This window comes from Myxocyprinus asiaticus, chromosome 33, assembly GCF_019703515.2.
Source record: "Myxocyprinus asiaticus isolate MX2 ecotype Aquarium Trade chromosome 33, UBuf_Myxa_2, whole genome shotgun sequence".
Lineage (NCBI taxonomy): Eukaryota > Metazoa > Chordata > Actinopteri > Cypriniformes > Catostomidae > Myxocyprinus > Myxocyprinus asiaticus.
In genome coordinates, this window is record NC_059376.1 from 29,064,602 (window position 1) to 29,208,780 (window position 144,179).

Consider the following 144,179-nt stretch of genomic DNA (forward strand, 5'->3'; position numbering starts at 1 on the left):
TTGTTGATAACTTCTTCTCCTTCATCTTTCAGCTGCTCCCGTTAGAGGTTGCCACAGTGGACAATCCGTGATCCGCATATTTGACTTGGCACAGGTTTTACGCTGGATGCCCTTCCTTACAGAATGGTTGTTGATATATACAGTATAAATGAGTATGACCAAAAAGGCAAGCGCTAACAATTAGCTGTGAAAAATGAACAAAACCTGTCATTCACTACAGAAACTGTACTCTCCTCTGCTATGTTGAAAGGTAAGGAATCCTCCCATCTCGGAAACTCAGGTATCAAAATTATCTCTGAGTATCTCTGAGTTACGACTTGAGGTGTCGTTCATGTGCAACATCCGAGTGGGAAAACTTATATTTACGATAATTCCGATAGCACATGAAGGCAGCATAGAGCAATATTCCCCACATTAAGCCACAGTGTAGAGTGTATATATATATATATATATATATATATATATATATATATATATATATATATATTTTTTTTTTTTTTTTTTTTTTTTTTTTTTTTTTGCGAGTGACAAATGAGAAGTGCTATTTTTGCAAACATGAATGGACAAAAATAGCTACATAATCCCATTGTCATAAGAAAAAAAATATTTTTTAAATAAAATAATGCTTAATACATGTAGCCAAGTTGAGAAATTCCATGTAATTTAACTCATCATAAATTGTACGTGGCCCCTTTAAGTTCTGTGACACCTGCTATCCAGCACTCCTTGTGTTGCACATATGCACTGGTTAGAAATGTGAGAACATGTATTGTGCAAGAGAGCTCCCAGTTTTGTTCATCGGTTGAGATTTCTTTGTGTAAATATACAATTTTGCACAAAATGCTTATAAATTGCATTAAATATGTGTTCAGAAGAGTCGTATGTTAAAACTGAGTGTTTGTTATGGATCATTTTTGAAGGATGCATATGGATTGCATATGTGGAGTTTGATCACGTTTTGGTGCACATGCAAGTACTGGGTATGTAAACTTAGAATTAATCATATCTTATTTAATTATTTATAGCCCAGAGTGTTTTCCAGTTTAGTGAATAAGTGTAATACGTGTTATATGTGAAAACGTGTAATGAGAATTGTATTGTTTTAAACTGTTATACATGTCCTTATTTTACTATTTTTATATATATATAAAACTGACACTAGCAGACAGGGTCCAAAATAAATTTTTTGACACACCCTGATGCCCTGCTAAAAGTGAGTGAAGTAAAAAAAAATTGTTTTATATGTATATACTTTAATTCACCAAAGTGGCATTTAACTGATCACAAAGTATAGTCAGGACATTACTGATGTAAAAACAGCACCATCACTATTTGAAAATGTCATTTTTTATTAAATCTAGACAGGCCCCATGTCCAGCAGCCATTTCTCCAACACCTTATCCTTGAGTAATCATACTAAATTGCTAATTTGGTACTAGAAAATCACTTGCCATTATATCAAACACTGCTGAAAGCTATTTGGTTCGTTAAATGAAGCTTAATGTTGTCTTTGTGGTTGTTTTTGAGTTGCCACAGTATATAATAGACTGGCATGTCTTAAGGTCAATATTAGGTCAAAAATGGCAAAAAAAAAACCAAAAAAAACAACAACAAAAAAAAAAACACTTCGTCTAGAAACTCGTCAGTCAATCATTGTTTTAAGGAATGAAGGCTATACAGTGCTTGAAACTGCCAAAAGAACTGAAGATTTCATACAAAGGTGTACACTGCTGTCTTCAAAGACAAAGGACAACTGGCTCTAACAATGACAGAAAGAGATGTGGAAGGCCAGATGTACAACTAAACAAGAGTTTGAGAAATAGATATCTCACATGTCCTCAGCTGACAGCTTCATTGAATTCTACCCGCTCAACACCAGTTTCATGTACAGCATTAAAGAGAAGACTCAGGGGTGCAGGCCTTATGGAAAAAACTGCAAAGAAAAAGACACTTTTGAAACAGAAAAAAAAAAAAAAAGAATGAAAGAAAAGGTTAGAGTGGGCAAAGAAACACAGACATTGGACAACAGATAATTGGAAAAGAGTGTTATGGATCTTAATCCCATTGAGATTTTGTGGGATCAGCTAGACTGTACGGTGCGTGAGAAGTGCCCGACAAGACAGCCATATCTATGGCAAGTGCTACAGAAAGCATGGGGTTAAATGTCACCCGAGTGTCTGGACAAACTGACAGCTGGAATGCCAAGGATCTGCAAAGCTGTCATTGCTGCACGTGGAGGATTCTTTGATGAGAAGTCTTTGAAGTAGTTTAAAAAGTTCTGAATGTTTTTTTTTTTTTTTTTTTTTAAAATTGTAATAGCCATTTTTCACGTTATTAATGTCCTGACTATACATTGTGATCAGCTGAATGCCAGCCACTTTGGTGAATAAAAGTACAAATTTCTTTCCATAAGAGCAAAATCTGTACATTATTCCAAAATTTTGGCTGCCAATATATATATATATATACATGAAAACAATTTTTCACTTCACTCACTTTTAGCAGGGCTACTGGGTGTGTCAAAAAATAGATTTTGGACCCTGCCTGCTAGTGTCAGTCTGGCTGTGCATGTCTGGCTTTAGGTTAATATCTTTGTGGGGCTGTGGGATTTGTCTCCTGTCGGAAGCTCCATGCAGAGATGTAAGCAGATATGACAGCAGGTATTCCTCTCCTGCACTCTCTTTTTCTCAGCACCCCAGAGAGGAAGTGACCTGTCATAAGAACCAATCACATTAAATCGTCCCAATCACATGGGGACATCAGATAAGAGAGCAGATTTTGCCTGACAAACATACATCAAACTGTTAGAGCTCTAATAACTCTAACTGTGACAGATGTAGAGAGAAATGTAGAATAGAATAGAATAGAATAGAATAGAATAGAATAGAATAGAACAGTCTTTTGCCATCTACAGTTGGCAAGATTCAAAATTGGTGTTTTGTGGCTTTTAGTCCATATCTATTAGCTTTGAAGCTATCTTTATGCTAATATACTCTTAAAATTTGACAAAATTAACTTTTAGCAAATATACACATTTAAAATGTACAGTTGTTCTCTTCTAGGAAAACAGAATAAAAATATTGATCTTGGACCATAACGATTTTTATCCAATCAAATGCTCTCTAGAATTATAATATTCTCCACTTAATACCACCTGCAACTGACTAGCAAGTAACAAATCATGATTAATGGCTGTGACATAATACTAAAGGCTATTGGCTATTAAAAAAAAAAAGAATTCCTTTTTCCATTGAAAATACATCAGCAATTGAAAGGAAACTGCACTCGTTCAGAAATGTTATGGGTTCTTTAAGGATAAATACAGTAAAGTGTGTGATGTTGCAAGATGTGAATGAAGGCCACAAGAATCTGAGCTACCTTGAATTTCCCATCTGGCACTTTTACCGAATACTTCAACGAACAACAAAAAGCATCTGCTTCTTGTGGTATCTATCAACATAGACAATATTTTGGCACTTTGTTGTGTTGATTTCATAGCACAGTCCTTTCCACAATCTCTCTCTCTCTCTCTCTCTCTCTCTCTCTCTCTCTCTCTCATTGTTTCTATCTCCAGCTGTTCCTCGGGGCATTATGGAGTGTTGTCATTTTCCAACTCTATCATCAAAGAAACTCTGCTCATTAGGCTTTGTTTAGCCTAGTATTTTGATAAATGACAAGAACATGTCACATTTATGGCAGACAGTTAAGACAAATCTTACAGCTGTCCATCTGTCAGCTCACCTGGCAAAACCAGTTTAAAGTTGTACTACTGGTGTAGGAGTCCTGGTTGTTTAGCTATCCACAAAAAAGCACTTACGCATTGACATCTTGAATATAAACACATCTAGCTCGATCAATATGAAAAAAAAAAAAAATGTTAAGGACTACCAGCAATCTTGCTCAATGCAATTTTCACAACTACAGATAGCACTGGATGCTTGGAACATAAAATATTTTTGAAAACAATCAACAGTAATATGCCAGTATACAGTCATTTTCCTTTTTTGAATGACTTTTATTTTCAATTTCATTTCCCCAGTCCAAATAACTCCTCATAATCATTTTACAAACATTTGATGGTGTTTATAGAAAGACAGACCATTTCGTTTTCACATCTTATTAATAGCAACTTGAGAGAGTACTAAATGTACAGATTCATTCTGATGATGATGCATTTACAGTGGCCAAAACACAGAGAGCATAAGAACAAGAATCAAAATCAATGTCACCTGGAAATATAACTTTACCAATACCTACAAAAAGAGAAAGAGACTCAAAGACACAAAATAAAAGTACACAGCACTATTTTGACACAGATACCGTTAGTTCACACAGTGTCCGTGTATGTTTTCATGTTTTTTTTTTTGTTTTTGTATATTGTGTTGTGTACTATTTTCATATATCTTATATAAAAGAAAAAAAGAGGAACTCATTGATATATTAGACACAAATATATAAAAAAAAGTTAAGGTACACAAAGTACAAAGTTTTTATTTCTATGGCAACAACAGGACAGGTGTCAGGTTTTGTATGGAATATGGAGCAATGTAATAAATTCTACCTGCAGCAAATCAAAAGCCAAAGACCATCTCAGATACTTCCTCACTAAGCCTTACTAAACACTTTCCAGTTTCTATAAACTGTTTTACAGATCTCTGTCACACAAGGAGGAATTTGGTGTTATCTTTCTTGACAGGCCTGGGATTTTGGGGGATAGTTTAGGAGTACGCTCTGCACCATATGAAACCTGTCATAGTGAAACATGACTCTGCAAATGTTTAATACATAATACAAATTAAACAAAGCTGAGGCAAACAAATATTTTTCTATATACTGTATATAAAATAACATGTTAATAGATAGATGATGCCTGAGTATTGTACCACATGAAAACACATGATAAAATAATACAACACATGACAACAAAATAAGCCTTTACAGTAAACAGTGTATAATTTACATGTCAAACAACAAGGAGGACTTGTATCAGGGAAAAAATATATATATATTAAACAAAAATTATAACAACATAGCCTGCTGAATCCAATGCAATAATAATAATAATAATAATAATAATAATAATTTTATATATATATATATATATACAGTACACACACACACTACCAGTCAAAAGTTTTGAAACACTTGACTGAAATGTTTCTCATGATCTTAAAAATCTTTTGATTTGAAGGCGTATGCTTAAATGTTTGAAATTAGATTTGTAGACAAAAATATAATTGTGCCACCATAATAATTTATTTCATTCTAAAACTAAAATTTTATAAAAAAAAAATAAAAAAAAATGTCTGGACCAAACAATAAAGAAAAGCAGCGATTAAGTGCCCAACATAGATAGGAACTCCTTCAATACTGTTTAAAAAGCATCCCAGGGTGATACCTCAAGAAGTTGTTTGAGAAAATGTCAAGAGTACATGTCAGCAAATTCTAGGCAAAGGGTGAGTACTTTGAAGATGCTAAAATATAACACAGTTTTGATTTATTTTGGATTTTTTTAGTCACAACATAATTCCCATAGTTCCATTTATGTTATTTCATAGTTTTGATGGCTTTACTATTATTCTAAAATTCTATATATATATATATGAGTAATTGTTTCAAAACTTTCAAAACTTTTGACCAGTAGTGTATATATATATGCTGGATTCAGCAGGCTTTTTTGTTTCCTTAAAAAAACAAAAAAAAAACAAAAAAAAAAAACAGTTAGACCCTAAATAAATTAAAAGCACATTCAGGTATAACGCAAAGATGAAAATGGTCAATTAACCTTTTATTCTGCTTTAGAATCAATGGATTCTGAGCTCTGTGTAAAGACTGAACAAGAAATCAACATTCCACACTCAATCAAAGCTCCAGACATGTTTATCAGACTCACAGCATGAAATCTTCCCATCATGTGCTGGCAGTCATAAGGGCCAGTTGTCTGTTTGTTTGTTTTTTGTTTTTTTTAAATTGATGTTTAGTTTATTGAGCTGTCGACTGAGATACTTTGGAGCCTTTTTTATTCTCTGATTGAAAGAGAATGATTGAACTTGAGCTGAATGAGCTGAACTTTTTTAATTTAACCCAAAAAAGAGTCCCATCTCAAACAATCCATTTCAGCACACACTTAGACTCATCTCCTGATGGAAGAGATGCCCATCTGTCACATTCTTTGGGATAAAAACCCTTCCATAACATACTAGATGATTATCTGAAATGCTGAAAAATACAGCTGTATTTTTTTCCATACTCAGCTACTCTAGAAACCCATGAAGCTTCCTTGTTTAATGTAGTGATCCCATGGTGTATTAGAATGCAATGCAATGGACCTGGGATTTCCTAATTAATATGAGAACAACAGCTACAGCTAAAACAATGGGTTTTGAGGCTTGGCATAAAGTAAGTGTATATTTCACTGTAAGTAACGTGTGCAGCGAGTTATGCAATGTAAACAAAAACTTTTTTAAATGTATCCACTGATTCTCTGAAAAATAGAGCTTAAAAATCACACAAGATAGAATAGAGGTAAACAAATAGAAAACACATTTACACATGTACATAATACAGAGCTTTAGAGATCCTTTAGTACATGGTTAATACATTTTTCTAAATGGCTAACATGATTGGCCAGCACAGTTCACATGATTCAGTAAATGAGTCAAAATTGTGGAGAAAACAAAAATGTACAGTTTATGGAGCAAACCTCCAAAATGTCAACAAAACTTATTTGTATGTATTGCTGTCTTCCAAGGATAAAAGTGGTTATAAACATTTTGAATCACATTTGACAACCTACATGTACAATCAAATTTACTCCAAAACATTAAACTTTTAGTGACAGACTATTGCAAACAACTAGTTTCCCTGTTCACAGTGTTTGCTTTTGTTTTGTACAGTATCTAAATGTAATCCATAAACATATAACATATTTTCTGTTTTCAATTTTTTTTGGACAATAAAATAACATTTCCTTCCTCTTATTTTACTTCCATTATCATTTATAGAGTATATGGCCAAGTCTGTTCACATACTGCTACTCACAACAAAGCTCTTTGGTCTTGCGATGCTAGAGGAGTGGTGCAATCTCAGACACACACACACACATACACACACAAATTCAAAGTGTCATTTATATTGAGTGGAGACTCACTTACAGTATCAATAGATTAAATTGATTGGCAAGTTTAGTGCTGTTTGTAAACCATAGCACTGCTGATTTCTATTAAATTGATTGGCATTCTGCTGATGGAAAATTTCTGATGGATTATTATTATTATAAGTCTTTCAGTCAGTTCTGCTTTAATGGACCAATCAATGAAAAACAGTAATTACTTATTAACTAGTAAACAACAATATACTAATAGCTTAAATAAGAAAAAATGTCACACAAAAGAACATTCTTGATTATTGTATGTAACATTTTTGTTTCAGATTAAGTTAATTTCCACTATGCAAATAAATATACATTAAGTAAACACAAATTAAATCAAGTTGGCACTGAAACATGTCTAGGCACTGATATAAAGTAAACATTTTGTACTGTATTTGAATCTGTGCACAAGACTGATAACTATTGTCTGGTCATTTATCAAAATAAGCTTGAAATGAAAGTTTAGAGGAGGTTTATTATTTTGTAATGTGGATAATGGATAATCAGTCATAATAGTATTATTTAAACATGACCCTTAAACCAGCTGTTGTCCAGAAATTGTCTGGTATCAAACACCTTTCCGAGAGTCTGTGAGTCCGTAAACATGATTGAACCATAACTGTAATTTCTCATTAATGATGTCTATTCAATTCTTAAAAAAATAAAATAAAAATGAAGAAGAAAAAAAAAAAAAGACAAAAACAAGGCTTTGGCAAATCATATAAGCTATGAATGAATACTGTATCTGAATTCTGTATGATAAAAAAAAAAAAAAAGTCTTCAACTCATCATGGAACCTCAGTTTACAGATTAACAGTCCCAAGAGTCCAGTTGAATTGGATTTCTCTGACTCATAAGTATCCTCGTTTATATAAAAATAGAGACTATTTCTTTAAAATGGGGCCTTTAAGAATGTAGTGAAATTAAGACCTGGGTATACTATTCCTCAATAGGTTAATTTTTTATCTAACTGAATTGTATTCCATATAAATATTTTTTGGATATTTGCAACACATTTCCTCAGCTATTTCAAAACATGTTCAAATACATATTCATACTTTTTTTTATATACAAAAACATATGACAGATTGATATTGGGAGACAGTCACTGAAATTACTTAAAGTTGTGTCAGCAATTTTCCACGAAACTGAACGCGTCCCATCTATATATGTAGTGGCACATAATGGCATTATTGGCACAAAGTTCAGAATAGTCTTTCCTCCACACAAGCAGACATATCCATAGAGAGCGTCTTCTCAAACTATCTGCAGCCGAATTCCACTCCAGCACACCCACATGTGCAATTATAAACGTATATAATATATCAGCTCTAGGTATATCATCTCTAAATGACCACATGTCTATGGAAAATAATTTGGGATTGGCATCCATAGCACTGCAATCAGTCTAGAAAAATAAACATCTTCATTACATTTCTGTTCGTCTCTGTTCCCATCTCTGTAATTGCTTGTTTGTTGTTGTTCTTGTGGTTGTGTTTAGCTTTATTGTGTTGTGGTCATGTTCTTATACTTGATTCACAGGTTTTCCAGTGGGATCCTGTAAACAGAGAAGATTGAATTTTACCTCAAATTTGAGAATGATCGAAACAAAACCACATTTTAAGGCAGAGGCTGTACACTAAGTGTAAAAGAAATAGTTACCAATGACAAAAATGTTCCACACAAAGGGAAATTGATTTCCTTAGATATATTAGCATTTTTATTTCAGATTTAGTTCATTTTCTTACCATTATAAAAAATACAAATATATAAAGTAAACAAAAAACAAAAATCTAATTATTTTTTTTAATCAATTAACATTAATTCATAGTGCAAATTACATTTGTCACAAGTTTGCAACTACTTCAATGATTATATTAGTATTCTCATTTATCACACTATATTTTTGCTGTTGGTATATTTCCTATTTCAACACAATTAACTCATTTCAAATAAACGGCTAGTGAGACCTCAGTGAAATATTCCTTTTGAAGCCTGAGGAACTGTGATTTTCTAGTAAACACAAAAACACTAGAGAACTGTGTCAGAATTACACCATGTGATCATCAGAGCCACCTGTAATATAATATTTACCAGGGCACAAATTGAAGACGTGGGCTCAACCCAAAGGTAGTAAAAGGGCCTCAACAGGAGATCTCAAACCATTTCTCAGACACAAAGGCCACAGGGATTAGCTGCCTTTCAGTGGGCGACGGTCTGAAATAGACAGACAGATCAGCTCTTCAATCTTGCAGATATAAGCACTTCTGTCCCACTCCCAGTTTGTTTTTATATGGCGGCTGTGTTATACCACAAACAAAAGCTGCCATAGTTGCATTTCCTGTCAACTCTCTCATCCAGGTTTTGTATTCAGAAGCGTAGAGCATTAAATGCAGCAGCACAAAAATTATTCATACATCTGAGTATGATAATGCTTATACTGAGTCGGACTTTTGTAAGGGTGGGGTCAACAGATGGGCAAATAACAGGACTACAAATCTTCACAAAATTTAGCCTTAAAAATACTTTAACAGTTCTTTGGGAGAGGAGATTGTAATGGTTCTTTTTAAAATGCACATTAAAGGAATTGTACACCCACAAATGAATATACTGTCAACATTTACTCATCCTTATGTTGTTCCAAACAGGGACTAAAAATGAAATGTTTTTAATTTCAGTTCATTCTGAGCAAAACATTTATTTTTCGTTCCGGTTCAGAAGTTCCGCAGCCTCCTTTCCAAAAGGTTATCGGATAGAACAAAATAAAATAACTGTTAATAACGTTCTTTTTAAAATAAAAGTACTCTGTGCTAATGGGTGGGTGAAATACCAATTGCAGTGTTGCCAGATCTCGCTAGAGAAACAAGAAACCTGGTCTGGAAATACAAGCCCAAAATAAGCCACTTGCCTCACCAAAACAGGTGAAAATTAGCAATAATTTTTTTTTCTTGTGTGGTGGATTTATCGGCATAGAAATCATAACAAGCAGTAAATTAACAAGTTAAGTATAACTTTAATTACAGATCTGCTTCTCAGTCAAAACCCGACAGCATCAAATCTGTATTAATGCATAATATCTAACAATACTTCAGTGAAGACTTGGAAACAACTGAGAAAAGTACTTTTTACCTCTAAAAATGTTTTCCTTGTATCTGGATTAACCATGCATGTACAGTATACTGTATGAAGTATTTATACATAGTTGTTAAAAAGGTCTTCATTCACAGAATGCAACATTCACAATGGGCAGTTAGGCAAAGAAATGTATGATGCAGCAGTTTCCTTCAGGATCAGAGCACGTTTCATTTTTTTTCAGGCAACATGAAGTGGTGTAGTTCCAAAATAATAACATTAATAAACCCTTTGGCCTTTGGTTTCATGAAAAAATTATTGGAACAAAATTAACCAGTAATAACCGGTTACCAGCATTTAAAAATAATGTTTTCACTCCGGAACAACTGAAAATCACTTTGTTCTGGTTTTCGGTTACGTTCTACCAAAAATTTCTTTTTCGAAAATTTCAGTTTTCATTCCTTGAATCGTTTTTAGTCCCTGGTTCCAAACCTGTATAACATTCTCTCTATCGTTGGATCACAAATGGTGAATTTTTGAAGAATGTCCTGGCACTATTCCATTTAATAAAATGTGAATGGGGGCTGGGTCTGTCAAATTCCAAAATAAGAGTACACTAAAATTTCTAAAGCCATATGATAGCTTTATGTGAAGGACAGTGACATAACTTTAGTCTGATTGTCACACAAAGGTATTGCATGGCTCAAGAAGACTTGATAACTCACATGGTACTTTTATGGTGCTTTTGTCATATTTGGAGCCTGATAAACCCAGTCCCCTTTCAATCCACCAGCAAAAATCCACCCACAGAAGAAAGAAAGTCATTAGGGTTAGGAAATTATGACATTCTTGTGTGACACATGTGCCATTAACATGTGAGTGAGAAACTGATTTATACATTTTTGCATATTTTTTCCTGTGCTCTGCTATGGACCTGAATTCCAACTTTACAAAATGAACACAAACAGTATATCCTACAGCTCTAAACCAACTGTAAGCTATGAAGAAACCAATCCCTATCAGAATATATAGATAGGCTGTCAATTCAGGCTATTCGCTGTCCAAAACACAGCAGCATCTAACAGAAACATCAAGAACCCAGGTGTTCTTGCTGAACAGGTAAACAGTGGGGCCCAAAAGTCTAAGACCACAAGTGAAAATGCTTCTGTTTTGCATTTTTCTTTTTAATACAAATGTATTACTAATTATTTGTGTCCTGCTCCATCACTTTGTCTCAGAAACACATTTTTAGTTTTATTCACTAAAGTAAAAAGGAAAACATTTAAATGATTATTTCAGCCAAAATTATTATATCTCTGCAACTGTTTGTTGTGTAAACAAAATAATTATTGTTAGAAAGCATTTTAGTGTATAAAATGTGTTTTTGTGTCAAAGTGACTCAAAGTAATTCAAAATGATGGAGCAGGTCACATATTATCTGCCTAACAAATTGAGAGAAAAGTTTAAATAAAAAATGTACATGAATTTCTATTTGGTGAGTCCCTCTTTTGCTTTAATGACAGCTGGCATGGACTCCACAAGTTTGTGTAAAGCCTTATAATCCATGCTATTCCTGCATGATTTGACAACGTTAAACAATATCTTGTGTGCTTTAATGGAAGCAAAGGTACCTATTGTACAGAGGAGTTAACATGGTCAATATCCCAAATTTGCTTATTTGAATAGTTATGTTTTAACATTTCTTTTTTTTTAAAGTTTAAAAATCCTAAAACTTTCTGCTAATTTGCAGGTAGACTGTGAATCCCAGATTTTCAATGTGGTCTCAGACATTTGGACCACACTGTATTATAAAACAGATATTTAAAAATAATACTATAAACTCCCAGATAAGAGCATGGATTAAGTTTTTCTCAACAAAAACAATTATTCCTTTAAGTTAATGTGAAGTCCACAGAAAAGTATATGTAAAATCTAAGGTTGGCTGAGCAGATCCAGATTTGAGGTCTGAAAATCTCAGATTTTCAATGTGGTCTCAGATTTTTGTACCTTATACTATCCTTTAAACATATACTTTAGTATAAGACTTTGACTCTTGCCTGTTTCCATTATAAGAGGTCTTGTAGATTGGCGTGTGCTGGATCATCTCATCTGTGTACACCGGTATGCCGGCCCGCACACACTCGTGCGAGCACTGTAAACTGTTGTTGTAGGCAGTAAAGATGTCCACCTTACTGGGCACGCGGGCAGGCGTGAAGTCGGTCAGGTTCTGACAGCTCTCCTCCTGCTGGTTGATCTTTCTCTGGTGGCTGCTGTGTCGGCCATTCCCGGACTGCGCACAACTACAAAAACACGCACCAAATTCACAAAGCCAACATAAAATCATACCTTGAACCGCTGTGTCTGTATTAACATTTAACATAAACTAGGGAGACAGACACAGACATGGTGTATACATGTGTCAGGATTTGATGGTGTGATAAAGTGTTGGGAAGATTGTACTCACTGATGAACAGACAGAATGATAGAGAAAGAGATTGAAAAGATGATAAGAGAGACAGAGGGAGAGGAATAGGGAGAGACAGACAGAAAGAGATAGACAAGGATAGAGACACTATGGTCGAATGTCTGTAGGCACCCAAAAATAACACCCATGTGTGCTTGTTGAACACATAGTTTTAAGAATTGTCTGTACTGGAATTAAAGGGCCATGACAAACCCATTAACTAGAAGGGCCAGTCCACATACTTTTGGCCATGTAGGGTAGACAGGAAGTTATTGACACATTGCTGAAAGAAAAGAATGTTTCCTACCAGTTTTTAAGGACTAGAGTAGTGATCAAGGCTGCGACGATCATGATGAGGGACACAGTGATGGTGATGATCTGGTGAACAGCCAGACCTAAGAGCAGAAACAGCAAAGAGAGCATGGTTATCAATGTCTCCATGAGAACTACTATGGCTTTGTTCACATTCCACTCAATTCTGTTTGTTTTCAAATCTGGTCTTCAGTACAGACTGTTGTTTTGCAAGTAATAAAACCAGGTCAATTTGTGCTGACAGTCAATATCTATATCGGTTGCCATAGTAATGACTTAAGCGTCAGCAGCACAATGCTGAACTCATGAGGCGCATCAGATAACATAAGTCTCAGAGACATCAGTGTATTTTCACAGTCATGCATATGCTGTTTCCGAAATCGCTCTCTCATTCATTCATTCACCATTGCATAGCGACTGACACATTTAAGTGTAAATGAGTAAATTTAAACAGCTGTAGAGACTGCAGTACATTGTGTATGATGTCACAGTCACGTTGAGTCCTGAATGACCAAACAAATACTTAAAATTCGATATAGCCATTCAGACTGAAGCGCATTTCAAAAAATTAGATTTTTTTATAGGATTTTAAAAACATATGGATGTAGTTTTGATCAGATTTTTTTTTTTTTATTTGTTTTATGGATTTTGCTGTTTAGACTGCAAACAACTGATTTGAGTTTGACATGTAAAAAAACAAAGCCAAGCTTTGAATGCCTTTTGTGAGGTTTTTGATTGCTATAACATTGACACACTATATCTTAATAGTAGCCATCAGTGCTCTATCTGTGTCCATGTGGCGTTTTGTAACCTCTGTCTGCCACCTCTACAGTATATCCATTACTGTAATTCAATTGTTCCATTTATTTGGCAATTTTTATGAAGTCTGGACCATGAAACAGTTTTGACTGAAAGCAACAGGACAGAGATGGCAACCATGCCAGCTGGCTAAAGGTCAATGGCCGACAATTAATTCAGAACAAGAACTCTCTGTTCTAGACAAAAGAGTATCACAAGAACTATGATCTATGCTGTCTTTCTCACCCTTGTACTCTCGACTGGACAAAAATGAGACCCTGTGGGAAACCACAGTTATCTATACTTTTAGATATAAAGAGTGCCACAATTCTGTTTCTTGGTGGAGCTGATAAGAGTGAAGGATGCAATTTTATGGATTTTTCCATCAATATTTAAGAAGTGTGTTTATCTTTGAGGAGCTGCAGCATTCATATTACAGATCTGGAATCCTGAGCGGAAGAAAGTATCTGAGACCACTGTAGGCAGGTTAGTGCATTTACTTAAGTGGAAAGTTTGCACTATCTAAGGCAGTTTCATAGTTTCAGCTTAATTTATTCTGGGCAACATTTCAGAGTAAGTCTCTAGTTAACCTTACCGCACCTGGCACAGAAGCTTCACATGGGTAGGGTGGCCAGACGTCCCGTTTTTCCCGGCACTTTTTCTAGTGTCCTGACATATTCTGAAAAAAATTGAGTTTTGTCCCGTATTTCCCCTCTCCTAAATTTTCTCTATCACCTATGCAGCTTTCTCAGTCACGTGAGTATTCTTATCAAAGGTAGACAAGGATACGGCTTGTAAAAAACAAATAAAATCACAATGTGTTATCTGAAGGACATGACTGGATTAAACTATCCAATCACAATCACTTATCAATGATGTCCAGTTAGTGAAATGATTGAAGAGTCTGTTTGAAAGAGCACACAGATGACATTGTGGCTGGAAAAATGTTAAGGAAGCGTGCATGTACATTTAATGAGGATCTTCAAAAAGAGTTTAAATTTCTAAAAAAGGAGTCACAGACAGAGCCTAGTAAAGTGAGGTGTGAGATTTGTGGAGCTCGCTTTTCCATCGCCCACGGAGGCTGCACCGACATCGCGCAGCATGTTCATACAAAAAAGCATGTGGATGCTGCTAAAAGTAAGTGTGCCACACCAAGTGTTAGCGATTTTTTTTTTTAAGCAAAGCTCTGAATCTGACATGGTGCATGCTAGTGAAGGACTTTTTGCTTATCATTCTGTTGTGCACGGCCATAGCTTTGCACATTCATAACCTGAGAAAAGGCTTGCAGGCCAGGCTGGAAGAATCATTCATACCCTCTGACATTAAAAAGCAGTTGGATGCCCTGGTTGAATCTGGTGACATGCGAACATATGATTTTTTTTTTTTTTGTGAAGTGAAGTGAAAAACTTTTATGCAGCATCGGTGGATTACCTCCAAAATTGGAGCTTCTCATTGGAGAACACAGAAAAACTTGAGTGGCCCTACTGAGAGACATCCCAGAGTCAAGTCAGGTGGGTTTTTTTGCCATTCCTCTATATAGCTAATATACACTGGAATGAAATTTCGTTACTCCAGGACCATGATGCAACACAGAACAGTACGCAAGACTACATAAAGTGCAATACACAACAGTGTGAGATGAGGACAATAATTTCACAGAACAGAACATGGGTGAGGCGAGGACTAACCACTGCCTCAATATTATGCTTTTGTCCCTGGAATATTACCGTGATGGTCACTATAGGATGATCATGAATATCCTTGTGCACACACCTCACCTTCACCAAATTATTTGCCTCCAATGCCACATTTTGATCCAAGCATCAATGAATGAATGTTTGATTACAACCTGAATCCACCAAGGTTTGGTATGTACCCCCTTAATACTCACAGGTATTTGGTACATCCCTGCCCGATCAGGGGCGGTCTGTGGAGTGTCGGGGATCTGGATCAAGGCCCCCACCTCCATTACCGGGCACTGTTCTCGAACATGACCCTGGTCCCCGCAACTCCAGCAGACTGGCCCAAACCTCCCGCCCACACTCGTGGCAGCGGACACCTTCACGTGGGACTAAGATTGGGGAGAGACAGGGTTTGTGGGAGCAGAGAACCCCTATGGGGAGCCGGTCTTGGGGGAATGTTCTCCCATGTTTTGGGGAAACGGAACAGGATGGAAGGAAGGAGGGGGGCGAGAGAACAGGGGAGGAGACACTAGTGGGAGAAAGGGCGTGGGGTGTGCCGGCCCACGGATATGCTGCCAGATGGTCTTCCGCCAGCTGGATCGCTTCGTCCAGTGATGCTGGTCGGTGGCACTGGACCCACTCGGCCGTCCCCTTCGGCAACCGGGAGACGAACTGCTCCAGCACCACCAGGTTGATGACATCCTCTGCATCACTGTCCTCCTTGGCCAGCATGCACCGCCATCAGGCGTCACAGAGCTGCTGGGCAAAGGCAAATGGGCGGCCGACCTCGCTTAGTGTCATGGAGCGGAAATGTTGGCAGTGTTCTTCTGGGCTGCGGCCAACCCATTGCAAGATGGACTTTTTCAGTACCGAGTAGTCCAGGAGGTTGGCGACCGGAATCTGTTGCGCCGCTATCTGGGCTTCCCCGGTCAGCAACGGCAAAAGGTGCACCACCCAATGATGTGGCGGCCACGTCAGAGCTTCTGTGGTGTGCTCGAAGAGCTCAAGGTATGCCTCCAGATCATTTTGAGGCCCCATCTTCATGAGCAACACATAAGGGATGCGTTGCTGCCGGGGACGCGGCGGCCACCCCCTCCTGGGGTACTAAGCTCCGCAGCACCCGCCAGTCCTCCTCCTGGGCCTGAAGGAACACCTTGAAATGCTGTTGTTGCTCTCTCCAAAGATCCAGGAGGGCCTGGTGTTGTCCCTGGTGGATGCTGGTGAGAAACCGGAAAACTTCCTCCAGCGGCGACGACAGCATATACTTCTTCCTCAAATCCTGGGTTTCGGAACCAGTGTAACAGGGTTTAAGGAATGAGGAAGTGGGAGACGGTGAATCCAACTCAAAGGTAAATATATTAATAATATAAAACACGTTTGCTTGATGGTGTAACGCTAAAGCTTCACAGATACACTCAAATGATCTGGGAGTGGCAGCGGCCAACACACACACGACTTGTCAGCTGGGCTCTCTCTCCCACTCTGAGGTCTGGCCCCTTTTTATTTCCCCCGTCTCTCACTGTGAACATAGAAACAGCAATTACCAGCAATTCATCTTAGGTGAAAACCCTTACTGATTCCTCTGTCCCCAGACGAACGCTCGACCACACCCTCGCCTCTACAGTTAATTTAATAGTTTTGTAAAGAAAGGGGGGTGACAGGATGGCGAAACTTTCAAGGGGGTGCATACCCCTCCAGTTTTGGGTAGTTGCACCCGTTTAAGATCATTAGAAACATTGAAGTCATGTGCAGTTAAACTTTTAATTTAGTATTTAATTTTAGTATTTTTTTAGTTAATGTGGAGCAGCACGCTCTATGTTGAACTCTATGTTTATGATATGATAAAAGCCACTGTCATGGATATTTGAAACTGAAACATATTTTACATTGACAGCTGTTGACTGTAACATTCTGCCTGAAATATCTGCTTTTATGAAGACATCTGTAGCAAAGATGCCGGGGCAGTTGTGTCAAGATCCATGTGCAATTTAATAAATGTATGAACAGTACAACAAAGTAGCAAATAAAAGGATAAACAACAAAACAAGCAAGGGTCCGGTACACAGGAGACAGTCCAAGAAATGCAAACCAAGTAAATCCGAGGGACAGAGGGGTAATCCAAAAAATAGGCAAAAGGTAAAAAAAAAAAACTCACAAGCAGGCAGGGAAATACAATAAACAGGCAGGAGTCAAAAACAAAGGAAGTACAGGAATGGTAATAACACTCAGAATTGCACACTAGGCAGAACAAAACTTCCCACTGAATGCAGGTAAACAGAGAACTTAAATAGTCTGGGATAATATGAAACAGGTGAGTGAGTAATCAGTCTGAGCAGGGGATTATGAGAAATGTAGTTTGTGAAGGGAAAGCTAGAATTCCAGAGATGGAGACCTCTAGCGGCGTTCTGGAGAGATAGCAGATGCTGCAGGTGTAACAACATCAGCTGCGTCATATCCAGGAATCTGTACAAAACATTCCTCCTTGATTTGATTTTAGGTTTATTTGGTGTGGACACAAGACTTGGCAGTAAAAATACACTAAAATACACCTTGCAGATAAGCAAGATAATCCATTCCACCACAGCCCAATACAGCATTACAGCAAATGTTGAACTGTTTGCATTATTCAAAATACAGTAATAAAAGCGATGTATCATCTCAGAAATAGCATCCCCAAACATCCTTTCTAAAGCATTCATTATTTTTATCTAACAGGGCAGCATAAATAAGTGATTGTTGTGATGTGTGTGTGCGGGTGTCAGTTTGCACATCATTTTTCTTTCTAGTGTAATAAAACTTTCATTATTTACTTGTCTTTATGTAGTTACAAACCCATATTGTTTTAATTTTTATTTTTTTTATTTTTTTCTGGGAACATAAAAGGGGATTTTTTAAAGAATCTTCAAGCAGCTCTTTTCTATACAATGACAGTGACCACAGTGTTCACAGTTTAAAAAAAATCACCATAAAAGTAGTCCATATGACATGAGCACTGTATTCCAAGTCATTTGAGGTTATTCGACAGATGTGTGATGAACAGACTGAAACTGAAGTCATAATGCACTGAAAATCTTCTCATCCGCTGTAGATTTCAAATAAAAAATGGCACAATACCACAGACTGGATGTCTATGGTGTTCAAACAGTGCCAAAGCTTAAGGTGCTTTTATGGTGTTTTTGTAAATGAAATTCAACAATTGTAATTGAATGGTCACTATGAACGTTTGTTGAATGGAAAATAACTGTGCGAAGGTGTTTGACGGTAGCATACAGGTCTGGAGCGACATGTGGGTGAGTAAAATAATGGAAGAATTTTTATTTTTGTGTAAACTATTCTTGTAATAGATCTCACTTTTGTGCATGTGTCTGCATGTGTGGGTGACGTCAAGCATCTGTGCCTGTTCTGACAGATTACATCAGCCTCCAGGGCTGCTGCTGTAATACTGCGGTGCTGAGCTCTGCTCTTAATGACACTCTGAGAATGTAAGTTTGTTCATTCCCAGCAAACCCCTCAGATTAACCAGGCTTACATCAGCAATCACTGAACAAACAGCATAAGTGCCTCTGTCCAGGAAAATGTGCACTAAATATACTGTAATATGACAGTAGACAACCAAGGTGCTCCAGCAATTATGTTTTGTAATCGGGTTAATGTCTTATTGCAAAGTTGAAACATTTTTTATGAACTAACACAAAATGGATTCACTAAGACTGAGAAAACTTTGAACAGCATTTATACTAGCTATGCTTCATTTTAATTTTAATACATAAGAAATTATCAGTACAACTACAAAATCATCAAAAAAGAGCAGTTACTAAGAATATAAGTCAAGTGTGATGGCTAGATGCAAAGACTGAAAGGGATAGTTCACCGAAAAAGGAAAATGTTGTCCTCATTTACTTGCAGTAATGTTCTTCCAAACCTGTATGATGTTTATTCATCCATGAAACACAAAAGGAAATGATAGACAGAATTACAGCCTCAGTCACCATTGACTTTCATTTCACTGACTGAGGCCAATATCTTGCCTTACATCTCTCTTTGTGTTTCATAGAGCAAGAAAAGTTATGAGGGTTTTGAACAACATGAGAGTGTGTAAATTATGTCAAAATGTTTATTTTGGGATGATCTATCCCTTTAAGGTCAGATGGGACACAATGACATCAAAGTATAACACATTTACCAAGGCACCAAAAATATTGACGGCAAGTCCAATGATGAATTTTCATAATTTGTAGGTTTTTTCAGTCTATATGTCACCGGTCCTACTCGACCCACCCCGAGCGGGATTTGAACAGGCGATCCCCACCATGGGAGTCAGACGTGCAAGCAAGAAGGCTATAAAAACTATGGCCTCTTGCCTTGGTCACTAGTGCCCCTAAACCTCACTCCAATCCAGGTCACGGCACCAGTGTCCTACGCGACCCACCCCGAGTGGGATTCGAACCGGCAATCCCCGGCATGGGAGTCGGACATGCTAGCAAGAAGGTTATAAAAGCCATAGCCTCTATCCTTGGTCGCTAGTGCGTCTCTTAAGGCTAGGAGAATGAGGTTTACACACTGCACAGCTATCACGTTCCAGCTGGCTACCATTGCATATACATGTGAACAAATAAACAAAATTAAAAATAATTTCAATACAAAATTTCAAACTTGGTGATCATTGTTTCCTTTTCATATATATATATATATATATATATTATATTTTTTTTTTTTTTTTTTAATGCCGAAAATAATTGCATTCAAAATAATGATTTCTAACACTGTGAAGAACTTTGGAAAGATCTGTTTATTCCTATGCAGTTTTGATTCACTTGGCAGTGTTACCGGTTGTTTGTTTGACCTAGAGAGGAATTAGGTTGAAGTTGTTTTCACACGGTGCAGTGCACCCTTAGTCTTAAGCAGTGCAGAGGAGTTCAGGCACTCGTTTACTTCATTTTGATGTTCTGACCCTTCCTGACTGCTTAGCTGGCACTATGACTGATGGAAGCATGCAGATGCATCTGGGAACAGCTTGCCTCACTTTCCCTCCCTGTGTCCTGCGTTTGGGTCAGAACTGGATTAATTTTATCCTTGTCCCGGGTTAAAACACGGCTTGGCATGGAGTCCCCCAGCTCAACCAACACATAAACATATCGGACAGCTATTTAAATTTTTCTCTCTCTCTCGCTTTCTGTACCTCTTTCTCTGAGATGGAAACTAGCAGATTGAATTGAGAGAGAGAAGGGCGATATATTCAGGCGTTTATGAATCTGAGAAATTTTATGAGACGAGCTCTCCGCCATCAACCTTGCTCAGAGTCTAAACTCTTGTTGGCTTCTTGCCCTGATGTTTTATGTATTGATTTCAGGTTGAAAGATTCATTTCCCCCATTCTATCAGACCTAACCCATCACATTTGTGTAATATAGAGCTTTATAATACCATAGTAGATGAATGTTAATGTATGCCCATTATTTTCTTATTACTGCAGCCCAGGCTGTGAGAACAGGGAGTGTATCACCTTGTCTCACCTAAATCTGGGATGAGAGAGATAGGCACACCAATTTCAATCAGGGAAGGTGTCACAAGTGGAAAACAGCCTGGCACTGTGGTACCAGACACCCTCCTTTCTAACTTTGTCAATGATGGTGTCACCTTGCTCTGTGTGCTCGGAGTGAGCCGTTTTTTCCCTGGGCGCCTTGCCAATAATCAGGACAAAAGAGCCCAACCCTCAGAGGACTGTAGCTCCAAAAATCCCCAAATCACACAGACATGCAGTCCCTGCTCTCGGAAAACATCTCTACCACAGCAAGTTGAATTTACATTGGGGGTCTTCTTATTGTTTAATGACTACAACTGCCAGTTTCAGCAACTTTGGTGGTGTCTTTTAAAAGACAACTTGAAATCAGTTGTGCGGAAATCAACATGTTTCATCAGTGCACGTTATTCAAAAGAAATTGAAGTTTATATCCTTTTATTAAAATGTAATAACTGTCTTCTTTCTGAAACATTTTAATGCTGAAATAACCAAGGTTGTGCAGGCAAGGAAAATAATATTAGACAATTATCATGGTCCACTTTCATGATCCAATAAAATCATGATGAATAAAAACAAATCTCTCCCACTGAATATTCTGTTCTTCTGAAATGCCACAACACCAAAGTTAAATGCATTGTGAATGCTGTTTCATGTTGTCTTTATACCTTTATAGAGAAGAACTAGAACTAGTGGCCATGACTAACTATTACATAAAATAGCATAGCAAAGAACCATTTTAAAGCTTAAGAGTTTAAGAGTTTTTGTGGCTTTTAGCAAATGTTATTTAGCTTTAAAGCCATCTACATGCTAGTGCACTCCTAAAAGTTGACTTAGCAGATCCACACATTTAAAATGTAGTCTTTTTCTTCCAGGAACTCGGACCAACATTTTTTATAAACAAACAAAAAAATCAGTCATTATTTACTCACCCCTGTGTTGTTGTTATAACCCGGTGTATGTGTGACAGACCTCTGCCTGAATAGAACGAGACCTCAGAGAAACAGTTGGTAGATGAAATATTCTCAGCAAAAAGTAATTTTTAACCGGTTAGTGAGATGCTGGCTTCAATACACTGTTATGAGAAAGATTTTGGATCTGGACAAGGAGACCAGAGGAGACACCGCAAATAGATACAACATGATCAACAAAATGTCCCTCTGCTCATTGCGGCTGGATAGGACAAAATCTCTGATTAACATAGAAAAGGTACCTTTTATTGTTTGCCATCTGGTAAGGACACTTTGTGGACTGTGACTGCCTTCAGCCTCTTCCATATCCCTCATTTTTATTTCCGAGTACTCTGGTTCAAACAAATAAGGCTGGGAATAGAAATGCATCTATTCGTCAACTTCAAACTCTTCAGACATTTTTTGAAAGTTCTGTTCTCTGATTTGTGTGTAGCTGTGTTGTGTTCTGTTGTTATTATCGCAGTGGCGACAGAAAAACAAAACAAGCTTTCGCTTGAACGAGGGCTGTGTATTCCATTACATTTTGATAAGCAACAGTTAGTAAGCATTTTCAAAAAAATAACACATTATATTTTCGTTTTTCACCAAACCTTATCATATGCCTTCATAACAAGGCATGAGTCGCATACAATAATTTATTAGACTTCTGAAGTATTGTGTCTTTTATGAAGCTTGAAGGGGCAGTCACAACTGCCATTGTATGACATCATGAGCACAATATTTTCAAAATTTTCTCCCTTTGTTTTAAGAAAAAGAAAGAAAGTCATATGGGCTTATAACAACATAGGGGTGAGTAAACAATGACTGAATTTTCATTTTTGGGTGAACTAAACCTTTAATAGCAAATCATGGTTTATGGCAGTGTCAAACTGAAGGCTATTTGCTCCGATATTTCCTGCCTATAGTACTTTATTTTTACACAGGAACGAAAACTGCTATTGTCAAGTGATTTTATGGGGTCTTAAAAATTAAACAGTGGCCAACAGTATGGAATAAACTGGTCTAGATAACAAATTAGGCCCAACAAAGTAAAATGTCAAGAGACTGCCATTAAAATAGGACAGTAGTGGAAAGAAAGGAGATTTAAAATAAATCTAGGACAAATATAGAACCCAGATAGCACAGTTTTAACACGACAGACCTTGAGAAACTAATGCAAAGGATATGCACTCAGGGGCCAGTATTTTAGCTGAAGGTTATGGCAATTTTCCACTGCACGTTATGGTTCGACTAGACTCAAATAGCCTTCAGCTCGCTTTACTTTTCTGAGCTTGCTTTTCCACTGCAGTTTAGTGCAGCCTCAACGTGGGTGGGATTATAGGCTGATTGTCATAGTTGCGCCGCCTCTTCACGTCGCCCCATCCAGCTCTCGTTGGATCCTCTCCTCGGCTACTAACGAGAGGAACTTCTGCACCTCGATTACTGACCACGGCATGGTTTTGCGCACAGCCATTTCTTTTTACAATTCGAAAGTCGCGTGAACAAATGATATTGCTATCACTGTTTTTAACTTTAAAACTAGCGGGTTGATTTCCCATGTCGCAAATCCAGTGTCGCTGGTAGTGACGATTCTCTCTGACCAATCAGTGATCTGCAGGGTTTTGATGTCACATTTAGTATCGGCTCGGCTCGCTTGGAACCTCGACCGAGGTGGTACTAAAAAAAGTACCAGGTACTATCCACAGTGGAAAACCCCCAAAAAGTGAGCAGAGTCGAGATGAGTCAAGTCGAGCCGTACCATGCAGTGGAAAAGCCCCATTATAGTCTGTGCTGGGAAGCGCTGCACTGCTGGTGCCCATTGAGCAGGAACCTCATAGACAGACACTCCTATCCATCTAAAGAACATTTAAGTTTGGAGTGGGACATCGGCTGGATCTGTCAGCTAAATGTTCTATTAGTGAAGTCCAGGCCTGGCATCTACAGCTACAGATGGCTGTAAAGGACTAGTGAGATGGAGTGAAAAGAAGATGCCTTCACTGAGTGCTTTCAATCATGCTGTGGTTTGACTGGAGGAATACTGCTGGAGGAGTATGGTAAGGCAACAGCTTTCATTGCACATTTAAAATTCCAGAACACTAAAAGAAAAGAAAAAAAAAATACTTCTGTCTAGGGGTGGGTGGTATGATGAAAACCTTATATCATGGTATGAATAATATTCCCTCACCTGTAAAAATGCAGAACAGTCCTGGTGACTAATAGCCATGTACTGTAAATATACTACTGCAGTAGTATCTGCTGCGATATAAATAGTATAGCAAAATCTCTGCCGATTGACACATTTTCACCATCGCACAGTGTTTCATCATACTCTTAGCCCTATTCTGTCCATCTAAAACAATGCAAAACATCTTCAGAATTTGTATGCAAGAGTATCACAGATCCATCATACTAGTAATAAACTACTGTGTGGCTGCCAAGTTTAAATTGACTTTACAGGAGCAGCACTCTCACCAAAAATTATACCTTGGAATTCGTTGTATCTTTGCTGCAAATCCCAGCACTAACACCCGATATTTTTCACAGTAATCTAAGTCAATTTAGTTTTTAATGGGAGTGATATAATTTTATTTTAAGTGAACTCTCAGAGAGACAGATAGACAGAATATGTCTTTTTCATTCTATGTTCAAAATAATTAGTCTGAGTTTATGCATATGTCGTCTGTGTATGCAGAATCTCTGGGGTTTAGGAATCTATTTTTTAAATAATTTTCCAAAAGCAAATATACATTTTCTGTAATATGGGGATTTGCCCTGGAAAGCCAACTTCAGAATCTAAGCCTCTTTTGCACCCATCTTTCTAATGAGAATATAGTCACCATTGTGGGCACCTTATCTGCCCCTTTGTCATATGACGATCAAGTTTTTTCAAAGTGACAGAATTCGTAATTGAAAAATGATGAGCAATGTCAAAGGATTGGATTTGTTCAAATGACCAAAGTTCAGCCAAGCTGATTCTTGGTTCTTTGGACTTGTTATCTGTTAGCCAATCAGCTTGCCCACATGAATGAATGTTACACTTATATTGCGCTTTTCTGACACTACACTCAAAGCACTTTACATGGTGAACATGGGACTCTCCTCAACCACCACCAGTGCGCAGCATCCACCTGGATGATGCAACGGCAGCCATAGTGCGCCAGAACGCTCACCATACACCAGCTTTTTGTGAAGAGGAGAGATTGGAGTGATAGAGCCAATTCATGTATGAGGATTATTAGGAGGCCATGATCAATAAGGGCTATGGAGGGAATTTGGCCAGGACACCAGGGTTACACCCCTACTCTTTACTAGAAGTGTCCTTAGATTTTTAATGACCACAGAGAGTCAGGACCTCGGTTTAACGTCTCATCCAAAAGATGTTGCCTTTTTACAGTATAGTGTCCTCGTCACTATACTGGGACGTTAGGACCCACACAGACCGCAGGGTGAGCACCCCAAGCTGGCCTCATTAACACCTTGTGGAGAGTGGGACGGGCCAAGTGACGATTGTGCGGAGCGAGGCTGGGATGGACACCTGAAGCGAATTATCCCACCCAGCTGTTGGTGATTGCAGTTTTGGCGGGCGGGGGATAAAGCCGCAACGAGAGCTGCAGTTGAGAGTCTTTGTCTAACATTTAAATTGAATAGTTTTGCAGATAAGCTGGTTTCACCCCAGTGCGCTGCTAGAGTTTTTCTCTGAAACCCACCTCCACCCCAGCTTCATTTGTCTAGGCCTGCTACATGGGGATCATTTGCATGTCTACATATTTGTCCAGGAGCATGTCCTACATGCTTGATGCAGCATGTCTTGTGTTTTGTGCAGCAAAAAACTCATTATGTCTGTGTATTTTCTAGCAGTAGCAAGTCTCAGTAGTTGGTATGCCAAGACCAATATCCTATCAATATGTCATACCCATATTAACATGCCAACTCTTTCCAAGAGTTGTCATGGCTGAACTTCAATGTCTAAAGAGAACTATAATGGAGTGTAACACACAAAAAAGACAATGTTAAAATGATGCTTTCAAATTCAGCGTAAGCACTGAATGTGTCATTTTACGCTTGGTCATTCAGTTTTATGGCTTTAAAAGTAGGGGTGTACACTGAAAAAATTTATTTTGGATGTAGTTGGATGTGAATGAGATGGTTTCACTTATGAATACAACCATTACTCATGCATGGGTGATAATTTGAATAGCAGCACGCACATATTTGCTCAGTACATTATTTAGAAAACTGTTTTTAGTTCTGCACCATTTGTCCTCTCACAGACCATTGAGAATGACTGAAAGTTTATTATTTCCATTCTGATTGAGAAGTGTAACTTGGCAATTTTATCCACGTTGGAATCTAGTCAAATTTATGTTGGATTCAGTTCCAAAGGTTACATTTGAACATTAGTGCTGGGAAAACTTCCACAATGCAGATATCCGAGTCATTCAGTAATTGATTTAACTTATTCTATTATTTTCAGAAACCTTAACTTGAAATCAACTTAAAATCAAAATGACCATATTTATTATCTTACTGCGTATTCCTATTCTCAGTTTGAACATTTCAGCAGTGCATCCTTATCATAATGTAATCTTTTGCTATTCCTCTGAAATTATGGCTGTTTGGTCTATTAGATAACATTAACCAACAGACAAATAGATATGTAGGCGTTGGTTTAGCAAACTCTCTTTCAATGACGGCCACTTTAATAATCGAATCAATTCCTTATTATGTCCCGCCATGCATTTTTTCTTGTTGAATATCCTTTTTCATTCAGAAATACGTCACATTATGGAAATAAAATGGGTTGCATTCGGAAACTAAAAATGACTTTAATGATTAACTCTTTAATTAGCTATTATCACAATTACCACTATTAACCCTTTGAGCAATCATTAAAAGTACAACATCACATTCATGACCCTTGAGTTGTTTAACAGGAACCCTGTCTACTGCTTAATTTACCAGCATCTCATACTAATTTGTGTTCAATGTTGATTTAAAAATGACAGGTCCCCCAACCATTCCCAATCTATGCCTTTCACTTGATTGCTGTGGTTTTCTGTTTATAGACATGTTGAAACCTTCTGAATCCCTCTCTCTCTTTCATTTATGAAAACAGGCCTGATGAAAATCTTTCCAACAAACTGACGCCTACAAGCTGCAAATACCCAGTAACCAGCTCTAATTTTTAATGCATTGGAGATGCAGGAGTGGAAGGGGTGAAGTCTATTCTCCTCTGAGTTTTAACCTCCTTACCTCTGCTCCCTTTTTTGTCTTTCCACATGCTCCACCTGGTCAAGAGAAAACTCTCATTGCGCCTGCTGAAGGTTCGCAATTTCCAATTAATGTTGATGTCAAGATGTCAGTCACACTTGACTTCCACTGAGCTACAGCAATCCAAAACACTTACTGCAAGAAGACTGAGAGAAATAGAGAGCAAAACAAGGAAGATCAAAGCTAATTATTCTGAATGCCTTTTTTCCCAGTGTTAAAGGCTTCCCTGCATAATTCAATCACTCTGTAGTGAGGGAGGGAAAGGTGGCCAATCTACTGACTAGACATTGTGATTGTGTTACTTAACATATAATGAAGTTGCACTGGATGGAACTACTTCACTGCTGTCTGTCAAAGCAGCCATGTGAGCTTATCAAGTGTATAAAGGTTTACCTCGGTAAAACTGAACAGTCCTATTGAACGAACAGTTTTGGGAAGGACAGTCCTTCTTACAAAATCCGACCAGATAAAGGCATCTTAGTAGACAGGATGTTGCGCAAACATTGGATTCGGACATGCCTTGTGGCCTTCCTCCATATAATGGCTGCAAGAGCAGCATTTTTCAGCTTTCGGATACAGCCTATATACAGTATTTCATACTACAATGTGGATAAGACACATCCCTAAGGGCTTGTAAGTGAATTTAGCACACCTTTGGCAGGGAAAATATCAGCCTTTTAAATTAAACTGGAACACATACAATGCTACCTGAAAGCATTAACTATTTAACAGCATCTTAGAATTTGTTGCATCTCAAAAATCTCAAAATATAGTTTTAGAAAATATTGCTACCCGGGGAGTGGACTGTGGTTCCGAACCCGAGACTACGAGGTGGTCTGAGCTCGGTTGCAATGAAACTGTGGCATGATTCACATGAGTGAGAAAGCAACCTCATGTGAAAGCACACACGTGCACCATGAATGACAGGGGAACATTGTGGGACACAGAAGAAGTGAGGTGCCTTCTATATAACTGCGTGAGTGAGCGTGCAACCAGCTGTGTCCACAAAAAAGATCATTTGTGATCATCCGATATAGTTGCCTTCTCCTGGACATGTATATATATATAATATATATATATATATATATATATATATATATATATATATATATATATATATATATACAGACATATATTATAAAAAACTATAATTCACATAATTAAAATGCATTACATTATTTTGGCAGATGATGAGTAAAGCGTTGATAAGACAATACAAAAATTTTCTTAGTATTCCAATTTGTTGTTTATTCCCATATTATTGAACCAATCACTGGCCTACAGTTCACAGCAATCCATTTTGCAATTGAATTCATCAATCAGTATGAGATTTATAATAAAGGCTTGTCTAAGGATGCGTCAATGTACGCCTGCATCAGATTTGGTTGCGTCACGTCATAAACATGGTTTTTAGATCACTGTGTCGAGTTTAACGTAGTTTGAAACTTTGAAAAACACGTGTGCTGACGCGAGTTGATGACGGAAAAGCACCAGGGTTTGACAGAATCATATGTGATTCTGAAACCAGACCAACACTGCAGGGGGTACCGGGAACAATCGCGCTCGGACTCAGACCGCAGCAAACACGCCCAGTGTGAAAAGCACCATAATGTCTTCTAGTACACTCTTTGGGCACCTGAAATTATGTATTTTTTTCAGTGGCCTGAAAACCAATGTCAATTTATAGGGTGGATTGCCAGTAATGAAAGATCATTACATCTTAAACAGCTGTGGTTTATCGGTATGAATCTCAACACGTGTGGGAGACCTTGGTTGTATATTCCTCTTGGGGATCAATTAAATAGATCTGACTGTATTTTTGCAGCAAGAAAAAGGATTAGTGAATTAGATGAGAACTTGCATTTGAGTGGAATGTGTGAATGAAATTCCCTGCTTTACTGTAATTATTATAATTATCATATTACCATTGAACACCCTTCATTGAACAGAGTGTCTCACTAGAGTTATTAGGATGTCACAACATAATTTCACTATATTAACTAAAAATTTGCTTTTCCAACCATTAACCATGTAAGGCATTTTAAACAACTTACGCATGTCGTTAGCCTGATGGCTCCATCAGTGATCTTCATGGTAATGCTAGTCTCTTAAATAGAGACAAAGAACACACAAACACTTACAAACATGATCCAAACTAAACATTAGCCAAGCGCCATGTACGAGTTAAAATTGGCTTCAGCAAGTAAGCCAATAAGAGTTATTTGCCAGTTGTTTTGTAACTTTATTAGGAGCTCCAACATTATACATGGTTCAAGTTAAAAAGTAATAATGATATTCTGTTCATCGCTGATGTAAGTGACGTTCAATGGTGAGTGCAGTTCGGAGGTTGCCTTTTCACTCTAACATAAATTTTTACTCCACTGACAGTTAAGTTTAGGGTTGGGGCTCAGATTAGGGGGTAAAGTTAATAACATGCATTTCTGTTCACAGTATAACATTATTTACAACTAAAAATACAACTAATTTTTGGCACCACTCTGTGAACATTTCACCAGGAAACTGTATCTCAAATGTCAACATCACATCATTCATGGGTCTGTTCTAAAACTTAGTGAGTTGCCTCGCTGTCTATTTCCTACATAGGCAGCTGTCTCCTATGGCAGCATCCTACCTGAAATTATACCTCATAAGAGAGCAATTTGTAACACTCTACATAGGCGGGAGCTCCGCGCATCATTTAAATAGCGCTCCTCACACGCAGCGCACAAGACTCGACTCACAACTAATTTTAATGCAGGTGATGGCAGGTTAATATTCTCAGGTTTGGCAAAAGCTATTTTTGGACCCTGTTTATGAGCAATCAAATAGGTTTAAACACTCTTCTGCACATACACACACATTGACTAGTAAACAGCTGAATCACTGTAGTCTATAGCGATAAAATCTTCATTGTGCTATAAGAACAGACTCCCAAAGTACAAGCTGTCACCAGCAGGAACAATATGTGACTCTACAATGTAGTTTAGCCAGCACTCAGCTGATGGAGAGAAGCTGCTATGTGATACATTGCACAAAGTAGCGATGCAATGGTCCTTGGGGGAAGGCCAGATATAGTTCATCATTAAACTGAGTGAGCAGTTGCTAAGCTGTCTCAGATGCCCATGATTAAAAGTAAATTAGGGTAACTCATCAGAATGTTTGGGTTAAATGACGAATCGATCTGTCTTCTTTGTGTTTGAATTGCTTGAAATACATTAAATAAACAAGAACATCAACTTTCTATTTAGAAGTAGAAAAAAAATGGGTAACTCATCAGAATATATGGGTTAAATAACGATTCAATCAGTCTTCATCTTTTGATTATTTGCAACACAGTTAATAAACAAGGACATCAACATTCTGTTTAGAAGTAAAAATACATTTCCAAAAACATAATATAATAACAAATATAATTACAAAAATATATTATATTTTATTGTCATGTTACATGGTAAAGAGTTATTTAAGCTTTCTTAAATAACAAAAGATTTGCAAGCTCCATTGCATTTACTGTGTTCTATGCATCTGCCCTCAACCACAGAGATAAGTGAGGTATTTATTTATTTGTACAAGGTTAACAAAAGCTAAACTTCTCATCAGATATTACTTATAGGTCCTGCAAGTTTGACAAAAAGATTTATGTCCATTAGCAACATGTTCTGTTGATGGATATCTCCATTAGGAAAAAAACAAATGCTGCTTCTGTTTAATGCTGCTGGTGTTCTTAACTTAAAAGAGACTTGTGAACAAACAGTAACACAAATCCCCTTGCACTTCACATGTTCTGATATGAACAGAGCCGGACACTTGCTCGTGTGCATGCCTAATGCTCCAGTTTTGTATTCATGGCCCATGGCTTTTTTCCCCATTACTCTACATGTCAGAAGCAGTTTAGTGCTAGTGCAGGTGTTTGCAAGAGGCTAAATTTACCCGAGATGCTAACTGAATGGGGAAGCGGAGGCACATCACCTTGATAGGGATTTTGTTTCATCGGACCAATTCAGTTCTACCTCTGCAGATATGAATAATTATGGCATGCCTTGAACCAAGGCAGCACTACATTATACATCGAGATCTAGGGCAAATCTAAAGCTTTGCATGCATCAGTTGATTTCCTTAACCACCTTCCATATTTATAGTACAGAACAGAGTAAATGTAAGCCATCTGGTTAACATTTCCTAATCATTATCAAGGAATTTCCTTATCAGCTATATATTTTTCCATCTGCAGGGCACGATTGACTGTCATTCAAATATTTTACTGCTCAGATTTTAATATTCTGATGTTGCTTGTTATTTGTTGGAGTCAATGACGAGTGACTTTCCAACATTTTGTTTTTTCCTTTATGGCAAAATACCACTTAGAAGAGAGCTATGGACTGTGCAGCAAACAAATTATTCAATTTTCATGCCTCAGTTGTATTAAAACTACAATTAACACTGGTATTTCTCCTATTCACCAGATCATTAAACTATGCAAAAACATCACAGCATTGTCAAGATTAACCAATTACACTTCCACACAGGAGCAAAAAAAAAAAAACAGTCAAATTAATTTAGTGGCAAATATTAGATTAAACTGCTTACTGCACATGAATAATATAACAGTGCTCTAAGAATGTGAGACACTACCTCGATTGTGAGTGGTCAGTTTACTGCCTTTGCTATCTTGCATTCACTGAGCTCTTATAAAGATCAGATGAAATGAAGAGGAAATGAGGAGGGGGTAATTGGAACAGCACTTTAGAGATTAAGGGAAGCCTTGCATTGGCCTTTAGATGTAATGACACCGTTGTCGTCACTCCAGATAGACTTAATTTAGCTAATAATTTCTGTTTAATGAGGCTGCGACATTTGATTGGAAGACATTTGATTCCTGCAGTCATCAGTAGCCTAGTTTCCATCCACTTTTCACACTATTTTGTTAGACAAAGTGAAAATGCATAAAACAAATTTTGCGAAATTTGCTGTCTTCTGCCCGTTTCCATTCAAATGGCCTTGGTGTGTGTGATGACGTCATGCCTAAAACAAACACTTTGTCGAATAAGTTGTCAAGCTGGCAACCTGGAAACCTGCACCAAGTAGTGGGGGGAAACTTTCAGTCTTAGTATAAGGCCCATCCATCGATGTATATATGCTGTGTGCACAGCTATTAATAAAAAAAAAAAAAAAAAAAAAAAAGTGTAATATCAGGATTTACATATAATACATTCCTGATATTCAATAGGTTATTTTGAACAATCATCTAAAGCATTGCCATCACAACTGCATTATGTCCTGCATATTTGTCCAGAAACTCTTAATGACCAACTGAACTTGATTGTCATCTAAAATACATTTTAATGTCATAATGCAATTTACATTTTCTGAAGAAGCTCAGCAAATGCAATCCGAGGTAAAGAGGTTTAAAAGATTTAAAGTTTCAAAAGCTCGTTTTCTGAAAGTGAACTCAGCATTGGACAAATAGTTCTGATAGTTTACAGTCTTGAAAAGTGTAGAACATTCTGAGAGTCATTCAGCTGACTTTTTTTGTCTACAGAACAGGGTAAGGCTAATTTAAGTTTGTGTAAAGAAAAGGCATATATGTGTGAGGGACTCGACATGGAGGTGAAGGTAGAATCCAAATGCAGGAAGTTTATTTACAATCAGCATACAAATCCAAAACACAAGGCAGAGATGTAATCGTTGAAGCAGGCAAAGTAGTTATTAACAGGTAATCAGTCCAACCAGGCAAACAGAGCAACAGAAATCCAAAATCGGTAATCTAGTAAAGCAGGCACAATGTTCATAACAAGAATGCAATGAAACAGGCAATGAGAATAATGCTTGGTAAGGCAGTGAAACTGGCAATACTTCAGTCACACTGGAAAAGCATGGCTATTTATATGGTTCAAACAGGAAGAAAATGGTTCAGTGTCAGTATTCGGAAGAGGGCTCCCTCTGGCGGTTGGCTGAAGGGATACCAGCCTCATTCGTTACTGAACCCCCCATGAACATCTCCGGGTGTTCTTCTTGGTCGTTGTGCAGGACGATTCGGGTACGCTTGGAAGTAGGTCCTTCGTGGCTACCCATGATCTCTCTGGTCCATAACCTTCCAAGTCCACCAGGTACTGCATCTGGCCCCCTCGATGACGTGAGACTATGATCTCTCTGACCATGTAAGCAGGTGATCCATCGATCTCCAATGGAGGAGGCGGCTCAGGATCCGTGGTTCCGGGGCCAGATGTCGGGTGGACAGGTTTCAACAATGACACATGTAAAGGAAGGAGAGATGCAGTAGTTAGCAGGTAGCTCTGACAATTTTGAAATGGACCAACATACCTGGAATCCTGCAGGGTAGCCACAACCTGAGGTCCTGTGTTGATAGTCAGACTCTCTGGCCAGGTTGATAGTCAGGGTGGGGATGCCTCCAATCAGCTTGGATCTGTTGGGCCCGGATGGCCTGCTGCAATCTGACATGCGTACTGTCCCACACCTGCTCGCTCCAGCTGACCCAATCATCCACTGCTGGCACCGTAGTGGGTTCACCCAATTTATTATAATTAATTATTTATCACACATTATACGTTTGCACATATACAGTGAAATTCTTTTTTTCACATATCCCAGCTGCAAGCTCAGGGGTCAGAGTGCAGGGTCAGCCATGATACAGCACCCCTGGAGCAGTTAGGGTCAAGGGCCTTGCTCAAGGGCCCAACAGTGGCATTTTGGCGGTGCTGGGGCTTGAACCCCCGACTTTCTGATCAGTAACCCAGAGCCTTAACCACTGAGCTGCCACTTCCCCAACCAAGGGAACATAGGAGGTTGGTAGCCCAGCACACATTGGAAGGGGGTAAGTCCTGTAGATGAGGGCGTGAGGGAGTTCTGGGCATATAGAGCCCATGGGAGAATGCTCCACCTCTGTTGTTCTTGACTGCAGTAAGACCTGAGATATCTGCCAATTTCCTGGTTTAGCCTCTCCACCTGTCCGTTTGCCCGAGGATGATAACCAGATGTGAGGCTGACATTGATGTCTAGCTATTTACAGAATGCCTGCCAGACTCTGGAAGTGAACTGTGGTCCCCGGTCAGACACTATGTCTTCTGGCAGAACATAGATCCTGAAAACTTGGTCAAAAAGAACGTTAGCGGTTTCCATGGCAGTGGGTAGACCTTTCAAACGTTAGCAGTTTCCATGGCAGTGGGTAGACCTTTCATGGGGATTAGTCTGCATACGGTTTTGTAGGAGTGCATTCTGGTTGTGCAGGGTCTGTTTGTTGGGCTCTTTGGATTTCTTCCATGATGTCCCAGCTTATGAGTGCAATGATAACAGAAGGTGGTAGTATGGATTCATTTTGAGGGGTGTTGTGAAGAGGATCATGATGATGGGAAAGAGCATCAGTTTTGCAGTTCTTACTGCCAGGGCGGTAGGTGACTGTGAAATGAAACCTTGTGAAGAGTGACCATTGGCTTGTCGTGGATTCAGACGTTTTGCTCCCTTGATGTATTAGAGGTTCTTATGTTCGGTGATTACTTTGAATGGATGGACAGAACGTTCAAGCCAGTGGCACCACTCTTCTAGCGCAGCCTTCACGGAGAGTAGCTCCTTATTTCCAACACCATAGTTCCTTATAGCTGAGTTCAGTTTACGGGAAAAGAAAGCACAAGGATAAAGTTTACCAGAGTTACCATGGCGTTGAGAGAGAACCGCCCCTACGCCGCAGTCTGAGGCATCCACTTCCGCAATGAACTGTTGGTTAGGATCTGGGTGCTTGAGAATGGGGGCAGTCGTTAAACTTGTCTTGAGGGTGAAGGCTTTTTGAGCAGAGTCATTCCACGGAAGCCTGGATGGTTTTCCCTTGAGCAATGACGTTAAAGGGGCAGATATGAGACTGTAGTTGTGGATAAACCTCCTGTAGAAGTTCGCAAAACCCAGGAAACGATGTAGCTCCTTAACAGTGGTGGGTCTTGGCCACTCCATCTCAACTCCTTTATGACTGATGATATACCCTAGGAATGTTGTATGGGTAGTGTGGAACTCACACTTTTCTGCTTTCATGTAGAGTTGTTTCAGAAGGTGGGAGAGGACCATTTTAAAGTTTTTGTGTTGTGCTTTATCATGGGAGTATATGAGGATGTCGTCAGTGTAGGCGATGACACATCTGTTGAGGAGGTCTCTGAAGATCTCGTTGATGAACAACTGGAACACAGCTGGTGCATTGGCCAGGCCATAAGGCATCACCTGGTATTCATAGTGCCCCCTAGTGGTGATAAATGCGGTTTTCCACTCGTCTCCCTCTCTACTACGAATCAGGTTATAAGCACTTCTCAAATCCAGTTTTGTGTAGATGCGTGATTCACGTAGTTGTTCTAGGGCAGACGGTACAAGGAGTGGGTACCTGTACTTGATTGTCACTGTGTTCAATCCTTGGTAGTCAATGCATGGACAGAGCCCTCCATAGTTCTTCTCAACGAAGAAGCCTGCTACAGCTGGTGAGGTGGAAGGACAAATGAACCCTGAAGCTAAAGCCTCCTCAACGTAAATCTCCATAGCCATGGTTTCAGGTCTTGACAATGGACAGGCTTTGCTCCTAGGGGGTGCCATGTTGGGAAGCAACTCCACAGTGCAGTCCCATGGACGATGAGGGGGTAGTTGGGTTGCCTTGGTTTTGCTGAATACCTCGGCGAATTCAGAATATTCCCAGGGGACCTGGATTTGAGCTTGGTTCTCAGGACTTTCAATGCTAGTAGTTAAAAATGGCATGGTGACAGTGACATGACAGTTTGACTGACAATAATCTGACCATTTTTTTAACTCACCCTGGTTCCAGGAGATGATGGGATCATGGATAGACAGCCATGGATGACCCAGGATGAGAAGATGCTTGGGTGAGTTGATGACATAGAGATGATCTCTGTGTGAAATAATCCAATCCGTAATGTAACTGGAAAAGTTTGGTGAGTGATGCCTGTTTCTATAGGTGCATTATTCACAGCAGCGATGTTAATGGTGGGTATACAAGGTACTGAAGGGATATGGAGTTCTTGTACTAGTTCTTGGTGAATAAAATTCACAGCAGCCCCTGACTCGACGAGTGCTGTAACACATTTCAGCTTAAAGGAGAGTTCAGTGGGAAGGGAAACTGTGGTGTGTGGGAGATGAAATGTTCTTGGTACTCACATTAGTTCCAACAGCTGGATATTTCTTGCCTTTGTGAGGGCATGCAGAGTTTCGATGATTCCTCTCACCACAATAGTAACACTGTTGCTCCTTATGACGATGATCACGTTCTTCATCAGAAACTCTGGTATAGGCGATCTGCATAGGTTCAGGGGCGTTGGAGCATGCCTGGACTTGACTATGGACCAATGTTTGTGACTTGGAACTCATCTTTGAGCGTGGTGAGTTGTGTAGTAAATTATCAAATCCTTACAGCCAATTAAATGAATTCATTGAATGTTGAATCCTCACCCTTGCATGCGAGTTCGGCCTGCAGATTGTAGTTCAGTCCCTCTCTGAACACAGTCTTGAGTTCGATCTCATTCCAACCACTTTGGGCCACTAATGTCCTGAAGTGTATGGCAAAGTCAGCTGTAGAACGTTCACCCTGGAGTACATGAAGCAGCTGAACAGAGACATATTTACCTCCCTCTGGGTATTCAAACACTTCATGGATCTGGGAAGCAAAGTAATCAAATGACATTTGAAGCGGACTATCACTCTCCCTAAAGCTGAGGCCCAGTCTAGTGCTTTTTCAGTAAGTAACGTCATCATACATGCACATTTCTTGGATTCCTGACTGAATGACTCTTGTTGATTGGAGAAATATATTTTACATTGACGTAAAAACCCCTTACATTTATCTGGCGAGCCATCAGATTTATCAGGAAGAGCGAATCTTACCGGTGTAGCTTGTGGCGATGGAAGAGAACTGATATAGTGGGTGAGGTTCTCATTTGCAGCTCTTAGGTTGTTCAGTTGTTCCTGGTAACGCTTGAGAAGTTTGCTCTGGTAAGTGAATGCAGCCTGGAGCTGAGAAACGTACGCTGGATTCATGGGTGGCAAAGTATTCTGTGAGGGACTCGACATGGAGGCGAAGGCAGAATCCAAATGCAGGAAGTTTATTTACAATCAGCATACAAATCCAAAACACAAGGCAGAGACATAATCGTTGAAGCAGGCAAAGTAGTTGTTAACAGGTAATCAGTCCAACCAGGCAAACAGAGCAAAACAGTAATCCAAAATTGGTAATCCAGTAAAACAGGCACAATGGTCATAACAAGTAGGCAATGAGAATAATGTTTGATAAGGCAATAATACTGACAATACTTCACAAAGTCACAATGGAAAAGCATGGCTATTTATATGGTTCAAACAGGAAGTCACCATAGAAGAAAACGGTTCAGTGTCAGTATTCAGGAGAGGGCTCCCTCTGGTGGTTGGCTGAAGGGATACCAGCCTCATTCGTTACAATAGGTCTAAAAATATATTTTTTTTCGTTTGGTATTTTTTTTTTTTTTAATTGAATGCTTTTTTCGTTTGGTAATTTTTTATTTAATGCTTTTTTCGTTTGGTAATTTATTTAATTTAATACAGGGAATTTTGCTGGCATTTTTTCAAAAGTAAGCTAAACAATAATTTTATAGAATCGGCTATGTTAGTGTTCCAAAAAAGCACACTGATGTTTTTCTCCTAGTATTGTGTATTTATTTTTAATTTAAAACATCTTTGTGCACAGAAATTATATTTTTTTGTATTGTGGGCTAATTCCATGACTGCCGTCTATTATTTTGAATGGTGTGTAAAAGCAACTTTAATAAAACACGGATGGCTACCACGATTAAATTAATCACAAAGAGTGGCCATTAATTTGTTCTCCGTGCACTTGCATGATATGAGATATTTGTTCTGGCACTCCTGGAAGTGTCATGTTTGCAGCATCAGATCTATATGCCGTAAAGATCAATCTATAATCATGTACAGTAAATTGGCTTTCAAGGATGTATACCTTATCGTCATGATTAACACAGGCTAACGATTGGGGAAAACTCTGTCATGTGACACAACTTTTTTGCGTTAATGGCAATTTTCTCGAGAAAAAGTGTTTCCAAACCAGTTTTCGTGACATTTGAAGTATCGACATAGAGTTTATGCGCTAGAGTTAAACGGAATAATATTATGTCGATGCTTGTGAAATTTTAGCGATAATTTGCGTTTCCATCAGCTTTATTTTGATGCACTAAAACTTTTTTCGCAAAAAATCCTTGGATGGATATGTAGTTAGAGTCCGAGTTGAGTGTAATGTTAGTCGTATTTTACAGTATATAATATGTCTGTATATTACCATAAACCTCTTGTGTTAAACCTGATTGGGTTTTAAACTTTTGCCCAGTTTGCAGACTATAACAGACCTCAGTGCACAGCATACACAGGTAGAGTCAAACCAATTTGTAGACAGTGTCAAGACAGTCCCCCGTTTTGCACAGATTTTTGGAGCACAATAGTTGATCTACCCAGAGGGCATTGAATGAAATGGATGACTAGCCTAACACTTTGCAATACCAACCACGACATACTGCAGCCTGGTGGCTAATATGAAAGCTAATGTTAAATATCATCCTTCTAGCACAGAGAATATAATATTCTTCAGATACTGAGGTTGTTATTTGTAATCTACTCTGTCCACACTGTAAAAAAAAAATCCTGTTAAATTTACGGTAAAAAACTGGCAGCTGTGGTTGCCAGCAATTCACTGTAAAAAATACGGTAACCACGTTTCAGCCTTTACAGGATGTAATTTTGATGCCTGTATATTTACAGTGCATTATCATAATTTATATTATTAAATGATAAACTTGATATTAACCTTCTGAAACTGTAAAAATCTGCTTTTTACTTTATAATGTATTGTTAATCACTGTAGTAATTACAGAAGGGCATGATGACATGAAGTTCATCAATAGTGGCCCTTCCAGGAGCAATAACCAATAACCATGTAGCGACAGTGCTCAGTGTCACTCACACAAACACTTAACACCACCAGGGTAACACATATGAAATTAAAATAATACAATAAACATTTATTAATCTACATCAAATATAACACAGAACACCCCAAAGTACATAACTGATATAAAAAATAAGTAGAAACATAACTATTCCCATAAAATATAATTAAATGTTATGGGTCACACAGGGAATTCTGAAAACACCCAATTATTGCTTTTTACTGTAATTTTAACAATAATTTACCGTAAAAAGTACATGTACTCCCTTGTTAAACATGATATACATTTTTACTGTTAATTATATGGGAAAATCTGACTTTTTACATCTAAAAAATTACATTTTTACACAATTTTTCCATAAAAATGCATGTATTGTCTTTTTAAATATATTACAATTTTATACCGTGTATTTTAAGGTAATTACACATTTACCAATTAAGGGTTTTTTACTCTAGCATTTTTACAGTCTTTTACCGTTAAAATTACATACATTTTTTACAGTGCAGAACATATGCAGTTTACACTGTCATGTTAATGATATACAGTAGATTATGAAATGCAGATAATGATCATAAATATAACAGTACATTAGTCCATAAAGATGGCATATCTCCACTTCAACACCATCCAGCAGCCTGATGCTTCTCTCAACTAGCCCATTAGCCGATTAGACTGAGCAATCTGACAAACTTTCAATGCCAGCGTAACCAGTCCTGCTCGACCCGCATCCCACACAGCTATCACGAACCAGCTGGCTCCCATTACACTCACCCCCTAAACTTCACTCCCTTCCTGGTAACGGCACCACTATAACCGGTCCTGCTCGACCTGCTCCGAGCTGGATCCATACCAGCATCAGCTGGCATGGATGGTGTGCACACTAATGAGGAGGCTAAAGGCTACAGCCTCTAGCGTCAGTCGCTAATGTGCCTCTTGAGGCCAGGGGAATGAGGTTTACACATACCACACAGCTATTATGCACCAGCAGGCTCTTTTTGTTCCCTGTTTGCGTTTAAATGTTGAACAGAGCAACAGTTTTCGAAAACTGTATTAATTTAATAGCAATATTTTAACCAAAACAGTAGCTAGATGCATGCTCTTGGCTCCTCGACATTTCACCCACCTTCTTCTTCTCTGCAAGTTGTGTGCCAAGTACAGCTTTGGGAATGTATTCCACCCTCAGCATTTATAAGACAAGCCCACACAGTATGTTTGATGCACTGCACTGAGGTACGAGTGCCAAAAATCTCTGCACCATGTTCATGCATGACCTTAAACCAACTGACGTCCAAATTCCTAAAAAATATCTTTGCTTGCTTAAAACTGATGTGTAATTTTTTCAATGTTAAAATAATTTCTTCTATCCCAGCTTAATATGCAGAGGCAACTGTACGTAAACAATTCATAGGTTGATTTCCCCAAAAACTGCAAAGACTGTGGCTTTGTGGCACTTTCAAACATTCCTCTGTTTATTAAAATGGTCCGTCCAGCCCGACACAGCAACATGGGCTCAACCAAAGCTACTATCTCTACTATCTGTTGGGCCATCTGTTTGTTCGACCAATGGAAGACAGAGAGCAAATTCCAAAATCTGTTTGAAAATTTTTATTTTCTCAATTCCGTATGAGACACTAGTGTCAAAGAAATTACACACTTCAACTTTTACCTCCTCTGAAATGTAAATATATGATCAAGCTTAAACTGATTTAGGGCCTATTTACACTTAGCCACTTCATGTGTCTTGATTGATAAAATTGCTATCCGATTGGATGTGCACATTTCATTTACACTTTTACACATACTGTATATGTGTTTCTGCCAAATGAATATAAATCTGATCTAGTATTACTGCATATGTACAGTATACGCAAATATAATGAAGTTAAATTTCATGATGATGCGAATGCTGTGCAACAAAACATTGCTGCACTTTATGTGGCCCATAACAATCAGAGGAGGCTAAATTTGCTTTGATGATTGCTGTAAAAAAGGCAACAGCTGTTATATACCACATTTTATTTGAACATAGTTCCATTTGGGAGGAGTAATGTTTTACGTATGTGGCCTAAACAATCAGATGCACTCACACTTGGTCGAGTCAGGATCGGATTGCTGTTTGCCTCAAATACATCTTTGAGGGCATTGACACTTGTACTTTTCATGAACAGATAGCTATCTGATCAGTAAAATGCCTAAACTGACTATACCCCTATAGTTTCTAAACCAGTGAAGAACCATAAAACAGATTTGAATACAAAAGCTAAATCAAGACATGTATGACAGTAATCCTTCAGATTTCTCTCTTACCTGGTGTGTCCCCAAAAGGTTTTGGTGATTTGGCAGTCACTCTGGAGTTAGCGCTTGGCTGTGTGGTGCTGTGCCTCTTAGGATGCGTGGTTGAAATCACTGCATGCGTCCTTTGGGGGCTCCACGTGGTAGTGCTAGTTACACTAACTGTGGTAGTGGAGGGAGGTAATAAGGTGACTGTGGTGTTTGGAGTCACCCTTGCATCCTCCTCAATTCCCTCATCGGCCCCTGTGGGGCCCCAGTCAATAAATCCTGCAACTGTGGTGGTCCTCCCCTCCAGGGAGTCATAGGCATCCCCTTTCAGCTGCCTCCTTGAGCGAGATAAATGCAGATTTAAATCAGATTTACTCCCCTCTGGTAATGCAGTTGATTTCCCTTTATCAGAGGGGGTCAATTTGCACTCTGCACAAAGTTGTTGTTTCTGGAGAGACCTGCGGTTCCTTTGCCCCCATAATTTGGTGCCCCCCAGCTGTAATTGCAAAGGAGGGGGGAAAACATGATGCAAGGAGCCCCGAGTCCTCAAGTGCTGGCCATTGAGCATTTCCCGAATGGGCAGAGGGTGTGGTTGCCGGTAGGGCACTGTTCTGGGCAGTAGTTTGAGCATGAGCCCCTGGCCTACTGGTGCACACAGAGATAGATCCAATGTAATATGGACAAGGATGAAGAGGATACACATTCTACATCCCCCAGGTCTCCAAACAACCACGGAACTGGAGAGCAGAGAAAGAAAGAAAGGAAAAAAGAAAGAGAGAAATCAGCTAAATTGAAGCACCTTAATCAGAGTGATTGTTTTTATTCTCCACGATCACATCACAGCGAGAGGATACCAACTCAACAAGATTTACACAAGTTCTTTACCTTTGTAACGTCCTTATTTCCAACACCATTTTCCAGTCTAGTGATTTTCACTTTAGGCTTCGTTCTACTCTGTGGCTCATTAAATTCTCATAAATTGAACTCCAATATTAATTAGATGTGTGATTCCACCCTAACAGCTAGATGCTAAAAACGCTCTTCAATGTTGTTTTCAAAGACTTTGAACTCTCATGCCTCATCAAGGGATATCTGTAATCTTTACTGTCCTTTAACAAAATTGGTCATGGTCGAGGGCTAATTTTATGGGATTAATAACCCCAACCATGTGCTAAGGCGATGCATATTTAGTTAGCACACATATACACATGTTTTTCTTTTTCTATCTTGGTGGTGACTTTCCATTGACTTCTCTTGTTTTTATATTAAGCTAGTGATACTTCCTATCCTCTTCCTCTAAACCTAATCCTCATAAAAAACTTACTGGATTTTTTTTTAATTTTTTTTTTTTTTATTAAGTAATCATTTACTATGCTTATTAAGCTGTTTTCCTCAATGGTCCCCACAAAATAGGTGATTTCAGAGTTTACTATCTTTGTGTGGACATTTGGTTACCCACTTATGTTCACCTAGCTGTCCAAATAAAAACATGCCATAGACTTCTTGTATTTTTACATAAAGTTAACTAGAATGATTACAGACAAACTTTTATGCCTTAAAATAAAACTTTCTGAATTTTTAGAATATAGTAAAAATGTTTCATTTACAGTTGTGCTCAAAAGTTTGCATAACCTGGCAGAAATTGTGAAATTTTGGCATTGATTTTGAAAATATGACTGATCATGCATAAAAACTGTCTTTTATTTAAGGATAGTGATCATATGAAGCCATTTATTATCACATAGTTGTTTGGCTCCTTTTCAAATCATAATGATAACAGAAATCACCCAAATGGCCCTGATCAAAAGTTTACATACCCTTGTTTGGCCTTGTTACAGACACACAAGGTGACACACACACAGGTTTAAATGGCAATTAAAGGTTAATTTCCCACACCTGTGGCTTTTTAAATTGCAATTAGTGTCTGTGTCTAAATAATCAATGAGTTTGTTAGCTCTCACGTGGATGCACTGAGCAGGCTAGATACTGAGCCATGTGGAGCAGAAAAGAACTGTCAAAAGACCTGCATAAAAAGGTAATGGAACTTTATAAAGATGGAAAAGGATATAAAAAGATAACCAAAGCCTTGAAAATGCCAGTCAGTACTGTTCAACCACTTATTAAGAAGTGGAACATTCGGGGATCTCTTGATACCAAGCCAAAGTCAGGTAAACCAAGAAAGATTTCAGCCACAACTGCCAGAAGAATTGTTCGGGATACAAAGAAAAACCCACAGGTAACCTCAGGAGAAATACAGGCTGCTCTGGGAAAAGACGGTGTGGTTGTTTCAAGGAGCACAATACGACGATACCTGAACAAAAATGAGCTGCATGGTCGAGTTGCCAGAAAGAAGCCTTTACTGCACCAATGCCACAAAAAATCCCAGTTACAATATGCCTGACAACACCTTGACACGCCTCACAGCTTCTGGCACACTGTAATTTGGAGTGACGAGACCAAAATAAAGCTTTATGGTCACAAACATAAGTGCTATGTTTGGAGAGGGGTCAACAAGGCCTATAGTGAAAAGAATACCATCCCCACTGTGAAGCATGGTGGTGGCTCACTAATGTTTTGGGGGTGTGTGAGCTCTAAAGGCACGGGGAATCTTGTGAAAATTGATGGCAAGATGAATGCAGCATGTTATCAGAAAATACTGGCAGACAATTTGCATTCTTCTGCACGAAAGCTGCGCATGGGACGCTCTTGGAATTTCCAGCACGACAATGACCCTAAGCACAAGGCCAAGTTGACCCTCCAGTGGTTACAGCAGAAAAAGGTGAAGGTTCTGGAATGGCCATCACAGTCTCCTGACCTTAATATCATTGAGCCACTCTGGGGAGATCTCAAACGTGTGGTTCATGCAAGATGACCTAAGACTTTGCGTGACCTGGAGGCATTTTGCCAAGACGAATGGACAGCAATACCACCTGCAAGAATTTGGGGCCTCATGGACAATTATTACAAAAAACTGCATGCTGTCATTGATGCTGAAGGGGGCAATACACAGTATTAAGAACTAAGGGTATGCAGACTTTTGAACAGGGGTCATTTCATTTTTTTCTTTGTTGTCATGTTTTGTTTTATGATTGTGCCATTCTGTTATAACCTCCAGTTGAATATGAATCCCATAAGAAATAAATGTGTTTTGCCTGCTCACTCATGTTTTCTTTAAAAATGGTACATATATTTCCAATTCTCCAAGGGTATGCAAACTTTTGAGCACAACCGTATATTTGGGACAATGCCATGATGCTATTGTTTGCCCAGATCTATTAAGTTATTAAAAAATACATTACAAATGCAATTTACACAAAACAATTACTTGAATACACATCTTCTATGAAAATGTTTTCACTTACTGAGTTCAAAGTCATTTTGTAATACTATGTAATAATAATACTTAAAGTATTATTATTTTTTTAATATGGTGTACTCCTTAATGAAATTCTTGAAAAAGGAATGTTAGCATGCGTAGGCAAAATCATATTTTATTATTATGTCTTAAAAAATTTTCACAGTTTTTTTTTTTTTTTTTTTTAACTTTTGTCCACCAAATCAAAGTTATGTGGTGTAACCAACATATAGGTTGCCATTCTGTTGTCATGTGGCAAAGAACATAAAACATAGAAAACCCTTTAGACCATCAAAATTGTTTGTGAAGTTAAAAAAAAAATAATAATAATAATTAATAGATTTATTATTTTGTCAAATCATTTTAATATCAATATATTGACATTTTTATGAAAAGACACATTTTGTTCTAGTCATTTGGTTTAACCCTGAGAAAACTTATTGATATTCCTGACTTACCTTGATAAGTTTAAAAAAAAAAAAAAAAAAGTTTTTTATTTTTTATTATTGGTTAAGTTGTATACACACTCATGTTTTAAATGTTTTTTTTTGTTTGTTTGTTTGTTTTTACATTTTTACCATTTTGTATTTTTATGTAATTATTTTGATAGAAAACGCAATCAATGTTTATTTTTTTATTTATTTTTTTCTAAAAATGTGTAAAACCAAGATGGACTCAAAGATTGTATTTCTATGAACTTGACAAATGTGTTTTAAACTAAAATATGTTTTTTTTTAACACCTCAGATAAACAAAAATGTCTCTAGAACAATTGTCTTTCATTGTTTAGCAGCAGTATAGGAACAATAAGACAAAGGAAGTTATTACAATGAGAGGCGTTTTGGATGTTCCATTTACAGACCATGTCTCCTGTTTTTGATTTTTGAAGAATTTTGATATTTCATCTTTTATGTTATTTTCTTCTTCTACTTTTTCTTCTTCTTCTTCTTCTTCTTCTTCTTCTTATTATTATTATTATTATTATTATTATTATTTAACTAGCATCAGGGAAAAAGTTTGTTCCCTGTCTGTCACTCACTCGACGTTGTGTCGATGTAGTGACACTAGGGGTTCGATCTTGAGAGCCCCAATCACCTTTGCTTAAAACAGAAAAGGCCAATAACAATTGGCGAGTGGAATTTGCATGCCACTCTCCGCCCCCGACATATGGGTATAAAAGGAGATGGCATGCACCACTCATTCAGATTTTTTCTTTGGAGCCGAGTGCATGTGTTGTGTTCGTGCTATCACCTACGCTTACGTTGCTGGATTTACAGTGCATATCAGCGGTCACCCTCGCACGGTCAAGTGTTGTGCTTCCACTGGCCACTTCGGCAGCCGAGTCTACAGGTGCTAAAAGAGTATATATCTAAAAGAGTATATTTTCTACTAAAAGAGCTCACACAAACGATTGACATCTTTCTAAAGATGACCTTTCGCCTTTGTGCTGCTGGATGTGGCTGTTATCTCTCCCCTCCAAATAGCCATGAAATCTGTCTCGAGTGCTTGGTTATGTTCTCATTGCGAGAACATGCCCATGAGAACGTTGTGGGTCGCAGCTCACTGGCATGGCCGAGACTCTCTATCGGCTCCTCAGCATAAATCTGAATGAGTGGTGCACGCCATCTCCTTTTATACCCGTATGTCCGTGGCAGAGAGTTGCATGCAAATTCCACTCACCAATTCTCGTTGGCCTTTTCTATTTTAAGCAAAGGTGATTGGGGCTCTCAAGATCGAACCCCTAGTGTCACTACATCGACACAACGTCTCGTTCCCTCCATCAGGGAACAGGGGTTACACCAGTAACCCAGATGTTACCAGTCTACACATAAGTAACCCTATTGAGTTAATATTGTGTTTGCTGAACTGTCAGAAGGAATTAGTTATACACTATATCTGTGATTAAAAGAATAATATGAACATCAGTGAGAGAAAGAAAATTGTAAAAGCATCTGGTTTCTCTTCAGAACCTCGGACAGTACCACACTTCTGGCTGCCAATCAAAATAGCAAGGCATGGGTTGGAAATCATCACATTTCATGAGGAATTTTGACAACAATCATTCCAAAGAAGAATAAACTGTCTTTCATCTAAAGCACACTTCCATTTACCTATACTTAAGAGCACAATTACTCAGAGCTTGTTCAGCATGCTGCTTCCTCTGTTCATGAATCAGATGGATTCTTCAAGCACACTAGGAGAGGGCCCTTGCTCTCCATTTATCCCTCTCTTCTAGCCTCTCTTCACATCTCTCTCCCTTGTTATTAAAAATGGACTTGAGGGATCTGGTTTGACTGAACTGGGTCAGGACCTTGGGTTGGCCTTTCACCTGACAGATATTACCTCACTAATAAGGTCCTTTGGTCCCATTGGGTGGGGCTTGGGGGGGCCCAGACTCACACTTTCTCTGCTAATGTGTTCCATGAGAATGTAATTCCTGCCAAGAACATTTACTTAAGGGGATGTATCAAAGAAGATGTGCCATTAATGATAGCAGTCCCCTAGTTTTTGATGATATTAGGTGACTACACCATCATTTAAATTCACAGAAACTGTTGTGATATTAATGAGGGCTAAATTAACGGTTGCAGAAGAAAGGGTAGCAGAGTACATATTTCTTAACAACCCCTCTTTACTTATAATGCATTGTCTATGATTCAGGTCAGTTCAGCATAGTGCAGCACATTTAGATTTTGCGTTGTGATTTAACACATAAAATTCAAACTTAGATTTTCAAAGTAAACTATTTGAATTCACAGCCTAACAACAGTAAGACACACAGAATATTTGCCCTAATTCACAACCTGTTTTTCATGGATTTAAGTGACTGTGTAATACATTAAATTATGCCAGGTGTAAAAACAAACAAACAAATAAATAAAGAAAGAAAGAAGCAATGAATGTAATTAATTAAAACTACAAGACACAACAGGAATAAATTGTCTCCCTTTTGGATATTAATTACGGATAATGGTCACTATGTTTGCAAGCTTGCGTAAGATTTGTGCTTAGTTGCTTAGATTTAACAGCAGCACAAACAGAGACTCAGTGGGAATATAAATTAGTTCTGTATTCTCATTATAGTTTTCTCATCCATTATCATAATAATACGCTTTGCATTTTTAAATGAAAGTACTAAAATAACACATTTCTGGACACAAACAAGTTAAAAGAAGAGGTTAAAAATAAAATGGAAAATATGTTATCTGCTGAAAGACTGAAAGACAATGATCAGGCTCTACTGGTTTTAACACTTTAAAAATTTGTAACAGGCAACTGTTACCTTAAAGATGTGTCATGTTCATTCTGTTGATTCATGTTTTTCATGTCTTTTATTTTGAAAATATAGTTCCTGTTCAAGTCATGTGGTTCCCTTGTCATGTGATTTCATGTTTCCCTCCATGTTCATGTGTCTTGTTTTCATTGGTTTATTGTCTAGTTATCTTGTTATCAGTTCTGTCTTTTCATTGGTTAACTTGTTTGTCTTGTTACCCTTGTCCATGTATTTAAGCCTCATGTTTGCCATTGTCAGGTATTGTTTGTATGTAACTTTGGTTGAGAGTTCAAGTCTATGTCAAGCCAAGTTTATGTGGCATGAAATTTCACCTTAGACTCAGTAAACAGCAGTGAAAAAGATGTCCGCAGGCTGTGGTCAGATCGTTTGTTTAGCCAGTCAGAAGACTTTCTGCCTGTCAACCATTTTGTGCCTTCACAGGGTAGCACATAAACCCTTGTATAAGGGCCAGTATGGTGTCCAGCTCCCGTGAAATGTTCTACTTGATCTAACCCTTATAAATGACTTAAGTTAGTGAAACCCAATGTAGTCAGGTTGATTCAGTCATACTACATATTTTCACTTAAATTTAAAAGTTAATTTTAGATGGTACAACATGAAGCACATTACCCTGATACAATTTTTTTTTTTTACAGTGTATCCCATCTTTCTTGCTCATAGGTTTCATCTAAAGTTCTTTGGCCCATCTCCTCATATTGTCTATTGGTTTCATTTACCCATACCAGAGCACAGAACCAGAGAAACTTTTATACCCAGGGCTCAGGACTTAAAGGTTACAAATGCTTTGTGTTTGATGCAACAAATTATTTGGAATGATGTAACATAGAGGGTTTATTATCCATTATACAATGAAGAGGGCACAGTGTCTTGACTACTCTTACTTTCCATCTCTTATTTTTCTGTCTCCTTTCTCCCTCCCTCATTCCTCCAAGCCTACTCATGCTCTTTAATGTTTTTTATTCTCTCCCACATTTCTTTCTCCTCCTTTATATTAAAGGTGATGTGTGCAATCCCAGTTTAATATGCAAAGACAACTGTAATTAAGCCATCTGTAGGTTGATACCCTTGAAAAGTGTAAACACTATGGCACTATCGAAACATTATTTGTTTGAACATACTGACCAGCCCAACATAGCGACATTAACTCAACCAATACCGTGAGTTTGGGTGGTACAATCTGTTCCCTATCTGTCACTCACTCGACGTTGTTGTCGATGTAGTGACACTAGGGGTCACTCTTGGGAGCCCGAGACACCTCTGGTCTTTGATAAAAGGCCAATGAAAATTGGCGAGTGGTATTTGCATGCCACTCCCCCGGACATATGGGTATAAAAGGAGCTGGTATGCAACCACTCATTCAGATTTTCTCTTCGGAGCCGAACGGTCATGCTCATTGAGCTGAATACTACTGTTCATTCACCTCTGCTGGATCTGACGCCGCATTTCAGCGGCTTCTCCCCCCTCTGCACTGGTGTCCTGCAGAGAACGCCCCTGGGCGATTCGGCAGAAAAACTAGAGAGTATATTTTCTGAAAGAGCATTTTTCCCCTCTAAAAGAGTATATATTTCTCTAAAAGAGCGCACACATGGAACGTCTTTTTAAAGACGCGTCTTTTTAAAGATGCTTTTCCGATTGTGTGTTATTCCTGGTTGTGCTCGTTATCTCTCGCCTTCTAACGGTCACGATCACTGTCTTTCGAGTCTGGGCACTGCTCACACGGAGACAGCGTTCGTGCATGGTCATGTTCTCATTGCGAGAATATGTCCATGTCAACGTTGCGGTCGTGGCTCGCCTTCGTAAGAAAGCGAGCCACCCCAGAGGCTCCCGCCTCGGTCCTTTTACCAATGGGTATGAGGCCAGCGCGGCTAGCACTGGGGGCGATTTGGGGACCCCAATGGGACCGCCTCCGCCGGGTATCCCCCCGCGGACCTCCCATTCCCCAGCACACTTGTCTGCCCCGATCGGGCTTCCGGGTGAGTCCGCCGGCTCGTCTCACGGCGAGTTCGACCTCTTATTCGGAGCCCGCGAAAGTGATGAGCTCTCGAGCGCAGCATCGGAGAGCGGGCTCGTCCATTCGGAAGCCTCAGCTGGGATCCTCCATTCGGGGTCGACTGCCCAGTCACAGGCTGACGCGGAGATGACGACATGCTTTCCCGGGCAGCCGCGAGCGTCGGTTAGAGTGGATTTCACCACTCTTCCCTGAACCCTCGCGGCTCTGTGATTGGTTCCTGGGCTCACAGCGCCGCTCAAAGCCACGCCCCGCCCCCGTTCCTTTCTTCCCGGAAGTGCATGAAGAGCTGACAATGTCGCGGGAGGCACTTTTTACTGCCCAGTCCCGATCTTTTCAGCTTCCCCGCCCTCACTACCCTCGATGGTGGGGTGGCCAAGGGCTATTTGGCAATCCCCCGGTGGATAAAGGCGCTCCTATGCCCGCAAAGCGCCGCCACCTGGCGCCGGTGCCCAAAGCCCCCGTCCAAGGCCTGTAGGTTTACATCGTCTCTGACGGCCAAGGCCTACGGTGCCGCTGGACAAGCCACTTCCGCCCTGTACGCCATGGCTCTCCTGCAAGTCCGCCAAGGCGCTAAAGGAAATGCACGAGGGTAGTTCCGCCCCGGGATTGATGCAGGAACTGTGCTCGGTGACCGTCCTCGCTCTCCGAGCGACGGAGGTCACGGCGCGGTCTCCTGGGTGGACGATGGCCACACTAGTGGTCCAGGAGCGCCACCTTTGGCTCAACCTGGTCGAGATGGGTGAGGCCGACAAGACACGATTCCTTGCTGCCCCCATTTCCCAGGCAGGCCTATTCGGCGACACCGTCGAGGACATTGCCTAGCAGTTCTCGATGGTAGAGCAGTAGATGGATGCTAGCCGGCATCCCGTGAAAGGCTTCAAAGCGCCCTTGAGACGGGTGACCCAGGGACAACGAAACCCGCTGCTCTGGAGCTGGTAAGCAGATCTTCATCTTTTTGTTACCTTCTCCATTTAATTGCACTGCATGCCCAAGTGGCTGCAGTACTCAAGAGCTCAGCAAGAGCGGTTTCCTTGTTCCCTGGGTCACGTATCCGGTGTGTACGGCCGACATCACGACCACCATCCACCACTCCATTTGGCAGATTTGGTGCTCCAGCGGCGGTCTCCCACCCCTGAGCGCCCAGCTGTGGCACAAATCCACCCCCGATGTGACAGTCTCCACGGGTCACGAGGACAGGCCTCTTCCTCCCCTGTCCCAGGCTGTTCTGGGGGTGGTCACAAGGAGCCAGGTAAGTGCTTCGATGTCCTTAGACTTAGCACGGCCACGATGTGGTGTGGCACCTCGAGCTCCGCCCCACCTGCCGGTACATCTGATGACGTTGTCCCTTTGGTCCCCCTTGCGCGGAACTTGGACGCATGGCTTGCGCTTTCAATCCGTCACAAGGGCTGATCCGGACCGTCCGACTCAGCTGCGCGATTCACTTCGCCGGGCATCCACCCAGGTTCAGTGGTGTCCACTTCACCTTGGTGAAAGACGAAAACGCTGCTACCTTGCACGGAGATCCCTACCCTCCTACGGAAGGGCGTGATAGAACCTGTCCCTCCAGCCGAGATGAAGAAGGGTTTTTTCAGCCACTACTTCATCGTACCAAAAAAAGGCGGTGGGTTGAGGCCAATCTTGGACCTGTGAGTTCTGAACTAGGCTTTACACAGACTCCCGTTCAAGATGCTGACGCAAAAACGCATTCTGGCGAGCGTCCGGCATCAAGATTGGTTCGCAGCGATAGACCTGAAGGATGCGTACTTCCATGCCTCGATCCTTCCTCGACACAGACCCTTCCTGCGGTTCGCGTTCGAGGGTCAGGCGTATCAGTACAAAGTCCTCCCTTTCGGCCTGTCCCTGTCTCCTCACGTCTTTACGAAGGTCGCCGAGGCTGCCCTTGCCCCATTAAGGGAGGTGGGCATTCGCATTCTCAACTATCTCGACAACTGGCTAATCCTAGCTCACTCTCGAGACGTGTTGTGCGCACACAGGGACCTGGTGCTCTCACACCTCAGCCGACTAGGGCTTCGGGTCAACTGGGAAAAGAGCAAGCTCCTCCCGGTTCAGAGCATCTCTTTTCTCGGTTTGGAGTTGGACTAGTCTCCTTGACGGCGCGCCTTACGAACGAGCGCACCCAGTCGGTGCTGGCCTGTTTGAAGGCGTTCAAACAGGGAACAGCGGTTCCACTGAAACTTCTTCAGAGGTTCCTGGGGCATATGGCATCCTCGGCGGTGGCCACCCCGCTCGGGTTGATGCATATGAGGCCGCTTCAGCACTGGCTCCAGACTTGAGTCCCGAGACAGCCATGGCACCACAGGACACACCGCGTGGCCATCACGTTGGTCTGTCACTGCCTTTTAAGCCCTTGGACCGACCTCTCGTTCCTACGGGCAGGTGTTCCTCTAGAACTGGTCCCCAGGTGCGTCGTGGTCACAACAGATGCCTCCAAAACGGGCTGGGGTGCCGTTTTCAACGGGCACGCAGCCGCTGGCCTCTGGACGGGTCCGTGACTGCATTGGCACATCAACTGCCTCGAGTTGTTGGCAATTCTGCTCGCCCTGCGGAGGTTTCGGCCGTTGATCCAGGGCAAGCACATGTTGGTTCAGACAGACAACACGACAACGGTAGCATATGTCAACCGCCAAGGTGGTTTGCGCTCTCGTTGTATGTCACCTCAAGTTGCTGCAAGCCACTCACATCCCAGGCAACCTCAACACTACGGCGGACGCGCCGTCACAACAGGTTACCCTCAGGGGAGAGTGGAGACTCCACCCTCAGGTGGTCCAGCTGATTTGGAGTCGATTTGACAAGCACAGGTGCACCTGTTCGCCTCCCAAGAATTCTCCCCACTGCCCGCTCTGGTACGCCCTGACCGAGGCCTCCCTCGGCATAGATGCGCTGGCACACAGCTAGCCCCCTGGCATTCGCAAATATCGTTTCCCCCAGTGAGCCTGCTTGCACAGGCCCTGTGCATGGTCAGGGAGGACGAGGAGCAGGTCATCCTGGTAGCACCCTACTGGCCCGCCCAGACGTGGTGCTCAGACCTCACGCTCCTCGCGACAGCTCCCCCCTGGCGAATTCCCCTGAGGAAGGACCTTCTCTCTCAGGGAAGGGGCACCATCCGGCACCTGCGCCCAGACCTCTGGAATCTCCACGTCTGGCCCCTGGACGGGACACGGAAGACCTAAGCTGTCTCCCACCTGCAGTGGTAGACACGATCACTCAGGTTAGGGCTCCCTCTACGAGGCGCCTGTATGCCTTTAAGTGGCGTCTGTTCGCTAAGAGGTGTTCTTCCTGTCGGGAAGACCCCAGAGATGCGCAGTCAGATCAGTGCTTTCCTTCCTGCAAGAGAGGTTGGAAGGGAGGCTGTCCCCTTCCACCTTGAAGGTGTATGTTGCTGCCATAGCAGCACACCACGACGCAGTCGACAGTAAGTCCTTAAGGAAGCACGACCTGATCATCAGGTTCCTAAGAGGCGCCAGGAGGCTGAATCCCTCCAGGCCACACCTCATTCCCTCATCGGACCTCTGTAGTTCTTCAGGGTCTACAGAGAGCCCCCTTTGAGCCTTTGCAGTCAGCCGAGCTTACTCTCCTTGAAGACTGCCCTCCTAACTGTGCTCACTTCCATCAAGAGGGTAGGTGACCTGCAAGCGTTCTCTGTCAGCGAAACGTGCCTGGAGTTCGGTCCCTGACCGGGCTATGTGCCCAAGGTTCCCACCACCCCTTTAGGGACTAGGTGGTGAACCTGCAAGTGCTGCCCCAGGAGGAGGCAGACCCAGCCCTGTCATTGCTGTGTCTGGTGCGCGCTTTACGCATCTATTTGGATTGCACGCAGAGCTTTAGAATCTCTGAGCAGCTCTTTGTCTGCTTTTGGTGCACAGAGGAAAGGAAGCGCTGTCTCCAAGCAGAGGATCGCCCACTGGCTCGTTGACACCATAACTATGGCATATCTTGCCCAAAACATGCCGCCCCCGGTAGGGCTATGAGCCCATTCTACACATGGTTTAGCAGCTTCTTGGGCCTTGGCCAGAGGTGCCTCTCTAACAGACATTTGCAGAGCAGTGGGCTGGGCAACACCCAACACCTTTGCAAGGTTCTACAACCTCTGGGTGGAACTGGTTTCATCCCAGGTAGTGGCACGCAACACAAGCGGATAAGCCCGGGATAGACAGCCGGGTGTATCGCTTGCACGTACCGCCTTCCACCTCCTTTTGAGCTGAAGACATGCACCATTAATTCCCAGTAGTGTTCACAAAATTTGTTCCCTGGTTGACTTCCTCCGAGCCCTGTGGCAGTCGAGTTTTCGGAGAGACTCGCTGCCGGCCCAGTACACGCGCTAACTAAGAGCCCGGTTCTGGGGTAGGTGCTCCGCATGTGGCGGTTCCCTGTAAGGCTAACCCCATGCAATCTATATCTTCCGCTAATTCATTTCCCTTCTGGCAAACTGCGTCTTCCTTGGGCAGAGCTCCTCTGCCCCAGTCTCCATGTTTGTAGTAACTCCTCCCCCATTGGGCAGGATCTACCTTGAAGGCTCTCCACATGGTTGGAAAGACCATGTGACGTATTCTTCCACTTAAATATCCCCCCCTCTCTTGGGGCGAGGTGTGGTCTCCGCGGTGTCCTCCCCTTGGGAGGGACACCCCCCGACTAGACCTGGCAGCACAGTCGGATAATCCCCCTTCTTTTTTAGGGAATGGAAAAAGAGAAGGGGAAAAGAGGCCACAACTGGGTTAAGCCTGTCTCTATCTTTGGGTAGTCGACTTGTCCCCAAAAAGGGCCGTTCGACACTCATAACTGTGTTGGGGGAGGTTACGTGTCGACCTGGTGTGCTGGCTATGAGGCACACAGCAAGTCTGCCCACCACACACTGCCAGTTCACGTAACACAGTTCAGCCTTGTGGCGTTTTGTATAGGGACCCTTACTGTCACTACATCGACACCAATGTGGAGTGAGTGACAGATAGGGAACGTCATAGTTACTGGTGTAACCTCCGTTCCCTGATGGAGGGAACGAGATGTTGGTCCCTCCTGCCACAACGCTGAACTACCCGCTGAAATGGCCGGACCTTATATCGGCTCCTCAGCGAAAACCTGAATGAGTGGTTGCATACCAGCTCCTTTTATACCCGTATGTCCGGGGGAGTGGCGTGCAAATACCACTCGCCAATTTTCATTGGCCTTTTATCAAAGACCAGAGGTGTCTCGGGCTCCCAAGGGTGACCCCTAGTGTCACTACATCGACACCAACGTCTCGTTCCCTCCATAAGGGAACGGAGGTTACACCAGTAACCATGACGTTTTCCAATCTGTTTTACTCTTGAAAATTTACATTTTTGCAAGTATGTTTGATGATGTAAAGGGGCTGTTCAAACCGAATATGTCTTTGCGTCCATCTGTTTTGTTTGTCAATTGTTTTCCTTTGTAAACATGTGTTAGACAGATGCCTTTGACCACTGCCCCATATCTGTGTTTTTTTCAGCATCTCATGCAGACGCACAGTGTTTTTAAGATAGCGTGTCAAATTAAGAATTTTAAAAACACATCTCTAACATTGTGTAAAAATGTTTGTGATAGGTTATGCAGGAGTGTAGATGGGTGGGGTTCGGTCACGGTAGATTTTTCAGGCTGCATTGACAGGGTTCTGTGTGTACATTGGCATATAATTGGGGATGGGGATGGGGGTGAAGGGGGTGAATTTACCCCCTCCCCATAATCATGCACCTGTTCTTGTTTATATATATTTGTATCAATGCTGAAAATAATTTAGTATGAGATACCTTGCAATTGAGAGACTGTGAGTCTGTCATAATCAGACAAAAAACAAAAAGTCCCCCCTCCGTTGTACAAGTTGGTATCTATTGTGCAATCCCCTATAGCGTAGGTGAATGAATGAATAAACGTTACATTTATATAGTGCTTTTCTGATACTACACTCAAAGCGCTTCACACAGTGAACAGGGCACTCTCCTCAACCACCACCAGTGTGCAGCATCCACCTGGATGATGCGACAGCAGCCATAGTGCGCCAGAACGCTCACTACACACCAGCTACCGCTGAAGAGGAGAGAGTGGAGTGATAGGTTTCTTTTCTTAGTGCTGGCCAGGATGGGCCAATAACAGTCTTTCATTAATACTGAATGAGGATTTTTAAAAATGCTTTTTTTGATAATGCTGAGAAAGATTTCCATTTATGAATCCTTGCAATTATCCGTTTTTATTCAAAAGTACTACCCAGTGTAAAAATGTCTCCAATGAGTTACTGTCATGTTTAAATGTGTTTGTTCAGGTTTTTCATGTCTTTTATTTTGAAAGTTTAGTTCCTGTTTCATGTCATATGGTTCCTTAGTCATGTGATTGTTGGGCCTCATGTATTCAGATAGAAGACAAAGGCAGGCCTAACAGTCATAAAAACATTCCTCAAGCCCCCTCCTTCTAAGTCGTAAATTTTACTGATAAAAATCGCACCAAAATCAAACAAAGGGAGTCCAAAACAGACTACAAATCCATGAAGCCTTGCTCACTAAAGGATCAAGCGCTCAACTCCTATTGGATGAGGCACACAACAGAACGTCCCTCAAACATGACATCATCAGGACTTCAAATAATTCTGAAATGCTTCCAAAGTTGCTTCCAGCGACTTAGTTCACCGAATACTTTTCACCGAATGCTTTTTGCTGCTCTCCGGTGCAGCCTCGTGGCATAAGGAAGTAATGTCCGACTTGAAACTGTAGCCATACAATCTCCATCTCGCTGGGCAAGCTGAGATTACTCTGTGTTCAACCGAACACTCTAACGGATCCGAAGGAGACCGCCGAGCAATTCGCATCTTCATCCGTTGGCCTACAGAAGTGAAGAGATTAAAGATTTCTCTTTCATCTTCAATCAAGTCGACATTTCTGAGTTCTCCGCCAGCCCGCCGAGAATCAACAGCCGTACCGCCCGCCGACAGCACGAGGAAACGGCCTCTCGTCATCACACGAGCCTCAAGGAACCGGGTCAGAGTTAAAGGACGGAGGAAAACACATTCTACCTGTGTCCTCATGCGATTCAAGTAATAGGTTACGTCTGGGCAGAGATAGAATATTATAGCGTGTTATTCTTGTGTTTCAAGGTTTTTGCTTGTACAGTTTACGGACCGCCATGTCCGCTCATTATTAATACTCAGGGTATTAATTATCACGAATTTGTTTGCTGTATTGTGGTCCAACCAAATTGGATTGTTGTGCATTTTCGCCATCGCGGGTGAGACAGCAACTGAGTTCATCCATTAGAGTCAAATAACACAGGACTTTTACGAGCCCCGCTCGTAAAACCGCGTCTCTGAGTGATGAACACGGCTGCTTTATCTCCAGCTATCGCGAAATCAGCTTTCGGGCTGTCACTGACACACACACACACACACACACACACACACACACACACTGTCACACACACACCTTATGTGTTATAGGATTATTTTTATTTCCATATCTAATCATGTCACTGTTTAGTTTGTAGTTGTAAGTCGGAAGTTTATTGACTGCATTGTATTAATTATTAATTGATATTACTGCATAAATAAACTTTTGTTTATATTACAAAGAGAAGTGTTTTGGTTTGTTTTGCATACGCCTGTGTCGTGCTGACGGGATGTCAGTGCTTGGATTCAAACCTTCATTCATTGTTTTTTTTCCCGAAAATCGATATTCTTCGGATGTCGATTTTCCTAAGAAAACAATCTAATATTGAGACTGTTTTAATATTTGGTTATTAGTCCCTGATTCCAGGGTGATGCCCCGTCAATGTTAATCCTTATTAATATTCCATTGATTTTTGATAATTGACAATTATCTTTGATTGAATTTGAATGATCAATAAGCTAGTGTTAATTTTAATGTTTCATCGATGTTAACAATTGATAAGTGTTGATTTTAAAGGATTAAAAAAAGCTAACATTGATTCTCATCAATGTTCTATTGATTTTTATAATTAATAATTATCTTTGATAATTATTAATTATTGCTAATAACCAAACTTGCTCCTAAACGTAGCACACTACATTTACTGGAGCCCCATATGAGGTTTTAATGAGTTAGATCCAATTAATTAATTTAAATATTGATTAATAACTACAGAAATAATTATTAATTATTTCTGATAGTAACACTGATCTAAACAACCAGTAAAGCCCTACATGATTATCCTGTTCCCGCCATGTTTCATGTGTTTTGTTCTTATTGGTTCCTTTGTTTATTAGTCTTATCTTGTTATTGGTTCATGTTTCATTGTCTTGTTAACTTGTTACCCATGTCAGAGAATTTATAGCCCTCATGTTTGCCTTTGTCTTTGTTGAGTATTGTTTGTGTAATGTCGTGTTATTGTTCTAGTCAAGTCAAGTCAATGTTTATGTTTTGTTTTTTAGTCAAGTTTATGTTTTGTTCATGTTTGGATTTATGGTTTTTGGATTCCACTTATGTAAATAAACTGCACTTGGGTTCTTCGCATCATCATCATCTTGTCTTCAACCTGTTCAGCCTACCCCAACATTACAGATATAAAACGTTCTGAGATTCAAATGCAAAACAGCGCATTGATGGTGCTGACATGCAGTGCTGAGTAGTAATTGATTACATGTAATCTGGATTATGTAATCAGATTACAAAAAATTAGTACTTGTATTGGACTACATTACATTTCATAATATATGTAATCATATTACAGTTACTTTATAATGGATTACATGATTACAATCTTGATTACATTACCATTTAGCCACAGGCAATAACTTGTGCGACATTTAATGATCATGCTTCCAAATTTTAAAAGAGCGGCCTGAGCCAGAGCTTGAAATACGTACATAGGTCTAGCCAGGTAGCACTATACATTGAAGTGCTTTCCAATCGTCACATAACCAAGTACCAAAATAACTTGACTTTCAAAGAGAGATGGGGAAAATAACTGAGCAATGCAATCTTTGCATTACAAAATGTCATAAATCAAATCAATCAAATCCCTTTAGTGTCACTCAACCATGAAAAAGATTCCACATCCAATCTTAAATGCTTGGAGGTTCTGTATTTTTCTATTGTATCCATTCAGTATATTCTTTATGTGGCTACACACACACTGATTAAAGAAGGAATTAAACACAATATTAATCTGAATTACAAAGAACAAAGCTATATCAATGAGTCCACAACTGTAGCTCCTTGGCAGAATTCATATGAAGTCATATAAAGTGGCAGGAAATCATTGATTTATGGCAAACAAGCATTAGCAAATGTATTTTCTTGTATGTACTTGTACTTACGGCTCACTAATAGTTTTAAATACATTTATGAATCAGCTAATTTAACAAGCATTTCACCTCAGCTCTGCTTATTTAACAACATTAAATCATTCTTACATACATTTGTTCTTATCTAATTTGATTCTTAGCTTTTTTTTTCAGTGCTGTTAACTCCTGATTGACAAAAGAACTTTGATTTGACACCAGCTTTGCTTTTTCCCAATAAATTGTCCTGTCTTGGCTTTGACATGAGCACTGCCTTGTTGGTAATAAGAGCAGCTAAGTTTTCAAAGATGTTAAATTCCTTCAAAATGACTGACAAATTGCATGTTTCTCACGGCATGGTCCACAGTAGAGATGTGTTTTCTGCATTTTAAACCAAATTGCATAATTAAAATCCATCAGTCAAGTCTTTTAAGTAAACATAACTTAAAGGAATAGTTCACCCAAAAATTACTATTCTCTCATCATTTACTGACTCATCCCAGATGTGTATGCTGAACTCAAATAAAGATTTTTAGAAGAATTTCTCAGCTCTTTTGGTCCATACAATGCAAGTGAATGGGTGGCAAAAATCTGAAGCTCCAAAAATCACATAAGTCAGCATAATGTCGCGTATAACTTCCACTAGCAGCCAGTAGGGGTTGTTAGAGGGCTGGACTTCTATTTTAAAATTTGATTTCCTTGTTATTTACATTTATATTTATTCATTTGGCAGACACTTTTATCCAAAGCAGATTACAGATTAAAATGCAACAAGATTTTTTATTTTTTTTATTTTTTTGGCTAAGTGCTCATGGAAAAGATGTGATTTTAGCCATTTTTTGAAGACAGAAAGTGAGTCAGCTTCATGGATGGAGTTGGGAAGGTCATTCCACCAACGTGGTATGATGAAACCGAAAGTTCGGGAAAGTGTTATGGAGCCTCTTTGTGTTGGTACAATAACTTAACCGACCGCAGGCTTCTGGTGGGAACGTAGCCCTGCAGAAATTATTTTAGGTATGCTGGAGCAGACCCAGTGACTGATCTGTATATCAGCATCAGAGCCTTGAATTTGTTATTGCCTTGTCTAAGTTAATTTTCCCTTCCTAATTGTTTACAGGTGTTTCTAGTTTGTGTCATTTAATTATGTGTATATGTAGCCCTTGTATTCTCCCTGTCTTTTGTCTTGCATTGTTAATTGTATTGAGTTGAGTTTGGTGAGTTTTTCTGTTGTTTCTTTTGTGGTTTCTCTTGCTCTGGATTATTTTCAATAAAGAAGTCTCTGCAACTGGGTTCTAAATACCTTCACTCGCTGGACTATCTCCGTGACACATAAAAGTAACCCAAACGACTCCAGTGTTTAAATCTTAAGTCTTCAGGAGCTATATAATAGGTGTGGGTGAGAAACAGCTCACTTTCACTTTTTTCTTCTTGTGTTTTTGGTGATTAAAATTCTTCATGCATACCACCCCCTACTGGGCAGGGAGAAGAATTTCTAGCAAAAAAAGGACTTAAATATTGATCTATTTCTCACCCACACCTATCATATAATTTCTGAAGATATGGATTAAAACACTGAAGTCGTATGGAATACTTTTATGATGCCTTTATGTGCTTTTTAGAGCGTAACAATTTTGGCACCCATTCACTTGCATTGTATGGACCTACAGAGCTGGAAAAGTCTTCTAAAAATCATAATTTGTGTTCTGTAGAAGAAAGTCATATGCATCTGTAATGGCATGAGGGTGAGTAAATGATAAGAGAATTTTCATTTTTGGGTGAACTATCCCTTTAAATAGTATACCGTTCATATCTACATCATATATAGAGATATTTTCTTTTTATTCATCAAAGTTGGATGAAAATAACAATTATCAGAAAATAAAAAAAATCAAGAATGTTCTCATTGTCTTCTAGCTTGGGTAACACAGTTGTAGTTCCCTATCTGTCACTCACTCGACGTTGGTGTCGACGTTGGTGTCGACGCGTCTTTTTAAAGATGTTTTTCTGATTATGTGTTATTCCTGGTTGTCACACTTGTCTGCCCCGATCGGGCTTCCGGGTGAGTCCGCAGGCTCGTCTCACGGAGAGTTCGACCTCTTATTGGGAGCCCGCGAAAGTGATGAGCTCTCGAGCGCAGCATCGGAGAGCGGGCTCGTCCAGTCGGAAGCCTCAGCTGGGCTCCTCCCTTCGGGGTTGATCACCCAGTCACAGGCTGACGCGGAGATGACGACATGCTTTTTTAAAATATTATTGTGCTCACCATACAAATAGATGCATAATAAGACTGGGTTCAGGGAGCTGCTGCGGATGACACATCAAACCACCTTTAACACTGCAGGACTATTTAACCTGCTAAATATCTCTCGAGCATCTGCGATGCATCAGCGCATCTCTTAGATTGCGTCTTTGAAAATTCACACGTAGCGATTGTTGCTCACGTGAGCGAGCACCGATTTGCCTCTGATTTCGTGCTTTTGTCTGCAATCTCCATTAACTGTCAGCAAGTGGAAAATCAGGTCTAAAATCGTGTAGTGTAAACTCGCCATGTTTCTGTTTGATTTGATCTTTACTAATGTTAAATGAAAGGACAGTTAATTGGTATTTTAAATTACTGATTAGATTTTCATCAAAATATATGAGTAATCCAAAAGTAATCCAAAATAGTCAGATTAGATTACCTAAAAAATGTAATCTAAAAGATTACATTACTGACTACAAATTAAATTGTGTAATTTGTAATCAGTACTGGATTCCGTTTCAAAAGTAATCTTCCCAGCACTGCACATGTGGTACCTGTTACTTTTCTAAGTGCTGACAAGGATGGCCCAATCACAGTCGATCATTGTTATTGGATGGGGATTTGTATAATAGTTTTATAAATACTGCTGTATTTATAAATACCAGTGGCGGGCCATGCATTAAAAGTCTAGGCCTTCAGTGTGATTCATGCCATTAAGAAAACACAGTTTCACAATGAATAAAACACCCTATGCCTTTGGGCATCATACATTATGTCGCAGCTAACTAGTAATACCAACTGACATTTTAAAAACACGTCCACGCATGAAAGCCAGAACTTGAAACGACACTTTTTGCTCAAGCAATCCTAATTTTAACTGCAGCATGACTGTTTTGTGAAATGAATGTCTCCCGAACAGACATTCAAAAACCATTATTTTTCATATGAATCTACCAAGGAGGTCTATAATACATGGAAAAATCTATCTAATAATATTTGTGATTTAAATGTTGCTTGCAATAAATTTCGTTTCGTCAGGGTACACAGTTACGCTGCGTTCCATGCAAGTTGGATGTATTATATATATTCCTATTTGATATCTCCGACAATAAATGCATTCCATTCGGAACTGCAACGCTCCCGTTTGCTTAGCAGGTGTTTGACTCTCATTAGAGATGTCTCCTAGCAACCCAACTGATAAACAATGCTGCAGCGCTAGCATTTGTGCTTCAGGTGTACGATTATCAAAAGAGATTATAATGTTTTATACACCTGTTTCTGCAAGCGTTTGTTAAACAAGCATGTAATGCATGTAACATTAAACATGTAATGTGGAAACGAACTAATTTATCAATATTACTTAATAAAGTGAATGTTTATCACTTACTTTGTATATCTCCCTGAGTGTCGACATGCTTATGTGACATCATGCCCCTGTATCTCGGCGAAATCGGAGTTGAGAATTTCTGCATGAGCCTACAAGTTGTAATTCTGACTTCAAGATGCATTCCATTGCCCTTTTCCTAGTAGGAAGTTCTATAGTATCCGGAAGAAAATCCGACTTTTCGAGTTGAATGGAACGCAGCACTACTTTTCAAAACTTGATCCGACACTGAATGCTCCAGCAGCCTAATTTACACTTCGAAAACTCCTGATGTTGCTATAACAATGCAAAAAGCACTTACCAATTTGCTTGAAGTGAACATCAGTCCTCCTTTCATGATTAATAAATTAAGCAATCACACAGTCATGCAGAACATCTCAGGTTTGTAAATCCATAAGGATCTCTTTCTCAATGGCGATAGCGGCAGTAATGACAGTCGACTCGTCAGCAAGATCTCGTGCTCTTCGCTTTCAAATTACATCACTTAAAGCGTGAATGCATCACTCAAGGCCAGCTAGAAGGCCTTGACTGGACTATCCTAAAGATCACACCCACCAAGAACAAATAAATCAATCTGATTGGCTGATGAATCGGACAGTCTGACTTTAGATGCACATTAATTTGCACTGTTGAGGGATTCTGTGGAAATTCTGAAGGCCTGAGGGGGTGGAGCTCAAACTCACGTGCTAATTTGGGCATGCGATTTGTGAAACAGTTGTCACACTTCGCTTGTAAGCATCAAGGAATAAATTCTGACTGGATAAACTTTTTGTTTTTCTCTGTTTGTTTGTAGATGAATTAAGAGTGGAAGGCGATTAAAAATACATAGGCAAAAAGGTGATTGAGAATGAAAGGATGAAAAATATTTATTTATTTGGCATGTTAGGCCAGCAGAGAAGGCTTTGCTGGCCCTGAGAATTCGCCACTGATAAATACCATTCCCCAGTATAAATCCTTGCAATTATAATTTTTTACTAACAATACTATAAAGTGTAAAATGTCTCCAAGATATTAAACGTTCTGAGATTTAAATGCAAAAAAGCGTGTTGACGGTGCCGACACATGGTACCTGTTACTTTTCTCAGCGCTTGCTAGGATGGGCCAATCACAGTCGTTCATTAGTACTGGATGAAGATTTTTATAATAGCTTTATAAATACTGAGTCGGATTTCCATTCACAGGTATGATTTTTGTGCTCAATCTCCACTTTTACTTTTACATCTGAAAGTCACATGTTGTGCCTGTTTAGTGTCACTTTCACATCTAAAAGTTAAAGTGGAGATTTAGAGTAAAAAAGGACTTAAATGTTTATCTGTTTCTCACCCACACCTATTATATCGCTTCTGAAGATATGGATTTAACCATTTAAGCCTTTAACCACAATTATGTGATTTTTTGCAGGGATGGCATGAGTAAATTTTGAGAGAATTTTCATTTTGGGGTGAACTATCCCTTTAATTAGCTATTACTACTTGATCAAACCCTGAGCATTGGTTTTGTTGGTGTAACCTAATGGATGTAGTTTGATTCAGTGATGTTATTTTATTTTATTTTTACTTCATTTAGATAATAACAGATCATGTAAATGTTACTACATGAAGCACATTGTTTAGGTTAACATTTTTTTTTTCATAGTATGCCCAAAACCTTTTTTTAAAGTGCTGAAAAACAAGATATGCCACACTAATGAATATAAAATAATAATTCTCTAAATATGCATTGCATATAGCATATACTGTATATCCAGAGGAATTAAGATTACAGCTGCCCAAGATTAATATTAATTAGATTGGAGTTTAGGTAGTTGAGCATATGGTCTGTAGTACATAAAGGAACATCCAGTACTGTGCATTACTCAGCCGGCTTCACAACCATCAAGTTAACGTCTTCACACAGGACAATCAAGTGCTGTGCTCTCATTCGTTCCATTACGAATCATCACACATCCTCTCCGGACAGAAGACAAAACCTGAGAAACCCAACCTGAATGGTTTCTGAAGGGAAGGCGATTGATCACTGACATATGACTCATGAACCGATTTTTTTCAGCTGAATTAGAGAAGTGTTGCTAATAAATATGGATTTCATGTCTGTATTTTGGATAAGCAAGCAGCTTATATGTGAGTCAGTTGGATACTAGTACAGTGAACTAAATCCTTGGATCAGACGGTTGGTTTATCCTAAGCAGAGTAAAAATAAGGAAATGTAATTGAACAGAGAGAATAATCAGTATTTAAACATATTTTATACTTCAAACTATTTTGTAAAACAACCCATGGCAGGGTGATATAATAGTTCCCATATTAAGTCATTTTACAGTTATTTACTTCTAACTGACCTTTATAATAATAAAATAAAGCAATGAGCTAAGAAAGGCCATTTTTTACCATGGGTAAAGGGGCAGATCCACAACACTTTGTGCTCCATTCACTCCCATTCAAGTGCATCTGAACTCAGGAGGCCAGAAACGCAAGATCATGTGAAGAAATTTTTACAACGTTGCGTTCCAAAGTTAAAGCTCAGTGAACTCTGAACTACGAATCTGGATGACGAGAGGATACATATTTCAAAGCTGCGTGTTTTTATTGTTGCTGGAATGGAAGTAGAATGTGAGTAAATTTTTTCTATGTAATATTATTTGTTATTTTCTAAGTGTTATTGATTAAAACCAGAAGCCCTTCCATGCGACATAATTTCCTTGCGTTGCATTGTCCAAATAAAATTTGTGTGCACAAAGCTTTGTTACCACTCCTTAAGGGTTGTTTTCAAGGCAGGATACAAAGCAAAGTAACACAGCGACAACAGCAATATGATGATAGATACCAACTTTCAATAAACAGTTACATTTACAGTATCATAAAAAAATGTACAGTATCATAAAAAATTATGGGAATAAACAAGTGTTTAACCACGTTAGTAATATAGTTCATTATCTTAAATGTAGGCTGCTACATGCCAAACAATATAGAAACGGTGCACATGAAAGGGATATTCCACTCAAAAATGCAAATTCTGTCATAATTTATTCACCCAAATGTTGTTCCAAACCAGTATGACTTTTTTTTTTCAGTGGAACAAAATAAAGAGATGCTCTGCAAAATGTTAACCTTAGTCGGCATTCACTTTCATTGCATCTTCTTTCCATACAATAAAAATGAATGGTAACTGAGTCTAACATTCTGTCTAACATCTCATTATTTTGTTCCATTGAAAAAAAGAAAGTCATATGTGTTTGGAATAACATGAAGGTGAGGAAATGATGACAGAATTTTTATATTTGAGGTGAACTGTCCCTTTAATTCAGAATGCATGGCTCATCCAGTTAGAATTTAGCGTGAAACTATCTGTTTTATAAGTATCAATATCAATCAACATAGCATTTTAAAACAATAAAAATCAGCAGTTACAGAAATACTCAAACCAGCCCGTCTGGCACCAGCAATCATCCATGCGATTATCTAATCAGTCAATCGTGGGGCAGCAGTGCAGTGCATAAAATCAAGCAGATATGGATCAGGAGCTTCAGTTAATGTTCACATCAACCATCAGAATGGGGAAAAAGTTTTTGACCATGGCATGATAGTTGGTGTCAGATGGGCTGGTTTGAGTATTTCTGTAACTGCTGATCTCCTGGGATTTTCACGCACAACAGTCTCTAGAATTTACTCAAAATGGTGCCAAAAACAAAAAACATCCATTGAGAGGCAGTTCTTGTTGATGAGAGAGGTCAACAGAGAATGGCCAGACTGGTTCGAACAGACAAAGTCTATGGTAACTCAGATAACCGCTCTGGACCACTCTGTGGTGAGAAGAATAGCATCTCAGAATGCTTTTCTGAGATGCGGGTTGGCACTGTTTTGGTGGTACGAGGGGGACCTATACAATATTAGGCAGGTGGTTTTAATGTTATGGCTGGTCGGTGTATAAGCAGTGCTGCGCCAGAATATGCTTCCTGTCAGATCACTAGGATGTAAATGGCTGATTCACATGCTCTGATCCGTGTGCTACAGATCCAGTGTGTGCATTAACCACTGTAGACCTCAGCTGTGCCTGTGTTTATGTGTGTTGTGACTGTGGGGGAGATATCTCCAGCCTAGCCCTGACATTTTATATCCCTGCCATACTGATGACAGAACATGACTCCCTCTTCACACATTCGCCTTCTCAACAAACACACACCAACACACACACACAATGCCTCAAAGAAAGAACTGAGAGACACAAGACACAGTTGTATACTGTATTTGTATGGAAAGCAGTAGTGGGGCAGCAAAGCAGTGCATACAATCATGCAGATATGAGTCAGGAGCTTCAGTTAATGTTCACATCAAGCATCAGAATAGGGAAATATAGAAGTAAAGTCTGAAGCTGGCTGAAGAGACATGACAGGGGTCTGTGTGTTAATGAGGCTTAGCCAAGGAAAAGGACAAGTCCCTGCTCTTTAGTCGGGAAGAGATATGATGTCATTGCAAAGCCCCACCATTAACACGCTATAGGAAAGATTTCGCACAGTAACTGCTAACAGGTCTTTGGTAATACAGTGAGATTATCTTTACAGTTATTCTAAGACATCCTTAAGCACTTCAGTGTAAAAATGTTATTTCGCTAAACGGGTTTGCACAGAATCAGCAAAAAAGGTGCCTTACCTGCAGTAATAAGACATAAAGGCACATTGGGATTACATTTGTTGGGCCTCATGTATTCAGATAGAAGACAAAGGCAGGCCTAACACAGTCGTAAAACCTAACTGAGGCCCACACTCTCCGTCATAAATCTTACTGATAAAAACTGCGCCAAAATCAAACAAAGGGAGTCCAAAACAGACTACAAATCCCATGAAGCCTTGCTCACTAAAGGCACACGACAGAACGCCCCTCAACCATGACGTCATCAGGAGTAGAAATACCTCTGAGATGCTTCTGGGATTTGCTTTCAGCAACTTTGCCCACCGTGCGTAGACGCAGCTGATCGCTGCTCTCAGGTGTAGCCTCGTGGCACAAGGAAGTAACGTCCGACTTGAAACTGTGGCCATACAATCTCCATCTTGCTGGATGAGTTGAGATTACTCTGTGTTCCACCGAACACTCTAACGGATCCGAAAGAGACAGCTGAGCAATCCGCATCTTCATCCGTTTGCCTGCAGAAGTGAAGAGATAAAAGATTTCTCTTCCATCTTCAATCAAGTCGACATCGCTGATTTCTCCGCCAGCACGCCGAGAATCAGCAGCCATACCGCCCGCCGACAGAGCGAGGAAACGGCCTCCTGTCATCACCCGAGCCTCGAGGAACCGAGTCGGAGTTAAAGGACGGATGAACACACATTCTAGCTGCATCCTCATGCGATTCAATTAAGAGGTTTACGTCTGGGCAGAGATAGAATATTATAGTGTGTTATTCTTGTGTATCAAGGTTATTGCTTGTACAGTTTACGGAACGCCGAGTCCACTCATTGCTGCTAATAATACTCAAGGTATTACTGTAATGTACTGTTATTACGAATGCTGTGTTGTAGTCCAACCACAGTGGACTGTTGTGTATTACCGCCATCGCGGGTAAGACCGGCACACTGAGTTTATCCATTAAAGAATCAAAGAACGTGGGACGGTTTACGAACCGTCCACCGCGTCTCTGAGTGATAAACTAACAGCTGCTTTCTCTCCCACGATCGCAAAACCGGCTTTGGTGCCATCACTTTATTCTCTCTCTCTCTCTCGTACTAACCACACACACACACACACACACACACACGACCCCTCACAAACATTCTCGCACACACTTTTGTCTAGTAGATAACTTCGTGATAAAGCTCAGCTTTGTCCCTAAGTTATTGTACAAGCGGAGACACGCCGTTGACCGGTATCTCTCGCAGAGAGACATTCACGGCCATATTCTCTGGCCGGAAATCTCGCATGACGTACTCTCTACGAGAGTCACGTCCGCCATTTCGTGCACGTCCCTCCTTACACAAACACACACACACATTCTCTCTCTCACACACACACACACACACACACACCTTCCTCTCATGTGTTATAGGATTATTTTGGTTACCATATCTAATCATAACACTGTCTAGTTTGTAGTTGTAAGTCGTAAGTTTATTGACTGCATTATATTGATTGTTAATTGATATTACTGCATAAATAAACTTTGTTAAATTTCAAAGAGAAGTGTTTTGGTTTGTTTTGCATACACCTGTGTCAAATGCTGACGGGATGTCAGTGCTCGGATTCAAGCCTTCATTGTTTTTTCGAAAATTGATATTCTTCGGATGTCGATTTTCCTAAGAGAACAATCTAATATTGAGACTGTTATACTATCTGGTTATTAGTCCCTGATTCCAGGGTGGTGCCCCAGCGATATTAATCCTTATTAATATTCTATTGATTTTTGATAATTGATAATTATCTTTGATGATTGTTGAATTTGAAGGATCAATAAGCTAGTGTTAATTTTAATCAATGTTTCATCGATGTTAATAATTAACGATTATCTTTGATAATTGTTGATTTAAAGGATTAAAAAAGCTAACATTGATTCTCATCAATGTTCTATTGATTTTAATAATTAATCATTATATTTGATAATTATTAATTATTGCTAATAACCAAACCCGCTCCTGAACGTGGCGCACTACATTTAATGGTTTAATGAGTTAGATGATATTTTTTAATTTAAATATTAATTAATAACTAAAGAAATAATTATTAATTATTTCTGATAGTAACACTGATCTAAACAACCAGTAGAACCTACACACTGAACACCAATTTCATGAATTCATACAATGTTTAAGAGACACGGTAGACAGTTGAGAGACAGCTGAGGATGTCTGAAGCTGAAACTGAAATTAAAATAGATAGGTAAAGTGACAAGACAATATGTGTTCTTTTGTGTTATTACGTTCTCGTGGACTCGTTCAACGTCATCATCCTTTGCCCAAGTTTAATTCCAGTCGTCAAGAATGCAAGTACCAAGAATGCAAACAATTACCCGAATGTGATCTTGATCAGGCCGAATATTCAGGATGCATCGGATGGTGACTTGTGGGCAAGAACCCAGTTCTATGGTGGCAAACGAATGACATTAATCGTTGTGTTTTCCCTCAAGAGTTTCCCGCTGTAAGCTTGCAAAAGTCTTGACGGCTCATGAGAGTCTTTATACTCCGTCAACATTTGTTGTTTTTTTGGGGCGTGATTTTAATAAAGTAATAAACTCATTGACAAACCTTATTCTTTTAACGTGTCACTAGTCCTGCAAAACCTCACGGATGTGATGATTATAATGCTGTTACTGTGTGATAATGGCAGTAGTTCTCTCACTGGCTTCAAATGTACTGTGATGGTTAACTGCACAACAGGAAGATCCCATCACATTATAAAGCTCGCAACAGAGCGCATGGTAAGCACACAGACTTGTACCTTTGTCTTTTTGTTTGTTTGTAGTTCATCGATTACAACTGTTTAACAGAGGATTTTTTGAAAAGTCAATGGAAGAAATACAGTAAATGGGGAAAATACTTCCAGAACCCAGGCGGCTAGAAAAGTGGGTGGGCACTGTTGCGCTCTATAGATATGTTCTACGTCCTCCTGTCCTTCCGAATTCGTTCTTCAACGGTAGCTTGGCAAGACTTGTCTTCAAAAGAATGCAACTCCGTTCTCTGTGTTATTAGCATTGAGAAACAACTAAAGTCTTTTAGCATGTCAGTTCACTGGGCAGCCATCTTTGGAACGCTCCTGGGCAGCTATTTTTCTTTGTAAACAAGCAGTATGCAAGTGCATCTCAAGTCTACAGGATATTTGATCATCTGTTACAGGAAAACTGTAGATCGGATCATTTAGAAACATAATTGAGAGCTGAGTCAGAACAGACTTTAGGTCTGTAACAAGTTTGGTGGATATTGTTTGAAAGCTCTAGGAGGAGTTATGATTGAAATTATCCAAGCCAACATACTGCTCTAAGGGGAAATTGGAAAGAAGATGTCTAAAGAAATGGCAGAGGGTGTGAGTTAACTAATAAATTAAAGTATATATTTGTAATTAGGGAGACAGTATGTCATGAGTATGAAAGAGAGAGAGAGAGAGAGAGAGAGAGAGAGTAATAAAAGCTGCATGTTTCTCTTCAGCACCTTGGACAGCGTCGCAACTTCTGGATGGCAGTCAAGACAGCACAAGAGTGGGAGATCTCAGCACAAGGCATGGGTGAAAACTCATTACAGTTCATAATGTCTACCAGAGGCTCCACCACAACACCATCTATCTTTAGTGCTGGCCAGTGTGCATGTTACTCCTCTCCCCCTATATGAGCCTGTACATCTAAGGGGGTTGTAACAATATAATAAGCCCAACACTTTAATAAATGTTTTGTCTGGTGCTTCGTGTGGTAAAAATGTGCTTCATATCGTAACATCAAAATTAGGTGCCCTAAAAAATATAGTTACTGCACTGAAAGTCATTTTTTTAAAGTTAGAAACAGACCCTTGAGGTAACAATTGCAGGTTACCACTTTTTCAATGGTTCATATATATATATATATATATATATATATATGCCCTTCCAGCTCCGCCTGCCAGCATACTTTTCCCTACCTCTCTAGAGCTGGGGAGGAGAACAAGGGGAGGGAAAAACAAAAACAAAAAAAAAGAGGAGAGGGAAAGGGCAAGGCGGAGCAACAGTGAGAGAGAGAGGAGAGAGAGAAAAAAAACTTGCTCGCCGGTTCCCAGACATGCCATCGCCTGGTCCTCGATCACTCCTCCACCCTCTGGCGGACAACAGTCGCTCCTCCCCGGGTGGACCGGAGCAAGTCCTCCGACTCTGGGCGGATGGAATGCCCCTCCACATTTTGGCGGCCGGTAAGGTGCCCATCCACCCCTGGCAGCGGCTTCACTGCTACAGGCGGCCAGCAGTGGGCCCCTTCTCCCTCGCGGCGGTGGCCGTTCCTCCGCATCCAGGCGGCTGTCAGCAAATCCTCCGTCCCCCTGTGGAAGGCCGCAGCTGCTCCTTTGGGCGGATGGCAGTGGCGAGGACCCCATGACAGCGCATCCCTCCTCCTTCCCGGGTTTCGGCACCAGTGCAACAAGGTTAAAATGGGAAAGGAGGAGGTGGGAACTGGCTGAATGGTCAAAATAATATTTAATGAAACAAAAAGACACACAACACAAATGCACACATGGCAGCTGCGTGTGGCTCTCTCTCTCTCGAACTGCCGCATCTCGCTGAACTTATCCCTCTCCTTGGCTGATTAGCCCGATTGGGGGCCACGGCCCGGCCCCGCCCTCCTCCTCGTCACATATATATATAAAACTATATATATATATATATATATATATATATATATATATATATATATATATATATATATATATATATATATACACTATATTGCCAAAAGTATTCGCTCACCCATCCAAATAATTGAATTCAGGTGTTCCAATCACTTCCATGGCCACAGGTGTATAAAATGAAGCACCTAGGCATGCAGACTGCTTCTACAAACATTTGTGAAAGAATGGGCTGCTCTCAGGAGCTCAGTGAATTCCAGCATGGTACTGTGATAGGATGCCGCCTGTGCAACAAGTCCAGTTGTGAAATTTCCTCGCTACTAAATATTCCACAGTCAATTGTCAGTGGTATTATAACAAAGTGGAAGCGATTGGGAATGACAGCAACTCAGCCACGAAGTGGTAGGCCACGTAAAATGACAGAGTATGCTGAGGCGCATAGTGCGCAGAGGTCACCAACTTTCTGCAGAGTCAATCGCTACAGACCTCCAAAGTTCATGTGGCCTTCAGATTAGCTCAAGAACAGTGCGTAGAGAGCTTCATGGAATGGGTTTCCATGGCCGAGCAGCTGCATCCAAGCCATACATCACCAAGTGCAATGCAAAGCGTCGGATGCAGTGGTGTAAAGCACGCCGCCACTGGACTCTAGAGCAGTGGAGATGCGTTCTCTGGAGTGACGAATCGCGCTTCTCCATCTGGCAATCTGATGGACGAGTCTGGGTTTGGCGGTTGCCAGGAGAACGGTACTTGTCTGACTGCATTGTGCCAACTGTGAAGTTTGGTGGAGGGGGATTATGGTGTGGGGTTGTTTTTCAGGAGCTGGGCTTGGCCCCTTAGTTCCAGTGAAAGGAACTCTGAATGCTTCAGCATACCAAGAGATTTTGGACAATTCCATGCTCCCAACTTTGTGGGAACAGTTTGGGGATGGCCCCTTCCTGTTCCAACATGACTGCGCACCAGTGCACAAAGCAAGGTCCATAAAGACATGGATGAGCGAGTTTGGTGTGGAAGAACTTGACTGGCCTGCACAGAGTCCTGACCTCAACCCGATAGAGCACCTTTGGGATGAATTAGAGCGAAGACTGCGAGCCAGGCCTTCTCATCCAACATCAGTGTCTGACCTCACAAATGCGCTTCTGGAAGAATGGTCAAAAATTCCCATAAACACACTCCTAAACCTTGTGGAAAGCCTTCCCAGAAGAGTTGAAGCTGTTATAGCTGCAAAGGGTTGGCCGACGTCATATTAAACCCTATGGATTAAGAATGGGATGTCACTTAAGTTCATATGCATCTAAAGGCAGATGAGCGAATACTTTTGACAATATAGTGTATAAGAGAGAGAAGAGAACTTATAAAACAGAAGAGAACTCATAAAATAACTATTGATTGAGGTAATTTTGAAAACAGCAGCCTAGTTATCCATTATGTGGTGTTTATACCTTGTAGAGGATTTTTGATAAGCTCCATAGCTTGTGGCTCAAGAGAGTGTGAGTGAGGAGAGTGGATTGAGAAGCTCTGAAATGATGAGATTCTTTAAGCACTCTGCGCTGACTGAGATTTTACAAACATACACAGCAATGCATGCATACATGAACACACACACACACACTTCCTGTCTATTCAGCCCGTCTTTTCTGAGATCTATACTGAGTATCTCCCAGAGCAAGTCTCCAAGCTGCTTTTCACACACTTAAAATAGAACTCAGCAGATACAAGAGACCTTTCATTTGCATTGCATTTGAAGAAGCTCATGAATACCTCTGTCTGGGTTCTTTGCTCTCCATCTTTTTCTATGTTATTCTCTCCCTCTCTCTATCTCTCACAAATCTTTTGCTCCAGGGGCAAATCTTCATGATCAAACATGTCTATTCATCTGACTGAATGGAACAGCTTAAATGCAAAGACAGAACAATGCAAACCGATCTCATGAAAAGTCGTACATAATTTACGAGTTGGCTATTTCGTATGGTCTCGCACGATGTTGTTCACATAAACTCGTACGATTTCATCACGTGAAAATTCCTGGATGTCTAATTCGGAAGTAAGTGTGAGTTCCGCACACGAGGCGTTAATGACATACTTATTAATATGATGCCCTTACCCAAACCCCTTATCTAAACTTAACCAATCAGTAGAGTGTGTAAACATGATAAGAAGCTGTTGTGTGTGACAGAAGCAAGTAACTGTTGCATATTAGATGGAAACAATGTCCAGTGACGTCACTGGCTGTAGTGAAAGTCGTAGGAATTGAAATGAGTGCAGTCACATGATATCATACGAATTAGCCAAATTTAGAAATGTTGTACAAATCCTGACGATTTTGCTATGAGAGTGTGCTGCGAGTGTGTTGGAGAGAGAGAGAGAGAGCATCAGCCATTCTTCTCTTTGTCTGACAGCAATATTTGCTTTATCTAACAGCAGTGCCCTCTTTCTTTGGTCTGATGGAAAACAGATGGATAACAGATGACCTACAATGCATTTGCCTCATCCCTCTCTTCTTTCACTCTTACTGGAATAAGTACATCACCGAATGTTATATTAAGTTTGTGTTTGGCATCTTTTCTCACTGGGACAGTGAAAAGGATTATTTTTTTAGTGCCTGACAAGAGTAATACTGACAATCACATCTCCAAAGCAAGTGAATGAGAAAAGATGTATAGTCAGGGGTAGTGATATCAAAAAAGTACCGGTACTTCCAAGTCGATACTAAAATAAAAAAGATGTCATGATACTAGTGTTTCTAAAGTACCGGTAGCACTTAATTAAGCTCTCTGACTGATAGACCATTGCTTTTAAATGCTTGCACGCTTATTTGAGCATGTGCTCTGTTACTCCTTTTACACTAAAATGCACAATTAATCAAATTAATATTGGTATATGTCCTAGTGTGAATATTAAACCGCAAAAGGCTGCAATCTAAGTCTGTATGAGCTGCATGCTTTAGCCTAAATGACTGTGTTAAGCCAAACATTCATACACTGGAAAATCCACAGACATTGAGAATCATTCACATTGTATGAGAGATGATGGAGCAGAACACTCATCCACTGTGAAGTGTGCAGCACAAGTATACTATTCTGTATATTTATAAAATTAAATCACACCATTTGCTCTTTAACAAACACACTGGGCCATGTAGTGAACTGTTTATCTAAGAAGAATAAGTGAAGCTTCTGTCAAAAACACACATTAAAATAAAAGCTAGATGCCTGAAATTGAAGAAATTACAACAGATGTATAGTATTGCAACTGTAAAATGTAATGTTTACTTTAGCAATATTAATAATAATAAATAATTATTAATAAATAATAATAATAATAATAATAATAATAAATTAAGCAATATACCTGAATTACAAGCAAGAGTGCCATTGTAATGAATAAAAGTTTGTTAAAAAATGCAATGGTATGTTGAAAAGTAATTGTTCTATTTTCACTTGTTAAAAGTTTTAAGAATTAATTTAATTAGACACCATTTTATGATCAAATTAAACTTTAAAACATGGGGGAAAGGAAAACAGGATTTGGGAAAAATAAAACAGATTTCAGTAGGGGCCTACTTAAAAACACTTAAGTGATTTTTAAAGCAATACATACTTAATTTAGAACACCTGAAAGAAGCATGCATTTCTTTTAATTTATTATTAATTTACATTGAACAATTATATTTAAATGTAACTTTAAGTAGGCTTAAAGAGGTGTGTTTAATAGCACATTACCATATTAGCATATTTTTGCTGTGGTATCAAAATTGGTATCGAGAACTGAGAAATTTCACAGGTACCGGTACGGATGAATGAAATTTTGGTATCGTTACAACACTAGTCAGGGGTATAGGAATTAGTGGTTGACCGATATGGGTTTTTTATTGCCCGATGCCGATATACAGAGAGCAGGGTGGCCGATAGGCTGATACAATGCCGAAATATCACACAATTTAATATAGTAAATAACAAACATAAAATTGCGAAAAAAAAAAAAAAAAATAATTATAATAATAAAACTCTTTTTTAGCACTATATTTACTAAATTTCACACAAAACTAAAAAAATATTATTGTATTTTAAATGGTAGATAGCAGTTTCTTCTGATTTCTGTTTAGTCATCAAATTGTTGTAATTTATTTGCACATGAAGAAACTGTTAATATATTAGGAAGAAGGAAATATAGTACACACAGTAGTCCAGCAACCATGGATGGGATGTCCACATTAGCAATCGCATTTCCTCAAAAAGTATCGAATCAAACCAATTGTACATACAGTGCATAGTGAATAAGGCATTTACTTATAGCACATGTGATGCACTTTTACCTTGGGCTGAATCCGAAAACATAAGCAGCTGACTTGCTACCTTGCTGCCTAATCAGTTAATGGCTTAACTGACATCTATTTTAAATGAATGGAACGCTTAAGGAAACTGGTCTCCGAACAGTTTGAAAAGCACCTTATTTTCATCGTACCTCCGTATACAGCCTCCGGAGGCAGCATTTTCCAGGTTTCGGACGCAGCCTTGATGTTGCACTCACACGCTCGTGTGGATCCAGTGCAAGCCTCAATCTCCTGACAGTTTAAACAGCCTGGATCACCAACTTGGATTGTCACGGAGTGACCGTCATGATATGTAAATGAGAGGAACTTTTATCCTGATCCTGACGTTTTTGATTCTGGCTGATGAAATATGTGCTTCAGAGGAATGTATTAGATGAGCGCTCGACAGGAAGAAAACGATTGGTTTCTCGTGAAGTTATTAAATTGATACTGCATATTTGCAAATGGTATATAATACAAGTTTTACTGATATTTGCCTTTTATCATTAGAAAAGTTACAGGGAACTGTTGAGGATAGAATGTTAGAATACGTGCTTCAGAGGAAGATTTATGAGTGCTCCACTGGACGCTAGATCTTCTAAAGTTGTGTGAGGTTGGTTTATTACATCTGTTTAAACAAGATTTTCAGATGGTATATATGATATTAGTTTTATTGATATTTGCCTTTTTATCATTAGACAAGTTAAAAGTTACAGTGTGTTGCACACAGTGTCATTTAATATTGTATCAGTGTCAAATATTATTGTAGTAACACGATGGCACGTAACAATAAAACGAACCGTGACTGCTCGTTTACATGTCTAATGCCTCCTACACACTACACGACTTTCAAAGACGTCGGATTGTGGTATCGTTCATATTACACAACTGTCTGTCTTGTCATGGAAGTCGTAAGGTTTTCAAATTACACGAGGAATCGGCGACAGGGTGAACACAATACAAAACATTTCACTACTGACGAATCCCCGACGACTCTGCCTGGATTCTAAATTACGTTTCACAACAGAGTATACACGAGAAGTGATATGAGATACAAAAACAAATGCATGATCATATGTTATGCATTTCAGAATATGATGTGTATGTTTTAATCACCTTTACATAATGTGTAAAGGCATCATATATTTTATTGATGCAATTTCTCTCCAACTCTTCTCTTTCTCCACCCGGTTGTGGTACAGTTCAGAGGAAACATCAAATAGGCACTGGTGCTCCTGCCAATGTTCCACAAATTTTTCCTCCATTTCTTCGGTCCATTTCTTCTTTCTTGATACCGCAGCCATGCTGTTCTGTTGTAAGTACATCAGGACTCCTCCCACTGAAACTTCCCGTGCCCCATTTCTTGCTCTCTTTCATTAGCTGTAGGTCAACGCTGCATTTGTATTCAGTCAAAACACATTTCACATTGCACGATTTGGAATCGCAGACAGATCCAGATATTGCTAGATATCTCGCTGACATCGGCAACGCGTCGGTGCTTCTCTCAGATCGCGTCTTTGATAATTCATACATTGCGTTCGTCGCTCACGGGAGTGAGCTCTGATTTTATCAGTGATCTCCACAAAACTGTCGGTGAGTGACAATCGGGCCTAAAATCCTGTAGTGTAAACTCGGGATTAGTTGCTTCACATGCAAGCAGGCGATTTTTGGCACCCTCAAGGAAAAATTGGCCAAATGGGAAAATTGTACGCCCGATGCTGTTCATTTAAAAAGTCAGAATATCGGCCGATATATTCACTAGTAGGAATGATCTAAAACATTTTGTGTTACACATAAAAAACCTTAAAGGGTTAGTTCACACAAAAATGAAAACTCACTGTGTCTTTCTAATGCTGTATGACTTTCTTTCTTCCATGGAACACAAAAGGAGATGTTAGGTAGAAAGTTAGGGAAACATATGGGACTTATAGATGTATAGGAAAATATGCAATGAATGTACTGTAAATGGTTACTGAAGCTAATATCTACCAAACATCTTCATTTGTGTTCCACAGCAAAGTGAAGACTACACGGCTTGCCTTAAAATTTCACAATTGCACAATCATATTAAATATTAAATAGATAATTATTGTCCCAGTTCAATATTTTAGCTAACAAAGGTTAACCTTCCCCTCTTTTGAATAGTACCAGCTACCACTGTTCCACAATAGAAAGTCATGTATCACTGTATACTGTACCTGTCTATAAAACTGGCCTCTTTAATGTTCAGCGATGCAACGTAATTGTAAATGACAAGCATCAACATTTGTTTTATTCTGGCCCTGAAACCATAGGCTCTATCTGCTCTATCAGTAATCTATGCTTTCTGCTTGGCTGCACACTGAGATCGTCTCATGCATGCAGGCACAGGGGCGTGGGAAGCAAGTCAGGGAAAGCGCTGTCTCACCTGCACGGGGCCTCACCTGTAGCCTGCCTGGGATGCCCACAGGCTTTTCTGACAGTTGCCAAACGGCAGACAGTGAGGGAATGAGAAAGAAAATGTAAGAAAATAACAAATAAATAAACAAACACCCATGCCAGTTTAACAAGCCTGTGAACAGAAAAACAAAATCAGAAGAAAAAAATGGAAAAGACAAGAACTTTTTGACATTATTTTGACCATTCAGCCGCCTCCTCCTTTCCCATTTGAACCTTGTTACATTGGTGCCGAAGCCCGGGAAAGGAGGAGGAGGGAACCGGCAGAACAGTCAAAGTAATATTTTATGAAACAAAAAGACACACAACACAAACGCACACACGGCAGCTGCGTGTCTCTCTCTCTCGAACTGCCACGTCCCGCTGCACTTATCCCTCTTCTCGGCTGATTAGCCCGATTGGGGGCCGGGCGTGCGTAGTCACGGCCCGGCCCCGCCCCCCTCCTCATCACAAACCTATTTTACAAAGATGAGTAATCACCAGGGTCACTGCATTTAGAGTCTTTGTTGTAACATTTTCTATTTATTTGCTGTCTTCTACTTTACTAAAGAAACAATGGCTGCGCAATTACTTGGGGAAAAAAAGTCAATATTACAATTACGATTGTCGTAATTAACATATTGTAAAAAAAAAAAGATAAAGAAAAAAAAGTGTTGTTTACAGCATTCCATATAGGTCTACTCTATTATATTTGTCATGATCATGCAGCTTTAAAATAAACTATTTTGCTTGGTTCTTGTATCAGTGGTCTGGACTCAAGCAAGTGACACAAACTCACAAATGCCACCCTAGAGAAAGAGAGAGATACCAAAAAAGAAGGATTCACAATAGATAAGAAACATTGGCATGTTATTTTCGTTGCCTTTAACAAGAGTTTGTACCTTTAGGGCACAGGCCCAGAATAATAATGGTTGTAGTAGAGAGGTCAATACTGCTGCACTTTAATGCCTGAAGGTCAGCTCTGTCTCAAGTGTCTGAGCAAAATGCCTGTCCCGAAGAGCAAACAACAAATTATGAGCAGGGCTTTAAAGACTAGAGTCCATTTTTCTTCATGCTGCCTGTGTGCTCTCAAGACATGAGCCAAGATTAATCCTGCCAATATTCTTCACAAGTCTTACACCACACATATGCTGCATTAAATTCAAGGCACTAATTAAAGGAATAGTTCACCCACAAAAGAAAAAATTACTGACTCTCCCTCATGTTGTTCCAAATATGACTTTGTTTATTCTACACAAAAGATGTTGGGCAGAATGATAGCCTCACTTACTGTTCACTTTGGCCACATTCATTCAGCAGCAGAACGGTTGGAATGTCCTGTATTTAAGTGCTTAATATGGTTACGTTTACACACAAGTCGGTTATATATGAGAAGTGATAACCGCATTCTATAACCGAACTGACACCCTCAAATTTTCAGCAAACCTGTGCTATATGAACGGAACCTTACTGGACAACTAGTTGTTAGTCAAGTCATATAATGTGAGAGAACCATGCCGCACTGTACAAGCACACGTTGCACTGTACAAGCATATGTTTCATGTGGGTTTTTGTTAACTCATGGAGACTGAGAAATGAGCTGCGTGTCATCTAAATATCCAGACGCTGTCCTCCACTGGAGTGCAAGATGCACGACACAAAAGCTGCTCTCTGCACGTGGTTAAAAATCATTCAAAGCTGCTGTCAGTTAATTATGATCTGATGGATGAATTCACTCCTCGATTAGACTTATTTAATAACACGGTGTCAATTGTGATATGACATGATGGTGTTATGGATGTCGCCATCTTTGATATTTACTTTAGTCACTGTCACTATGGATACAGCTGTTTAAATACCAGGCTTGACTTTGTTTGTGCATTCATACAGCCAGTATTCAAGCCGCACTTGTAAGCTGTTGTATGAACAGGACATTTCAAGACTCACACCTGTAAGTAAATGCAGTTGTCAATCCCAAACACTGACTGTGTGAATGTAGCCATTCGTGTATGTGGGAAATAAATTTAACAAATGTAAATGGTGAGTGATTGTCAGTCTGTAGAATTCTGCCTAACATCTCTTTTTGTGTATCAGAGAAGAAAGTCATATGGGTTTGGAATGACATGAGGGTGAGCAAATGATGACATATTTAAATTTTTGCGTAAACCAGCCCTTTAAATAACAGAGAGAGTTAAAGAAAAAGACAGAGCCTAGTGAGCTATCTTGCTGTCTCCTGTCAAAATATAACTGAACTGGAACCTCATAATAGGATGATTTGGAACATTCTACATAAAAAGAACTCATTCAAATAGCGCACAATAGAGTTTTTTATATTAAACAATTTTCTTGCTGCCTTTTCTTAGGGTTTGCCAAAAAAGGTACCTTGTAACATAATTATTAGCCTTCGCATATCGGTTATGCCTATGATGCCTTAAAATGCTACTGTAGGTAGGCAGCTTACTACATTCTGAAACAGTGAGAGAGAGTGAGAGATCCCCTGCATGATACTCAATAAATATTTTCAAATAAATCATAAATCATAGAGGAGCCCCCAGATCTGTAAAATGAGATTACTGACCTCAGATATACAAACTGGCAAACAGTGACAGAAAAACCAATAAGCATACAGGAAGATCAGTGTAGGCGGAGAAGCTTGAGAGCTGCTAAGATGATAAATGTGTATCTGTGAGTGTGTGTAATATGCCCTTATTCCACAATGTGATTCTGTGGTCAAAGCAATTTACGACTCTAAGCAAAATCTCCATTCCAGAAAATGCATTAATACAAAAATAACACACAACATTGCACAACTCATGAACAATATTCACTCTTCTCACAGAATTCCCTCAGAAGCCTGGCTCTGACCTACTTTGACCTTTAGAAGGATCTTTATATGCCTAAGTACTCTAAAGCATATTTAAATGAATACTTCACCCAAAAATTTAATTCTGTCATTATTTACTCCCCCTCATGTGTTCCAAACCCATATGACATTCTTTCTTCCGTGGAACACAAACAGTTTACTTTCATTAAATGAAGGTGAGTTCATGATAACAGAATTGTCATGTCTGGATGAGCTATCCCTTTAATTTGTCAAAGTGTAATTTGAATAATAGAATAAAGAAGGCTCAATTAGCTCAACACATTAAATGCACTGTTTATTTATTTATTTTTTTAGCTAAGTCAAGCAGTTCTACGTTTACTGTTGTAAAATACATTTTGATCTTAGGAAAAGAAACATTTAGGTTAATATCATAATAAAATAAATGTTGTTTATAAAGGTATTAAATTCCTACTTGTGGATATAAAGCATTTATTTGCATGGCATAATAGAATTAGTCAACTGACAGATAAATTATTCATGTTTAACATGCCACATTGCATAACTGCAGAAATAGTGAGTAAATAACACTGACTTACATTCCAAAAACAGCAGGGACACAAAATCTTTTAAATCATGAACACAAGCAAGCATTGCATAAACATACACAACTTCAAAGAAATTAGGGATGTGCGCGAGTAATCAACTAATAAAGTACTCATTCTGCACCAGCTAATGGACTATTAAAAATTAGGGCTTAGTATTGATACAGGTTTCTCAACAGCAATGTGAAAGATTGGTGGAGAGCATGCCAAGACACATAAAAGCTGTAATTGAAAATCAGGGTTATTCCACCAAATACTGATTTCTGAACTCTTCCTGAGTTAAAACATTAGCATTGTGTTGTTTAAAAATGAATATTAACTTGTTTTCTTTGCATTATTCGAGGTCTGAAAACACTGCATCTTTTTTATTATTTTGACCAGTTGTTATTTTCTGCAAATAAATGCTCTTGGGGGGGGGGGGGGGGGGGATTTGGGAGAAATATTGTCAGTACTTTATAGAATAAAACAAAAATTTTCATTTTACTCAAACACATACCTATAAATAGTAAATCCAGAGAAAAAAAAAAAAAAAAACAATTTCAGAGAGGGAAAATTCACAGATTACCGATATGGTGGCCGATATAGTTAATTTTTGAACTGGAATGAAAACAGACCTTTTCTATGTGGATTTTTCACCGATATGACTATGCAAAGGTACTCAGAAGGCTGCTTTCTTAAACAAACAAATATTTTTGAATATTTGATATTATATTTATACATTGTCAACAAATTCTAGAAATGAACACTGAGAAAATAAAGAATAAATAAAAATAAAATAAATAGCTAAATAAACATCAGTACTGTTTAGTATCAGTCAAATGCTGACCATTAAAATAAAGAATAAACAAAATAAAATAAATAGCTAAATAAACATCAGTATTACTGTTTAGTATCAGTCAAATGCTGCCCATTAAAATAAAGAATAAATAAAAATAAAATAAATAGCTAAATAAACATCAGTATTACTGTTTAGTATCAGTCAAATGCTGACTATATTAATACTGCCGAGTCATGAAAAACAGCGGCAGCGATGTTACACCGTATTCTGCTATGCAAGTTCAGGGGAAACTTTCAACGGTGGAAAACCAGACATTTAAATATTACATTTTGTATATGCAATGACTGGAATTGTTCGATTGAAGGGGTACCAAACTGTGAATCCTGAACAAAACAGTTTGGTGAATACATGTTTACTCATTAGCTTCCACTCAGCTGACAAGCAATGAAAGTAGCTACGTGATTAGCTAGTTAGCTAGAACCTCGCTGTCATGGAGAGTAAAAGACAGACATTGTTTATTTTACTTTCCAGCATTGTGTCTCACCAACCAGGTAATAACATAGCGTGAAATCAACACTCAACAGACACAATCTAATCTGCTGGACAAACTACGCTATAATATCGGCCAACCGATATCTCGGTCGGGCACTAATATATATATATATATATATATATATATATATATATATATATATATATATATATATATATGTGTGTGTGTGCATGTGTGTGTGTGTGTTTGTGTAAATGGTCCTGCTCAACCCGCTTCAAGTGGGATTCAAACCTGGGCCAATTTAATTTGAGTACTTGACTACATATCACTAATATTGTAGCTGTCCCTAAAAGAAATCCATACTGCTGAAGGCCTTGAAGCTAAACCAGAGTTTTATCAAAGACAGAACTTATTTTTTTAGGAAGGACAGAAAGATGGTATGCACTCTTCCTCTGTCTGGCAAGCTCACTGAAATGTGGTCAAAGTTGAAGCACTTACCCACTCATGGCCAACTGCTGAACAGAAACAAAATGCTCTGATGGAGCTCTGTCAAGGATCACTGCCATCTCATTTTCCTAGAGAGAAAAATCTATTTTGCCCATAATAGGATGTTAAAATCTTTCTCACATTGAAGTCTTCACTAGAAAATGTATTAGTTAACCAAGCATAAAGCCGGTTTGATGGAATCATACTTCAACTTCAATTATGGAGCACTGTGAAGAGGGCCATGGGAGGGCTGAAACCACCAAAACTGGATTTTGGCAAACGCTGTCTGGTTTCAAGGTCAAAACAGTGGAAGAGGGCTGAATCTTAAGCTAGGTATCAAGTTTCAAAGGAGCAAGATTCATCACTACATTTTAGAACCTTTTAGAAGTTCTGTGTCTGGAATATCACTAACAACAAGATCAAAGCATATCAAACTGCTATTGAACCCAGAGCTGGCATTTTTTTTTCCACAAAATTGTCCATCAGATGAATCTGCATGTTTCTTGGACATGGAGTGCCAAACCTCTGGGGCAAACTCATCTATTTTCTCTCCATCACACTCTTCTACTACTGCTATCTGCCAAATGCATCCATTTTGTCATTACTGTTCATGTCCAATCAAATATGATGTCAATCAAATCTCCATAGAGATATTGTAAGCTTAATACAAGTTCTCTGAATACATTTGAACTTGCTAATACAGATCAAGTCTTAACCTAGTGTTTAGTTTTACTGTTTTAAGCATATATATATATATATATATATATATATATATATATATATATATATATATATATATATATATATATAAAATGACTACTGTACATTTAATCATGTACAAAAGTAAAAAAAAAAAATAGCAAAATTTAATGACAGTGAGGGAATGCTTAATAGATAATACTTATTTACCTCTTTATTGAGGTATAAATCTTTTCAAGCAGTTTAAAAGAACTGTGGTAGTGCACTCATTTCTGTGTTTGTTTTGAGATTTGCAACACATTTTATTTATGCAACACTAGCATATACAACATACTTATGCAACTTCAAGCAATCAAAAAATCAAGGATCTCTTTTATTATAGCTCTTAATTTTCATAAAATCCAGGACAGAGCGCATTGATCCCACCAGATTTACATCTGTTTCCTATCCGTTAAATTTAAAATGATGGCTTTATTGGGATATCCATACCCTCTGTGTGCAAAGTCTCTGAGGGTGGATAGGCAAATAACTCTTTGCATACCTCCTGAGATGGACTACTAGGATTAACAGGAGCACTGCAAATTTCCTGTTAGTTCTTATACCAACAGAGGATCATGTTTGTACCAACATGATATATTGCATTCCATCACAAATTAATGCCTCGTCACACTAAATAAATGATCCCTGCTTGACCTCAATAAGTCACAGTGTATGTTAAACATCCACTGTGCTTACAGAACTCTCTGTGGCAGTTTATGTGTCCCTGGTTTCCATATTGCTGTCATGCATAGTTAGCAATTACACTGTCCAATTACATTTCCAAACTATCTGAGAATTGTAATTAGCATGTAAGCTAAAGTTCTCCTGCCTGTTTCCTCTGATGTGGTGTAAGGGGGACTCGGTCCACAAACATGAACCAGAAAGACAATCGCAAAAAAAACCCAACAGGGTGATCAGGACCCCAATGTGAAGTATCAGCCTGAAGGGGTTTATTTTGCGATAACAACCGACTGACTGTACATTATCCCACTTATTATATGGCTACAAACCAAATAAATAAATACATGGACATAAAAAACTGATTTACGTTGAAATTATGTAATTGTGTGAGAAGAAAGAAATCGCTGAACAGCAAATTCCATCTCCAGTTTGGGTCGGAGTTCTGTTGGTGTCTGATTGTTCATTAACCAGTTCATTTAAGGACTACTTGCCAAATAAATAAATAAATGCACATGAAAAATGTATTTGTTGAAATTATTTTATCAGCTTACTTGTGGAGATCGCACAGTGATCCGAGAAGTAAAGATGGCTCTCAATACCCGGATGAGCGGTCTGATATGTGGATGTGCGGTTGTTAGTCAGAAATATCAGACCACTAGATGGCTCCACTGACCAAACAGAATTTAATACTCCAGTGAGCCGTGTAATACATTTTATTTATGCAAGAGAAGTGTGGTGCAGGTGAATAAAGTGTTGGTGATAAATAATGAATGAATTTAAGTTTGTTTGCCAGTACAACTAGCTTCCACCTCTGTTACTGCTAGATTCAGGAGAACAGATTAGTGGAAAAAAATTAGTACATAATTAGATAGTAATAAATTTGAAGGTTTTCTTTCCTCCTGAGTGGAGGAATAATGGACTGATGCCACCAGCATCTCCCCCTGGACAGCCATTTGGCGGCATCGTGAAATATCATATTTCTACATTCTGTTAACTTCCATTAAATCCAAAATGCCAAGACAATGCTCAGAACAGATCCAGCAAATTGTACAGCAAACACCAAACAGCAACCTGAGGAATTATCCAAATTTAAATCCAATAATTATGATGATTGGCAGATTGAAACCACTGAGCAGATTAAATTGGTTGAAATTGAGATCTCCCAGACATATGTGAAAAAATAAGTGGAACTATGTGGGTCTGTCTTAATGAATTTTAAGGTTTTTGAATTGATTTTAAAGATATAAGGATCTTTTCAGAGTATAAACACATTTTTCTTAGAAAAGTAATTATAGTTTTTCATATCTATAATTGTTTTAATTAAATAGTGAAGACTGGAATATCTTCAATTAAAATGCAATTTTATGGTTTTGTCAAAGAGCTGCTCTGGTGGAAATGTTGCTATGCCCATGAAGTCATTTACACAAACAGGAGGAAAACTGTCATTAAAACATCATCAGAGTTACAAGAGCCAGTCTAAAATGGTTTAAGTTGCATTTAAAGTAAACAGGGACTGCAGGCCATCCTTTCCTTGAGGGACTATAACAGATTGTGTCCAACACTACAGTAGGTCAAGTTACTAGAGTGAAGTCCCTCTTTGACACTGCAACAAAAATATGCACACACATACACACACATACAAACACACACACACAGGCTCTATCTCTGTCTAGTACAGAACATGCCTTGGAGGAGAGGATCAGCTGTTGTTATGGTTGAAAAGAACTGGATTGCATCTGAGAACCATCCAAACTAAAAGTTTACAGATAAAAGAGCCTCAACAGCCACAGGCAATTAAAGCACAATCAGCACAACTGTGTCCATGGCCCACAGGCTCAGTGAAACATACACATAAATGTAAAAGATGACAAACCTCTTTACTGAATGTGTAACTTCTTTAGTTAGAAGTGTTTGCTTTCTCTCAGGGCAAACCTAGACATCCTGAATGCTTGGAGCCGTAAGAATAGAAATCCTCAGAGTCCTTTTAACCTCATATAAAAGTGTTTACTGTTCATTTTCGAGATGTCGGTGAAAAAAGTAGAGGGAGAGAGACATGGCCCTTGAGGGCTAGCAGGCACTGTTGGTCTTGTGCCATGACGGATAAATTTTAAGCCTTATAGAAGCGGTATTGATTGAACAAAAGGCACTGCATGAATCGTGTGGGTGGGTGAGAGTGTGTTTATGTGTGTCTATGTGGTTCAGGTGTGCCCTGTTACACAGGCCTCGCTGAAAGGTACAGGGCACTATGCTGCCATGGTAACTCAACTAGGACAACTAAAACTTGCCATGTGATTCTTAAGAGTCTGCAAATTAAATACTGCTTTACTTGTTCATAACTGTGACTTTGGGACAAATTCTGTCGAGATGCTATATAATATTTTATTGATTCCAATCAAGCCTTTGAAGAACTCTCAGAATGTGCAGATGCTAATGTCGGCAATTTCCCCTGTGAAAGGCACAAGTTGCATAACTAAAAAGTGTTGAGCTCCACTTCTTAAACACGGTCTCAATTTTATTCATGACTTTGAAGTACTCAAAATCTTAGAATGACTATTACTGAGCTAAATTGATGACAATTTTTAGAACCAAATACCCCTGGCCCTGAAAAAAAAAAAAAGAAACGTTGATTAGTACACTTCAGCTTTACTGACATTTGCACCATTAGCTTCTGTATGGAGTTATTTGTGGTTTACTGAACCCTTGAAGAATTTGTTACATAACAGTTTAAGTGGGGGTGGGTGCAATCAAACTGTCCTGCCATTATTTTAGACCATCAAGACTGTCAAATAGAGAGCAGAAACATTCCTCGCACTAACCAGGCATTACTGTGTGTGAGGCGAGTTTACATCCAAAAAAATAGAGGTATAAAAATGACAGAAGTATCATGCTATTACACGCTACAGTGTACATGGTAACGAGATAGTTGTGTGCTGCCATTTAAGACACTGAAGGCTGTACAGTGTTCACTTAGAGAATCTTGCCTGTCAAAGAGACAGGGCCGCTTCGAGCAGGAAGAATAAAATGTAAAAATATGATAAAATAACACCGTTTTTAAACAATTCGGGGGAAAAAATTGCTGAACAGCTTGTGTCAAAGCAAAATGAGGAAAAAAAAAATTCCAGTGACAGACTCTGTAATGAACCAGCTGCTGTTCAGGTCAGTACACTGGCAGATACTCACCAGATTCCCATATCACTGTTTACTCTATGAGCTCGTAACTGCTTCCAGGCTAATGAACTGGACACTTAGAAACATGCCCAGTCTGTTGTATCTGGACCCATTTGCCATGCTGTCTTGTGAGAACATTCAACCTGATCATGGATATCCACATTTGAAAGGTACACTGGAGAATGCAGCCTATCAAGAGAGCTCTGAGAGGATAAATAACCTTGATGTGATGATATTAAAGAAGTTGATGGATCAATTAAGAGATGCAGCTAATGATCTTCATCAGGGCTGTTCTGCCTACTTGCAATAGTGAGGAATTTTCCAAACAGATAAAATGAGATCCCCTGCTGTCTCAAAACCTGATTCAGCTTGCTGCTATAATGCCTTAATAAACTCAATAAAAAACTCAAATATATGGGCATGCAATTCTTGCAGGAGATTAAATTCACTATATGTTAGTTTTCTGTTTTATCCTTGTGTGACCCTGCGTCCTGCTACATGGACATTGTCTTCGCTATATGCAATGCATAATTTAATTTAAACCAACTGATTTCAGTTCAGAACACTCTGGGCTGTCAGTAAAAGGTTAAACTTTTGACGTAATGAGTCATGTGATAAACAATATGCCACCAATTACAGTGGAGTTTGTCTTTGGGAGAAACGGCAACAAAACTACATCTGGTAAGAAATCTCAGTAAGTTTTTACATTGAAACCTGTTTGAGTCAAAAAATTAGAGTCTCTAATTTCATCCAATATGCCATTTTGAAAATTTTAGCCATTTATCACGAAACAGAACTCAAATAAACACAGTGACTACTTACGAGGACTATAGACATTTTTTCATTTGTCAGAGATCCTACAAAAAGTTATAGCGGAATGGAGAATTGGCTCTGCTTTTTCTGGATGAGACCACCCGTGGCATGATCTTCAGGAGCCTGATTGACAGTATTCTGGAAGACTGTCCTCCACAGGTATTTGTTAAATAGTTTCAATCTAAACAGAATTTATTTAAATAAAATGCTGTGAAAAGCACAGTGCAAATCAGTTTTATTTTAATTAAATTTCAGCAATTAACTATAGCCAGATGATAAAAGCTTTAACCATCAGAAATGTCTGTCTGTTTTAGGTAGATTTATTTCTGTATTTTTTTCTGGATTTCCATATTTGGATACTTCAGTGTAATAATATCTGACATCATATTGCAAATGTGTTTGTCTTTAATAGGCCCAGGCCTCCGGAGAGGAGACAGAGGAGCAATCAGAGGTGGCATCCAGCAGCAGTGACTGTCCTCCAGCAAAAAAGAGCACCAGTCACTGAACTGTTTGGAAACTTCTTTCCAGTGGAACAGGCACCACCACCACCCAAGCCCTTGTCTCAAGTGGTGGAGGAGGAGGTGCAGCATTACAAGGCAGTGTAGAGTGGAGTCCCAGTGGAGTTAAATCCACTTATGTGGTGGAAGGACAATGAGAGCCAGTTTCCCCATTTAGCCAAGTTGGCTAAATGTTACCTTGGAGTCCCAGCCACAACTGTCCCCAGTGAGAGGGTTTTCTCCACTGCGGGGGACATCGTCACAGCACAGAGAGCAAGCCTCTCACCAGACACTGTGGACATGATGGTGTTCCTAAAGAAAAACTTTAAACTTACTTGAATTATGTTTACACATAAATGTTTTTATTGTTTAGTTTTGTTTAATTCTGAAGAGTACTGTTCACAAAGAGAAAAGTTATTTACTTAGTTTATGGGTTACAGCACAGACAGCTGGCCTGTTACCTCAGAGAGTGGAAGAGAATTTAAAATTATTTGTTATTTATTTATTTTCCTTACATTGTTAGTTTATGTGAACAATTAATCTTGTTATTTATTGTTCAAGTCAGTCTAGGTAATTATGTTATTCATATCCTGTTCTTCTAGTGTTCCAAATTGTTGAACCAAAAAACATATCGAGGTATGAACCGAACCGTGGCTCAAAAATCGAAGTGTGAACCGAACCATGGATTTTGTGTATCGTTACAGCCCTAATCAATATGTCACCTTGGTGCTGTCTTTTGATGTAATTGATTACATGACATTACATTATTTCCAGCACAGAAATATGTTCCTTGCATGGTGTAGTCAATATGATAGAGAGTGTTGTATTTAGTGACATAATTGCGAGCGTTGAGAAGTATTTTCTCATTGCAGCGCGGTTATTTAGCGACCCCTAGCGAGTGCTGTGTGGGAAAACAAGCAACTTGATTCGTAATCTTATTAATTACGAGTCCTCTCGTTTTGCACACAATCCAGCATCACTTAAAAAAAAAAAAAAAAAAATCCTTAAGAATATGAACAACGCCAAGCTTTGAGCAAGGTTTAGGTAAGAGCTCACATTCAAAAACGCTCATACAAGAGAAAACAGGATGGCACGCATTAACTTGCCAAAAACTCTTCACAGACCACACGATTTAGAAAATTTGGGCGTATAACACATTCAGTCTCTCATAGCTAAGAGGTGTCAAACACTTACATTAACAAAGGGATATTTATTACCTGCGTGTGACACACCGTTTCAGCCACATTTTTCCCGACAGCAATTCCGAATCAGTCTTCCTGGTATTCGTCCATTTATGCGTTCCAACAAACGCTTGAGCGCAATGGTAACCTTAAGTTAGACACCTTACTCCAAATGGTATGGATGCTAACATTCTAATGTTATATATCCCGAGAAACAGCAAGCTTGAAATAGCTCCAGGTCTATCCACAGCGCACCAGCGAGGATTGGGCAAAATAATTCTCGGAAAACAAGGACGCGTCTTGTCCCCCTTTAGTTGCTCGCTGTTTTCTCCTCTAAAGTGGGCAAGGATGCACTGAGCGACCCAGCGGCAACGTGGGCAGCTGGACGGTTCAGTTGCTTCAAGTTCATGACACCAAACCAGACTCACAACACCAAATTATACTCCACTGGAAAAAGTCAAGAAGCTGTGGAAACAAGGAGGCAAGGTGACAGCGTCAACATCGCCCGTGCGCTGCGCTCTCGGTCACCGCGCACTTTCTCTACGTTGTTATCATGTCACGCGATGGCAAAAATAGGGGGAAACGCAGGATAAAATTTCGAAATTTCCGTGGCACACAAGCATGTCACGAGAGCCGTCACACTGAAGAATCTCTTCGATAGTTATCGGATCTTTGCAGAGCTCAAATAAATCGGTGAAAGAAAAGAAGAAGAGTCAGGGATGAAGCACCACTTCGGAGTTCACGAACGCACAGTTTCCATTGCGTGATGAGTGAAGCGCGCGAAAGGAACGCTCGTCATTTGGATAGATAGTGTTATCACCCCAGCGCGCGCTATCCTCCATCTCTCTCTCGCTCTCTCGCTCGCTCGCTCTCCTCTCCTCTCCTCCTCCATCTGACTAACAACCTATCAGTCCTGCTTTAGCTGACAAACCCGTGACGTCATTTTAAAGTAAAATATGTAACATTTAAGACATCCTTCTTCAACTCTCAAAGGAGTTCATCCGAACCCAATTCTATCCCAATCTGTGCTCGATGAGATAAATGAGTCTGCATCTCAGCTATCAAAGCTCAACCAGTGTACAGCACTTTCCACAAGGGGGAAGATCAATTCTCATTCCAAGGTTAATACATTGTCTGGGGGTTTGCTGAGCCAATAGACCCATATAGAGCCTCCAAATTACATGAGACTATAACGCCACATTTTTCTTCCTTGTGAAACATAGAAACTCCTTGTTGTTGCTGTTGTTAAAATGATTGATCTGCTATGCTAATTGACCATATGAGACTGAGAAAAAAAGAGATGTAGAGAGAGGCCAAAAGTGCATCACCACACATAAGATATGCTGTAACGTTGAATCCCTGCTTATTTCACAAGACCAGCCCCACAGTACTGGTTTACCTGACTGAAAATGAATAAAACTCTAGTCTGTCAGGCAGCAGCAGGAAAGCTGATTAAGCCTGTGTGTTTGAGAGAGTGGCTTTGTAAAACATCCTTGATGAAGAAAATAAATTCTTGACGAACACTGAGTACATTTACATGTACTTTTTAAGTTCGATTTCAGTCTGAGTTTTTGCTAAATTGAACTAAAAGACCCAGATAATGCCATTGTGGCTCGGGTCTGTCCAGCATGTATACAGGTCAATCGGACAACAATAGGCCTCGGCATTATGCACACGCTCCTGTTTAAAGTGATCTTACAGCATGGCTATCATGATTGTTCTCCCTTCGAAGTGCCCTTTGGAGGCTGATATATCCTGTATGGAATGCAGGGACACATGACAAATGCTGTAAATGTTCTGTCTTAGATGGGTCAGCAGTCTATAAGCCATTCACACCTGTGACATAATGCCTCTAACTATTAATCTTTTGTCTGTATTCTGCCCATTGACATATTGCCATAGTAACACTCACTCATATCATACATATAAAGGTATCTCACCCATCTTTGCACTTTTTCATTATCTTATATGGAATATTTTAAAAGAGCATACTCTGGCCAAGGTTAGCATACTAGCATTATAATTTTCAGCCATGATTGCAGAATGTAAACAGTATCCTACAAATTACACATTATTTAATGCATATATCGATTCTTACTTTTAATTATCATCAAGTAGTTAGAACAGTTTCTTTTACTGATCTCATGTGGGTGCCATTCATGGAATGAAGCAGAAAGCATGATTTTTTATTTATTTTATTTATTTTTTTATTTTTTTATTGTATCTATGTTAACCCTCATGTATATCACCTTATGCATATCACTTTCTATACCAGATAGCCAGAGTTTAAAGACATGCAGTATTTCTGAATGGAGAATTACTGAACATATGGAAGAACCATATTTCATGGCATGGAAGATTTGTAACACTATGATCAACTACGAAATAATGTTTTAAATTGTGCCTGTGTAAATCGAGTGAGTGCGGAAATAGAAAATGGAGAGATAAATAAAAGAGTCTTTAAAAAGCAGTGCAGCATATCAAATCCAGGCTTAACTGCAGGTGTTCAGCAGATTCCAGAAGTCTTGACATCTTATTGTTATTACATTCTTGCTTTTAGGAGAAACTGGTCATCTACACTATGTATGCAATATGAGTTCCTGTTGTCAGTGAGCAGTAAAGTCCTGGTTACTTTAGTGACCTCCATTCCCTGATGGAGGGAATGAGACACTGTGTCGATGTAGTGACACTAGGGGTCACCCTTGGGAGCCCCAAACACCTCTGATCTTTGAGAAAATGCCAAATTGGAATTTGCATGCCACTCCCCCGGACATACGGGTATAAAAGGAGCTGGCTCACAACCACTCATTCAGGTTTTGTGCTGAGGAGCGGAGACAAGGTCCCGGTCATTTCAGCGGATAGTTCATAGTTGTGGCAGGAGGGACACAACGTCTCGTTCCCTCCATCAGGGAATGGAAGTTATAAGTAACCAGGACGTTCCCTATATGTCACTCACTCGACGTTGTGTCTCGGGGTCCCTATACGAAACGCCACAACTAGCTGAACTGTGTTACGTGGACTGGCGGTGCGAGACGTGCAGACCACTGCGTGCCTTGTAGCCAGCGCACCTGATCTTCACGTTGTGGCAGTACGGAAAAACGTACAAGGTCTTTGATGCTGCATGGGCGAATGGAGGAGGGAAATCAATTATCCAATTATCCAGAAGTGAGGAAATGTGTATATAGGGTGGAGTTGTAGGAGAAAAAGAAAAATTAGGGAGAAAAAGGAGCAGATGACCTGAGATGAGACAGACGCCGCCTAGTCAGTGACATCGCTGTGTTTGGGCCAGAAGTGGATCGCTAGAGTGAGCGCGAGTTGCCAGGGCGATCGAATGAGTGTTGCGTGCTGCACCTCTGGATGCTGGCTGCAGAGCGAAGCAAGTCTTTAGTGCTGACAAGTGTGAGTGAGCTCTCCAGGTGAATTCCTGTTTTACAGCCCTTAAACCAACACGTGCTTGCCCTGGATCAATGGCCAAAGCCTCCGCAGGGTGAGCAACATTGCGAGCAACTTGAGGCAGTTGACCTGCCAACGCAGTCGCGGCCCTGTCCTGGAGCCCGCGGCTGTGTGCCCATTACACACAGTGCCGCAGCCACGCTCGGAGGCATCTGTCGTAACCACGACACGCCTGGGGTACTTGCACTAAGGGGACTCCTGCCCGCAGGAATGCAAGGCCCGTCCAAGGGCTGAACAGGTAGAGGCAGATCGGCGTGATGACCACGCGATGTGTGCCACAGTGTCATGCCCACCTCGCGACTCGAGTCTGACGCCAGTCGACCTGAGCGGCGTGACCGCCATCGAGGACGCCATATGCCCCAGGAGCCTCTGAAAATGCTTCAGTGTGACCGCCATGCTCTGCCTGTACAACTGCAGGCAGTTCAGCACTGACTGCATGCGCTCGCTCGTGAGGCGCACCATCATAGAGACTGAGTCTAACTCCAACCCGAGAAAAGAGTTCATCTGACCATTTAATCTTTGAGTTATAAAGGGTAAACATGTTTGGCTTGCTGTCCAAATATCTAAACATCCTTTAAAACAAGACAGATTTACTTTAGAGGCAAAATGACATAATATTGAGTCCTTTTTTCAGAGAAATCTATCAAAATTTTGTGAGGTTTATGTAAAAACAAAATCTGAAAAACAAGACAAAAACAAAAACAAAAACAAAACAAAAAATCTGTGTACTATCTGTAAAACATGAACATCTAGTGGAAACTGCAGTTCTTGAGCAGTTTTGCTGAGTGAGTTATTGATAACATTCTGTATGTATCAGGCAAGGTATTTACTCACAGGATTACTGTGTAATCCTTACACTGATGATTTAAGCCTCCAGTGTAAAGACCCTTAAACGCTGACTCAAAATAGCATGTCGACAATGACAATGGCCACAGTAGTTCCAAGTTCAAAATAACAATTTGGACACAGTTTAGATCATTTACCTCAGTGATTTCCCAAATTCCTATAGATGGCTGTAATTAGTTAAACTTGTCAAGAAACTCTCTTATCTCTCTCGCTTTAATTGAGCTAGTATTTTGGCTTCAGACAATTATATAATCATATGCAAAGAAAAAAGAAAAGAAAAGAGTTCAGAGTGTATTTTCATTGGTAATTAGCTGAACCACACCACATTCATTTAGCTGCTCAAAGTTTGAAAGGCTGAGGTTAGAGGTCTTCACGGGTCCACCCTATCCCGAGGACCTGAGACCCGTACTGGTTCGGATCCACGTTTTATACAGTCAGCCGTGTCGGGTCCCATTCTATTGCTGCGGGTCTGCTTAACATTATGTGTAATACCCGAGTCGATCCCGAGTTACATCAGAGGCAGAGTGGAGTTAAGGCACACGATAGCAAATTAGCAATGCTAACGTTAGCAGCCGTGGTAATGAACGAGCAATCGTTATTATAGTTGAAAAGGGCAAACAGTCGAAGTTATTTTATGCGAAAAGTTGCAAAAAACTGCAAAGCTGATTCTAAATAAGTCACGTATGTCATCCGTCACCGTGACAGCAAGTGGACTTTTGAAGCTGAAATAATGAGTGGATTTAGCTATGCTGTTTCAGTCAGCAAGAGAGGAATCACAGAAAACCTGGATGTATTTTACCAACTTTCTTGGCAAGGAGGATGGATTATATGTGTCACGGCCAGGCACAGGGGAGAAGGCTACTAACGTTACATTAGGTAAGACACAAATTTTTGTTTTCACATGTAAATTAACTTGTTAATAGCAATTAGCTGTGAAATCAGTGTCGACCGGGTCTGTGTCTCCCGGCCAGGTCTGGGTCCCAGCTTTCAAATAATAGATGGGTCTGGGTCCCTGCTTTCAAATAATAGACGGGTCTGGTTCTGGTCCGGGTAGTACATTTCTGGGTGTCTTTGGGTTCGGGCACAAATTTTTGGACCCATGAAGACCTCAAGCTGGGGGTCAAGACCAATGGTTAGTCTGAGTCAGTGTATATTGCCAGTAAGGCCAAAGATGAGGGCATGGACAAGGACTGATTATTCTCTACCTTTTTCATGAATTTTAAGAAGAGTTTATCCTAATGATTGAAAGTTTAGTGGATTTTTAAAGCAGAGGGGCTACAGATGTAGTCTTTGTTGAATTAATTGCAGGGCCATCAACTTCTAGGTTTTAATACATTCAGCCTGGTCTCATAAACATTATGTGACCATGGCAACATTTTTGCAAAACAAAATTATGTGCTTCATTACACATTAATCGTCATGGTTACTTGCGTAACCTCCGTTCCCTGATGGAGGGAACGAGATGTTGTGTTGATGTAGTGACGATAGGGGTCACTCTTGGGAGCCCGAGACACCTCTGGTCTTTGATAAAAGGCCAATGAAAATTGGCAAGTGGTATTTGCATGCCACTCCCCCGGACATACGGCTATAAAAAGGAGCTGGTATGCAACCACTCATTCAGGTTTTATGCTGAGGAGCCGAGACAAGGTCCCGGCCAATTCAGCGGGTAGTTCAGCATTGTGGCAGGAGGGACACAACATCTCATTCCCTCCATCAGGGAACGGAGGTTACGCAAGTAACCATGACTTTCTCTATCTGTCACTCACTCAACGTTGTGTCGATGTAGTGACACTAGGGGTCCCTATATGAAACGCCACAACTGGCTGAACTGTGTTACGTGAACTGGCGGTGTGTGGTGGGCAGACCACTGTGTGCCTCATAGCCAGCACACCAGGTCGACACGTAACCTCCCCCAACGCTGTTATGAGTGTCGAACGGCCCTTTGGGGACAAGTCGACTACCCAAAAGATAGAGACAGGCTAACCCAGTCGTTGCCTCTTTTCCCTTTCTTTTTTCCACTCCCTAAAAAAGAAGGGGGATTATCCGACTGGGCCGCCAGGTCTAGTCGGGGGGTGTCCCTCCCAAGGGCAAGACACCGTGGAGACCACACCTCGCCCAAAGGGGGGGGGGGGGTATTTAAGTGGAAGAATACATCACATGGTCTTTCCGACCATGTGGAGAGTCTTCAAGGTAGATCCTACCCAACGGGGGAGGAGTTACTACAAACATGGAGACTGGGGCAGAGGGGCTCTGCCCAAAGAAGATGCAGTTTGCCAACAGGGAAACAAATTAGCGGAAGATATACATCGCATGGGGTTATCCTTACAGGGAACCGCCACATGTGGAGCACCTATCCCAGAACAGGACTCTTAGTTAGCATGTGTACTGGGCCGGCAGCGAGTCTCTCCAAAAACTCGACTGCCACAGGGCTCGGAGGAAGTCAACCAGGGAACAAAGTTTGTGAACACTACTGGGAATTAATGGCGCATGTCTTCAGCTCAAAAGGAGGTGGAAGGCACTATGTGCAAGCGATACACCCGGCCGGCTATCCCGGGCTTATCCGCTTGTATTGCGTGCCACTACCTGGGATGAAACCGGTTCCACCTGGAGGTTGTAGAACCTTGCAAATGTGTTGGGTGTTGTCCAGCCTGCTGCTCTGCAAATGTCTGTTAGAGAGGCACCCCTGGCCAGGGCCCAGGAGGCCGCTACACCCCTGGTAGAATGGGCTCGTAGCCCTACCGGGGGCGGCATGTCCTGGGCGTGATATGCCATAGTTATGGCGTCAATGAGCCAGTGGGCGATCCTCTGCTTGGAGACAGCGCTTCCTTTCCGCTGTGCACCAAAGCAGACAAAGAGCTGCTCAGAGATCCTAAAGCTCTGCGTGCGACCCAAATAGATGCATAAAGCGCAACGACAGGGCTGGGTCTGCCTCCTCCTGGGGGAGTGCTTGCAGGTTCACCACCTGGTCCCTAAAAGGGGTCATGGGAACCTTGGGCACATAGCCCAGTCAGGGTCTCAGGATCACATGAGAGTAGCCCGGACCAAACTCCAAGCACGTTTCGCTGACAGAGAATGCTTGCAGGTCTCCTACCCTCTTGATGGAAGTGAGCGCAGTCAGGAGGGCAGTCTTCAAGGAGAGTGCCTTAAGCTCAGCTGACTGCAAAGGCTCAAAGGGGGCTCTCTGTAGACCCTGAAGAACTACAGAGAGGTCCCATGAGGGAACGAGGCATGGTCTGGAGGGATTCAGCCTCCTGGCGCCTCTTAGGAAACTGATGATCAGATCGTGCTTCCCTAAGGACTTACCGTCAACTGCGTCGTGGTGTGCTGCTATGGCGGCAACGTACACCTTCAAGGTGGAAGGGGACAGCCTACCTTCCAACCTCTCCTGCAGGAAGGAAAGCACTGATCCGACTGCGCATCTCTGGGGGTCTTCCCGTTGGGAAGAACACCACTTAGCGAACAGACGCCACTTAAAGGCATACAGGCGCCTCGTAGAGGGGGCCCTAGCCTGAGTGATCGTGTCTACCACCGCCTTTTTTTGATACGATGAAGTAGGGGCTGTAAAACCCCTTCTTCATCTTGGCCGGAGGGACAGGTTCTATCACGCCCTTCCGTAGGTGGGTAGCGATCTCCACGCGTGAGGTAGCAGCATTTTCGTCCTTGACCAAGGTGAAGTGGATACCGCTGAACCTGGGTGGGTGCCTGGTGAACTGAATTGCGTAGCCGAGTCGGACAGTCCGGATCAGCCATCGCGACGGATTGGAAAGCGCAAGCCACTCATCCAAGTTCCGTGCAAGGGGGACCAAGGGGACAACGTCGTCAGACGTACCGGCAGGTGGGGCCTCGCGGCAGGGCAGAGCTCGAGGTGCCACACCAGGTCGTGGCTGTGCTGAGTCTAGGGACATCGAAGCACTTACCTGGCTCCTTGTGACCACCCCTGGAACAGCCTCGGACAGGGGAGGAAGAGGCCTGTCCTTGTAACCCGTGGAGACTGCCACATCGGGGGTGGCTGTGTGCCACAGCTGGGCGCTCAGGGGCGGGAAGACCACTGCTGGAGCACCAATCCTGCAAGGAAAAACCCGTGGACAGTAGTCATGATGACGACCATGCACACCGGGTATGTGACCCAGGGAGGAAGGAAACCACTCTTTTGCTAAACTGTTGGGCACCGCGGTGGGCATGCGGTGAAATCAAACAAAAAGGCAACAAAAGATTTTCCACCTGGCCCTCCACCGGGGGATGGAGTGGTCTTCTTACCAGCTCCAGGTGAGTGGGTTTAGTCGTCCCTGGGTCACCTGTCTCAGGGGCATTTTGACGACCTCCATGGGTTCTTAGCAGCCAACTGTGAGATGGGTGGCATCTGCTTCCTGCAGTGGGCTCCACGCCGGGGCCAGGCCGAAGGGGCGGGCTGTGGTGGAGCTGGTGCAGTCACCGCAGGGGGATGCCCTTGGCGACAAGCAGACGGGGTGCGGGATCTTGAGCCGCATCGGGGCAGGATGTGCTGGATAGCCTCCGTCTGCTGCTTCACCGCTGCTTAACAGCATATTTTCTATTAAAACAGCTTGACTGACTGATGTTTCTTAAAAGTTCAGTTGTTATGCTTTCAAATGACATCACATATTCTTAAAAACATATCAAATATTCTATAAAAAAGGAATAATATATTCTTATCACATATATTCTTAAAAACAACAACATTTAAACTGTCGTATTGTGAAGAAGGAGACTTCTTTTCAGATAGTTTTTCCACCCCTGCTAGTATCTAGTTGCACCTAGTTGTTAGCATTCAAATCTTTATATGCCAGACCTCAGTTGCCCAACTGTGTCTGTCACTTTATTAATAAGATGATCAATAGCACTCAATACATCAATAATTTTGTTTAGACTTTGAAGGGTTAATCAATGCTCTATTTGGAACTTTGACAGCAAAGAGATAATTTATTGATCCTTTAACAGAATCTGCAACATAGTAAATTATTATCGGAATACCTTGAATCCAGGGTCAAATCATTAATCAGGTACTGGATGAACAATCTTTTTTTCAAAAAGGTATATGAAGAAAAATCAGCTGCAGATCAATTATTGTGCTTTGAAGACACTTAATTTAACAACAATGTCCTTGGCTGTCCCACCATATTGAGTACTTAGAAGCTGCATTATGGATATAAAAACATTTATTGTTTCATTCATGTCTCCTTCCATGTAATGTTGTCAGATTGATTTTATTCTTTATTCAAAATAACAGAACAGTGGGTCTTGGATATTTTGAGGACCGCTCTGCATGGTGTGCTCAATATTCTCAATATTCAGAGCTGTTAATAACCCCTTGAAAGGTGGAATAATTGCAAATCACTTTGAACACAACATGAGACACAAATAGCTGCCACAACAATAAGACAGTGACCATGACAACAAGGCTGAAGAGAGGACATCTCCTCTATTTGTTAAGGAGATTCTGGTGATGAGAGAAACAAGAGGGCCCATTTGAACACAATGAGCTGTGAGACCAAGATAGTTAACAGGACAATGGACACCCTAAAGGGCTCATTTGGTAGCTTCAATCATTACTCTGATGCTCCACAAACTCTTTAAAGTTCAGTTTAATAGATTGGTCTCCTGTCCTTCCAGAAGATGCAATATGTTTACAAAGGTGTTGGAAATAGGCTTATAAGTGCTGTAAGACTTTTTTATTTCTTTATTTCTTTCCTTTTTTTTTTTTTTTTTTAACCACAAAGCATAAAATGTTCCTACTACCTGACACGCATCAGTAAAATAGGTGTCCTGAAAAATCACACCTGTCTCTATAACAGCCCTAGGCTCTGTAAACAGGGGGCAGAAGTTACCAAAACAGCTGAAATCACTTAGAACACATTCAAAGGTGACCTCAATAATTAAGTTTCCTCATTAAAAAATGTTTTATGATCAGTGGATAGTGCATTAATAAATGAAAAATACTTTTGAAAAATATGTTTGTAATGATGTACACTCACATGGGATGAAGACTACATTCACATCAGAAGTAATTTGACTGTATTCTAATATTTATTTATTTATTTACAAAAACAATTATATTATCATTTATTTCACAACACTTTTCAATATGATTGTATTTGTTAACATTAATATTAATCTTGATTAATGTTAATTTCAAACATATAATTCTTTTTTAAATTAAACATCCTATATGGTAATTTTAGTTGATGCATTGTGAACTACATGAACTAACAATGAACACTTGTATATTCATAAGTTATAATATTAAAAATTATATAAGTTAAAATATTGTTCATTGTTTATACCTAAAACATTTACTAATGTAATAATAGAACCTTATTGTAAGGTGTTCTCATTTATTTATTTTTTTTATTTTTATTAAACTGTTTTGGAACCTGATGAGATCACATGACCAGCTGAATACTAAGCTTTTATTTCAGTAAATTATATTTTTTATATACTTCATTATTTTATTTTTTCTTTCAGGGTTTAATGGCAATGAATACAGAGCAAAAAAAAAATTGTTTCACTCTGAGTTTTGAAGTGTTTGAGAGTCTCAGCTGCTTCAACTTCAAGAAAGCTTCTTTTACATCAGCCATTCTGTGAATGATGAGGCTTTAAACTGCACTTTCAGTTAAACAGCCACTTGTCATACAAAGCACTTCAGACTCAAACTTGGGTTCCCTATCTGTAACTCACTCGACATTGTGTCGATGTAGTGACACTAGGGGTCACTCTTGGGAGCTCAAAACACCTCTGGTCTTTGAAAAAAGGCCAATGAGAATTGGCGAGTGGTATTTGCATACCACTCCCCCGAACATACAGGTATAAAAGGAGCTGGTATGCAACCACACATTCAGATTTTCTCTTCGGAGCCGAACGGTCGATGCTCACTGAGCTGAATTCTCAAGGCTGTTCATTCACCTCTGCTGGATCTGACGGCACATTTCAGCGGCTTCTTCCCCTCTGCACTGGTGCACTGCAGAGAACGCCCCTGGGTGCTTTGTGTTGTGGTCGTGGCTTGCCTTCCTAAGAAACCAAGCCACCCTAGCGGCTCCCCACCTCGGTCCTTCTACCTACAGGTATGAGGCCAGTGCAGCTAGCACTGGGGGCGATTTGAGGACCTCAATGGGACCACCTCCACCGGGTATCCCCCCATGGTCCTCCCATTCCCCAGCACGCTTGTTTGCCCCGATCAGGCTTCCGGATGAGTCTGCCGGCTCGTCTCATGGTGAGTTCGACCTCTTGTTCGGAGCCCGCGAAGGTGATGAGCTCTCGAGCGCAGCATTGGAAAGCGGGCTCGTCCAGTCGGACACGGAAGCCTCAGCTGGGATCCCCCCCTCGGGTATGGTCGCCCAGTCACAGGCTGATGCGGAGATGATGGACATGCTTTCCCGGGCAGCCACAAGCGTCGGGCTAGAGTGGAACCCTCCGCTCTCCCCTGAACCCCCGCGGCTCGATGATTGGTTCCTGGGCTTGCGGCGCCGCTCACAGCCATGCCCCGCCCCAGTTCCTTTCTTCCCGGAAGTGCACGAGGAGCTGACAAGGTTGTGGGAGGCACCTTTTACTGCCCGGTCCTGATCTTTCAGCTCTCCCGTCCTCACTACCCTCGATGGTGGGGCGGCCAAGGGGTATTCGTCGATCCCCCTGGTGGATAAGGCGCTCGCGGTACACCTATGCCCGCAGAGTGCCGCCACCTGGCATGGGCGCCCAAAGCTCCCATCCAAGGCCTGTAGGTTTACATCGTCCCTGGCGGCCAAGGCCTACGGTGCCGCTGGATAAGCCGCCTCTGCCCTGCACGCCATGGCTCTCCTGCAAGTCAACCAAGCCAAGGCGCTAAAGGAACTGCACGAGGGTAGTTCCACCCTGGGATTGATGCAGGAACTGCGCTCGGCGACTGCCCACGCCCTCTGGGCGATGAAGGTCACGGCGCGGTCTCTCGGGTGGGCGATGTCCACCTTGGTGGTCCAAGAGCGCTCAAGATCCTGCACCTGTCTGCTCTTCGCCAAGGGCGTCCTTCTGCGGTGACTGCACTGGCTCCGACGCAGCCCGCCACCATGCCCCGGCCCCGGCGTGGAGCCCGCCGCAGGAAGCAGACGCCACCCGTCTCACAGACGGCTGCCAAGAACCCGCGAAAGGCTTCGAAGCGCCCCTGAGACGGGCAACACAGGGACGAGGAAACCCGCTGCTCTGGAGCTGGTAAGTAGACCACTCCATCCCCCGGTGGAGGGCCGGGAGGAGAATCTTTTGTTACCTTTTCATTTAATTTCGCCATATGCCCAAGTGGCTGCGGTACCCAAGAGTTCATCAAAAGAGTGGTTTCCTTGTTCCCTGGGTCACATACCCAGTGCGCACAGCCGTCATCATGACCACCGTCCACCATTCCATTTCGGCAGGTTTGGCGCTCCAGCGGCGGTCATGCTCAGGACGTGCTGCCCCTGGCAGGGCTAAGAGCCCATTCTACCAGTGTGGCAGCCTCCTGGGCCTTGACCAGTGGCGCCTCTCTAACAGACATTTGCAGAGCAGCGGGCTGGGCAACACCCAACAAATTTGCGAGGTTCTACAATCTCCGGGTGGAGCCGGTTTTGTCCCGTGTAGTGGCAGGCACAAGCAGGTAAGTCCGGGACAGCTGGCCGGGTGTATCGCTTGCGCATAGCGCCTTTCACCTCCCCTGAGCTGAAGGCGTGCGCTGTTGACTCCCAGTAGTGTTCACAAACTGTGTTCCCTGGATGACTTCCTCCGAGCCCTCTGGGAGACAAGTTTGCGGAGAAACTCGCTGATGGCTCAGTACATGTGCTAACTAAGCCCTGTACTGGGGTAGGTGCTCCGAATGTGTTGGTTCCCCATAGGTAACCCCATGCGACGTATATCTTCCGCTAATTCATTTCCCTGTTTGTAAACTGCGTCTTCCTTGAGCAGAGGCCCCTCTGCCCCAGTCACCATGTTTGTAGAAACTCCTCCCCCGTAGGGTAGGACCTACCATGGAACTTCTCCACATGACATTCTTCCGACAAGGCTCGGCAAGACCATGTGATGTATTTCCACTCAAAATCCCCCCCCCCGAGGGGTGTGGTCTCTGCGGTGTCTTCCCCTTGGGAGTGACACCCCCCCGACGTAGACCTGGTGGCCCCAGTCGGTTAACCAATTTCAATCTTTTTTTTGGGGAGAGAAAAAAAAGAGGATAAGAGGCCACAACTGGGCTAGCCTGTCTCTATCTTTTGGGCAGTCTACTTGTTCCCGAAGGGCCGTTCGACACTCATAACAGCGTTGGGGGAGGTTACGTGTCGGCCTGGTGCGCTGGCTACGAGGCACACAGTGGTCTGCCCGTCACACAACACCAGTTCAAGTAACACAGTTCAGCTAGTTGTGGCTTTCATATAGGGACCCCTAGTGTCACTACATCGACACAATGTCGAGTGAGTGACAGATAGGGAACGTCCTGGTTACTTTCGTAACCTCCGTTCCCTAATGGAGGGAACGAGACATTGTGTCCCTCCTGCCACAACGCTGGACTACCCGCTGAAATGGCCGGGACCTTGTCTCGGCTCCTCAGCACAAAACCTGAATGAGTGGTTGCATACCAGCTCCTTTTATACCCGTTCGAGGGAGTGGTATGCAAATACCACTTGCCAATTTTCATTGGCCACCAGGACGTTTTCCCTCCAGGCAAACACACATACTTTACACTCATAAACTTGCACCCATGCATCCTCAAACACCTCCAAACACACACACAGAGACCCTTCTGATATTTGATGCACAGTCTTTTAGGGCTCTTGTGCAGGCAGTTAGAGACTTCTGTAAGTGGATGTTGGGAAGATTCATAGGTGCTAGGCAGAGCATGAGAAAATGAAATAGAACAGCAGGGACAGAGAGCATGACAAAGAGGTGCCAAATGAGGAGGTGTAAGCCCTGGCCTTGTGCATCAATTCTCTGCTCATCTACACTTTGAAGGACAAGACATGATGTATAACCACTCCACCCAAACACATACAGTACACACACACACACACACACACACACACACTTGCCTTAATAAACTTGCCTTGCCTAGTCACATACACAACATTTGCTATTACAGTGGCAATGTTCTCTCCTGCACAGCTCTTATCTGCAGTTTGCTCTCCTTTTCAGTGATATCACAAAATAGAATGCATACAAATGCACACATACCCCTTATATACAGTACATCAATTGACATACAGCCAGAGTCGGCGCCAGGATGATATACGGGGGGGGGGGGGGGGGGGGGCATGTGTAATTTCAGAGGAAAATATAATTTACTTGCACAACTTCTGCTGGTGTGAACTTCACTATATAGTGATAAAGAGCTCATGTTCAAACACTCAATGATTACTTGTTTTTAGGGGTAAGAAACTGCATGTCAGTGTATGAAAACTGTATGCACATGGGGCACATCTTATTTTGTGATTTGATTATCTTTTGATTATCCCTTTGTACTGTACGGCACTATTATTATGGTTTTTTTTTTGTTTTTTTTTTGCTTCTATTGAAGAGACTTTTTCATGGGCAGACTGTTAATTCTAAGCAGGGTAGTTTTATGTTTGAAGTTCTTTGTATATTCGCCTATGGTGTGTAAGGGACCGTTTGAAAAGTCCACCCACTGCACTAAAACTTTGGTGGTTGGGGGCACAGTGGTCAAAGTAGCGCCAACACTGCATACAACTGCAATTCTATTTAAAGTTGAAATATGTAACTTTTTGTGTTAAAAAGTTTTAAAATACTTTCTTCTATCCCAGCCTAATATGAAGTGACAACTAAAAGTAAACCATTCGTAGGCTAATTTTCTTGAAAACTGTGAACACTGTGTTTATCTTTGGGGATATAAAACGTTCTCTGTTTTGAGTGACCCGTGCATCAAGACAAAACAGCACTGATTAAAATTAACAATGACTCTTGAGTTGAGTTGAGGGCAGGACTATCTGTTTGACAGATCAACAGTAGATGGGGGGTGTAATCAGAAAGTTGTTTGAAAACAATGTTTATTTTTTCACCTATGTTTGGTGCTGCAGAAATTACACACTTCAGCTTTAATTTGAAACCTGGACTCCACACACACTGAGGTTGAAAATTGATATTTAAATGTTAGCATTTCCATCAGCATACATGAGGTCTGGTGTATGTTTGAAATACAAGTGGATCTGAGAACTCATGAAACATGTTGACACCAGTATGGGCACATATTAAAGACCACCTTCAGCCATTTTAAAGAGGAGATTTTTGCCCAATTTAAATAAACTCATCTTCAAGCAGTGAAGGCAGATCTAACACCTGATGTTGTCTTTTATTAAGATTCCTGACGAGGCCTCTGGAGTCTGTGTAACACAGTTTTCACCTGGGAAGGGTTTGAACAGTGAAGTACTGAAAAAGTCATCGCTATGGAAACAGGGATAATACGGAAAGAGAAGAAACTCACTTGAAAAAAAAGGAGGCAGATTACATGGTGCGTTCGGGTCAGCACAGTCTTCGGGAGTAAAATATATGAACAGACCAAGTGCAATTCCACATGACTTATATGGTCACCAAGAAATACTGACAAATGGAAATATCAATAACACTTATCCAGGTCTGTCTATGATTAATGTGCATAGGTTGCATGACACTTTGATACTCATTTGACCATAATGTGCCAACTTTCATATAGAAATGGAAAGCTGTTTCCTGGACGTGGTTGAAGAGCAAAAACAATTTGTATACAATTTGAAAATTCTCAATTTTGTAAAATATTTCAAAATTAAAGCAAAATAAGAAAATCTATGACCTGTAACTATGTAAACACCTGAAGTATATTTTAGATGTAGCTAGTGATTATAGAAAAGTAAACTATGGCACAATTTAGACTGATCGCACAGAAATTTAGGTCTGTGCTGACCCAAAACCTAACCTTTAGTTGAGTAAAAATATAATTTTAGTGTGAAAATGCAACCTCCAAATCACACTCATCATTGTTTATGATAACTGGTTTCCATGGGACCAGAACCCATGTCTCTGAGATTGCTTGTACAACATGCTTTTAGTAGTGTCAGATGGAAAGGCAAAGACATTTGAATTGAGGCAAAAATGTCTTATGTGCAATGGTGCTTGTCAGTAATTCAGCAGAATGGGGTCAATTTCAGGGTACATTAACATTCTGATGCAACATGTTGATTTCCCGTTTGATCATGCTGCACGATTACAGCTGCATATATATATATATATATATATATATATATATATATATATATATATATATATATATATATATATATATATATAATTGACATAAAATACTTTTTTGAGCTGAAGTTATTTCACTAATACAGTTTAATGGCCATTATCTAGAAATATTTGACCACAAAATGCCAATCAGAATATGTTCAAGTATTCCAGAGAGCTCTATAGACCATTTCAAGCATGTCAACAATAACAAGGAATTCGAATGCAAGTTTTCCTGCGGCACTTCCAGTATCGTTAACGGTCCTTTAAATGCGGCTCTGAGTTAACATTTTTCCTCAAATAATGTCAAATGTTTACCTGAAGTGACTTATCCAGACTTTTTGTTGACACTGACTGTCTACGCAAGAGAGGCGATGAAATTGTATCGTAGTTTAGATGCTCACAATTATTTCCTCAGCGGAGAGCTCGAAAATGATCGCTACTGTTATAACAAAGTCTCTTTAGGCAAGTCAAGTCACTCGGCGGACATCTTTGGAATGCTCAGGGGCAGCTATTTTCTATGTAAACAAGCAGCATACAAATGTAGTGCTTATCTACTTTAATGGGAAAAGACCAAAATCCCCAAAATGGTTGGTCAAGGTTACTATCAAAGAACATATTTCAAATCAGCAGTAAAATCTGAAAACACTGGTATCATTAATTATGCTGCTTTACCTCAGATATCACAAAAAAAACTTTTTTTCCCAGCTTATATAGCTAATGCGCATGCGTGTTCTCGAATTGATTGAAAGATTATGTCTGTATCTAAAAGGTTATTGTCTCATTTACCTGTAAGGCGGGAATTGCTTTCTACAACCGTTGACCGTTGGGTGTTCCAATTTCTCCCATTAATTTTTCTAGAAGTGACATGTCTCTGCTAAATAGTCTCTGTTTAGAATCAATGAAGCCTTTCAATGAAGCTGTGTCTGTCTTTGCGACCCGTGAACAAGGTAAGGATTTATTTTTTTAATGATTAAAATGCTTTTCTCGTGTCTTTCTCCTGGATAAAAGCATCTGCTAAATGACTAAATGTCAAAGTAAATGACTTGCAGAGCTTAGTAATCGTGTTAAATAAAGTCATTATGAATGAAGCTCCTCGCGCTGTTGTTTTGAATGAGGGAGCATTCAATTCAGAAGTAATCATTCCTATGCAATTTGATGACTTTACCATTCACTGTGAGAGCTTTCGAAAGGCTAAAAGGTGTGGGGCTCAAAAATAAGGGTAATTCGGAACTCACTTTTTAAAGAAATTTTTATAGGAAATTCTATTTGAAGCATGACTATCATGATTGTTCTCCCTTCAAACTGCTCTTCGGAGGGTGATTTATCCCGTTTGGAATGCACAACTAACAGGAAATGATCAAGGAACAAAAAACATCACTTCCTTAAATCGTTTTAAAGCTCTTAGGTCACCTAATGTGAAGTTCCGTTTGGAGGGTGTGGATTCAATCTGGCATACTGTGAATTGGATTTCCAAAAGCACTAATGGACTAACATTCTCATTGGTCAATGGATGCACATCAGAGTGTGTTGCAGCAAAAGTTTAAATGTTCTCAACATTTGGTTTCATGACGGAACTGTCATGTTAATATAAGGACCCAAAGGCAGATGGAAAAAAATAAGTACATTTTATTGAACAGACAAGCTCAAACAGGGTTGGTGACGTGAATGACAGAAACAGATGAATAATATCCATTGAGGCAGGTGGCAACTGGAGATCACACAGTTCATATTGGAGAATGTAGAAAACAATCAGCTCAATATAAATTCCAGGAAAGTATAAACAGCAGCAATCCAAGGTGATAATAGATGAAGTTAAATTATGTTGACTTGACTGTAATGAAGAAAACTTGACTTAGCTGGGCTAAACAGGAGCAGAACGAAAACTGGGGGAGATAATAAACAAACACAATACAGACAGACAGACAGACAGACAGACACACAGACAATCCAGCAACAAACAGCACATAGGAGGGGAAAAAATATAAAGGGAGAGGTAACAAGGTACAGGTCGAGATAATTATCTGATGGGTGGTGTCAATGCTGATTATGCCATTAAAGTGACACACAAGGGTAAGGAAGGCACACCTGACAAATACACAGGACGAACAAGGAAGAACTAACAGGGACCGTGACAGGAACGTCACTTTCTCAAACCCTTATATTTTTACCCTTTCTGTCATTCTAATGTACCGACACAACAGCAAATGGGAGTGTTGTTGAGACATATGTTGTTGGTAATGGGCTGTAATTATTGCAATTACACATCATAATTTAAATTTCTCAGACACACTAGGCTCTACAATAACAACCTGTCTAGACAGCATCTGTCCTCTCTCCTCTAGGCCAGCATGTATGACACCGCCCAGCCCCTGGCTCTTTGATGTTCTTCGTGAACATTGGACTGACCTCAGGGCAGCTGAGAGGAAATGGCGGAAATCTAAAGATCCAGCACATCTGAGTAAGTATTAGTCTCTGCTTGCATCTTTTTCAGATAGTGTTAAATCTGCAAAAACATTCTGTTACTAGGACAAGATCAACAGCACCACAGACACTCACATCTTATTTAAAACATTCAACACACTCCTCTGTCCTCCACCGCCTGACACCTCATTGACAGCAGATGTCTTCACCACATTTTTTTACTAATAAGGTTGCAGCCATCAGCAATGTATTCTCAGAACCACACACTCTCAAACACTGCTTCCTGTATGCAGCTCTTCGATCTCTATGTTCTCTCCTCTGACTGACACTGAGGTCTCTAAACTCTTCCTCTCCAACCACCCCACCACCTGTCCCTTTGACCCCATTCCTTCCCACCTTCTCCAAGCCATCTCTCCATCCATCCTACCTGCACTCACACACATAATTAACACATCTCTACTTACAGGCATTTTTCCCACTACATTTAAGCAGGCTCGAGTAGCCCCACTGATTAAAAAACCTGCACTTAACCCAACACAAGTAGAACACTACAGACCAGTCTCTCTCATCCCATTCATGGCAAAAACACTTGAAAGGGCAGTTTTCAATCAGATCTCTGCCTATCTCTCGCAGAACAAGCTGCTGGATGACAATCAGTCAGGCTTCAAAAGTGGATATTCCACAAGGACTGCCCTGTTGTCTGTCACTGAGTCACTGGATCCAGATCATCCGAGAGGTGAGGTGTCCAAGTCAATTCAGCTACTTACTGGGGTACCTCAGGGCACAGTGCTAGGGCCACTTCTCTTCTCTATATACACAACATTACTGGGACCTATCATTCAAGCACATGGGTTCTATTACCACTGCTATGCCAATGACACACAGCTCTACTTCTCTTTCCAGCCCAACAACACCAGGGTGACGGTGACCAACATGACCATTCAGCTGGGTTCAACTACAATAACGCCTTCCAAAACAGTCAGAAATCTAGGGGTAACCATCAATAACCAACTCAGTTTCACAGACCACATGTTAAAGACAGCAAGATCATGTAGATTTACACTCTATAATATCAGGAAAATAAGACCCTTTCTCTCTGAACATACAACACAACTTCTTGTTCAGTCACTTGTCATAACTAGACTGGACTACAGTAACATTCTCATTGCTGGCCTCCCTGCATGCGCAATTAGGCCCCTGCAAATGATCCAGAATGCAGCACCACGTCTGGTCTTTAATGAACCAAAGTGAGCGCATGTTACACCACTCCTTGTCTCTCTTCACTTGCTGCTGGTTGATGCACGTATCAAATTAAAGACTCTGATGCTGGCATACAGAACAGTCACTGGGTCTGCTCCAGCATACCTAAAAATCATTTCTGCAGAGCTACATTCCCACCAGAAGCCTGCGGTCGGCTAACGAGCGGCGCCTTGTTGTACCAACACAAAACGGCACCAAAACACTTTAACGGTCCTTCAGTTTCACTGTACCACATTGATGGAATGACCTTCCCAACTCCATCCATGAAGCAGACTCACTCTCTGTCTTAAAAAATGGCTAAAAACACATCTTTTCCATGAGCACTTAACCATGCACTCATTATATATATATATATATATATATATATATATATATATATATATATATATATATTATACAGTACTGTGCAACAGTTTTAGGCACTTCAGAAAAATTTTGTATAGTGAGGATGTCTTCAAATATAATGCCATAAATAGTTCCCTATCTGTCACTCACTCGACATTGTGTCGATGTAGTGAAACTAGGGGTCACTCTTGGGAGCCCGAAACACCTCTGGTCTTTGATAAAAAAAGGAGCTGGTATGCAACAACTCATTCAGATTTTCTCTTTGGAGCCGAACGGTCGATGTACACTGAGCTGAATTCCACTTCCATCTGGACCCCCCCCCCCCTCCACCCCGGTGAATTCCGGTGAAGACGGAGCACCATCTGGCACCCGCAACCAGACCTCTGGAATCTCCATGTCTGGCCCCTGGACGGGATGCGGAAGACTTAAGCGGCCTACCACCCGCAGTGGTAGACACGATCACTCAGGCTAGGGCCCCCTCTATGAGGTGCCTGTATGCCTTGAAGTGGCATCTGTTCGCTAAGTGGTGTTCTTCCCGACGGGAAGACCCCCAGAGATGCGCAGTCGGATCAGTGCTTTCCTTCCTGCAGGACAGGTTGGAAGGGAGGCTGTCCCCTTCCACCTTGAAGGTGTACGTTGCCGCCATAGCAGCACACCACGATGCAGTTGACGGTAAGTCCTTAGGGAAGCACGATCTGATCATCAGTTTCCTAAGAGGCGCCAGGAGGCTGAATCCCTCCAGACCATGCCTCGTTCCCTCATGGGACCTCTCTGTAGTTCTTCAGGGTCAACGGAGAGCCCCCTTTGAGCCCTTGCAGTCAGCTGAGCTTAAGGCACTCTCTTTGAAGACTGCCCTCCTGACTGCGCTCACTTCCATCAAGAGGGTAGGAGACCTGCAAGCGTTCTCTGTCAGCGAAACATGCCTGGAGTTCGGTCCGGGCTACTTTCACGTGATCATGAGACCCCGACTGGGCTATGTGCCCATGGTTCCCACAACCCATTTTAGGGACCAGGTGGTGAACCTGCAAGCGCTGCCCCAGGAGGAGGCAGACCCAGCCCTGATGTTGCTGTGTCCGGTGCACAATTTACGCATCTATTTGGATCACACGCAGAGATTTAGAGTCTCTGAGCAGCTCTTTGTCTGCTTTGGTGGACAGTGGAAAGGAAGCGCTGTCTCCAGGCAGAGGATCGCCCACTGGCTCATTGACGCCATAACAATGGCATATCACGCCCAGGACGTACTGCCCCCGGCAGGGCTACGAGCCCATTCTACCAGGGGTGTAGCGGCCTCCTGGGCCTTGACCAGTGGCACCTCTCTAACAGACATTTGCAGAACAGCGGGCTGGGCAACATCCAACACCTTTGCGAGGTTCTACAATCTCCGGGTGGAACCGGTTTCGTCCCGTGTAGTGGCAGGCACAAGCAGGTAAGTCCGGGACAGCTGGCCGGTTGTATCGCTTGTGCATAGCGCCTTTCACCTCCCCTGAGCTGAAGACGTGCGCTGTTGACTCCCAGTAGTGTTCACAAACTGTGTTCCTTGGATGATTTCCTCCGAGCCCTGTGGCAGACGAGTTCATGGAGAAACTCGCTGATGGCTCAGTACATGTGATAACTAAGCCCTTTACTGGGGTAGGTGCTCCGCATGTGTTGGTTCCCCATAGGTAAACCCATGCAACGTATATCTTCCGCTAACTTGTTTCCCTGTTGGTAAACTGCATCTTCCTTGGGCAGAGGCCCCTCTGCCCCAGTCACCATGTTTGTAGAAACTCCTCCCCCGTAGGGTAGGACCTACCATGGGACTTCTCCACATGACTTCCGACAATGTTCGGCAAGACCATGTGATGTATTTCCACTCAAAATACCCCCCCCCCCCCCCGGGCGGGGTGTGGTCTATGCTGTGTCTTCCCCTTGGGAGGGACACCCGCCTGACGTAGATCTGGTGGCCCCAGTTGGTTAATTCCTTTTTTTGGGAGAAAAAAAAAAGGATAAGAGGCCACAACTGGGCTAGCCCGTCTCTATCTTTTGGGTAGTCGACTTGTCCCCAAAGGGCCGTTCGACACTCATAACAGCATTGGGGGAGGTTAGGTGTCGGCCTGTTGCGCTGGCTACGAGGCACACAGTGGTCTGCCCGTCACACACCGCCAGTTCACGTAACACAGTTCAGCCAGTTGTGGCGTTTCGTATAGGGACCCCTAGTGTCACTACATCGACACAATGTCGAGTGAGTGACAGATAGGGAATGTCCTGGTTACTTTCGTAACCTCTGTTCCCTGATGGAGGGAACGAGACATTGTGTCCCTCCTGCCACAACGCTGAACTACCCGCTGAAATGGCCGGGACCTTGTCTCAGCTCCTCAGCACAAAACCTGAATGAGTGGTTGCATACTAGCTCCTTTTTATAGCCGTATGTCCAAGGGAGTGGTATGCAAATACCACTCGCCAATTTTCATTGGCCTTTTATCAAAGACCAGGGGTGTTTCGGGCTCCCAAGAGTGACCCCTAGTGTCACTACATTGACACAACGTCTCGTTCCCTCCATCAGGGAATGGAGGTTACGCAAGTAAACAGGACGTTTTCATTTATCAATTAATGTCATACAAAGTCCAGTAAACATAAAAAAAAGCTAAATCAATATTTGGTGTGACCACCTTTGCCTTCAAAACAGCACCAATTCTTCTAGCTACACCTGGATACAGTTTTTCTTGGTTGTTGGCAGATAGGATGTTCCAAGCTTCATGGAGAATTTTCTACAGTTCTTCTATCTATTTTGGCTCAAATGCTTCTGTCTCTTCTTGTAATCCCAGACTGACTCAATATTCAATGGGGGGCTCTGTGGGGACCATGCCATCTGTTGCAGGGCTCCCTGTTCTTCTATTCTATTCTATTTGCAAAAGAAATGTTTGGGAGTCTAAAATGTATATTTCCTATTGGCACACTAAAGCTGAAAAAATAAATAATCATCTTAAGACAAATGTTTTTGTGAAGCATCTTAGACTTAAAGTGCCTAAGACTTTTGCACAGTACTGTGTATATATATATATATATATATATATATATATATATATATATATATATATATATATATATTTAAGCAATATCACATGCGCAAGATATCGCACTGCTGTGATTCGGGCGCATGAAGTGCTGATTTAGGGCCATATAGTACGATTGCGAGTGTGATATTGCTTAAATACAACAGTTCAATAAACAAGTAAATTTTAAAAAAATTAGGAAAAACTAAGTATGGTCATAAAAAACACATTTGTGCATGGAACTACTTCTTACGCCACGGATCAGAATCTGCCATTGCTGGTTCAAAACAAATGATGTGTCCAAGCCTCTCAAAAACATCACTTTAGAACAACTAGTATCAGCTTGGGCTGTTTCTAACATGTTATTGGAGAAACAAGGATGTGTGTGTGTGTGTGTGTGTGTGTGTGTGTGTGTGTGTGTGTGTGTGTGTGTGTGTGTGTTTGTGAGAGAGAGAGAGAGAGACAGAGATGGAGCGTGTGTGATCACCTGTTGATGATGCTGTAGTTTGTTAGTCAACTTTCTGAAGATAATGTAATTTTGGTTAAATTCGTCATAGCCGTCCAAGCGGGGCATTCCTCCCTATATCGCGGTAGCTGGTGCGCAATAGTCATTCACTATTGAAACTGCTATCTCCTCTGCCATTTTGAACAGTATTTTCTCTCCAGTGTGGAAACTCTGGTAAGAGGCAAGTGCCTTGAGTTGGTGTAATTAATCAGTCTGTTGTGTCTCTCAGCTGTGATGAGCCTTAATGCTGAAGTTGTTAGTTTAAAGCCATTTAAAGCTATTTCCTAGCTTTAGTAGTGTAGTAATAATATGAGTGATCATGAAGTGCTGTTGAATGTAAACACTGACTGACGCTGACTTCACATCACCAACTGGCTCATATTACACACAAAATGGTCTTTTGCTGCCACCTGCTGGCTAAAATATGTAATGTCACAAAATGTAATATAAAGAGACAGATATCTCTTCACACATCTGCACTGCTCTTACACTTTAGTTTAAAATGGCACGAACACAAGCAGAGTGATATACACAGTGAAGCGTCCAAGTGCTGATGGTGTGAGACCATTAGTAATCATGGAACGTCTCTCGTCCAATCAGATTCGCATACCGGAACTAACTGTTGTATTTATGTAGAGTATGTATGTGTGTGTATATATATATATATATATATATATATATATATATATATATATATATATATATATATATATATAAACTCAGCAAAAAAAAGAAACGTCCCTTTTTCAGGACACTGCATTTTAAAGATAACTTTGTAAAAATCCAATAACTTTACAGATCTTTAAAGGGTATTAAACAATGTTTTCCGTGCTTGTTCAATAAACCATAAACAATTAATGAACATGCACCTGTGGAATGGTCATTAAGGCATTAACAGCTTACAGACGGTAGGCAATTAGGGTCAAAGTTATAAAAACTTAGGACACTCAAGAGACCTTTCTACTGACTCTGAAAAACACCAAACGAATTCAAGTTCTCATCTGCGTGAACGTGCCTTATGCATGCCGCATGGAGGCATGAGGACTGCAGATGTGGCCAGGGCAATAAATTGCAATGTCCATACTGTGAGACACCTAAGACAGTGCTACAGGGAGACAGGAAGGACAGCTGATCGTCATCGCAGTGGCAGACCACGTGTAACAACACCTGCACAGGATCGGTACATCCAAATATCACACCTGCAGGACAGGTACAGGATGGCAACAGCAACTGCCCGAGTTACACCAGGAATGCACAATCCCTCCATCAGTGCTCAGACTGTCTGCAATAGGCTGAGAGAGGCTGGAATGAGGGCTTGTAGGCCTGTTGTAAGGCAGGTTCTTACCAGATATCACCTGTAACAATGTCGCCTATGGGCACAAACCCACCTTCACTGGACCAGACAGGACTGGCAAAAAGTGCTCTTCACCGATGAGTAGCAGTTTTGTCTCACCAGGGGTGATGGTCAGACTCGTTTATCATCGAAGGAATGAGCGTTACAATGAGGCCTGTACTCTGGAGCGAGATCGATTTGGAGGTGGAGGGTCCATCATGGACTGGGGCAGTGTGTCACAGCATCATCGGACTGAGCTTGTTGTCATTGCAGGCAATCTCAATGCTGTGCGTTACAGGGAAGACATCCTCCTCCCTCATGTGGTACCCTTCAAGCAGGTTCATCCTGACATGACCCTCAAGCATGACAATGCCACCAGCCATACTTCTCGTTCTGTGTGTGATTTCCTGCAAGACAGGAATGTCAGTGTTCTGCCATGACCAGCGAAGAGCCTGGATCTCAATCCCATTGAGCATGTCTGGGACCTGTTGGATCGGAGGGTGAGGGCTAGGGCCATTCCCCCTAGAAATGTGCCACAGCAGATACTGATTATTACTTTTGATTTTGACCCTCCCTTTGTTCAGGGACACATTTGTTCTGTTTGTCAAACTTGTTCAGTTTATGTCTTAGTTGTTGAATCTTTTTATGTTCATACATAATATATATACTGTCAGTCAAAACTTTTGAAACACGACTGAAATGTTTCTCATAATCTTAAAAATCTTTTGATCTGAAGGCATATGCTTAAATGTTTGAAATTAGTTTTGTAGACAAAAATATAATTGTGCCACCATATTAATTTAATTCATTATAAAACAAAAATTTAGTGCAAATAAAAAAAGTTTTTGAAATTGATGACTTGGACCAAATAATAAAGAAAAGCAGCCAATAAGTGCCCAACATAGATGGGAACTCCTTCAATAGTTTTTAAAAATCATCCCAGGGTGAAACCTCAAGAAGTTGGTTGAGAAAATGTCAAGAGTACATGTCTGCAAATTCTTGGCAAAGGGTGACTACATTGAAGATGCTAAAATATAAAACAGTTTTGATTTATTTTGGATTTTGTTTAGTCACAACATAATTCCCATAGTTCCATTTATGTTATTCCATAGTTTTGATGACTTTACTATTATTCTAAAATGTGAAGAAAAAAAAATCAAATTTCCTAAGAAAATTTTTAAAGTTTAAAATGTCGACTTTAAACATAAACTAAATTGCCAAAAGTAAGTGGACACCGGCTGAACACACCTCTCTTTCTGGAGCACTTAACTAGTCCAGGGAAATTCTCATTCTCTTTTCTTTACTTTTTTGCATTTTTACTGCTGCTCTAGCTTCTTTTCTACTCTAGCTTACTTGTGAAACCTGCCATTGCGATGGTGCATATACTGCTGGCTCTTGTATGATGAATTGCTTGTGATGTTAATCATTTGTGAGTTGCTTTAAATAAAAGTGTTTGCTAAATGATTTTAACATGTAACATAGCTTTCCACCATGTATTAAAATATGTAAAGATTTGCTCCCATTAAAACACAAGTGAATCAGTGAGGACAGGCCCAGTGTAACCAGCATTCCATTTAATCCCAAACGTGTTCAATGGGGTTCAGGTCTTTGCTTTGTGCAGGCCAGTGAAGTTCTTCAACACCATACGCAGTAGACAATTTCTTTATGGACTTTTTTGTCCAATAGTTTGTGCTTTGTGCTCAAGGGCATTGTCATAGTGGAGCAAACAAGACCCCTCCCTAAACCATTGCCACAAATTGGGAATACACAGTTCTTTACAATGCCACAAATTGGGAATATACAGTTCTTTACAATGCCATTTTAAGTTGTTGCATAAGATTTGTCTTACCTTTGTCTTTGCAAAACCAATTATTTACTGTAGAAGGGGTGTCAACATACTTTTGGCCATATAGGGTAATTTTCAATCACCCAAATGTCTGAAAATGAACACAAATAAATCATGTTGGGTCTAAAGCATCCCTTATCTCAATTAGAATAAAATGCATACTTAATGTGATTTAATTATGGGTTAATAGGTGAAACTTGATAGGTACTGTACATCCAAAACTGCATGCGTCATTGCAAATGATTGACAGAAGCTGATATTGCCAGTCTGTATAAGTATGTGTTTGATGTGGACTTACGCCAGAGACTATAACACTGAAACAGGGGAGGAATAAATCTGTGCATCTATTTTAATTCCGCTAAAGGGAAAAAAACCATTAACCCCATGACTTGTCACATCCTCTCTTCTCATCCATCTGACAGCTTGCTTGTCCTTTATCACCACAAAAATAAAACTGAAGTCTGTGCTGAAGAACTTTCATTACACACAGAGGGAGCAAAGAGGCTCCATGATTTACTTAAGCAATAAAAGACTGTATGTTGCTATTAGGTGTATTTGCAAACTTAAATAGGTCATTAGTGGCATTTTCTTGTGTTTGAGGTGAAAGATAAAGTGACAGAAAGAACGGATGCATCACAGTGAGAGAGACAGACAGAGACTGACCGAGTGTGCACTCTTTCAAATGTATGTGAGTTTTCCCTGAACTCATGTTCTGAACATGTGCTCACATCAGTGTGGTTAATGGGCTGTATAGTTCTTCTTATTATTCCTCTAGTGGCGCCAGCAGTCAGGTTCAACACAGGCAGCTTTATCTGTGGGCTCTGCACAGGCTGTCACCTGAGGTCTTTTTCCTGTACTGACACTTTATAAGATCTGAGTGTGAAAACACCAGCACTGTCCCACATGATCCCAAGTGAACTCCTGTCCCTATCAGCCCTTGTCTTATCATCCCTGTAAATGCCAGTGCCCCTCAACAATGTTTGTCATAGAAGGTGCCGGCTATTTAGAAAAGAGAGCATATCCACAATATGTGAAAAAAAGGCCAGTTTTTGGACTAAACATAAGTTTTAGACTAAAGTAATTATGTATTATAAATGTTTTGCAGACTCTTCTGAATGAGGTCTGTAATACCTGGAGAATGCAATCTATCAGCATTCACATTCATCTCAATGGCTTTGCCCAAAGAAAGGTGTAGATACAGCATATACCAGCACGGGCTAACTGGCACATGCTAACCAGCCAAACCTTGGCATCTCAGTTTTTCCTAAACAACTGATACAACAGGATTGTTCTCTCTGTATCCCCTCCCTGCTTTGGAGCACACATGGTGTTTATATTATACCACAGGTTGACTTGTTCTCAACATAGGAAGTCGATGATCTCTAGAAAATATTTGAGGTTAAAGTTTGTTTTTATTAACTTGAACTGTTGAATTGGTTAATATTTTTCTTATTATGACTGGAGTTTCATGTGAGTAACATATTTGTCAAAGTGATTTTCACTACTTTACATGTGAAACTTTGAAGTGAAAAAAAAAATGTACTTGATCCTTAAATAGCATGGTAGTGACTCTAAATACAAATGTCATGCAACTCTACTTGTCTTTCTTAAATGCAATAAATAGCTGCTGCTTTGAACATACATTTTGTATCTTATCAAGCTGTATCTCTAATAGATGTCAAATGCAAGAAGCTTTTGAAAGTTTAAAGCAATTGAAAGGGAAGAATAGTAGCATTTCAAAGTAGCCTCACACTATGCATATACAGTACATCCTAAAGATATTTCTACAGTAAAGAATACAGTAAAGAATGTGGTATATATATATATATATATATATATATATATATATATATATATATATATATATATATATATATATATCTCATATATATATATATATATATATATATATATATATATATATATATATATATATATATTAGTTGCAATCAAAATTATTCAACCCCCCTGACCATCAATACATTCTGGTGATGTGAATTAAAACACATGAACTAAAACCTCAGTAAACAGTCAAAGTTTTTAATACATATTTGAGTGATTTTGAGAACAAAGAGTTCAGTTTACCCAAATTTTAAAATAAAAAATAACTAATTCCACAAATGTCATGTCAAAAATATTCAACCCCCAAAGTCAATCATTTGTGGAGCATCCTTTATCCTTAATAACAGCAAATAAATGTTTCAGGTAAGTGTTCTCAGGCTTCGGACACCTCTCTATTAGAACTTTTACACATTTCTCATGAGCAAAAGCTTCCAGCTCATTGACATTCTTTGGTTTCTATGCTGCCACTGCATCCTTGAAATCCCATGAAAGGTTTGCAATGGGATTTTAATGATGGACTGAAAGGGCCATTTAAGGACATTCCATGACCTATCCCTGAACCAGATTTTGGACAACTTGGATGTATCCTTGGTGTTATTGTTTTGCTGGAAAGTCCAGTGATCACCGAGCTTCAATTTACACATTGAAAGGCATCCCATTTTTCATGCCAAAATGGCCTGATACCTGAAAGAATCCATGGTGTCAGTCACATAGTCAGGATAGCTGTTTCCTGAAGCCACAAAACACCCCCATAACAGGACTGACCCACCTCCATGCTTGATTGTGTGGATGGTGTTTTTCTTGTCATCACCTTGTCATCTTACTCCAGACATACTGCTGACCCATGGGTCTAAAACTCATTTTCAGTTTAGTGTCATACGTCTATAAAACCTTCTTCCAGGACTCCACAGGTCTTTCCTAATTACTTCTTGAATATTCAAGTCAACATTTCCCTTGGTGAAGTATTGCTTTCTTCCACACCCCAAGAAGGTTGCTGTTGTACCATATTAAAAAATGTATGAATGGTGCTGCCAACTTTGTCTATTGGAAATTGAAGTGCCTTGGGAATGTACTTTTAGCCATGACCTTTCTTGTGTAATGAAATAATCTCCTAGCTTTTGAGACAGCTTATTTTTATACATTTTTGCTTACAACGCTAAACTTAAATTTTAAAACTTAAATAAGTGCCATTGCAGATTGATTACTTAATATTGTTTTATAACAATTACTTGTGTAGCCTTACATACAGTATTTAAGAAACAGCTACATGCAATAGGGGTTGAATAATTATGACATGGCTGTATTTTTTGAAAAATCCTGCTATTTAGAAATATTAGGTTATATATTCACACTATGACTTTGAATGTGTCACTCAACTGATATAGATGTAAAGTTTAAAAATTCTGGGTCATCAGAAAAGCTTACCTTTGTAAATCCTTACTGTCTTGGGGGGTTGAATAATTTCGATTGCAACTATATATACTGTATATATATATATATATATATATATATATATATATATATATATATATATATATATACATACACATATACATATATACACACAGTATATACAGCTGTTGTAACTGTAGTGTGGTTGTGTGCAGGTCTTATTTTATGATGATGATTTACGAGTTTGCATGTTCATGTAATCTTTGAATGGAAGAGAAGGTAAATATATTTGGCTTGCTGTCCATAATGGAGGGCTCGATCTCGAGACTCGACCCCTTAAAGATCAATATTTAAGTACTTTTTAATTATAATCCTACGTGAGGGTAAGCTTCATGAGATCGTGGAGTCCAAGCAGTCTCTCATGTGACGTATTCGCATTGCCATGATACAAAAGTAATCTCACGTTCTCCATTCGGTTGAGACATCCAGGATTAGCACACAAACGCAACATTGTGAGTAAAGAAACAGATAAATACAGATCTAAACCAAAACCAACTAAGCTACTGTACAGTGTTCCTCCTTCTCACTTGTAAACAGCGCTGCTCTTCCGGCTGTGACGCACATGCCTCAGTTCTAGCGTGTTTCAAATGCTAATGTGATTACGTCACACCCGCGTACTGCTCCTGACCGGAAGCATGATTTAGAGTTAAAAAAAAGTACTTAAATATTTTTATTTTTCGCACCAAAAGAGATCGTGTCACTTTAGAAGACATTCATTTAACAGCTGGTATCGTATGGATGACGTTTATGCTGAATTTTTTATTGGAGCTTCAAAAGAGAAATCTCCATTCACTTGCATTTTAAGGACCTACTTAGCTAAGATATTTTTCTATTTTTCTTCAAATGTGTTCTGGTGAAGAAAGAAAGTCATACACACCTGGGATATCATGAGGGTGAGTAAATAATGAGAGAATTTTCATTTTTGGGTGAACTATCCCTTTAAGAACATCATGTGTAAAAAAGTTGCCAGCCATCCAGGGATCAAAACAAAAACAAGAAATATCATACTGCAATACTATTTGTAGTGGACCCCTTCTGAATGATGGCCAAAACTTTACTGATGAATTTCATGAAGTGTATTGTACATCACACAAAAGATGAAGCGTCCGTTTTAACTCCAGAAAATCACAGTAAGAGCTGAATAAAATAAAGTACAAAAAAATGTGAATTAAAGTCTTATCCATAAACTCTCTCTCTCCATTGCATTATCATCAACATACACAGTGAATTACACAAAACACTCGTTACATCTAACAGTAGACAAATATATACAGACCTTATGCCTTTGCTTAACAAACTAGTAAACTTTATACCTATAAAACTCAGATGAACCATACTCGCTCTCCCGTTCATTACTGCCATAACCAGCATGGCTCCGGAGACTATAAGACCCATCAAAATAAGAGTCCCACCTTAGCAACAGAGGTAGTGCAGACCTTATACATATTTAAACTTACAAAAATATCAAAATGTGTACAAAAACAAATGATAAGATTAATTACAATCATGTCTGTTACACTCCCACCAAATTATAAATTTTTTCAAACATGAGTAATTTTCCCTTACAATAACCCTTGTGTATGTCTGTAAAGCAAAGTAAAGTCCTTTTAAAGATTTGTTCACTCCACTTCCAATAATAAGACCAACTTCTGAGCTGGTCTGTCTACTATTGAGACCTTGTTTTTCCGTTCTCCTTTCTTGTTCAGTTTTTTGTCACCAAGTGCTCTTATGGCTTTCCTTACTAGTCCATCTGGGCTAGTTACAGTGTCTATGATTCTTCCTAGTGTCCACTCATTTCTTGGCATGTTCTCATCTGTATCCATGACCATGTCACCAATTTGAAAATTGCTTATGGAGCATGCCAGCATTGCTCAGTAGCAATGTTGTGAAGATACTCTTTTTTTCCATCTACTCCAAAATTGTTCAGTAATGTAATGCACCCGTCTCCATCTTTTTTCCCATACAAGTCTTCTATTATGAACTTTCCTGGTGGTGGCAGGGCTGTGGTGGCTTTCATGGTAATCAGATGGTTAGGTGTGAGCAGTTCTAAGCTCTTGGGGTCGTTCAGTTTGTCCACTGTAAGGGGCCAACTATTGACTATTGCCATGGCTTCATAAAACAAAGTGCGTAGTGAAGCATCATTGAGCCTGCCTGATGAGAGGGAGACTGTAGCATTAAGAACAAGCATGACTGGAATGAGGGGGATTCATAACAAATTCACACTGTTTATCTGCAAGAAAATCAGTGAGCCTTTCTGGGTCAAGTTCCTGTAATGCTGAGTTCAGTTCGTTCTTTGCGCCTATGAAATTGGTACCTTGGTTACATCTGATCTGCCATACTGTGCCTCGAATTGCAATAAAGCACCATAGACTGTTGATAGACGCATCTGTGGACATATCTTCTAACATTTCTATATGAATGGCTCTTAAACAAAAGCAAGTTAGAAGCAGACCATACCTTTTGTGCTGTTTTCTTCCTTCTTTAGTCATGAAAGGACCAAAGCAATCCATACCGCAATACCCAAATGGTGGGGAAGGCTCTACATGTTCTGTAGGGAGATCACTCATTCTCTGGCTTTCAATAGATTTTCTCAGCCTTCTACATGTTACACAGTTGCGAATGTAAGATGTGACAGCTCTGTTTATTCCAGGTATCCAATAGCCGCAAGATCTGATTTCATTAATTGTGAAACCCTTTCCTTGATGCTTTACATTTTTGTGATAGTGTGCAATTATCAACTTTGTTACATGATGAACTTTAGGAAGGATCATTGGGTGCTTGAATGAGTGAGTGCATGATGAGTGGCTTAATCTTCCTCCCACCTTGATCATACCATCCGTATCTATGAAGGCGTCCAGGTGATGAAGTTTATTATAACCTGGAAGTTGTTTTCCTTGACTCAGCACATCCATCTCTTTCTGATATACTTGTTTTTGCACTCCCTTTAGAATCAAGTGTTTTGCATCCTCTTGTTCACTTACAGAAGCCAGTGATTAGTTTTATCTTTCTTAGTCCATCTTAAAAGGCATGCAATGTCTTTGACAGCATTAGACCAAGACGAGAACTTAGACAAATGGTCTACAAGATCTATACTTTCTGTGGTTTCTGTTTGAAACGTCTGATTTTTTTAATTCTGGATCTCCTACTGGGAGTTCCGGTACAACATTTGAGGTCACTATTTCTTTCTTCCACAATAATGAGGGACCAGAGAACCAGTTAGATGAGAGCAACTCATTTATTGTTCTTCCTCTTGAAGCATTGTCTGCTGGGTTCTCATCTGTTGGGGCGTACAGCCATTGTTTGGGTGCTGTGCTTTGCTCATATTTTGGACTCTATTGGCTACAAATGTATGAAAATGGCAGACATCATTATTTATGTATCCCAAGACCACTTTTGAGTCTGTCCAGAAAAATTCATTGACATTGGTGAGGTCAAGCTCTTCTCTGAGCATATTGCTCATTCTGACTGATACCACGGCTGCCGTCAACTCTAATCTCGGTATTGTGGTAATCTTTGCAGGAGTAACCTGGGCTTTGCCAATGAGTAAAGTACAATGAATCTCATCCTTCTCATTGATCATTCTCAGATAAGAACACTGACCATAACCACAGGTACTTGCATCAGAGAAATTATGTATTTCTGTTTTTACAATCTTACCGAATTCAGCAGTTACATAACATCATGGTATGTTCACCTTTTCCAGAGTGACGAAGTCGTTCTGCTATCTCTCCTACCGTGGGCTAAGTGCAGGGTAAAGCGGATCATCCCAGCCTGTACCTTGGTGACACATTTCTTGTAGGATTCTCTTACCATTGAGAACATATGGAGCTACAAAGCCCAAAGGATCAAATATGAAGGCAATGGTTGACAATATGCCCCGACGTGTTGTAGGTAGACCTTTTAGTGGGATATGGAATTTGAAGCCATCACTTTGTATGTTCCAATGAATTCCCAAAGCTCTCTCGAGTGGCAAGTCATTGAAGGTAATGTCCTTTGTTTCAAAGTTTACAGAATGTTCTGATACTGGTATGCTTTGCAGAACAGTGTTGTCATTTGATATAAACTTGTGAAATCGAAGTCCACATTTCGCACACAACTCACGTGCTTCCTTTGCCAACTGAATGGCCTTTCCTACTGTCTCTACACTTGTGACACCATCATTAACATAAAAGTCTCTCGTGATGAACTGAGCACCTAATGAGTGTGATTGACTATGCTTACTGGTTAGATATCTTAGTCCATAGTTTGCACAACCGGAACGAAGATACTGCACCAAAAAGATGCACTTTCATTCGGTAATCTTGAAGCACTGAATTTGTGTCTCCGTTTTTCCACCATAAGAAGCGCAGGTAATCCTGGTCATTTTCTTATACATGGAACTGGTGGAAAATGTTTTCAGTGTCACATATTACAGCTATAGGATGCCTTCTGAACCTAACAAGGACACCTGTGAGATTGTTCATCATGTCTGGTCCTGGTAACAAATGTTCATTGAGACTTGTGCCTTTAAATTTTGCGGAACAATCAAATACGACCTGTAGCTTGTCTGGCTTTTTTGGATGGTAGATGCCATGATGAGGTATGTACCACTTTTCACCATCAGTTCCATCATCATTCACTGTTTCTACATCACCTCTCTCAATGATGTCATTCATGTAAGTATTGTAGTCTGTCTTGTATTTCTCGTTTCTACAGAACTTCTTGTTCAAATGATTGAGTCTGACTTTGGCAAGCTCTCTGTTGTCAGGTAAGTATGGCCGTTGTTTAAATGGAAAGGGCATTTCATAATGTCCTTGAGCATTTTTCTTTATGCCTTCTTTGAATTTGTCTAGGAACACGATATCATCTTGAGAGATTGTCTTGTCATCTGCTGTGACATCTTTAAAGTCTGACTCGAGTACACGGATTGCATCCACAGGTGTCAAAGCTGGTATCTCCTTTGTGGCTATTCTGTGACAAAGACTAACTGCTGTTGATTCGTTGATGCCTGGTGTGGAGCAGCCCACAATACTCCATCCTAAGTCTATTAGAATAGCATAAGGTTCATCATCCTTACCTAGTATGACTTGCCTGGGAGCTAGCACTCTAGGGCAGTTGTAGCCGATTAGTAAATCTACTTCACAACTGAGAAGAGGTGGCATTTAGTCTGTGATTACCTTCAAGTGACTCCAGTTCTTTGCCATTTCCTGTGTTGGTATGTGATCCCGATTGACAGGAATACACTCCTTGGTGTATACTGGAGGAAGATTGATATGTACTGAGGAATTGTACCCTCTCACATGAAGATCAGATACTCTTTTACTTTTAATGATCATATTGTCTCCCATCATGGTGGTAAATGTAAGTTTTATTGGGTGAGTATCCACTTGCAGTACATTACTAATTTCTTCATCAATGAAAGTAGTGTCACTCTGAGTGTCTAACAAAGCATAGACAAGCTGTTCATTGGATAGATTTTTCACAGATGTCACCCATACAGGTACAATCATAGATGTAATGACTGAATGACCTTTGCTTGTGATATTAAGTTACATGGCATCTGTAGTCTCATGTGCATGCTCATTGCTTACCATGGACATTGGTTGTTTTCTGTTTCCGTTATTCTTATAGTTGTAATCATGAAGACATGTGGGATGGCGCAATTTGCATACATCACATATGTGACGACGGTGATATTCCTTAGCACAGTGACCTGGTTTTATACACCCATAATAGAGTTTATTGTCTTTGACATAGGCCCTTCTATTTTTCAGAGACTTCTCCATGAATTTTGGGCACGTACAAAGTTGATGATTGTCATTTTGACACAACATGCATGGTGCTTTTAATTGTCCTTTAGCCGTTGTTTGTTTGTCATTGTTTACAATTGTTTAAGTTTTATAGACAATTGCCTTGTTTCTTTTGGTTTCCTTTGAGATTCTTCTCTCATGAGGTGACTCGCGTGAATGAAGAGCATGTAAAGAAGTGATAGGATTACACACAATTTCTGCTTCAGTTGACATGAAATTTACAAAGTCTTGAAAGCTTGGAAATTCCTTGCCATCCATAAGGTTGTGACCTGGCTGTTCCACCTGGAGGCTGCCCAGTCAGGAAGTTTCTGTACCAGCTTTTGGTTCTCTTCACAGTCGTTTAATATTTCCAGGCCTTGAACATGGCTTTCAGGCTGGGATTTAAGAAGTCTGAAAAAGTTCTCAGACCTTCTGCATCTTTGGACTGTATTCTAGGCACTTTGACAGCTTTTCCTGGAATGCTCTTTTAATGACAAAAGGCTGGTCGTATCTTTGGTTAAGCTTGTTCCAAGCATCTTTGTAGGCTTCTTCATCATTTCGATAAAAGATGCCTTCAAATATTTGTGTGCCGAGCCATTCACATACTTTTTCAAATAATAGAGTTTATCAGCTGCTGAGATGCCCTTTCTATCAGTAAGTGACATAAATGAGGCTTTCCAGTCCACAAACTGAATTGGGTCTCCATTGAACACCATAGGCTCAGGTATGGGTAACCTGTTGATTGCTATGCTGTCCTGAACTGCTTGAGCAAGGTGAGACACTTCACTGAGAGGTGTTGACTGGACAGCATTGTATTGCTGAAGTGTTGTAGGGGAGGATTCGTTTCTCTGACTTTCATGTTCATCCTGTATCGAGTGACTCTTTGTCTCTTGCTTTATTTCTTCATCATATGATTTTACTCTGGCACGAGCAACCTCTAAATCCTTTTCTATCAGTATCCATTCTAATTCAAACCTTTGAGTTTCTAGCTCTTTTCTGAGTTGCTCTTCTAGAGTTCTTATTTTTTCCTTTTGTTGCCTTTCCATCTGCATCATTTGTATTCAGCCTCTTTCATAGTCAACTCTGCCGCAGCATCTGCTCATTTACTTGCTGTACAAGAAGATCCAGAATGGCTGCTGACACTTGTTTGTGAAGCACTGGCACCATATATGGAGCGAGAGTAATTATGAGCTAAAAGTTAATGTAGACGGCCCCTTTCCCGTTCTGCATCAAACTCGCCATCTACTGTTGCCAACCTTTCAAACACAATTTTGACGATGTCATTGGTCACGGCTTCACATGCATCAATTTTACATCTTAAATCAGTAGCAGGTGTGATATGTTCCCTTATTTCACTGAAGATTTTCATAATACAATTATTTTTATCCTCAAAAGAGTCAGCAATTTCAGCGAGCTGCTTATCAGATATGTCTGATTTTAAGTCATGTCTTGCTTTACGAGCATATAATTTCCATTGTTCATACAAAGTGGTTAACCTTTTTTCTTTCTTACAGCATTCATCTTTCTGGTAAGCAAGCATTTTCTCCGTAGGAATATGTGGACATTCTGAACGTCGAGGGAGCTCTGCACTGTTTTGTACATGACACTGAAGTTCAGATGTATTTTTATCTTTACGTTTAACTGCTCCTTTTATATCCTTCTCCTTTTTACCTTCTGTTTCTTTCTGAAATATACTGCAATCCGTTAACGATCGTCACGTTGCCACCGTGAGCAAGCACGTGCAGCGGGAATCTGAACCAGCGAAGGTGAAGCTCTTACTGCGGACCCCGTCCAGATGATGGCCAAAACTTTACTGATGAATTTTATGAAGTTTATTGTACATCACACAAAAGATGAAGCATCCGTTTTAACTCCAGAAAATCACCGTAAGAGCTGAATAAAACAAAGTACAAAAAATGCGCATTAAAGTCTTATCCATAAACTCTCTCTTTCTCCATTGCATTATCATCAACATATACAGCGAACTACACAAATCACTCATTACAACTAACAGTAGACAAATATATACAGACCATATGCCTTTTTGGAGGGGTTGCTTAACAAACTAGTAAACTTTATATCCGTAAAACTCAGATGAACCGTACTAACGTGCTCGCTCTCCCGTTCATTACTGCCGTAACCAGTATGGCTCTGGAGACTATAAGACCCGTCAAAATAAAAGTCCCACCTTAGCATCAGAGGTAGTGCAGACCTTATACATATTTAAATTTACAAAATGTGTACAAAAACAAATTATAAAATTAATTACAATTATGTCTGTTACATTATTAGTCCAAAAATAACTGAGACATACTGAGTCTTCCTGAGTGACTTCCTTTTACATTATCAGTTCTTTTAGTTGAACATGTTGACCACAGATTGTACTGTTTAATACTCTTTAACCTGCTAAAAAGAGTAGTTATGCTAGTCAGTGTTGATTTAGTTGGTGGACCAGTATAGCTGTGCTTTCAGATGCTGGAGAAACTGGTTGACAAAGGAAGTTTAGCTGGTTAAGCTATTTAAGCATTCAAAACACAATATACTGTATGCCAGTGGCCACCAATGCAGGTCTTTTCAGCAGGTAAAGAGTGTTTAAAAAGTCTTTGATGGGTCTGATGTTTTTTCTGTAGTCAGTGTTGTTAGGTGATAAGTAACTATGTTTTTTAACGAGAAAATAAGGACATAATACAGCCCCATATATTTTTATAGCATATGGATTAATATTTCATTGACTGGTCAGTACTGTGGTGTTCTTAAGATATGCATGTATCAACTCTTAACCTTACTGTAAATGGCCATGGCATGCACATTGTCTTTAAAGGAAAGGAAACATGCAGCAGATTTGTGACAAAACAGCAATTTATTAAATTTAGCACACTGAATTCAGAGTGAACCACACACACACGGTGAGTGGCATTGTTCTGAAAGCATGAAGGAAGTATCAAAGGAGACAAGATGAATGCAGAAATGCCAGAGAGATTGTTCAGGACTCTGGTGAACGTCATTCAGAGTAAAATCCCTAAGAATCTCAGATAAAAGCTGTTCAAATCAACTGATGTTAAAACCGTGAGCGGCCCAGATCTCGCTCTCTTACTGGCTGCTCCTTTGTCCATCTCTCTCTCTTTCTCTCTCTCTCTCTCTCTCTCTCTCTCAATTCAATTCAAATTAGCTTTATTGGCATGACAGTATACAATGTACAATGTTGCCAAAGCATTCATTAAAAAAAAACAAAACATGTATTACATACATAAAAGTCAAATAATAAAATATTAATAATAATTATTATGATAACCATACAGGTAAGTGCACAAAATGTAAAGAAAAGTAACTACAAAGAACAATGAGTAACAGTAAATAAAAAAAACACTTTCAGTATTTAGTGAAGGGTCACCCTCTCTCCCTCAGATCATGACAGGGGAACACATACTCTGCTGCTAAATCTATACATTCAGCCTTCTCTCCTAGAACATATCAAAGTTTCTCCACATTGCTCACTCTACTGAATTTAAGCAATATCTCTCCTATGACTTTAAAATATGTGTCTGATGGTCTCATATTTACTGCACTCAGTGAGGAAGTGTAGTTTATCCTATATGACTCCTTGAGTGCAGTGTGAACACAGTCTGTTCTTTCTGGGGCTCCAGCTCTGTCTGTGCCGACCCATCTCTACAGCCAAACTGTGCTCACTCACACGATACTTTGTCAGAAGCTTCCTGTGACAGTAGTCTTTAATTTTGATCAGATATGATGCCAATTTATATTCTGTCTTAATTTTTGGGAAATAGGTTAATTTGTTTATTTCTTTTAGTTTTCCTTGTCAGTGATGAATATATTTTTTGTTGAGTCATGTTTTGTATTTGTTTTAATTTTGCCTGTAATTGAATTGATATATTTAGCTAGTGTTTGTCCACTAAGTACTGTAAAGGGTCACTCTATGGGTGTGCCCCTCTGTGTATAAATGCACAGTGATGGTGAATTTCTGGGGAAGAGTCTGATAGGTGGAACCAAAATTTACTGGCTCTCTTTTCAATGTCAGTCAAGAGAGGGGATCTGCCCAGTTCTGCCTGACAGCCCAGGTTAGAAGCACTTCTTTGAACTCCCAGGATGTTTTTACAAAATTCAAGATTTCAATTGAACTTTTGTCCCAGGATTCATAATTTAGTTTATATTTGGGTCCCTAGATTTCACTGCCATACAGAAGGATGGGTTTGATGACACTTTCAAATATTTTCAGCTACAGTTTGTTTGGGGGAGTTAAATTTGAATAATATTTTCCTTACACAAGCCTTGTCTGTTGGGTCCTTTACAGCCATGTCAAATTGTCCAGAAGCCGAGACTGTCAGACCTAAATAACTGTAACTGGTAACATGGCTAAGAATTTCTCCTTCAAATATTTTTTGTTTTTAAAAATGTTTTTTGAAAAATTATGACTTTAGATTATGATTTACCAATGTTTATTGGTAAGGCCCAGTTACTACATTAATTTTCTAGAATTGAGAGGCTTTCATGTAATCCCTCTTCAGTAGGTGAGAGCAGCAGTAGGTCGACTGCATATAGAAGACATTTGATTTCTCTGTCCTCTAGATTGAGTCCAGGGCTAGAAGACTTTTGAAGCACTGTGGCCAATTCATTTAAGTAAAAATTTTGGGCTTAGGCTGCAGCCTTGACAAACTCTCTTATTCTGGCTGAAATATTCAGTTCTTTTGTTGTTTATTTTAATGCAGCATTTGTTGTCTTTGTACATGTCTTTAATTAAATCATAAACCTTTCCTCCTATTCCACTCTGAATCAGTTTTAGGAAGAGTCTGTTATGCCAAACTGAATCAAAGGCTTTTTTTAAATCAATGAAGCAACCAAATAGTTTTCCTTGTTTTGTTTGGTGGACATGTTTGTGTACAAGTGTGTGCAGCGTGTATATATGATCAGTTGTTCCCTGTCTGTCACTCACTCGACATTGTGTCGATGTAGTGACACTAGGTGTTCATTCTTGAGAGCCCCAATCACCTTTGCTTAAAACAGAAAAGGCCAATGAGAATTGGCGAGTGGAACTTGCATGCCACTCTCTGCCCCGGACATACAGGTATAAAAGGAGATGGCGTGCATCACTCATTCAGATTTTCTCTTCGGAGCCGAACACATGTGTGTTCGTCCCTGTCACCAACACTTACGCTGCTGGATTTACGGCGCATATCAGCCGTCACCCTCGCACGGTCGAGTGTTGTGCTTCCCCTGGGCGCTTCTGCAGGTGCTAAAAGAGTATATTCTAAAGAGTATATTTTCTTCTAAAAGAGCTCGCACAAACGATTGGCATCTTTTTAAAGATGGCCTTTCACCGTTGTGCTACTGGATGTGGTCGTTATCTCTCCCCTCCGGATTCTCATGAGATCTGTCTCGAGTGCTTGGGGCACCAGCACGCTGAGGCAGATTTCATGGAGTAGTCATGTTCTCATTGCGAGAACATGCCCATGAGAACATTGCAGTCACGGCTCACCTCCTTCTTCGTGAAGCAGGGAGCCACTGCGGCTGCTCCCAGCCCAGTCCGTCCTGGGCTGATTCTCAGGCGGCCGAGTCGGCAAGCGCCGCGGGCGATCTGGATGTGGACATGGGAGCATTTCCGCCGGCTCAACCCCCGCGGACCTCCCATCCCCCAGCATGCTCGTTCTACCCAGAAGAGCTATCGAGCGATGCAGGCGGTCCACCTCAGGGCAGATTTAATGTCTTGTTCGGGCTCCTGACATGGATGAGTTATCGGTCGCAGCATCGGAGGGTAGGCTTCTGCTGTCAGAAGTGCACAAATCTTCTGAGCTCCCACCCACGGGCAGGAGAGCTCAGGATGAGGCGGACGCTAATATGGCAGCCGTGCTTGCCCGGGCGGCTGCGAACATCAGGCTAAAATGGAACCCTCCACCCTGCCCTAAGCGTTCTCGGCTGGATGATTGGTTTCTGGGCTCGGAGCGTGACTCACGGCCATGCCCCGCCCCGGTGCTTTTCTTCCCGGAAGTGCACGAGGAGCTAACGAAGTCGTGGAAGGCACCTTTTTTTGCCCGTACACACTTCGCGGGCTCATCCATCCTGACTACCCTCGACGGTGGAGCGGCTAAGGGATATGTCAAGCTTCCCCAGGTAGAGCACGCCGTAGCAGTGCATTTAGGCCCGCAGGGCGCAGCCACCTGGAGGGACCGACCAAGGCTCCCTTCCAAGGCCTGTATGTTCTCTTCCTTGTTGGTGATGAAGGCTTACAAGGCCGCGGGTCAGGCCAAATCCACCCTGCATGCCATGGCCATCCTGCAGGTCCACCAGGCCAAGGTGTTGAAAGATCTGCACGAGGGTAGAACCGAACCGGGGCTTATGCAGGAACTGCGTACCATGACTGACATCGCCCTACGGGTGACGAAGGTCACGGCATGTGCCCTGGGCCGGACAATATCCACTCTCGTGGTTCAAGAGCTGCACCTGTGGCTCAACCTTGCGGAGATGCGTGACGTGTTGTGGCTTCTGCCACCTCTGTGAAACATCACTCTTGAAGTCTTGGGGTTTTGATGCCAGAAGATAGACTTTATTATCAGAGATAAAAAAAGCCGAGTTGTTCCATCACAACAACTACAACAACTCCAGCAACATGGTTTGCACCCACTTAAATACATATCATCTACCAAGGAGTGGTCAATACATTCCATACATGTCACCATTCCTATTCTTTGACTCCAATCTGTTTATTTTAAGAAGTGGACAGGAGACACCTGTGGAGGAACCTCAACATATATTTTCTCAGCAGTCATGAGAGCAGTTTACTATATGTGAGCACATTCCTTTACTACACAGGTTTCTCCACACACACACTAAGATTCATGCTTGAGCATCAGAAATACTTGTTGAATAAAATGGCTATATTTACACTGATTATACTTGATTAATTTATATTCAACTTGATAAAAATATTCTACAGACGCCGAGAAGGTTCGCTTTCTCGATGCGCCCATCTCTCAAGGGGGGCTTTTTGGCGACAATGTTCTTGACTGTGAGGAAGCATCGCCCCTGGGCCAGCGCGTGGTGAGTATAACATCGCCGGGTGCCCTCTGGGCCTCGGCACCCACATGGTCAATAAAAGAGCAATTTCCTCATTCCCTGGGTCAATGCACTCGTAACGGCTAATCGCTGGAAGTCTTTCCGGTCAACCAGTCAGACGCGAGTACCTCGCGTTCCCTTGTTCTCCATTGAGAGATGGCTGGCAAACAGGTAAGTGTGCTGGTCTCTGGGGCCACGCGCCCACCCCAGCCACCGGCCTTCATTGAGGGCTTGCGGAGCAGCACACCCCCCCCCGGGTTGTCTTACAGGTGGGGCGCCTGCTCTGCCTTGCCGCAAACCACCCTTCCTGGGCACGATAAATCCAGTTGTCCCCTTGATGCCGCTGGCGCGGAGTCTGGAGGCCTGGCTAGAGCTCTCCAGCCCCTCGCGGTGGCTCGTCAGGACGATTCGCCTCAGCTACGCGATCCATTTTGCCAGATGCCCACCTAGGTTCAGTGGCATCCTCTCCACTGCAGTGCAGGGAGAGGGTGCCTCCGTCCTCTGGGCAGAGGTTGCCGCCCTTCTGGCAAAGGGAGCAATAGAACCCATCCCCGTAGCCGAGTCACACAAAGGCTTTTACAGCCCTTATTTTATTGTGCCCAAGAGAGGGGGAGGATCGCGCCCAATATTGGACCTGCGTGCCTTGAACAGGGCCTTACACAGGCTCCCGTTCAGGATGTTAACACAGAAGCACATCCTAGTGTCAATACGACATCAGGATTGGTTCGCGGCCATCGACCTGAAGGATACGTACTTTCACATATCGATCCTTCCTTGACACAGACCCTTTCTTCGGTTTGCCTTCGAGGGACGAGCATACCAGTACAAGGTCCTCCCCTTCGGTCTGTCCCTGTCCCCTCGCATCTTTTCCAAGGTCGCAGAGGCTGCCCTGGCCCCATTAAGGGAGAAGGGCATACGCATACTCAATTATCTCGACGACTGGCTAATCCTAGCTCACTCACGGGATCTATTGTGTGCGCACAGGGACCTTGTGCTTCAGCACCTCGACCGAATCAGGCTTCAGGTCAACTGGGAGAAGAGCAAGCTCTCCCCTGTGCAGAGCATCTCTTTTCTCGGTATGGAGTTGGACTCACTTCCATCAAGAGGGTGGGGGACCTACAGGCACTCTCTGTCACCAGCGAATGCCTGGAGTTCGGGCCGGCACACTCTCATGTGATCTTGAGACCCCGGCCCGGTTACGTGCCCAAAGTTCCCACCACTCCCTTTTGAGACCAGGTGGTGAACCTGAAAGTGCTCCCTTCAGAGGACGAAGACCCGGCCTTGTCATTGCTGTGTCCAGTTCATGCCCTGCGCATCTATCTGGACCGCATGCAGAGCTTCAGATGATCGGAGCAGCTCTTTGTCTGCTTTGGAGGGCAGCAGAAGAGGAAAGCTGTCTCTAAACAGAGGTTGGCCCATTGGATTGTGGATGCCATTTCCTTAGCTTACCAGTCACAAGACCTGCCGTGCCCCTTGGGAGTTTGGACGCACTCCACTAGAGGTGTTGCGTCCTCCTGGGCACTGGCAAGGGGGACCTCTCTAGCAGACATATGCAGAGCTGCGGGTTTGGCTACACCCAATACCTTTGCGAGGTTTTACAACCTACGCATAGAACCAGTTTTGTCCTGAGTGTTACGAGGTAACAGCAGGTAGGTCGGGCAGCCAGTTTGGTGTACTGCTTGCATTACTCCTTTCCTCTTTTTCAAGGTGATAATGTGTGTTGTTTTGTCCACAACAGTTCCCCGTAACTGGTGAACCCTGGATGCCTCTCTAAATCTTAGGCACTATTCGGTGATGAACTCAGCGGAGGAGTGACGCCACCAGGCCCAGTACTTGTGGTATGCCCCTTTTCAGGTGAGCCTCTGTACTTGGGCTCAGTGCTCCATATGTGGTGATTCCCCTCTGGGTAATCCCATGTGATGCATTCCACTGTTCGGTTTCCCCTCTGGTGAACCCTGTGTTTCCCCTCATCAGAGCCTCACTCTGCTTCGGCCACTGTTGCTGTGTACCCTCTCCATTGATAGGGTCCTCCCAGTGGTATCATTCCATATGCGAACTTCCCCGTTGGTAAGTCCATTCGAGGTATTCTCCACATGTTAACCTCCCTCCGGTAGGATGTGGTCTCCGTAATGCCCTCCCTCCTGGAGAGGGAAGAGCACTTCCCAGCGTTATTCTAGAAGGTGCTCAGCAGGAAATTGCTTAACAGCAAATATTAGGAAAGGCTACCGCTGTAGCCTCCTTGGGTAAGTGCCTCCTCCCCTCTTAACGGGACTAGGGAGATGCCTTACCTAAACTCACTGGAAGGTCACAACGTGGTCGAGTGCTCGCTGTGAGGCACGCAGCAGCTTGCCCGTGTCCACTCTTCCATACCTCGTGACACGGTTCTGCGCCTGCGGTGTTTCCTATAGGAACCCCTAGTGTCACTACATCAACACAATGTCGAGTGAGTGACAGACAGGGAACGTCTGGGTTACTGGTGTTATCCCTGTTCCATGATGGAGGGAACGAGACGTTGTGTCCCTCCTGCCATGGCTCTGAACCGGCCGCTGACATGGCCGGGACTCTCTATCGGCTCCTCAGCATAAATCTGAATGAGTGACGCACGCCATCTCCTTTTATACCCGTATGTCCGGGGCGGAGAGTGGCATGCAAATACCACTCGCCAATTCTCATTGGCCTTTTCTATTTTAAGCAAAGGTTATTGGGACTCTCAAGATCGAACCCCTAGTGTCACTACATCGACACAACGTCTCGTTCCCTCCATCAGGAAACAGGGGTTACACTAGTAACCCAGACGTTCTCTGTTTTGGCATGAATTCAATTTGACAGTTGTTTAAAGTCTTGTGTTCTTGGAGATATTGGACTAATCTGTAATTCATAATGCAGCAGAATAGTTTGCCAAGGTTGCTGCTCACTGAAATACCCCGGTAGTTGTTAGGGTTAAATGTGTCACCTTGTTTGAAGATTGAGGTGATCTGATTTTCTTTCCAATTCTCAGGAAAGTGTCCTGATTTTAAAAGAAAATTGAATAATTTGAGAAAAGCCTCATTCAGTTTGGGGCTGCCATGCTTCAACATCTCATTGCAAATTCCATCTGAGCTGCAAGATTTTAAATTTGTTTGGTAGTTTTCTCTTTAAACAGGAAGTAGTCCTGCTCCATCTCAGTGATATTGTCTCTCAAGGCCTTGATCTTTGGAGATGCAGGAGAAACAGGGTGTCTGTGTGCTTCAGGGGTGCTCAAGCTGAGGTCAGTGTTTGTGGCTGTTATGTTGTATGTAGTATGTAGCATGTGTGATGGCACCCGGGGCGGTATGAACGATTGCTGTTAAACCGACCTCCCACTAGGGGTGTCTAATTCAATTACCTTTCAGCACACCTCAAATGGGAACACCAGCAGGTGCACCAAGCCAGCAAAGATTTGGGCCAATCAGAAGATAACCAGGGTACTTGAAGGAGGCAAAAAGTACACATACACACTCAACAACTGACTTACATGAAATAACTGATTTATATTGAATAACATGAATAAAATAAACTTCACAGATAAAACAATAGACAATACAACAAATAAATTACAATAAGCACAGTTAGAGATTAAATTCACCAGTAGACTTAGTTCTGTTTCCTTTTCACGAATTAATCTCCCTTTTAGTTATTTAAATTCAATATTCTTTCCTTCAAATTCTGTTAATTTAATCTAATTACACCTATTTAGTTTATTGGAAGCTAATAAAATGTTTATCGATTTTAGTTCCTATTTTAGTACCAAATTGAACTCTTTTGTAACTCTTTTTTTCCCAAATAACCTCAATAAAATGTAATTGAAACCAACAAATAAAATTACAGTTACCTGTTAATTACCTATACAATTCAAATAAACAATTATACAATTAAACAACCAATAATCAATCAGTTGAATTACCAAATGTATTAAATTCAGAGATTTCCAAAGATAAACATTCAATAAATGTCCAGATTCACAAATACCTCAATAATTTTGTTGTTGAATGAATTCAAATGTAGAGATGAACTGAAGATTATTCAGAAATCCACGAACAGAAGATATTCACAGTTAGATAAGGATCTGGCTCGCCATCAAACTTTCCAGAAGGTTCGTGCAGAAATATCAACAATGAAAAGTCCACTATCCTTGTTGAGAAAAGTGGTCCAACTCGAACAAAACATATATATATATATATATATATATACAAAAATTGGCCTGCACAAAGCAGGAAATCATTCTAAGAAACATTTTCCTAGCATTTCAGACAATTATTTTAACTTTCTTATCTTTCAATACATCCATTAGCTTTAGCTCTAAATGCTATGCCTCATGGTAGCATTTACACAACACAGTTTCTCAACTAAGTTCACTCAATAAACAAACTTACGTTTCTGATTCTCATTTATATTTAGAATAAAAGATTAACTTTACCGATTTCCTCGATAATTAACTAAACGTTTCTTCCAGGTTTTATCCGGATGAATGGTGAAATAAATGACTTCATAACTCAGCTTTACCTCGGTTGAACATCAAGATTCACTCTCAGGTAAGTATTTTTCTCTTTTTCTAGAGCTTTATTTAAGATTAAACTAATCTTTTCTATTTTCCAGACTTTTGCTGCTATAAATCCCTAATAGCGCATTTGATCGGCATCTCGTAGTTCTTCACTTTTTCGTCTGTTCTGTTCTGTCTGGGTTGGAGTCAACGGCTACAGCAAGATTGGCTGATTTGATAAATCACATTTGCAGGGCTGATCCAGACTCTTATTGGTCAAGTTTATCTGCAATATGTTTTTTACATATATTTGCAAGTATTAATAATATATCATTTTGCATATTTTTCTGACTCTTTGGTTTTCATTCTGTTTCTAGTTACTTGTCTTTAGTTTCTTCACATATTTTAGTTAAATATGCACCTTTTAGGTAGTTTTAAGCTTATAACTTAGAATGCAATTTACTCTGATTTTACATCTGGGTTACATGTAGGACTCTACACTGCTCTTCACTTCAGGATCTTTCTTAAAATTCTGAACCTCCATTTTAAAGTCTCTGAAATTCTTATGGAATTCATCAAGGTTGGGTTCTGACCCCTGGACCATGATTGTACCATTGTGATACAAGTTCACAGTCAGCTTTATCTCTTTTTCACCCTCTAGAATCTAGAGTGAGTTGTCTGCCTTGACTGATGCCACCTTTTCTGCAGCAGTTTATGGCAGTTATGAGAGTTCTGTGCCAGGCTTAAGGCTGATCAGTGAAGAAAAGCAGGTTACACCGGACTCTGTGGGTTCTGGTCCACTGTAATCAGACAGTAGTATCTCTGGGTTCTCTCTCAGGATCATCTCTTTCATCATCTTCTTATCTTTGTTTGATTTAACTTCCTCTTCATTTTTGAAAAGTGCTACTGTCTTAGGCAGGCCCAAGCTGTGATTAACTGTTTTAACTGCCATGGAATGTTAGCCTGCTAGCAGTTAGCTTGATGTATTGATTATATGTAATTTTTAATGTGATCTTCAAGTTTCTTCGAGGTCTTACCTTAAAAATATTCTGCCTCTTTTGATCTTAGTTTAGTTTCCAATCATTTAAGTATTGTTTGAGTCATAAAAACATAAATTTTCTGGCAAAAAAGTTACAGCAGGAGCTGATATTTTTTGCTGCCAACTGCCATCAGAGCTCGCTCTCTCTCTCTCTCTCTCTCTCTCTCTCTCTCTCTCTCTCTCTCTCTCTCTCTCTCTCTCTCTCTCTCTCTCTTTCTTTATTTCTCTGACAGACTGAATGATTGAGGTGTACAGCTTAAGATACAAAGCAGAGATGATCACTCTCTTTCCCACACACACACCCTTTCTAAATGTCAGCCTCGGAAAGGATGGGGTTAGAGAAAGTGTGAAAATGAGTGTGGTCGGGCAGGGTGGTGTGGTGTGGAAAAAGAAACGGAGATGGAGAATCAAAGGGAAAGTTCATGCTAAGAGTGTGTTAAATCTGTGCTGTGACATTTTTTTATAGCTTTATGGGGAATTATTTAGTCGAACCCAACGGGATGACCTGTGGACTATAGCAGTATATTTTAACTAATTTAGTCTGCATGACTGTCCCCCTCCTCTTCCCGCAAGTCACAGAGCTGGAGAAACCTACTTCCGCCCTTGGTGATTTATAAGGATCTAGACTAGAGAACAAGTATACACACAGTTAGTTTATGTCCAATGAGGATTGGCTAAGCTATGGGCTGTAGAGCTAATGGAACTTTGATATTTAGGACAAAAAGGCAAGTTGTTAAATGATCCGTGCTGAAAAGACCAGCATATGTTGTGTTTTGGATGCTGGTCCCCAATTTTTTTATGCTGATTTGTTGGTGTTCTCACCAGGATTTTTTAAATGTCTTAGCCAGTAAGCTACAGTAGATCATGCTGATACCAGCTTTACCAGCAACCAGTGGTGGGCCGTGCATTTAAAGTCCAGGCCTTCAGTGTGATTCATGCCATTAAGAAAACACAGTTTCACAATGAATAAGACATCCTATGCATTTGGGCATCTACATTATGTCACAGCTAACTAGTAATACCAACTGACATTTTAAAAACACGTCCACACACGAAAGACACTTGAAAGAACTTGAAATGACACTTAATGCTCAAGCAAGCCTAATTTTAACTGCAGCATGACTGTTTTGTGAAATGACGTCTCCCGAACAGACATTCAAAAATAAAATTTATTCATATGAACCTACCAAGGAGGTCTATAATACCTGGAAAAATCTATCTAATAATATTTGCGATTTAAATGTTGCTTGCAATAAATTTATCATTTATGCTGCGTTCCATTCAAGTTGGATGTGGGATATTCCTACTTGATATCTCCGACCATAAATGCATTCCATTCCCCGATATTTGGAACTGCTGTGCTTCCGGTGTACAATTATCAAAAGAGATTATAATGTTTTATACACCTGTTTCTGCAGGCATTTGTTAAACAAGCTTTAATATCATGTAATGTGGAAACGAACTCATTTATCGATATAACTTAATTACTTAATTCTAAATCGGAGTTGAGAATTTCTGCACAAGTCTACAAGTTGTAATTCTGACTTCAAGATGCATTCCACTGCACTTTTCCTAGTTGCATTTTTCCTAGTAGGAAGTTGTAAAATCAGACTTTCCGAGTTGACTGGAACGCAGCACTTCTTTTCAAAACTTGATCCGACACTGAATGCTCCAGCAGCCTAATTTACACTTAGAAAACTCCTGATGTTGCTATAACAATGCAAAAAGCACTTACCAATTTACTTGAAGTGAAAATCTGTCCTCCTTTCCTGTTTAATAAATTAAGCAATCACACGATCATGCAGAACATCTCAGGTTTTTAAATCCATAAGGATCTCTTTCTCAATGGTAATAACAGCAGTGATGACAGCCAACTCGTCAGCGAGATCTCGCACTCTTCGCTTTCAAACTATGTACATCACTTAAAGCGTGATTGCGTCACTCAAGGCCAGCTAGAAGGCCTCGACCGGGACATATCCTAAAGATAATACCCACCAAGAACAAATAAATAAATCTGACTGGCTGATGAGTCTGACAATCTGACTTTAGTTGCCCATTCATTTGCACTGTTTAGGGATTCTGTGGAAATTCTGAAGGCCTGATGGGGTGGAGCAGACTCACGTGCTGCTTCGGGCATGTGATTTGTGAAACAGTTGTCACACTTTGCTTGTAAGTATCAAGGAATAAATTCTGATTGGATAAATTAAGAGTGGAAAGCTATTGAAAAAAAGGTGATTGAGAATGAAAGGATGAAAAATATTTATTTATTAGGCATGTTAGGCCAGCAGAGAAGGCTTTGCTAGCCCTGAGATATTGCCACTGCCAGCAACTGTAACTCTGTAACTGTAACTCGACAGACACAAACCAGATTATTCATAACATTTCCTTCAAATTACAGTGCTGTGGAAATGTATTTGCCCCCATCCTGATTTCTTCTGTTTTTGTGTATATCTCATACAAAATTGTTTCAAATATTCAAACAAAATCTAACATAAAACAAAGGCAATCTGAGTAAACACAAAATACAGTTTTTAAATGATAATGTTATTTATTGAAGCAAAAAAGTTATCCAATACCAACTGGGCCTGTGTGAAAAATATTTGCTCCCTTCATTACTAAATCCCCAAATCTATAAAACTGCATTCATAATGGGGTTTAGCTGGACTAGACACACCCAGGCCTAATTACTGTCAGCCCTGATCAGTCAACACCTAAACAGACCTTTTTCAGCAGAGTGAAGTTGGCTAAATGGTCTCACCCAGTAGCACACTGTGCCAAGGTCGAAAGAATGTTCTGTGGACTGATGAGTGGAAAGTGGAATTGTTTGGAAGACAGGGGTCCCGTTACATCTGGCGTAAATCAAACACAGAATTCCACAAAAAGAACATCACGCCTACAGGCATGGTGGTGGTAGTGTGGGGATGCTTTGCTGCTTCAGGGCCAGGGCAACTTGCAATAATTGAGGGAAACATTACTTCTGCTCTCTACCAGAAAATCCTAAAGGAGATCGTCTGGTCATCAGTCCATGAGTTGAAGCTCAAGCGCAACTGGATTATGCAGCAAGACAATGATCCAAAGCATAGGAGTAAGTCCACCTTTGGCTCAAAGAAGCTAAATTAAAGTTTTGGAGTGGCTTAGTCAATGTTCTGACTTGAATCGATTGAGATGCTGTTGCAGGACCTTAAACAGGCAGTTTATGCTCAAACCCTCTAATGTGGCTGAACTAAAGCAGTCCTGCAAAGAAGAGTGGGCCAAAATTCCACCACAGCATTGTGAAAGACTGATCTCCAGTTACTGGAAGTGTTTGATTGCAGTTGTTGCTGCTAAAGGTGGCACAACCAACTATTAAGTTTAAGGGGGCAGTTAGTTTTTCACATGGGTGATATAGGTGTTGGATAACTTTTTTGTTTCAATAAAAAATTTATATATTTGAAAACTGTATTTTGTGTTTACTCAGGTGGCCTTTTGTTTTGTGTTATATCTCGTTTGAAGATCTAAAAAATTTTTGTATGAAAAATACACCAAAACAGCAGAAATCAGGATGGGGGCAAATACTTTTCCACAGCACTGTATATAAAACTTGATAAGTATGCATGTTAACTACAAATTAGTTGAATTCTATATTAGTATGGAAAGTGCAACTTGCTTGGCAACTATAAACACCCTACTCAGTGTCTACACCAGATGTTAGTGGCTGGAGAAAACCAAATCGCTCACATTATAACCAATTAATCAACTTATCTACATAAGTTTTACATACAGAGCTTTACCTTCAATTAATAATTGTCTGTAGATTAGTTAACAAAACTAATCCCAATGCTAGAAATACACTGACAGCATAAATCCAGGGGCAAAGAAAGAGAGAGATTGAGAAAGAGAGAAATCCCTTAGGAGGTCCTATAAAGGAAATGTCACTTTGTTTCTACATCATGTGTTTTCTGTGAGTGCCTGACTCAATTAACAAACTGCCTTTT

General features: G+C 40.6%; 1 protein-coding gene across 1 annotated transcript; it reads right to left on the reverse strand.

Annotated features, from left to right (window-relative positions):
• Nucleotides 1-4,004: 4,004 nt before the first annotated feature.
• Nucleotides 4,005-92,229, reverse strand: LOC127424663 (adherens junction-associated protein 1-like). The gene is made up of 6 exons (XM_051670022.1): nucleotides 91,324-92,229; nucleotides 41,511-42,220; nucleotides 12,994-13,081; nucleotides 12,280-12,522; nucleotides 9,245-9,367; nucleotides 4,005-8,708 (listed from the first exon to the last, which is right to left on the reverse strand). Exons 1-5 carry the CDS (start codon nucleotides 91,350-91,352, stop codon nucleotides 9,295-9,297), a joined length of 1,143 nt encoding a protein of 380 aa, XP_051525982.1. The 5' UTR covers nucleotides 91,353-92,229; the 3' UTR covers nucleotides 4,005-8,708; nucleotides 9,245-9,294.
• Between the last annotated feature and the right edge of the window lie 51,950 nt (nucleotides 92,230-144,179).

Bases quoted from the DNA above. Each gene is read 5' to 3' on its own strand.
- LOC127424663 (XM_051670022.1), bottom strand. From the start codon at position 91,352: ATGTGGCTGAAACGGTGTGTCACACGCAG. The intron at 42,221-91,323 runs GTAATAAATATC...TCTGCTCTCCAG, and splicing joins AAACGGTGTGTCACACGCAG to TTCCGTGGTTGTTTGGAGAC. The intron at 9,368-12,279 runs GCAAGAGTCAAA...TGTCTATTTCAG, and splicing joins ACCTCTTATAATGGAAACAG to ACCGTCGCCCACTGAAAGGC.